The sequence below is a fragment of the Mytilus californianus genome, unplaced genomic scaffold (genome assembly GCF_021869535.1).
Source record: "Mytilus californianus isolate M0D057914Y unplaced genomic scaffold, xbMytCali1.0.p SCAF_1, whole genome shotgun sequence".
NCBI lineage: Eukaryota > Metazoa > Mollusca > Bivalvia > Mytilida > Mytilidae > Mytilus > Mytilus californianus.
The window spans coordinates 120,875,138-121,019,316 of NW_026262581.1; the positions used below are offsets into that span (position 1 = coordinate 120,875,138).

The 144,179-nt window shown below is 32.2% G+C and overlaps 6 protein-coding genes and 1 long non-coding RNA gene across 7 annotated transcripts in view; 2 read left to right on the forward strand and 5 right to left on the reverse strand.

Annotated features, from left to right (window-relative positions):
- The first annotated feature begins 10,704 nt into the window (after nt 1–10,704).
- LOC127732616 (melatonin receptor type 1B-A-like) lies at nt 10,705–12,772 on the forward strand. Its single transcript, XM_052241700.1, has 2 exons — nt 10,705–10,985; nt 11,591–12,772. The coding sequence occupies exons 1-2, from the start codon at nt 10,712–10,714 to the stop codon at nt 12,382–12,384; spliced, it is 1,068 nt and encodes a 355-aa protein (XP_052097660.1). The 5' UTR covers nt 10,705–10,711; the 3' UTR covers nt 12,385–12,772.
- Nucleotides 12,773–18,403: 5,631 nt separating this feature from the next.
- Nucleotides 18,404–43,265, reverse strand: LOC127732531 (spindle assembly abnormal protein 6 homolog). Its single transcript, XM_052241562.1, has 16 exons — nt 42,980–43,265; nt 41,286–41,346; nt 40,010–40,089; nt 32,746–32,850; nt 31,809–31,983; nt 31,141–31,218; nt 30,474–30,593; nt 29,753–29,869; nt 28,081–28,350; nt 27,107–27,250; nt 26,634–26,759; nt 26,304–26,385; nt 25,296–25,408; nt 23,102–23,209; nt 21,736–21,881; nt 18,404–20,274 (listed from the first exon to the last, which is right to left on the reverse strand). Exons 1-16 carry the CDS (start codon nt 43,042–43,044, stop codon nt 20,067–20,069), a joined length of 1,998 nt encoding a protein of 665 aa, XP_052097522.1. The 5' UTR covers nt 43,045–43,265; the 3' UTR covers nt 18,404–20,066.
- Nucleotides 43,266–43,580: 315 nt separating this feature from the next.
- Nucleotides 43,581–60,209, forward strand: LOC127732692 (uncharacterized). The gene is made up of 3 exons (XR_007996395.1): nt 43,581–43,623; nt 55,157–55,723; nt 56,615–60,209. It is a non-coding gene; the product is annotated as an uncharacterized LOC127732692 (long non-coding RNA).
- Nucleotides 60,210–63,620: 3,411 nt separating this feature from the next.
- Nucleotides 63,621–72,454, reverse strand: LOC127732663 (PAT complex subunit Asterix-like). The gene is made up of 4 exons (XM_052241821.1): nt 72,248–72,454; nt 65,676–65,775; nt 64,620–64,717; nt 63,621–63,988 (listed from the first exon to the last, which is right to left on the reverse strand). Exons 1-4 carry the CDS (start codon nt 72,301–72,303, stop codon nt 63,922–63,924), a joined length of 321 nt encoding a protein of 106 aa, XP_052097781.1. The 5' UTR covers nt 72,304–72,454; the 3' UTR covers nt 63,621–63,921.
- Nucleotides 72,455–81,463: 9,009 nt separating this feature from the next.
- LOC127732500 (endoplasmic reticulum metallopeptidase 1-like) lies at nt 81,464–105,150 on the reverse strand. Its single transcript, XM_052241538.1, has 14 exons — nt 104,550–105,150; nt 101,053–101,180; nt 100,296–100,401; nt 99,414–99,560; nt 97,044–97,136; nt 93,737–93,958; nt 92,776–93,002; nt 90,087–90,270; nt 89,134–89,324; nt 88,131–88,286; nt 87,211–87,410; nt 84,459–84,580; nt 82,771–82,958; nt 81,464–82,403 (listed from the first exon to the last, which is right to left on the reverse strand). Exons 1-14 carry the CDS (start codon nt 105,148–105,150, stop codon nt 82,233–82,235), a joined length of 2,736 nt encoding a protein of 911 aa, XP_052097498.1. The 3' UTR covers nt 81,464–82,232.
- An 18,945-nt stretch (nt 105,151–124,095) lies between these two features.
- LOC127732675 (PAT complex subunit Asterix) lies at nt 124,096–125,264 on the reverse strand. Its single transcript, XM_052241845.1, has 3 exons — nt 125,244–125,264; nt 124,840–124,937; nt 124,096–124,208 (listed from the first exon to the last, which is right to left on the reverse strand). Exons 1-3 carry the CDS (start codon nt 125,262–125,264, stop codon nt 124,142–124,144), a joined length of 186 nt encoding a protein of 61 aa, XP_052097805.1. The 3' UTR covers nt 124,096–124,141.
- Nucleotides 125,265–139,086: 13,822 nt separating this feature from the next.
- LOC127738902 (endoplasmic reticulum metallopeptidase 1-like) overlaps nt 139,087–144,179 on the reverse strand; it is a 19,807-nt gene continuing 14,714 nt past the window's right edge. The window contains exons 12-15 of the mRNA XM_052250396.1: nt 142,291–142,412; nt 140,669–140,868; nt 140,240–140,361; nt 139,087–139,090 (exon numbers count right to left, since the gene is read on the reverse strand). Of these exons, the coding sequence (XP_052106356.1) occupies nt 139,087–139,090; nt 140,240–140,361; nt 140,669–140,868; nt 142,291–142,412 (448 nt within the window). The remainder of the gene's footprint in view (nt 139,091–140,239; nt 140,362–140,668; nt 140,869–142,290; nt 142,413–144,179) is intronic.

Below are 144,179 nucleotides of genomic sequence, written 5' to 3' on the forward strand. Positions count from 1 at the left end.
TGCGAAAATAAGTCAAAAAAGCTGTTGTGAATAAAAGAATACATACAATTTATTTGAACGAATGACTCCTTTGGAGTTCATGCTATTCCTTCAGCTTTTGCGTGTATCCGTGATTGGTCTACTTAATCAATTTATTTTCAGTTTTGCACATCGATAAACTACTGTTGCCTTAATATAATCTCAAAACACAATATTGTGCACATACTAGTAATGATTTATAAGCATTGAATATCCCTTTGGTATCTTTCGCCTCTCTTGTACATATACATTTCCGTTGAAAAATTTTGATATAATTAATGAACTAAGCTTTTAACTTGCCCTCGAAAACATTGTTTTAGTGATTATTTTTATGTCCCTTTTGGTCATTTAGTCCTAAAGTATTAATTTCCGGCTTTCCATTTTTTACGTTCACGGTTCATGTAAATTCAGAAAAAAACACTTATATACGAACCAAATTTATAAAGTGTTAATAAAGTTTGTAACAATGAATCTTTTCATGATTTACAAAATTAATTTTTTTTAGTAAAATAGTAAATAAAAACAAATTGTATTTTTTTATGACAGACGAAGATTGTTATACTGATAGCACTACATATCAAGGAAAAGTCACCTGTACGTCTGCTGGTATTCCATGCGACGTCTGGACTCATAGGGTGACAATGCCAGCAGGTCCAGATAAGGATACAAACTATTGTAGAGATCCAGACAATACAGGGGTTCCTTGGTGTTTTACCACAGACCCTAATGCGATTTGGGACTATTGTCCCGTACCAAAATGTTAAAGTGATTATTCTAAAAAAATTGATGTCAAGTTCAGAATTAATTTCGCTTATACAAATGAATATGTTCTTTGTTGTTTATTTAGTAAATAAACATTATATCTAATAGTAAACGATCTTAGCTGTAGATCATTGTATTCTTATAAATTATGTAAAAACTCATTCCTGATGGATGTCTTATGTCTATCTTTTTCTTTTGGACAATTTTATTGTAATACATTTACACCAGAAGGATTTTTGTTTCTCTGGAAACATTGACATGACAACTCACTTGCTTAATCGGTTTGGAGAGCAACTCGTTTCTTAAATAAACAAGATTCGAATATCATATTTACAAACACATGGATTCAAACAGAATATACATTAATAATTATTTACGATAGTTCTTAGAATTCCAATTTACAACTTATATACCTACAACTGACCTAACCTATAGCAGATGCAGCAATTCAAGGTCTTTTACAAATATAAAAATAATCTAAAGCACTTTTTGTACGTTAAATGTCAACCGACAAGAAAAATCACTAACTAATCAGTACAATCGATTACAACCGATAATATGGTATATGTGAATTCAAGAAGATATTGGGTATATGCAAATGAACCAAACTCAAAAGCCATTTAGAGGTCAATATATGATTTCAACAATATACACGTGTCTGCATGAATATTTGTGTCAACCTATAAATTGCTACCAATATACACACGTTTTCATACATATAACAGAAGCTTTTAAATGTCAGCCGATTATAAAATAGATTTGATCTTAAATGTATCTAATTTATTTGTTTTCTTAATATTTTTGGCAAATAGAGGGCATTTCCTTACTTGGAAGCTAACGAACAAGGCTTCTTAGTGGCAGTGTTAAAAAATGTTCACTTCGAAAGTTTACAAACACAACCTTTACTTTTTTCCTTTACGGATTATCCATTTTACATTTATTGTACTAGTATTCATTCTCCTGTCCTCTTCGGGACTTATCATCGGATTGTTATATGTAATGAGCTGCGTGACAAACTCTTGTCAGAGGCACACGAGTAAACGCGTTTTTCGGTGGGCTTCATATTGTCAAATCTGTAGTTTTCTCTAAAGTTATAACCTGTTGTTTTACTTTATATATTACTGCTTTTTCTTTTCCTTTTAGGAACATGGAGTTTCTCATCATTCGGCAACTTATGATTTTACTTTAGTAAACATATATCATTCTATTAAAGATTTATCAATATAATGCATTGCAATTCTTTTATTCGCACATTAGGGAAAGAAAATATATTTTTGTAGAGAAAAGAAGATTATAAAATATAATGAAATACTGTTTGTTACAGCGAGCAAGGGTCCAGACCATGCAACAACCTCTAAGAGGTTTCATGAGTCCCTTGAAGAATTTGTGTAACAAATTCTTTAGGGATCCGTAGGTGGCCTGAAAATGTACAAAAAAAACGAGGCCGGGTGCGTCGACATGGTAAGCATCTCCTACCATGCATGCATCCCCGTCATGCGAATCCATACTCAGTCAAAAAGTCACAATCGGTAAAACTACAGATCAGACGACTAGGTCGACCGCCTCGGTAGTCTCGTGGTAGCGTGTTCGCCTCGAGTGCGTGAGGTCGTGGGTTCGAACCCCGACCGGGTCAAACCAAAGACTTTAAAATTGGTATTTGCTGCTTCACCGCTAAGCACGCGGCATTAAGGAATAAGAGCAAAGACTGGTCAGCTCGGAGTCAGAATAATGTGTCCGGGTAAGGTGACATATCTTCCTGCGGACTGTTACCTTGTGAACTAGCACGTTAAACAACGGGCTCAGCGTGTCGGTCTAGTACAAAGCAGGGCTAAATTTCATATTACATTAACATGATCTCGTCCTGAATATGCATATTAATTTGCCGCTGGACGATAAGCAGCCATGCATCATCATTTAACGCTCGAAAACATGTCACTAGTGATTTGAGACATCCACACATCGTATTGATCAACCAATTCGTGATGTTGACGTAAAACTTATGTAGTGTCGATTTCAGTCGTCCTTGAAGTTTCTATAACTCTGTTTGGGCAGATTTTGTGTCGGGAGCATATCCCTGTTAACGAAGTCTGAATAGTGTGAACATGCACGAAGTACGGCAAAACGTAAAACCTGGGCAGAGGGTATATTACTGTTGATGTATGGTGGGAAGTTAAGAATTGGAAAGTTGTCATAGATTCTAGTTTGAAGTCTCCATCTGTGTAAAAATCGAGAGAAAGATCAAGATATTAAACAGACCTGCTAGTTTCGGTCGTATCCTTAAGTATGGGATATATGAGATGCAAGCATTCACTGAAATATAGGTTAGTAAGTGACAGATCATCATCAATATATTTATGTATGTGATGCTTGTAGATTAGATGAAAGGTTTCCTACAGAATAACATCCCACGTAAACGTCGGATTTATATTAATGGGTTTTTTTGTGAAACACTGACATTAGGAACTTCTATAGATCATTGTCCCTTATATCAGTATGTTTCGGATGATTAGCAGACGACTGCTAATGCTGATTATTGAGCAGGATCTGCCTACCCTTCCGGAACACTTGAGATCATCCCCGGTTTTTGGCGGGGTTCGTCATGCTCAGTAGTTAGTTTTCTATGTTGTGTTTTGTATACTGTTGTATGTCTTTTTTATCTTTTTCTTTTTCGTTTTGACATGGCGTTGTCGGTTTATTTTCGACTTGTGTTTGAGTTTGAATGTCCCTTTGGTATCTTTCGCCTCTCTTTTTGAACAAATATATAAAATAAGAACAAGTGGTATGATTGTCCACGAGATAACTATCAAACAGAGTCAAACTGACGCGTATATTAAGCAAATTGAGCAAAATCCGTACCGCATACTCATTTATGAACGACAAAATATAAATCAATTCAAACAAAAACAAAAAACGACCTGATTGATGACAAAACAATAAACGAAAAACAAATATGAGACACAGAAACAACGACAACCACTGAATTACAGGCTCATTAAACGGGACAGACACATACATAATATGACGGGGTTAGACATGTTTGTGTGCGCTCAACCCTCCCCTAACCTGGGACAGTTGTGTAAAAGCACAACATAAAAACAAACTGTCAATAATCAATATTCACCGATGTCACTATTTTCAAAATTCAATATTCATTTTCCTTTTTTTTAATTCTTTTTTTATTCATGTTAAAATTTTCAACATTTTTTTTTTTTTTTAAGGTTTCGACATTCGACACCTTCTCTTCATGTTCAAGTTTTCAACATTCAACATTCGATTTAAAAAATGAACTTTCTTTTTCCAGCATCCAAATTCTTATTACTATTGGCTTTAGTTCAATGTTCAATTTAACATTCGAAAATGCAAAATTCTTCTTTCAACTTTACATATTATTTTATCATTCAACATTTAATTTTTGTTCTCTTTTCCAATGTTTATATTTTTAACATTCAACGTGCAACATTCAACATTCAAATCCATTTTTTTTTATAATTGCTATTAGGTTTTTTTTTCTTTCAATGTTTAAATTTTTAAATTTTATCGTTTTTTAAAATTCAACATGCATTTTTCCCAATGCTAAAATGTTTATCATTCAACATTTAATTTCAAAATTAAACACTCATTCTTTAATATATATATATATTTATTTATTTTTATATTCAACATTCAATATTCGATTTTTAACATTCAACATTCAATTTTCGAATGTTAAAAATTTGAACGTTCAATGTTGACATCGCAAGTTGAATGTTAAAAATCTATATGCTGAATTTTGAAATAGAATGATGGATGTTGAAAATTGAAAAAAAACCAATAAATGTTGAATTTTGAATATTGAACCAAATTGATATCCGATATTTCAAAACGATATTAGATAGGTCATATTTCTCTTAAATGTCTGACAACTTCAAGTTAAATCTCAGAAAAAAGAGTTGAACTCCAATTCATTGTCATGATCAGAGTATGATTTTACTGAATGTCATGGTAGAGGACGCTCAGGACACGCTATAAAAACAATCTCCTAGAATGTATAAAAAGTAGATCCCATCTCCCGTAAAAAAGAGGCAACAGCAGTTAACCTGTGTTCAAATCTCTTATATTCCATTACAAATATACAAAATCAAGATAAAACATAAACTGAGGGAACCGCAGGAACACCAAACGAAGCTAGGCTGGGTGCCTCTACAGGGTAAGACAAATATTCATAATCATTGTGTGACATGATATACTTTAGCCTAAACGTTAAGAAGGGAAAAAGTTATTTACTGGCTTTTAATTAAACAGAGTAAAACTAGGATTTTCAGCGTATAATAACAATAAAACAGCGTGTCCATATTGTTAATTATCCATTTCTAGATGGTGATGTGCCCGAGCGAATCGAACAAGTTGAGATATATAAACACCATAAGATGAGTTTATATATCTCAACTTGTTCGATTCGCTCGTGTATGTAACAACGTATTTGATTTTAACGAAAGAAATCTCTGTATTACTGAAAAATTATTACACCAGGGTTTTCGATATCACAAAGTAGTCAAAACATTTACTAAATTTTATCATCGATACAAGGACATCATTCGTAAATATGAATCAACATGCAGACACCTTATACGTTCAGGTATTTCACATCCAAATTTTTATGGTAATATTCTATACAAAGCACAAAAATGTCAACATTCACCTCAAAAGCTAACCAAACCTTTAAACAGACTTATTCAGAAGGGATATTGTTATGATACTGTTGTCAGTTCATTAAAGATGGCATATTTTGGTATTAATATTGATTCACTCATAGGGTCTTTGCATCGGAAATAAACACATTTATTCTAAAACCAGTTGTTGGCATGATACGGGATATGTTCTTCTCATATATTTTATGATGGTATGATTCTAAACCCCTAACGGGAGGGATTGTGCTTGATTTTCATATGATGAAGACATAATCTGTCAATCAGTTTAATAGAGGTCTGGAGCTGGCATGTCAGTAACTGCTAGTAGTCCCTTGTTAATTTATGTATCATTGTCATTTTAGTTTCTTAAGTTACCTTTTCTGACATCGGACTCGCACTTCTTCTAAACTGAGTTTTACTGTGCGTATTACTTTGTGTTTGTTTATTCTACATTGGCTAGAGTTATAGGGGGAGGGTTGAGATCTCGCAAAACATGTTTAACCCCGCCGCATTTTTGCGCCTGTCCCAAGTCAGGAGCCTCTGGCCTTTGTTAGTCTTGTATGTTTTTTAATTTTAGTTCATTTATATGTTTTGGAGTTAAGTGTGACGTCCATTTTCATTGAACTAGTACACATTTTGTTTAGGGGCCAGCGGCAGCCCGCCTCCGGGTGCCAGATTTTCTCGCTGTGTTGAAGACCAATTGGTGGCCGTCGGCTGTTTTCTGCTGTTTGGTCGGGTTGTTGTCTCTTTGAGACATTCCCCATTTCCATTCTCAGTTTTATTTTATGTCCATAAATCTTTTTCTAAAATATTTTGTAAGTAGAAACAAAGAATGCATTATAAATAGACAAATTGTTTATTGTCACTTAAAAGCATCCATCACCTTTTGAGGTTCTTCTGAAGTGAGATCATTTATTTTCATTTCATTCCGATGTCTCTTTTTAGTCTTTGCTTCCACTGTTGTACCGTTGAAAAAGAAAGAAATTACCTAAGGGTCAATAAAGATACATAAGTCGAAATATTAAGTTAATAGTATTAACAGTACTTAATTTACCTCCGCAGTTGCGCATCTCGAAAAAAATGTCTCTTTAGTGATATTCGAAATCAAATTATTCAAAATCCAAAACATAATACAAAAATTGAACATCTGATAAAACCCCCCCAAAAATACACACGAAAATCAATAGCCAAAAACCAAACTCGGACAAAGAATTAGAGTTATGCGCGAGGGAGATACATTTCTCATTTTAGAATGATTTTCAAAATTTTATAACAGCAAATTTTAATATACAATATCCGTATTTTCATGCCATCACCAAAATACTGGCTGCTTTGGTTGGCTTGTGATACCGTCGGGAACTAACAGAATAGACAAACTCATCATAGATACCAGGCTTGAAAGTTTGTACCACAGACTCGCGTTTCATCTACAAAAAAGTTTAAAAAGCCAAATAAAACACGAAGTTGTAGAGCATCGAGGACCCAAATTCCGAAAGGTTGTACTAAATGTAGCTAAGGTAAAGTATTCATTGGGTAAAAAGTCCTTAACATTTCGAAAAATTCAAAGTTTTGTAAACAGTTAAAGACACAGTGGTAGTAATAACATATACGGTACTAATTTTATTGCTTCAGTATCGCATATCGATAATTAATGTCTCCTCAGTGATGATCAATATTCTTCGAAGCACTACACAAATAAGCAAAGATTGAGCAACACGAACTCTACCAATAACTTGGGATAAACTTAGGTACTCTAGAAGGATAGACAGTTCGTGCTCCACTAGAGAGACCATTTATGTTTCCCACGACGACATAAACCGAAAAAGGACGACATTGTGACTTACGGCTACATTAACTGGAACATATCAGTTGCGATTTGTGACAGATTTTTCCAAAATAATATCCAAACCATTGGGTAGTACGACTAATTTCCAAAGATAGCTTCGAGTTGACTATTAAGAACCGAAGTAAGCAGTAACCTTTTATCATGAAAATCGATATAGTAAACGTTAGCTCTGGAATATTATAGAAATTGGGAAGTATATATACTCTACATACAGATTCTGCTGAAATTTTGAATAAAATAGAAGATTCACTATGGAAAATATTGCAGTCATCTCTTTAGTCGTACAATTTGGGTTTCAATTGACCATCTTATAAATGTTAAAAATGAAATTTATGTTACATTTAAAATATATCGCAACATTAACACTGTTGAACAAATATCTCTATTGGTAAACAATAGTCGAGCATTATTACACTTAAACTGTCTTCATCTTTCATATCAGCGTGTTTAAATATAAGGAATAATTTAATAATATGATTTATTAGTTTGTTTTCATTCTATCATATCGTAAATATTATTATATTACTCAATAGGTTTTAAGCATTTACCGTTAATAAGTTTGTGACAATAAAATATTTGTATTTGTATTTGATGTTAGTCAAAATATGAAGCATGATATACCTGTTGTATCCTTCACTTCAAGTTTACTTCGTAATCTGGTTGATATGATCAACATTAGTAAACTTTTAAGTTTGTTGAAATATGTAATAAGGAAATCATAATGGGGTATGATTGGAAATAAGATACCTACCCAACAGAGTCCAAATGAAGTTGATTTTAGTAACTATATGTTACCGTACGACCTTCGTCAATGAGAAAAATCCATTACGTATATTTAGTTAAAAAGGGCCACGACATGACAAATGTAAAATCATTCAACCAAACAAAAACAAAGGCCTGATTAATGACAAAACAATAAACGAAAAACAAATATGACAGATAACGAATAAAGACTACCACTGAATAACAGGCTCCTTCCTGTCTTGTGACAGCGCATATAGAATGTTCATTTGGGACTTCTGTACAGTCTCAAAGTGCTTAACAGAATGAACGTTGAATTAAAAACACAATTCAAACTAATCTTAGTATTTGTTAACGTCTTAATGTGACCTATTGTACGAAATATGAAAATAAGGAGATGTGGTATGATTGCCAATGAGAAATATGGAACAATTCATTTTAGATAACTAACGGCCTAATTTATAACAAAGCAATTTGCGAAAAACAAACATAACAGACATGAACCAACGACAACCACTGAACTACAGGCTCCTAACTTAGGACAGGCACATACAGAATGTGGCGGGAATAAACAAAATTGCTGGCGCCAAACCCTCCCGCTAACCTGGGACAGTGGTGTTACAGTAAAACATAAGAACAAACTAAGAAAATCCGTTGTAAAGGGCTTAACTCATCAGATCGATACAAATTAGAAAACATTTGACGAAAACACAGACCGGACGTGGCAGCGTATCTATACATCCCACAACAAAAAAAAAGACACTAAGTAAAGATATGAGAGTACTCGCAGTTACTGACAGCTAGTTCAAAGCCAACAACAACTAATAAAAAAACATGCATCAAAGACTAAGATATCAATCAGTACACATCCAACATTTAACAGCCAGAGTAAAACATGGCCTTGTGTAATGCCTAAATATAGGTATCAACAGATTGTAGTAGCATGAATGCGCATATGTGTATAGGCCTAACAATAATATTAAGTATGATTTTAATTTACTGATAACAAAATCAATATTTATACCAATAAAAACAATATTCAAAGATCTAATTACAGTGTTGAATTGGTAACCTTTTAGAATAAGTTTATTTAAAGGACTGATTTTACCAGGAGTAGTGGCAATAAGGCCCTTACTTGGCCCAAATATTACTGCAAATTTAAAAGTTATCATACATATTCTTAAATTTGTCCAAGGATTTGTATAGTCTTACTATTTTAACTTAATTTGGTAAAGCAATAACGTGCGCCATCGTATTCAACATTTGAGTGCAAATTAACATTTTTTTATGTCCGCATTTGCGCATATTGTAATATTTATACAAACAATAGCTCAATAAAAATGCAATGTTCCTTATTGATATGAAATGATATTTACTTATATTTGTATGTAATGAATACCAATAATTATTATTAACAAAAGAAGACATGGAATATATGTCAATGAGTCAATAACACTAAAAAAAATATAAATCCAGAAATAAAATCATTTAGGGCAACATGTGTTTTCAAAACTAAACAAATGTCTAATACTATCAAAATCTCAATCATCTCTAGTCTTGACAAGTTGTGAATAAATAACAATTATACTACAATGGATATGGAATCGTCACACAAAAAAATCAAAGAAAAAAGGACAAGGAACTACGATATGAACCAGAATAAAGTAGGCAAATAACATGTAACAGGGTCAACTAGTTTTTGAGTATTCAACCCGCCGACGTTCGATGGAAATCGGAGGAATTACAAAAAAAGTATTCGAGAAAAACTTTCAGTAAATTAGATAAACGCTAAAACTTGTACCAAAGAATCTTTGCATTCATTAAAAACAAACTCAAAAACATAATCTGCTAACACTTTTGCCTTTGATTAGCGTCTATCTTAATGTGGGAACTTTCAGGTTTGAAACAATGTAATTTGTATTTTTGGACATGCTACAAATTGAGTTTCTGAAATAACAACCAGTGAACTGTATCGACTATCCTAGAAAAAAGGAATAGATGAGAGAATAGGAAAGGAAAATGTCTAAACAGTTATGCTGTGCCATTGAATGACTTTTGGGAAAATCATTATTTGGTTGATCTTTCCTGTATGTCACAGATGACTACGGATACATTCCATTTCTCGTAACCTCTTTTCCTCATCAATAAAAATCCACCAATATGACTTTTAATGATATTTTACTTGTCATGGGCAGCAAGCCGGGTGACACTTGATAATACGCAACTGTTTGAACTTCCGGAGCAACTTATTTTGGAAGGATTCATTTTGCTCCATCTTTATATTAATGTGTAGTATTTTGAGGACTTTCTTTATGAATGAGTCGTTAACTTTCCTTGTTTGGTCATGGTATCGATCGTCCTCCGTTGATGTATATATTTGTTTTCTATTCCCTTAATATTTTATCATTTTCATAACTTCATGATGAAACGGTCAAGACCATTTGAGATTTTGAAGAGAGGACCATGTTTTAACTATTTAACACAAGAAAGCTAAATACTATTTATATCTTCAACTATTATTAATAAGGTAAAATATCATAGTATGTTTGAAAACATCGATTCTTATCGCAACCAGTTACAGGTAAAATACCTTTTATTTGATTATTCCACATAAGGGGAACTTTTATTGTGAAAGTAAAAACTTCCTTATTAGTTTTAACATAACAAAACTGAATGTATGGTTTTTACTATAAACATGAACCTGACTGATTCTTCAACAGCAGAACTTGTATTTGGGAGATATGAATTTGTTGACGAATCCCCAGCAGTTGCTATTCCTATACTTATCATTCTAGTTCTTGCGTCATTTATCGGTACGTTTGGAAACAGCCTTATTCTTATTACAATCATCACAACAAAGAACTTACAACGGTTGGAATGTATCTTTATGGCAAACCTGGCTTTCTCTGATATGTATGTCACGTTGCTTGCTGATCCATTGAGTATAGTAGGTAAGTATTATCTAAATATGTTAGTGATATCTTTTATATGTGAAATTATTTCATGCTGTTTTAATACACATTTACGGGAAAGAAAGTTATTAATATCGTATTAAAGGATAAACTTAATTCTCTTCATAATTTTTAAGTAACAAGTATGCTATCAGAGGGACACAGTCAGTCTCAATCGGAATACCTTTCACTCAACCGTAAACGATATCTTCCAACGAAAAGAATGATATCAAGCAAAGCAAAAAATATATGGCTCAGATCACCTTCATCACTTCTTTGCATATGACTTTTTGGTGCATGTTTGTAAGTTTTATAAATTAAAATGAAATTGAGAGATCATTCTGTTAAAATCGAAAATTTCTGCTTGACAAGATTATGCAGTAGTCTCACGTTACGGAGAATAAAAATTAAAACGAAGTCAAACTGAGCCTCAAAAGACTTCACAGTAAAGATTTGTAGAACATTTACAGACATAAAGCAAAATTTATTGTATAAATAAGGAAGTCGATACCTGTTGATACTCTGCAAATATACTCAAACTGTTCTAAATTTATTAAATGTGGACATTCATTGCTTGGTTTTAACGGTATGCAATTTTTTTCCAGCCAAACTTGAGGGCGAAGAGTTCTTTGACAAATTACCAGGATTTTGTCGGACAGTGGCCTCTGGTTGTACAATAGCTTGTATGAACTCATTAGGAAGTATCACTCTTCTTAGCTTCAACAGATACGTGTATATATGTCACCACAAATATTACTTTCAAATATTTCAAAAGAAAACATGCATAATTATGTGTTGTTGTCTGTACGGCATCGGGTTTACATTGGTCTTATTGAACTTTGCCGGAATAGGCGACCATTCATTTGATAGGAAGAGTTTAGAGTGTATATGGGACCGTTTGGATACATATCCATACACTGTAATGTTCTCGGTTACATTAGTATGGATTCCTGTAATAATAGTAGGATTTTCATATCTTAGTATATTTCTGTCCGTTCACAAATCACGACAAAATATAAAGCATAGCAGTTCCATGCGAAAGACTTCGTACTCGAGTGGGCTTGCTAGAACTTTATTCATCATATATGCAGTTTTCACTACATGCTGGATACCATACGCACTGCTAATTGTTTCAGACAGATACAATACATTTCCCCATGAAGTTCACATTTATATTACAGTATGGGCTCATTTACATCCTTCCTTTAACTGGCTAGTTTATTATTTTACAAATACAAAATTTCAAGCTGCCTTTAACAGGATAGCTCACGTGGACAAAATATTTGGCAGATGCAGAGAGAGGCAGAGTAATGAAGAACTATCAACATCGGGAGGACTACAAAAATCAGAAACGAATAAACATCACGAGTCTACTGAGTTAAGTGATATAACAAAGTAAAGATACATAGGACATAGTCTGCTGTTCGGTAAAATGTATACTATGGTCTGTATCTGTGGTTCGGACAGCCTGATGTCATATAAATGTGAAATATGAGTTGAGAGATGTTATTTGACCACAGCAATAATGATACTGCAATTTTTTTTCAATGTTTTATTTTTATAAATTAAATATGTATTCATTACTTCCAACATTAATTAAGTTATTGACTCCAACGCTTCATTTCGCATGTGCATCATGTTTAAGGGAGTATATATTCTTTGTGTTGTTACGAAATTACAGTAAAAAGTTTGTTTCTCGTTTTATTGCCCAACATTCTGTGTTTAATACTTTCTGACTTGAAAAAAACTTTAATGCAGAGTTCCAACGTCACTATCTTTTTTAAACATCGCACCGGAAAATTTTGAGAAAACAGTCTTATCGAGACTTTTAAAGTACACATTTTTCAATCTTCAGGTTTAAAAAAAAGTATTTCATAAAGATTATCCTAGGAAAAGATAAAATTATTTGAACAGAAAAAAAAACAACTGTCTGATTTTTGATTTAACTCCATTTTTGTCAGTGGATTTATTTTTAATGTCTCTAAATAATATGAATGTATCTGGTATAAACTAATGTAAAATATTAACGTTAAACAATAATCATATTTTATAACAAATTACTAGTATTTATATATATATATGTGTGTGTGTGTGTGTGTATTAACCCAGTGATTTGTATACGTGTTTGTATAGTATACTGTACAAATCTTTGATGGATAAAAATGAAAGTTAAGACTGCCTATTTTCTTCAAAGAAGTCTTTTCCATTATATGTAACTAATTTTATTTTTTCTAATGTAGAAGTTACTTACTTTCTATGGTTTTAAAGGAGTTGTTTCAGAAAACAACTACTTTTTGTAAATTTCTTTGAAGAGAAATTCTGAATTTCCCCATGTGCGTGTGAAAAGGAATGGTTTTTTAGTCAAACAATAAAGATATATGATGCACTTTGGCTCTCGGACACGTAAAATAATCTAAAGGTTGCGAGTACTTACTTAGATACAGCATATTAATCATGAATCGTAAACGGAATTTTACGGAAGTATTTTAAAAGAAAGTGTATGCATAATTTCAGAGAGTGTGAATACAGTGACATGCATGGGATAAATTATCTGGATCTGATCGGGTTGAATAAACTGCTTCGCTGAGCGCAGCTGGATACGCCCGCAGAGGTCCAACCCGGAACAGTTGGGGCAAAAATGGACACAATATTCAAGCTTGATACAGGTCTGAATTTGGATTGTAGTTAAATATTTGACATATTATAGGTTTCTGAATAAATGTAGTCAAAGAAGCTTATATTCAATGAAAGATTTCTTGCTGTTGTGCAATACACTGTGCTGTTCCACAATGCTTAGTAAATCTGTTGTCAGACTATAAACAAATAAAATCTTATAACTTGGAAACCTACATTTGAAAATTTATAAAAATCAAAAGGGAGCTTACAAAAATAGATATAAACAATTTACCAAAGTTTCATAAAAAATGCTGAAAGCATTTTTGAGTTATTGTCCGAAAACTGGAAAATCCCCCTTTTTGTAATGAATAAAACCCCATATAACGTATAGTCTAAAATTTATAAAAATCAAAAGGGAGCCCATGTCGATAGAAATAAACAATTCATCAAAGTTTCTTGCAAATTGATGAAATTGTTTTTAAGTTATTGTCCGAAAACTGGAAAATCCCCCTTTTTTAATGAATAAAACCCCAAAACTCGGAAACAGTAAATCCGAAATTTATAAAAAAAAAAACGAAATGGAGCTCACGTCAATAGATATAAACAATTCACAAAAGTTTCATGCAAATTGGTGAAATTGTTTTTGAGTTATTGTCCGAAAACTGGAAAATCACCCCTTTTTTTAATGAATAAAACCCCAAAACTCGGAAACGGTTAATCCGAAATTTATAAAAAAAAAAAAACGAAAGGGAGCTCACGTCAATAGATATAAACAATTCACCAAAGTTTCATGCATATTGGTTTAAGCGTTTTTGAATTAATGTCCGACATGTTGACGACGGAGGGACAGACGGTCAACGGTATACCATAATACATCCCGTAAACGGGCGTATAAAAATGGGCAGACCGGACTTGAGGGTATTAACCCTATATTATACATCAAATCTCAATTACGAGAACTACTTACTTAATTAAAGAACTTATTACAAACGTACAAATTTACTTCTTATTTGCCTTGAAGTTGTTCAAAGATTATAGTAATAATAGCATTACGCTTGATGGGATGTGAATTATTGAACACAACCAGGAAAGGATAAGTGACACACAACTTTTCTCTTGTACCTAAATTTAGTTCCTACAGGCTTTCAATTTCAGAAGTAAATATCGTTATCACTCATGCTGCCAGAAAAGGTATTGTTAACTTACTGTTGTTTTTTTTCACTCGTAGGATAATTCTGGTACCCAAAGAATAAAAGAAATATGGATAACTATACTTCTATCTAAACAGTAAAACTCATACTTGTTAGGGTGGTTAGTTTGGTCTTGCTGAAAGAATAAATGCATAGGCATTGACGGTCGAAATCTGGATGTTAAATCTGATGCCTCGTCTAAAGTAAATAGTCCACTTTTTGCCCGTTAAAGAAGCCTTGCAATAACCCTATAAGGGTCCATAGTTAGCCTATTTGTAAGACAACATTTCTATCCCTACCCAACTTATCTTTACTTGCCAGCAGCAGCCCAAAATTATAGCCCTTCAATCCACTTTGCCGAAGTAATCGCATTGTAAATGTGTTCTTGTCCTGAATATGCATGAAATATTTGTCACTGGACGTTAATCAAGCAATAATACATTTTGGTATTCATTTTAAACCTAGTGAAATGTGAATAAAGTTATATGCTGAAAGATTTTAAACCATTTTTACCAATTTTAATAAAATTAAAATGTAATTCAGCCATACACATTGCTGATCATAGAAATAAATTTTAAATGCATTTTGTTTTAAAAAAATAATAACTTTCCCGGATTTTGAAATTCCTTTTTTTCACAGGTTCCAAAATAAACTTAGTTGGGAAAAATGTAAGAGATGTTCCCTTATGTAATAATTGTAGTGAGTTGTAATGTTGAAATGGACAATAGATATCTGCACAACAATATGTAAATGAATGGACGTATCAAATGCAATTCAGGTGTTTCGTTATTTACAATATTTTGCAGGTTTGTAAAAAAAAGAAATTTCAAAATCCAGGTAACTTTTTAATTTTCTGAAACATAAAAACATGGCCATGTGTTAATTCCTTCTGATGAACCTTTATTAACAGAACTTGGATTTTGGTTTAGATTGTCATTCACTTTAACATGAATACCCCAAAATTCATTTTTTTGTGGATTTTGTTTAACTAAATTTTAGCATTGTGATTTCCATTCGAGAAGTTTATTCTTTTCTTGTTTTAATGTGACAGGATGATTCATCAACAGTTTAGACCCGTAGGATTCAGGCTAAATTTGTCAAGCTTTTTAAAGAAAGACTGATTATCATTTCAAATTTGCCTATAAGATCGTGCTAAACTGACCAATGTAACTAGTAACTCTGCAACCAATTAAGGCTTGGTGTCAGTACCGGTAAAATCTAGTAATATCTATATATCTTACCTGATTCCAAAAGGGGGCCGACACAGGAACATTTCACATTTGGTTAAAGTAATTCCATCGAAACAAATGTTAACAAGTTTTTTTGTCCTTAAATGTTCTATTTATAGTATTGTATGAAGGATGGTTGGTTGCCACACATGATATTTAATAAAGATGGCAACAGCTCTTTGACCAGGTTAACTAAAATCTTGTCAATATTAACATCTGTATTCCAATACAATGTGAATGACATAAAACAAAAGCACAAAACACAATAAGGCTTTTTGTTGTCTTTTTTCTCTCTTCATTGATTTTATCAATACTACAAAATTTCAGTTGGTTTATGAATTTATTATTATATATTATTTTATATAAATATTTAATACATGGATTTACAATTCTGTACAATTTTTTATTTAAGTGCAGTATCCAGTCAACAAGTCAGTAATTACGCTCAATAATCTTTAACAAATATTGTTAATGATGTAATAAACATATCTAAATAACCTCACCCATTACTATTTTATTTCAAAAGACATATTTCTATGAATCGAATTGCACATGAACTTGATAGATAACACTTGTTTTACTGACCAATAAATTTTGGGATTATATCTTATAACAGTTCAACAAGTGTGTCATCAGCATACAAGTTAAGTTTGCTTATTTGTTAGTTGAACCATTAATTCTTTATTAGCATTCGTAAATGTGGAAATAATATCTCGTCAGACTAGTTCTACAGGAATCCTTTTCTGAACATTTCCATGATTTGACAATAATGGCTGTAAATCCTAAAGTAGGTAATATTAGTTTCATGGTCCATCTCCGAAATATAGAAAAATAAAATTCAGTGCACTTTGTGCACTCTAAACAAGGATAGAGGTCTTTTTCTTTATAAGATTTACAATGGCAATTCAACCTGAGCAAAGATAATGATATAAATTACTATTTCAATAGAAATATCATCAATACATAGAGCAGGTGCATGGAGTGATAAAATGTTATCTTCTGTGTAAAATTCAATGTCATAAATCAAAGTTTGGTTGTCAAGTTGTTGGGAAGGTACCTAAAAAAACCTTGTTAATTTTTTTTCTAAAATACATCCAAATGTGTAAAAAGGCCACTATTCACATCAAATAATTCAACAGAAAACTAGCTGCAAATATTTCAGTGGACTATAATGTGTCTCCCATTCATCTATAGCATGTATAGAAGTCACTTATGTAAATGAAATGCACAACACACACATTCTAATACTGTCATGGCAAATAAGAACATATGTGGTTAATTGGTGGTCATCTTGATGGTTTTTGATATATATAACACTCTACACCCCTTCTCCCCTTCCCACCACCACCAAAAAGATATATAAAGGAGTAGAAAGGTCTTATCATGGCAATTTCAAATATGGACCATTTAAAGGATACAGTTTTGAACAGAAGAAGAGACATGTAAAAAAAATCATGATGTGAGAGGGGCAGGGGCATGACCCCAGGAGCAAAACCTATCGTGCAATGGAAGTTTAAAATATAAATGGTTAAGGGGTGGGGATCTGAACAGATTTGAAGAGTGTTTCTCAATTAATATGAAGGGGACAGGCTCCTGGGGACAAAACAAATAGTGAACTACAAAGTCATATGAAGGTTATCATGATATGCAACATGCCGTCTTATGGTAAGACACCTTCATGCAAAATATTATGTAAATGTCAAAGGTTCAAAAAGGTTTTGGCGAAGACAAAATAGTATGAGAACATGAACGAGAAGAAGAAATACCACTAAAATATAATGTTTGTCCTATAGTTATTTTACCCTGGTAAGGTTTTAAATGTTAGTGTGGATTGGGAATGACTGAAACCCTAGGAGTATCACTGTGTAGCATCACCACCAGATATAGGTACTCCCAAAGCAAAGAAACAATGATAGAAAAAGAACCTATTCTAATCCCTGTACAGTAAACTATTCGCCAAACAATTTATCCGCTTTATTTGAAGGAATTTCTCTGTGTAAACAATAGTTTATTTTCGAAATAGTGTTGTTCAAGCTGAAATATGATATACCTTTGTTCTACAAAAATGTCAAATGAATAGTTGGATAGATGTGTTTTTAACAAGTTTGAACTTGTCACATGCTTCGTTTATCAGGTACCACCTTATCTGATTCTGACAATTTGAAGAGAGAGAGAGTCAATAAAGGATCATTATCAGCCCTAAATAGTAGCTACGTTATTAGGAATCACTATCCCAAAACTTTACTTGTCAGCAAAATGTAGAATATAATGAAAATAAGTAGAATTTGACCTTACCTGACTTCAAATTTGTTTTTCCACCGCTTTGGGGTACCTTTATCAGGTGGTGATGCTACACAGTATGAAATGGTTGGAATTTTTCATAAAAAATATGTTTATCCATTTATAGAAACAAAATTGCTTATGGCTATAAAATGAAAATGTAGAGTTTGGAAGACACTGTTTCTTATATCCACCAACTTTGTAAAGGATAAGGTTCACTTTTTCCAAAATATAGCTTGAATTTCATCTTCATCATAAATATCAAAAAGGCCACACTTAAGTTCTTAAATGTATTTCAATGCCTTAATGCTTAGTAAAACCAATCTCTTCATAAGAGTCCATTATAGACTCCAAAGTCATCACATTTTTAAGATGATGCCAAAACACCATTGTTTTCAGCATTTTTCAGACCTAAAAGCTTCAGTAAAACATTGGCTCTAAAATGTTCAAAGTTTATAATGAATCCCTAGACACAATAATTTTCGGATTCACGGATTGTGGCCTAAGTTATTTATGCTAAAAACTGTTAAATAATGAAAAATTATCATAAAACTGATGTTACAAAATAAATCATGAATGACTAAGGGGTCATAACTTCTAAAGAATTTATTTGATATTAAGTACACAAAATGTATTTTCACCAGATTAAAACAAGAGTGCTTGAATTTATGTTGAAAGTCTGTAACAGGAAGGTTTTAATACCTGAATCACATAAACTTATCATTTTCAATGATCCATGAAAATAAGGTCAAGGTCAGATGAACCCTACTAGACAGACATGTAAACCTTACAATCATTCCATACACCAACAGCTGATCTATTGCTTATAGAATCTGAGATACCACAAAGAACTTAACATTGATCAATCAACCATGAAAATTCGGTCAAGGATAGATGAAACCTGCCAGACCTACTGTACACCTTACAATTATTTCATACACAAAATATAGTTAATAGTATCTGAGATAGGGACGTGACCACAAAAAACTTTATCTTGATCAGTGATCCATGAAATAAAATTGAGGTCAGGTGAACCCTGTCTGATGGACATTCCGACCTTTCAAGGATCCTATATACTAAATATAGTTATCCTATTAATCATAATAAGCGAGTATTTCACAAAACAAAAAAAATTATACATTTTTTTTCAAGCAATCACTGAACCATGAAAATAAGGACAATGGGCATATGACAGACAGAAATTTTGTAAACATAACGCATCTTCATCCAAGGTGTGAAGTATCTAGGTCATTCTACCTTCTGAAATATAAAGCTTTATTCAAATAATTCATGCTGTAGTCGCCACCAGATAGTAATCAACAATGTATGTCATCAAAACCCTAACCAACTATACATTATTTATTTTTGGTGTCTTTCAACACCAATGCTTTTTATATTTTTTACTGGGAAAGGTCTTATACCATGCAACATATTTAGAGGTACTTCAGAAAGTTTAGCTACAGCATATAGTTAAACAAGCTAGGTTTATTAACATTCATGAATTAACTTTGTTGTTGTTTCACACAAAATAACAATATTTCATTAAACATATCCTCTTCAAATGACACTAGAACATATTATTAGAGCTTATGAATAGATGCATATGAAGTGGAGGGTCGAATTCTTTGCTATTCTGCAAGATGTCAACTGTTGCAGAAATCTAGTGTCTAATCTAGTCAGTGTTCTGAACAGACTAGAGTTGATTGTGTTAGACACTGGCAAAATTGATATTTTATAAAGTTTTCCTAAAAAATATCTTTTAAACATCAAGACATTTTTTGTCCTGGAAAATAAGCTGAGGCAAGAGGAGGTTGTGTAGTCCTTGGTACAATACCCTGCTGACTTAGTCGGACAGAGTTCAGATTTGGAGCAGAGCTAGATATTGTAGGAGGAGAATGTGTCCTAGGTCCTAGTCCTCTGATGTGTATTGCTTCATCACTTTTCTGTAAATACTTTGGGTCTAAAGGTGGGTCACTGAAAGGAGAAAATAATAAATTTATTATAAATGTAAAGCATATCCCTTTGTTTAATGTCAGAATGATTCAGGCCTAGTCTGGGGGAAATTGTCTCTGAAATTTAATGGAAATTACCTTTATTTGTTATTTTCCCATAAGTCTTTTGTTAGACATGTTAGATGACTTTTATTGTTGACACTCATTTTGAATTAGTGATGCTTATTGAAATTAAGGTAAACGTACCATGATGAAAATTCTGGTCAAATTAAAGAACCTTAGTGAGCGCGCTCACATACCCCACGTCCCCACATTGTTATTGGAGAAATAAAATAAGTGTAAGAAAAAAAAATTGAATCATTATTTCCTGTCAATATGCACATCTACATAGTATGTCCTTATTATCTACACAGTTTCATGAAATTCTATTGTGTGGTTTGAGAGGAATTGCGATGACAAAAGGTTGCGGTAGTATATTGGGCAAATAAGTTCAAAGGGGCGTAACTCCTGGAAAAAAAATTGAATCGTAATTTCCTGTTGATATGAACATCTACGTAGTATGTCCTTATTATCTGAAAAGGTTTCATGAAATTCTGTTGTGTGGTTTGAGAGGAGTTGCGATGACAAAAGGTTGCAGTAGTATATTGGGCAAATAAGTTCAAAGGGGCGTAACTCCTGGAAAAAAAATTGAATCGTAATTGTCGATATGCACATCTACGTAGTATGTCCTTATTATCTGAAAAGGTTTCATGAAATTCTGTTGTGTGGTTTGAGAGGAGTTGCGATGACAAACTGTTGCAGTAGTACATTAAAGTAAATAAGTTCAAAGGGGCGTAACTCCTAGAAAAAGATTTGAATCGTAATTTCCTGTCGATATGCACAACTACATAGTATGTCCTTATTATCTAAAAAGGTTTCGTGAAATTCTGTTGTGTGGTTTGAGAGGAGTTGCGATGACAAGAAACAGGACTGACGGACTGACGGACGGGTCAAAAACATTATACCCTCCGCAACTGGTTGCGTGGGGTATAATAAGAGAATATCTAAAATATTGGACATCACTATATCATAATAAGAATTCAAATGCAAATATAAAGTTTCTACCAAAACATACTAGTTATAAGCTGTGCCTGAGATTTGACACTGTTTGATGAGGAATTCCTAAGATTAATAAAGATGTGAAATAAATTTTGATACATCTTGTCTTTCTTGCAATCACTTGGTTATGAATGGTACTGAATCCTACATTGGTCAAATCTCTTTATAAATATTGTAAAATAAGCATGAAGGGATTCGCTGGAAGACTTTTAAAATGAAACTTTCATAAGAGCATTTTGTCATGTACTAATGGATTATCATTGTTCGTCCTTTATCCCAATTAAGGTTATTGTCTTGTGTCCTCTGGTATACCATAGTCAAAGAACCAGTAGTACTTGTGGATAGTCATAAAATATAATACTACTGGCTGAGGAAACTTTTTTACTTCTCTTTATCTCCTCCTGAATGGTTGGAGGCAGGTGAGTGGTGGTGAGGTCTTATCTCCTCTGGAATAGGAGGAGGAGGACCACCTCTACTTCCTGATGGCTGAGGTATTGTAGTTCTCCTAGGATTACCTGGGTTGTATTGCACCTGAAAAAATGTTTGGGTATGATTGTTGAAATATGTTTAACACAATATCCAAGTCAAATTTTTCCTGACTGACTTAAGTTTATTTAAATAATTATGCCCACTTCATAACAAAAGTATAGTTTCTCTTATGGTTGTGACCTGTTATCTATTTCTTCCATGAAAAGATCTTTCTCGTATCACACTGCACGGCATATGATACGAAAAATTAGTCAATTTGATTTGGTTGTCCAGCATCATGAGACAATATTACATTTGGCTATGTACATTTCATCCATGGCAACAGACATATGTGATGTGACTTATATAAACCCTGAAACCAAATTTCAGAAATCCTTATGATGTAGTTCCTGAGAAAGATGCGACGAAAAATATTCATGGGACCGACTGACAGATGGATGGACGGACAGATGGAAGGACGGACGGACAGACAGAGGTAAAACAGTATACCCCCACTTTTTTAAAGCGGGGTAATAAAAACAAACAAAAAAGAATAAAAATTAACTTTTGATCGATACTGATTTTCATTGTTTATGTTGTGTTTAAGTTATCAAAAAAGAAGCAGATAAGAAAACAATTATGTAAATTAATGTCATGTTCACTTTCCCTTGGCTTAGGGATGAAGATTTGTTCACCCTCGGCGATGCTCTCAGGAAATATGATTTTTCTTGGGTGATCAAATCTTCATATCTCCCTCAGGCACCGGAAATAAATGTATAATATCCAATTCTCACTTGTTATGAAACCTACAATTATTTATGTATTGTAGCTCTATCGTTAAATATCCATTAATTTGTTTTATTTAAAACAAGAATGTGTCCATAGTACACGGATGCCCCACTCGCACTATCATTTTCTATGTTCAGTGGACCATGAAATTGGGGTCAAAACTCTAATTTGACATTAAAATTAGAAAGATCATATCATAGGGAACATGTGTACTAAGTTTCAAGTTGATTGGACTTCAACTTCATCAAAAACTACCTTGACCAAAAACTTTAAGCTGAAGCGGGACAGACGGACAGACGGACAAACGCACAGAACAGAAAACATAATACCCCTACTACAATCGTAGGTGGGGCATAAAAAATCATCAGATTCCAAAATAAGTAGTGTTTTAGAAATATGAAAACTGCTTTACAGACCTATCTGGCACATATTTACTTTTTTTTATTGTACCGTATAGTCTTAGCTTTTTTAACATAAGAAGTTTATTAACTTACTTGTGGTTGTCTGTTAGGATAATTTCTTGGTACTCCTACTCCTGAGTTATAATGGTGTGAGTCCGTGTGAGATCCTGCTGAACCATAACTAGATGTACTATAATTGTGCTGTAAGGCAAACATTACTGTAAATTGTGAGATATCTGTGTATGTTATCCAACTGTTAATCTTATATAATTTCAGAATCTCAATATATTCTAATACATGTACTAATACGAAAAAATAAAAGCAATGTTTAACAAACAAGATAAAGAAAAAGAAATATATTACTTCCTACCACTGTCATTATTTTCAGACATATAAATAACCCTACTTTTAAATAAAATAAATAACTTAACTACTACTTTCCTGTTGGTGAGCAATATATATGATTATTTACTTATTTGTATTATTTTAGTAGGTTTTTCTATATGAATTGGATTTTGAATAACACAGCATATTCACACGAAGAAAAGTCATATTTACTGTGCTAAACGTCACATGCCTTTACATGTATGATTATGGTGAAATGTTTGATGTACAATTGGTTTTGCTAGATAATGCCATTAATTACATTGTTTCTGTCAGAATATGGAATAAAACAATTATCGTCTTTTGTGTGCCCAGAGGTGGGCTTCAGCTGGCCCCTAAACAAAAATGTGTACTAGTTCAGCGAAATGGATGTCACACTGAACTCCGAAACATATAAATGAACCAAAATTAAAATAAACTGCTATCACAGAGATATGTTTCGCCTTTTTGTAATTTTGATAATGCAAATGTTGAAATTAAAATAGCAATACTTTAACATTTAAGTTATTCAAATATTCAAAGTCGATGAACCATGACTGAAGGTACATGGCTAAACAATCTCCATGGAAATAAGATGTGCCAATGCTAATACAACTGCATACCAAATACCATTGACTTATTATAAGTTGTTCCCTTTAAACAAACCTATACACATACATTAACTTGTAAACTATGTAAAAGTTTCAAAGTCAATGAATCATGATGAGGGGGTGGGGCTATATAATCTCCATGGATACGATACTTGCAAATGCCAATGAATTTGCATACCAAATATCATTGACTCAACATTAGCAATTCATCTTAAACTGATCTAATCACAAACTAATACATGTATACTAAGCAAAAGTTTCAAAGTCAATAAACCATGACTGAGGGGGCAGGGCCAAATATTCTCCATGGAAATGAGATGTGCTCATGCTTATACAACTGAATACCAATTAACATTGGCCTACCACTAATGGTTCCCCTTGGACTGACCTAATCACAAACTAATACATGTAAACTAAGCAAAATTTTCAAAGTCAATTGACCATGACTAAGGGGGCAGATATTCTCCATGGAAATGAGATATGCCAATGCTTATACAACTGCATACCAAATATCATCGACCTACCACTAGTGGTTCCCCATAAACTGACCTAATCACAAACTAATACATGTAAACTAAGCCAAAGTTTCAAAGTCAATAGACCATGACTGAGGGGGCAGGGCCAAATAATCTCCATGGAAATGAGATGTGCCAATGCTAATACAACTGCATACGAAATATCAATGACCTATCACTTTTGGATCACCATAAACTAGACCTAATCACAAACTAATACATTGTTGAAGCCGCCGCTGGAAACAGCATACCTATGTCTCGCTTTTTGACTTCGTCAAGGCGAGACAAAAACATACAAGACTGACAAAGGCCAGAGGATCCGGATTTGGGACAGGTGCAAAAATGCAGCAGGGTTAAACATGTTTTGTGAAATCTCAATCCTCCACCTATACCTCTAGCCAATGTAGAATAAACAAATACACAGCAATACGCACAGTAAAATTCAGTTTAAAAGAAGTCTGAGTCTGATGTTAGAATAGGTAACAGAAGAAACTAAGCAAAATGACAATGATCAACATAAATTAACAAAGGACTACTAGCAGTTACTGACATGCTATCTCCAGACCTCAATTAAACTAATTGAAAGATTATGTCTTCATTATATGAAAAGAGTCAATTAAATCATATATTTACCTCATCAAGACAGTATTTGTATATCATTAAACAGATTCATCTACTTCCTACTTTAAATCTTGAAAAATATGTATAGTTATATTCCAGGAGATATAGACCTCTGTAACATAACCCCTAGTCAAGATACATCCTTCTTTTTAATAAAATGTTCATAATTCTACAAACCACAGCAGTTCCTGTAGGTCTAAATTTAGATGTGGCTCCTGGCATTTCAAATGTTCCTAATCTCTGATGTGTCATCTGTGTCTCATTAATCTGTTTATTTAACCAATTAATCACTAAATAAAAAATATAACATGAATATAGTATATTGAAAGTACTTATTAGAGAATAGTTGATAGCTACATATATGATATTATATGTTATCTAAACATTACAATCGTAATTAAAGTAATACAGCATTTCTTTTTAGACTAATAACAATTTCTAACATTATATCCTTTTGTCAGTTCCAAGTATAATATATAGTCTTATGTGTACTCTAATGTATGATGTATATTGTAATGCTGCTTGTGTGTTTTTCTCTATTTTACCCTTTCAAACAAAGTTTGGAGAGGTATAAAGGAAATGTTTTTTTTTATATTTTGATAGGAGAGGTATAAAGGAAATGTTTTTTTTTATATTTTGATAAAATAAACATAGGCTTAAGTTCTATATAAAAATACATAAGCTGGAAATATTTGTATGTGTGATATGGTATCATAACAATCAAATAAGTATCATAACTTAACATCCTATCAACATGACCAACAGAAGGCAAGACATATTGCTCATGCAAGTTTTGTGAAAATGAGAGAGTATACATATAGATATAGATTAATGTCAAGTAATATAAAATAACACTTTATAAATTTGGAAAATTTCTGAGACACTTTCATTTACCTTCATAAGGAAAATTCAAACCCAAACTTCATTGTGGACATGTACATACAGGCTAAGCTCATCAAATGCCTAATTTAAAGTATTCTGCATATAGATATATAAGAAAGATTTTGTAACCGTATGTATTTTTCTTGCAAGTTTCTAATGGACTGATTTGCATGGGAATGGGAAATCTTTACTTTCATGTATGTTATTACAATGCATCAGAATTTGGCATAAGGACAGAGCATACAAATCACTTATAATAATATACACACCATTTTCACATATCACTTATAATAATACACATACCATTCTCATTTGTCTTTAACAACTGTTTACTTTCTTCTAACTTCTTTATAGTTGTCTCTAAGTTTTCACTTAACTTTTTATTCTGAAATATGATGTAATACAGTGACTGGTAAAAGAAGATTCATCAATATTAAAGATACTTTTCAGTAATTTTTATCTGACAAAAAATTGATAAAAATAGCTAAAAATAGTTAATTGTTTTTGACTTTTTAAGTACACAAGTGGCAAGATATTTATTGCAGAACACCTATAAAACAATGCCGCATTCTGTCTTAAAAATAAAATTTAAATCTTAATTTTTAGCAAAGCTTAAGTATTTGTCTGACAAACCTCATCATCTGTGGTCTTGAGAGTATTTTTTGTTGTCGCTAAATCTTGACGTAACTTTTCTAATTCATGGTCTTTATCTCCTAAAAGTTTTTCTTGTTCTGTGGCAATCTGATTTCTTAATTTAATCTGAAATAAGCCAAATTATATTAGTAACATTCATTTTTTTCATTTTTACATACATAGTATACCATATATTTTAAGAAACATAATATTTTAGAGAACTGTTCTCTAGGAAGTGATGTATATATTCCTCTAATGCTTTGCTAACTACTCAAATATTGATGCTTTGGGTGTGTTTTTACTGGGAATTATATAGAAAATTTATCATAATCGCATATACCACAAATAAGATAATAAAAAATTCTTTTTTAGCCCTTGCTGTGTTTACAGTTATATTGCATCACTCTTTTACAATTTTAAACATTATTTCAAGCATATAACATGAGCAAAAACATTTCATAATTCATAATAACCTTAGCATGATAATTTTTAATTTCTCCTTGTAATTTTTTTATTATTTCATTTCCCTTCATGAGTTCCTCTGACATTGCTTTAACTTTATTTTCAAGCCTCTGTTTTTCTCTCACTCTACCATCTAGTTCTTCTTCATATTTTCTCTGTAAAACAAATAATAAATGTAAAATAAACAATTTCTTATTACAAATAAAATATGAAAATGTTCTTTTTTGGGGGATAATTTGAATTTATTTTACTTCAGTTTAAATGCTATTCCATTAAAACTAATGTGGGAGGATAAGAAGGGCTTTCGAGAGTGAAATTTTGCTTACATTAGATAGAAAACCATTTGTAAATAACCAATGACCAAAAATAAAATTTGCTTCCCTACCACCCCACATTCATTTTAACTGAAAAGCCTTAGCATATGCACCAATAAATAGAATTATCAAGTTGTTATATCTGTTTACTATAATCAGACCATTCAAGTAAAGCTTTTAACCAACCTAGAAAGCAGATTTATTGGAGTTCATTTGGACTCATCAGAGAAGTGACGAGTCCCAGCTGAATAAAAACCCAGGTGTCATACATACACTAAAACATTTCAATTGAATTGTGTGTACCATGTTTTGATATTTTTATTAAGTTCATATACCTGTTCATGTTTAGGATATAAAGGTATTTCAAAACTGGGCTGAAGTATCAGTTACTGAGAATGTTACATGAAACTGAGTGATGTTCAAAAGATTTTACAATTTGTAGACATCAAAGTTTCAAACAAGAAATAATATAGACATACCACTTTTAATGTCAGCAATAATCTTGATTTACATTAATCAAAACTGCTCATGGCAAATATCTTAAAATGCATAATCTAAAACTGGCCTTTGTTATCAACAAAGAACTAGCAAAGATACAATTTAAACAAATTCAAAACCTACAGACAGTAAAATTTCTTAATCTAGAAATTTTACTTTTAATAAGATACTACCTTTTGGTCTTGCTCTGATCCTAACAAATCTGAAGATTTTGCTATAAGATTTTCCTTATCCTTCATCTCCTGCTCTAACACAGCTAATTTAGTTCTCATTTGATTTATTAACTTTTCTTGTTCATGATATTCACTGTCCAATGTAGTATTTTGTTTCCGTAAACTCTGAAGTTCCTGTTTTGCCCTCAAATGTTCCTCTTCAAGAGAAGATAATTTAGATTTCAACTCTCTTATAGAAGACTCTGCTTTATATTTCCTGTCTGTGAGATCCTACAATGTAAATACAATAAAATAGACACCAAAATTAGTAAGAATCTTATTAATTATTGAAAAAGACAAAGTGGATGTACATAACATCAGACATCTTAATATGTTAAGTTTGTGAGTGCATCTGCCCAGTTAAGGGCATACGATACAGTTTTGATCCCACAGTAAATTTTTGACAAAAGTTTGCATAGAAGCCAATTTTCACCTAAATCAATTCAATTATGTAATAAAAAATATACCTTCATGTGCTACTTTTAGAAAAAGATGGGGTCGAAATTTCAGACATTTACTGGAAATTTCGTTTTCTTGGTCATTTCTATCCTTTGGAAATACATACTTAACTTTTTTGTTTCAAAAGATAAACGCTAGCGGATTTTTGTAAAAGCATCTGGAATATCTTCTCTTTATAAGTTTGCTTTGAATTTGTGTAACAATTCTTTGGAAATTATTCATTTTTATCACATTTTCATGATTTTAGTCAAAGAACGACATTTTTTGCCATATATTTATCTAATTCTAAAAAATTTCATCGGTGATTTGTTCATAAAAATTGGCACAAAGAATCTTCATACATAATTAAGCCAAATGTCATTTTTAAAAAGAGGGGTCCATGAACTCATTTTCAAGTTAAATCAGTCTGAATGATAAAAATCAGTCGAAAATGCATTTTTCCCGATATGTCACAGTTTGACGTCGTGAAAAATAACATTTTACATTAGCAACGTTATTACCTCCCCTGTAACTGTATTGTATGCCCTTAACACACCAATAACCTCTAGGAAATGTGTTAAATCCTTCAAACTCTCATCCCAAACAGTTGCTACTTTTTAAAAAAAAAATTTCACCTTTATGTGTCTCACATGAATATACCGCAGTGAAAAAATGTTAGAAAGCACTTTCTGCAACATAGTAAACTTAGTGTAAACCAAGGAAAAGAAATTCTAATGAACCTGTAACATTCAAGTATTTGTAGATATGCAAATAATATAAGAATTTTAATGTAATAACAACATAATATGCACATATTTCATGAAAATGAAGAAAAAAGCTGATCTGATGCAGTTTTACATCCATAATTCCTTCAATAGTGGAAACATTGGCAACAGCAAAATAAATATAAAATTTAGAGAATGTTTCTTTTAAAAGACATATATTCCCACCAAATATAAAGTTGTTTTTTTGGGGTGAGCCCATACTTTTCCAATAAAAAAATACTCAAAAATGAATACAACACAATGAATATCCTGGATTGTTATCATGGTTACTTGTTAAATAGGATTTCTTTCCTTTTTGAACTTCTTTAACTTCATCCATGTAAGGGCAAATTAAAGATCATGTATGGTAACTTAAATATGCACTAAATTTAGGCAAATAATTGCCCCTGATCGTTTCTGTCTAAACAAACCTTATTAGATCCTTCGAATTCATACAAGCGTGATTCTAATTGCTTTACAATCTTCATGTGTGCTTGTTCTAAATCTTTCCTATCTCGCTCCTGTTTCTGTTGGAAATTACTCTGCATCTATCAATGGAAAACAGTAATTCAAAGCCCTGAGCAAGAACTGTTTATTTTAAAATGGAACAAGCTTTAGACTGCAAATTGTACAAGAAAAGAATTTGTACACAATGTATACGTTTCTAAAACATTGAGTATCAAGGTTCTAACAAACCTTTCATGAATTCATTTGAAATCACTAAAATTGTCAAGCTTTATAACTGATAAGCAAAATGAATCATGATCTGATTCATGGATATAGCCAATACATAATAATATAACTGAAAGGTTTATACAAAAGTTAAGAAGTTAAAATTATTGCTAACGACATAAGAGGATAAATAATCCAAATGGTGACAGTCACTATTTCAATATATATAGAACTTTGGTAATTCTGTTGTTCCTAACAAAAATAGAAAGTCATATTATTGGTTGAATGTCCATAATGTTTTGGTGTATACTTTTTGAAATTTTACCCCAAATGCTTTGAATTCTAATGGTCACTTGGAAAGGCTGTCACATTCCAAACTCTGTGCTCCCACTTTCAAAAGATATAATATAGCATTTTAAGCATATTCCCTATATTAACAATATGAACATGGTAAAATGAATGTTTTTCTTTATACAGTACCTGCAGCATCTTTTCTTTTTCAGTTGCCATTTCATTTTTATGTTTAGCAGACATTTCATTCAATCTGGCTGACCATTCAGCTTTATGGTTATCTAATTCTATTGTCTTACTGCTCAATGTCTGTAAAATTTCAAGAAATAATCTTTTTAGAAAACATACAATAGATCAATATTACATAAATATTCATTAAGCACAATTTTAGACTTTTAGAGGACATTTTCTTCAAACAAAATAGGCAATTTTGGCAAGCAAAAGCATTGACAAAATGATTTATATCCAAATAGCACACCCATAATATAACTACTGAATAACCTACGAAGTAGGATCTTTCTTTAATATTTTTAGGGTTAATTTCAACACTGAATTAATGTATAAACAGTCCGTAATAACATTACACCTACATGTTGTATATCTATTCAAACAATACAGTTTTAAATCATCCAAAATGCTATGAGCTTCTGCTTTGCTTAGGCTTAATTCTATGAGAAAAAATATCAAACTATGTTTCTCTCTAGCTCTTTTTAGTTATATTGCTTAATTGTGATTAAGAAATTCTTCTTGTATTACATGCGTATATTGAAAGTTACTATTTTAGTCAAGAATTTGTTTAACAATTATTTGCTATGGTTACTTTTATACCTTTAAGTTCCAGTATAACTGTTCTTACCTCTTGTGTTTGCTGGAGTCTCTGATTTAGATCTGTATCTGTATGCTCTAATCTTTGTTGTAGTAATGCATTGGTATCCTGAAATAAACATACCGGGTACTTTTGATTTCAATAATAGTTACTTTTGTCAAATGATTGCTTTATACTGGTATACTTTTTTGATTGAAGCAAAATAATTCCTTCATAATGTCAAGTATCACATTTCATTAAAAATACTCGGACAAAGCAGATTCAATTAAATTTGATTTAATCAATTTTCTACTCTATGAGCAAGCATAACATTTTACTGATTGTTTAAGAAACATTTGAATTAATTCTGTAGTCTATTTATTAAGATATAATAGTAATTTTGGGAGAGATTTGTTCAGGCAACCTTCTTGATAGATTTTAAAGTAAAATATGAAGACATGTGTATTTTCATTATCTGCTGAGAGCAACCATTAAATTACAGATTGATGACAGAAAAAAACAACATTGCAATGCTAACTCCTTTATATCTAAATAACTCTTGAGTATAAAAATTATCATCATGTGTAGTGAACAACAGTGGTTTTGATTCATGAAGTTTTCAACACTGTCAAACCAGTATAAAAGTTACAAACAGAATAAGAATCAAATATGAATGCAATTTTATCTTAAAACTTTTTTTTACATCTATGAAATATTACCTTTAGTTGTTTAAGACAATCTGCCAGATATTTCTTGACATCTGAATCTGTTCCTGGTATAAACTTTAGACTAAGATGTGTAAGATGTTTGAATGGATTTGTCTCTATAACATTTAACATTCCTGTAGTTCTCTCATTAGTGTAACTACCTTGACTCACAAAATGTAAGATAAATCTGAAAAATAGAAAATAAATTTACAATCATAATAGAAAAAAAAAAGTATGATCACCAAAAGAATTGAACAACAGGTCAATTCTTTTTTAAACACAAAGAAATGTTCTGCCAAAGAACACAAAAAATGCAATTTGGTTTGTTATGCTGTTTTTTTTGGGGACTGTTTTTTAGGATTTAGGACAGAAAAAAATCAACACATTCAGTGATTTATACTGATGTTAATAGTTTTCTTCCATAGAGTTTCTTAATAGAGTTAAATATGTATAACCAGTAGAACTTTGAGATATTGCTCACTAATGAAACCCCTGCTTTAAGTATTCTATAAACAGGAAGTTGAAGAGCAATGGATATGAAGATGCATTTCCTGGTACATGTATAACATGTTCACATGAAGCCTGATAACAAATATCAGAGAGATCTTACTAGAAGTTCTCGAGAAATATGTGATGGAAGAAAATTTCATATACAGCCATTATGTGTTACAATATATAGGAATATCGTAAACAGGAAGTTGATGAGGGATAAAACCAAATTTCTGGAAGCTCTTTGTAGTTCCTGAGAAAATTGCAACAGAAACTACATTGGACAGACTGACAGACAGAAGTTAAACAGTATAACCCCTCCCTCAAAGTGGGAATATAAATATTGAAAGTGCAAAGATCAAAAGAAACTGATATAAGCATGAGGAGGAATCAAAATACATTTATAGAGAAATTAATCATATCATTTGTAAGTACAATGTACCAACTTATCTTGGCTTACTTTGGCATTTCCTTGTGTTCTTCACGTATACACATTTCTAACAGATCTATAAACTTCTGTGGAAAAGCAGCAAAATCCACCAACAAACCTTGCTGAGTTTTCAAACTACAAAAAGAATAAAAAAGAAATTTATATGAACTTGTACATTAAAAATATTCACATGTTCACTACAAATATAAAAATAAGAAGATGTGGTATAATTGCCAACTCTCCACCAAGAGACCAAATGATATAGAAGTTAACAGCTATATGTCACTGTACCATCTTCAACAATGAGCAAAACCCATACCACATAGTCAGTTATAAAAGGCCCTGAAATGACAAATGTGGAACAATTAAAACGATAAAAACTAACTGCCTAATTTATGTACAATATAATGAACGAAAAACAAATATGATATACAGCAACAAAAGTCTTTAATATAAAAACATTACAGGCACTTGTCTCTGAAAAAAAAACTTAATATAACTCATGAATTTTTATTTTGGTAGAGACAAGTGCCTGTGATAAATATGTTAAATAAAAAACAATTGTTAGATGGTATTACAACCAGCCTAAACTGGGATAAAAAAATCTTGACTTCATGTAAAAAGGCAGACGATATCAAAGTGACAGTTATCACAAGAACTCAGTACAGGTTTTCAAAATGGACTAATTACATGTCACACACAATGTACCTGGGCAGGGGCGAAGCAACCTTCTTAATGAAGTGGAATCACAAACTAAATGGTGTGTGGTCTGGGGGCCACCTAAGGACCCCCCAGTGGGTACAGAGCGCTAACGAGGCCATTTTTTCATAAATTTAATATTTCCAAGGGGCATAACTCTTTTTAAAAAAGTCGATCGGTCACTAATATATAAAATGTCCGAGATATTGCTGATACTAATCTATAGTATAAGTTTTATAAAAATCTGGCAAGAATTATACCCGTTAGAGCGCTAACGAGGCCATTTTCCATAAATTTAATATTTCATAGGGGCATAACTCTTTTAAAAAAGTTGATTGGCCAACATTATAGAACTTGTCCGAGATATTGCTGATATTAACCTATAGTATAAGTTTTATAAAAATCTGGCAAAAATTGTACCTGTGAGAGCACTAACAAGACCGGAGGACGGACACCCGGTATTTCCATGTCCACCGCAACACGTTACGCAGGGGATAATAAACAAAAACACAATACTATATGTGGATATATTAGGGGGGGCTTTAGGGGATTCTGAAGGAGATGATTTTATTTTTCATCGTATGAGGCTATACTCTTAAGCCTGTCAACCAATGAGCTGAGTATTTTTTTTTACTAAATACAAAATCTACAACTGTGAGCTATTGCTTACTAGTTAACTAGGAAACCCTACATTACAAAGTGGTATCAGTTGGTAGACAAGAAGTAGGGAGGGAACTGACAGGTAAAAAAATTCATGAAGCTTGTTACTAAATATTAGATTTCTGCCAGAAATAGTTCCTGATTGATGAAGGGGACGATATGGGTTTTTTAAACTGGTCCTAAAGTTTGAGGTGTTTTTGTTCTTAGACTTAGATCTACCCTTATTTGCTTAAAAATAGTATACTTCTGTTCGTAAAATTATAAATTACCTTAAAGGAAACTTGTATTTTGCAACATTTTCCCATGATGTTTTTGTCAGCCAATCTAGTTTCACTCTGTCTTGTTGTAAACATTCTACTGAGATATTGCAAATATCTGGATAAGGAGGGTGGTTAGATGGAGACAGAGTCGACGATTCAGTTAGGGTGGGGGGCAAGACACAAACAGTCTCAGAACATTAAACAAATACAGAATCACGTTCCATAATAGATAATAGATGCATCACGTTAATATCCCCCCCCCCCCCCCCCCTACTCTGTCCGATTGACCAATTCCTATATGTTAACTTTGTCCGTCTCTCTCGTTTTTTGTTGTGGTGAAAACGATGTGGATGCACGTGTTGTCGTGCCTCTGGGAAGCTACGCCCCTGCTGGATTAACTTATTAAAATTAAAGGAACATTAACCTTAATAAAATGCTTCGCTGGGCGCAGCTTGATACGACCGCAGAGGTCGAACCCTGAACAGTTGGGGCAAGTATGGACACAACATTCAAGCTTGATACAGCTCTGAATTTGGATTGTGATTAAATATTTGACACAGCATAGGTTTCTGACACAGAAAGAATGTGGTCTAAGAACTTCAATTTTTTTAATTTACCTATTATGGTCCAATGTCCAAAATCAAAATACATGGTTAGATTCAGCATATCAAAGAACCCCATATATTCAATTTTTGTTGAAATCAAACAAAGTTTAATTTTGGACCCCAACTTGGACAAACTTGAAAACTGGTCCCATAATCAAAAATCTAAACACATGTTTAGATTCAGCATATCAAAGTACCCCAAGATCTCAATTTTTGTTAAAATCAAACTAAGTTTAATTTTGGACCCTTTGGACCTTAATGTAGACCAATTTAAAAAACGGGACCCATAATTAAAAATCTAAAACACGGTTAGATTTGGCATATCAAAGAACCCCAATAATTCAATTTTTGATGAAATCAAACAAAGTTTAATTTTGGACCCTTTTGACCTCAATATGAACCAATTTGATAGCGGGCCTACAAAATAAAAAATCTAAATACATGGTAAGATTCAGCATATCAAAGAACCCCATATATTCAATTTTTGTTGAAATCAAACAAAGTTTAATTTTGGACCCCAATTTGGACCAACTTGAAAACTGGGCCAAAAATCTAAAATCTAAATACATGTTTAGATTCAGCATATCAAAGAACCCCATATATTCAATTTTTGTTGAAAGCAAACAAAGTTTAATTTTGGACCCCAACTTGGACAAACTTGAAAACTGGTCCCATAATCAAAAATCTAAACACATGTTTAGATTCAGCATATCAAAGAACCCCAAAAATTCAATTTTTGTTAAAATCAAACTAAGTTTCATTTTGGACCCTTTGGACCTTAATGTAGACCAATTTAAAAAAGGGACCCAAAATTAAAAATCTAAATACACGGTTAGATTTGGCATATCAAAGAACCCCAATAATTCAATTTTTGATGAAATCAAACAAAGTTTAATTTTGGACCCTTTTGACCTCAATATGAACCAATTTGATAGCGGGCCCACAAATAAAAAATCTAAATACATGGTAAGATTCAGCATATCAAAGAACCCCATATATTCAATTTTTGTTGAAATCAAACAAAGTTTAATTTTGGACCCCAATTTGGACCAACTTGAAAACTGGGCCAAAAATCTAAAATCTAAATACATGTTTAGATTCAGCATATCAATGAACCCCATATATTCAATTTTTGTTGAAATCAAACAAAGTTTAATTTTGGACCCCAACTTGGACCAACTTGAAAACTGGGCCCATAATCAAAATTCTAAACACATGTTTAGATTCAGCATATCAAAGAACCCCAAGAATTCAATTTTTGTTAAAATCAAACTAAGTTTAATTTTGGACCCTTTGGACCTTAATGTAGACCAATTTAAAAACGGGACCCAAAATTAAAAATCTAAATACACGGTTAGATTTGGCATATCAAAGAACCCCAATAATTCAATTTTTGATGAAATCAAACAAAGTTTAATTTTGGACCCTTTTGACCTCAATATGAACCAATTTGATAGCGGGTCCACAAATAAAAAATCTAAATACATGGTTAGATTCAGCATATCAAAGAACCCCAAGAATTCAATTTTTGATGAAATCAAACAAAGTTTAATTTTGGACCTTTTTGACCTCAATGTGGACAAAGTTGATAACGGGGCCCAAAAATCAAAAATCTAAATACATGGTTAGATTCAGCATATCAAAGAACCCCATATATTCAATTTTTGTTGAAATCAAACAAAGTTTAATTTTGGACCCTGATTTGGACCAACTTGAAAACTGGGCCCATAATCAAAAATCTAAATACATGTTTAGATTCAGCATATCAAAGAACCCTAAAAATTCAATTTTTGTTAAAATCAAACTAAGTTTAATTTTGGACCCTTTTGACCTTAAGGTATAGAACCACTAATTCAGGCCCGGTCGGAAAGAACATACAAGAAAGTAGTACATATTTTAAACAAAATAGTTCCTACGCATAGCTGTATCTTTGTCAATAGTGGGAATATTTGGGTAGTTTTAGTATCAAATGAAAGATTGGGGACTTGGGATCACTGTAGAACCCTTGTTGAAAGTTTTATTTGAATAATAAAGAAGTATATGCAATTTTAATAGGAGGGCTCATTTGGCCTGTTGTTCAGATCAGAAGTTCCTGTTTTTGTACTATCAAACTTCCGGGAACCAGTACGCTCTAATATGCAATTAAAGGTATGTTGATTTTTTCAGCACAAGTCAGCATAAAGTACAGTTTTGACATGAAATAACTGCCACTTTATTTGAACTTCAGACAAAGTAGCCATTTATGCTTGAAATTGCAGAATTTAACATAGAAAGCAATGGGGCTGTGAATTAGTGGTTTTATACCTATTACTGACAGGCATGTGAAATTCTATTTTTAGAAATCATACCCTTTACAGTGAAAACTGGTCACATTTGTTGTCAGAAATCATGTTACATTATTTTTTTTATGTAACAATTATGTTAGTGTCAAATTACGGCCCTCAAATTGCTACAATAAGGTAGTTTAGCCTTTTTTGGTCATTTAGCATGCACACAGTTAAGATTTTACCTGAAATTTAAATTTTTGGATTATCTAACACTGAAACCAATGAAACTTGTATATTATGACTAGTTTATAGTATAAATATTGTTTTTGGTCAAATTATCTAGTGAGTGTTCAAGTTTTATTGTGTTTCTTGGTGAATTATTTATTTCAAGGAAAATTGGTGTATACTTATATAGGAATTCCAAAATCTCTCTTGAAATGCATTTAATAACCATTTTAGCAAGTTGTCTAGCTTGGAGATACATAAATTGCTCTTGTTGATCCATGTTTATACATAAAAGTATGATTTTTTTACCAAATCACTCTCCTTTTCCAACATGTAGAAAAAAGGGGGGACAAAATTATCAATTATATTTCATGTTTGGACCACTGTATTTATATTCAAGGAAGAATTTCTGATAAAAATAAGACATATAGGTAAGAACACTGTTATTTGAGTAGATATTAACAAATCAGAACTGGTAAAAATTGAAAAAGTGTCATATCTGTCACTATTGGTATCCATATGTAGTTTTCTTTATTTAACGCATATGTTACTACCAGTCCAATTTGAGCTTGAATTCAGTGATATAGTGTTTTGACAAAAGCTTTATGTGTTTTTCTATGCTAGAAATAGATCATAGAAGGAAATTAAGTCAAGCAGAAGTCAATATAACAAGTTTGGTGCTGTTATAGGTATAGAACCACTAATTCAGGCCCGGTCGGAAAGAACATACAAGAAAGTAGTACATATTTTAAACAAAATAGTTCCTACGCATAGCTGTATCTTTGTCAATAGTGGGAATATTTGGGTAGTTTTAGTATCAAATGAAAGATTGGGGACTTGGGATCACTGTAGAACCCTTGTTGAAAGTTTTATTTGAATAATAAAGAAGTATATGCAATTTTAATAGGAGGGCTCATTTGGCCTGTTGTTCAGATCAGAAGTTCCTGTTTTTGTACTATCAAACTTCCGGGAACCAGTACGCTCTAATATGCAATTAAAGGTATGTTGATTTTTTCAGCACAAGTCAGCATAAAGTACAGTTTTGACATGAAATAACTGCCACTTTATTTGAACTTCAGACAAAGTAGCCATTTATGCTTGAAATTGCAGAATTTAACATAGAAAGCAATGGGGCTGTGAATTAGTGGTTTTATACCTTAATGTAGACCAATTTGAAAACGGAACCAAAAATTAAGAATCTAAATACACGGTTAGATTCGGCATATCAAAGAACCCCAATAATTCAATTTTTGATGAAATCAAACAAAGTTAAATTTTGGACCCTTTGGACCTCAATGTGGACGAATTTAAAAACGGGGCCCAAAATCCAAAAACTTAATACATGGTTAGATTCAGCATATTAAAGAACCCCAAGAATTCAAGAATAAAACCCCATTGAAATTGATCAAGAAATAAGCAATTTATACAAAGTATCTTCTTTTGCACAATACTGTGCAATTGAATATTTCTTGCTATTGTGCAATACTGTACAATTGACAATTTCTTGCTATTGCGCAATATTGTGCTATTGGATATTTCTTGCTATTGTGCAATACTGTGCAATTGAAGATTTCTTGCTATTGCGCAATACTGTGCAATTGAAGATTTCTTGCAATTGTGCAATACTGTGCAATTGAAAATTTCTTGCTATTGCACAATACTTATTATATAATAATTTACACATCCTGTTTGGTGTGTATCTCCTACCATATCATTATTATTTGCTTTTAAATATTAATCAGAAATAACCAACTTAAAATGGAAAATTTTAAAAGAAAAAAAAAGGAAAAAAAGAAAAAAAAGGAGAAAAAAAAATCCCCCCCCCCCCCCAAATTTTTTGAACCCCCTTATGATTCATCACCCCCAAACTCAATCCCAGCCTTCCCTTTGTGGTATGGTACCCTGCAGTACAATTTCAGAGAGATCCATACACTTGAACACAAGTTATTGTCTGGAAACTAGAAAAATGCTTATTTTTGGCCCCTTTTTGGCCCCCAATTCCTAAACGTTTCAGGCAATTACCCCTAAACTCAATTCCAGCTTTCCCTTTGTGATATGGAACATTGTAGTACAATTTCAAAAATATCCAAACACTTACACACAAGTTATTGTCATGAAACTAGAAAAATGCTTGTTTTTTGCCCCTTTTTTGGCCCCTAATTCCTAAAATTTTGAGGCAATTACCCCCAAAATCAATTACAGCCTTCCCTTTGTGATATGGAACCTTGTGGTACAATGTCAGAGAGATAAATACACTTACACACAAGTTATTGTCTGGAAGTTACAAAAATGCTTATTTTTGGCCCCTTTTTGGCCCCTAATTCCTTAACTGTTGGTACCATAACCCCCAAAATCAATCCCCACCTTCCTTTTGTGGTATTGAACCTTATGGTAAAATTTCATGGAGATCCATTCACTTAAACTAAAGTTAGAGTGCGAAAACCAATGTGTCTTCGGACGACGCCAGACGACGACGACGACGACGACGCCAACGTCATACCAATATACGACCAAAAAATTTTCAAATTTTGCCGTCGTATAAAAATGGTGCAGGAACAAACAAAAATAAACATTTTACCTCTGAAAATCTTCTTCACCTAATCTTAACGTGTACAAGAAAAATAAATCTCTTTCATCTGTCAGTCTTACTACCAGCTCCTTAAATTAAAGAATTAATACCTTTCATAGATTCATAATATATGATTTATAACATGGTACATTTTGTATTCTGAATTTCAAGTACTGTCATGTGACTGTAAACATGGTAAACAGGGAAATTTTCGCAGAAGTTTTATTTTGTTATTTTTGCGGTAAGAATTAATACACGAAAATTAAACTTCTGGTAATATTTCAAGGAAACCCATTTCAACGGATGAGGACCAATCCATGCATGAACTTATACACATAGGTTTATGAACAGGTGCGATTTATAAAAACAATTTTACTGACTTTATTTCTGAATAAAGGGCAGTATCAGAAATCAAAACTTTTATCTCATGACAGTCGAATCCAAATGAAAGTCATCTTGTGCAAGCGGAAATTATTGATACTGTTATATATAAAACACTCGTGACAGATGATACATGTGTAACTGTTCGCTTTGTTCAGATAAAAAGTTTTTTCTGATCGATTTTCAACACTTGATATAAGTTACATGCATCACAGTAGCATTTCAAAAAATTTGTAAATACATTTTGTAGCTCCCACGATCACGAATTTAAAACGGTGCAAATTAATATTCAGTTGGCAAATGGCAAAAAAAGAGGGTGTGAAAATTTCCTGGTTTACAGTATTAAATACATCATACATGTTATACATGTTTACCTGTCTATCATGTCTATTGTATTAATTGTTTATCTTATCACTTTTGTCTTATTCTCTTTAATTTTCAAAATTTGTTAACTACTGTTAATACAGAAATTATTGTGTCCATTTATTATTGTGATTTTTGAAGAATGGACAAAAATACGAGAGCAATAATTGCAATTTCCGGAAAATCTGCATACAGATATCAGAATGTGAGTTCTTATTATAGCAATACTCACCCAGTCGCTTATTCGCATTAATAAAAACTTCACAATAATTTCTTAATTTACAGTATGCAATTAAGTTTTATGACTGATTTATTGTAAACATAACCTTGTGATGAACAACCAGGTCCAGAAGTATAATCAACCAATAGTTACAATTGTCAAGCTATTTCAATGTGTAAGGCCTTTGAAAACTGCCAAGAATAAGCATTAATAATATCAGGTAAATATCTTATACAAAAACAATATAAATATCTGGTCCAGTAATCTATTGAAATTATCTAATTTTGGTTCTTTACAGAATGAAATACAGGTAATTTTTACCTTTTTGTGGAGAGGTGACGACAAGGTTTGAAGTTCCATCTTCAAATAAACATGTTCTCGCCTGAAAATTAAAAAAAACATGTTATGTACATCCATTCAGCTTTTACATGGTTACATAAATTCATCTATTCCAAATATGTGTCATTTTGTTTGTTGCAAAAAAATACAAATTACAAAATCTAATACATGCAATTTCAACTAAGGCAACAATGTACTCTTTGCATTACATACCAGAAACCAAAGTGGAAAATTAAAGAAAACTAACATATGATATCAATCTGTAATCTATGATTAATTTAAATATTACATTTTCCCAAAAATTTTAACTGAGTGATAAGATTGTAAATGTTATATTGAAGACAATCTTAGATTATAAAAGTCAAATGAGCATGGGGTCAGTTACATTCCTATTTACCATGTTTACATAGAAGTGTTATCATTTATCAGCAAAAAGTTCAGATTTGGCAATTAAAGCAGAAAAGGACAAGATACATTGTAGTACAGTGATTTATATTGTTATACAAAAGCAGATACAGTATCAATTTGATGACAGAAAAATAGACCCAATTAAGAATGTAAGATTTCATTCCACATCCATAACTACAATGTACAAAAAATCTTCTGAAAGTGATTACTGCATCTGGTAAATTTGAGATAATGACACTTTTCCTGTTTTATCAAAACTAATTGCTCTTTTAGAACAAGAGAATAGACAAAATATCTATTTATTACTTCTATGTAAATCAGATGTAATCGTCTCATATCTTGGGGGCTGACACCCCTCAGATATGGAAAAGCTTACATCTAATACTTGGATAACTTAAAAGTTTGTTGGGTCATCAATGTGGGTACTTTTATTTTTTTACACCAAAAGGAAATGTTTGAAGGGAAGGGGACCTCTTCACCTAATTCAACAGGTCAGGAATAGCCATTAATTGACTTCCCCTCGTCTTGTCAAGTATAATGTAGTTTTTATCGCAAAGTTTTTTTAAGAGATAATCAAGCATCTTTTTGCATCTATACCATCTTAAGCTTTGATGAGTTCTCTTGGGTGACATATAATTGCTTCTGACTTCCGGTGCTGCATTTTGTGAAAATATGGATTATACCTCAATTGAGGTATAATCCATTAAGTGATTGATATTCACAACTGGTTTCCTTAAGTCTGCATCAGTTCCAACAATGGACAGGAAGAGACTACAGAACAAAAATAAGATTTAATAGATGAAAACTCAGAATTTATAAGTAGGAAAAGGAGGGTCATATTAGTTTTTGGGTTTCTGTAACAAAATGCAGCACGAAGTGTCAGAATCATTTAAATGTCATCACTAAGTGGTCATTAAAGCTTGTTAAGGCTGAGACTACTATAACACTATGGGTTATAGTAGTCTCAGGTTAAGGTAAATGCAAAAAGATGCTCCTACATCTCTTCAAATCTTTTTTTGGAGAAAAAAAAATATATAAACAAACGAAAAAAATTATTATCCCCAAATAAAAAGGTAAACAAAAAATATTTGGTGCCACATTGACTAACCAAATGCTGAAATGACTTTAAATAGGTGCCAATTTGACTTGATGCCGACTTGACCAAGTGCCGATTTGACTTTCTTAGTTTCTATAGGTGCCGATTTGACCTGTACCCCACATTTTATATTATAATGCATCAATTAAAACGAAGACAGAAAACTGTTTACCTGTCCTCCCTGTCTGGACTCTTGAATAATATTGGAACACGTTTTGTAAATAACTCATCACACATGTTCAGTTTATTTCTTTTCTCTCAATAAGAAATGTTATTTACTGGCATGACATGATGAATTGATTGAAAATAAACTTATATCAATAATTATTTCTCTGTTATTCAGTTTCTCAGTTTTAATTCCAGTGTATTATAAGTTTTTTAAGGGACGATAACCACAAATTCCATCTGCCATTCCGGTTAAAAATATCAGTTCAATCAAATAAATGTATTTTGACATGTTTGTGCAGCCCGCTAGATTAATACAAATTTCGTACGGAGATGTTGAAATTTAAAACGAATAGTTCGATTTAAAAAATAATGTATTGAATATTCCCGAACTAAGTAAACTATTTTGGGTAGAAAATTAATTGATTTAATTGATATTTTCGATTTTTGTTCAACTCCTTATTTTTTTGCTTTAATTTTAAATCATTTTAAAATTCGTTTTGCATACTTCATCTTAGAAGATGTGGACAAGACAAGGGGAAGCAACCTAGTTTCGCGGGTAATCAATGGATGAAAGTGGCACAACATACCTTACTTATATTCCCCTGAACATACCCAGCATTAAAACCAGCCAAAACGAAGAAATGAAAGGTTGTCATGAGTGCTCTACTCCTCTTTGTCATTACATGATTTTTATTGAAGACACGACATTATTCTGTTTAAGTAATTTCCAAGGGTTATAAACGTTATGGACAGTCCATTATTATAGTATGGTGATTGAACAGATCCCTGCACGTATAATAGTGAATTATATAGTTTTATGCTACTTGTGTTTCATGTTTCGTGTTTGAATTGAGCAATAAAACATTTCAGGTGCAATAACTCCTATAAGATGTCATTGGATTGTTTCAGACCAGATGTATCATATCTTCATCCCAATAAAGCAAACATTTTGCACTAGTTCTTTTATATATAACTTTAAAAGTGTCAGAGAAAAGGCAAAAAAAGACCTTGACCTTTGACCTTGACCTAATTTTCTAAGTTAGGACCCAAGGTCCTCAAATAAAAAGACTAGGTTTATAGGCTTACGGTTTGAGTTACAAAAAGATAACGACAAATTTATTTGGTAAAAGTAGATAACTCCTATAAGATTTCACCGGATCGCTTCGATCCAAATCAGCCAAACATTTTTGAAGATGTAACGAACAAATCAGAAAAATGTTTTTGTCGTTATGTTTTTTGGTTACGGAAGAGATACACTAACAAGAAAAACAGTGTTTGGGGAGATAACTCTTACAATAAAAATATCTTCGGCTTAACAAGATGAGTTTTTAAAGCGCAATAACTGTTCGATATAATATCCAAAATATCTAGGCGACATCTTGCGAAACAACTTTATACCGCAAGAAAAGGGTTTGGCTGAAGAAGAAGAAGAAAAAAAATAATCAGAACAAATACAATAGGTCTTTCCACAGAAAAGTGGAAAGACCTAATAAATTCTTTATTTAAAGACGGTAAACACAGTTAGTTGCAACAAACTAATCTTCCCTGAGGCCCTCACAAATTACAGTACAATCAAAAACATATATTTACACATAGTTAATTTACAGTCAAGTAGTTCAATGTATTCTTAATAGCATGTTAAGATATAATACTGTTCAAGAGGTACATGTAGTAAAAATTCAAAAGAATACATTGTAATAATATTCTGAAACTTAAAATGCATCTCAATTTTATTTATCTAGATCCAGCCATGCTCTAAAACTTTGCCAGGTGCACAGGTTTGTCTGTACTCAGGGTGGAATTTATTGTGTAAATAGGGCCAATGTATCCCAAACTCTGTCTGACCGACAAAATGTCAGACAAAAATTCATCCGGTCAGACAGAAATTTTTAGAGTTTTTAGTTCAAAATATAGTAGAAAAGGTCAAATTTCTTTTTCAGTCAGACAAACTCTAACACAGTTTGGCTCAGACTATAGGGCCATATTTGCAAAAAAGGTTATGGTGAACCTTAACTTGGTGGTAAGTACACCAGGCAGTGTTGTTATCCATTTGTTGCTTACAGTAGTAGTTGCTTAACCGTATTACACTTCAAAAGTAGTGGTACTCCAGATAGTGGAGGGAAGAATAAAGAAAAAGAAGAAGGTGCACTATTTATTTGTAAAGGTCTCTAAAACGCTAATTTAAAAGGACCTCTTTTGTGCACAAAGCAGCTTGATGTGCAACAAAGGAGCATGTTTAAGGATTAAATTGACTGAGCCTTTATCATTTTATGCAATGCCTTTGTTTATAAATGATCGATTTTAATAATGCTTTACATTGTGTCAGCTACTCCTTGTAGAATCCTGGTCCGTTCCCTTGATTCACATTTGCCCTATAGTGCCTAACATGTTTTTGTGAGGTACACAAATCCGGCGTTAAAACGATCAATTCGACTTTTTAAGTACAAAAATGGGCAGATCGGTCATATTTTTACTTCATTAACTCACTGCTTTCATTTGTATTAAATTGGACTGATAACAGCTTAATGAGACTGAAACATGCTCTTTTCTGTTAAGACACACAAGCTTTTTACCTTGTGTAGACGTGCGTAAAATGAATTTCAATGTCTTTCTTCAAAATAATATATTTTTATACGCCCGTTTACGGGATGTATTATGGTATACCTCTGTCCGTCCGTCCGTCTGTCCGTCCGTCGTCAACATGTCGGACGTTAACTCAAAAACGCTTTAACCAATTTGCATAAAACTTTGGTGAATTGTTTATATCTATTGACGTGAGCTCCCTTTCGTTTTTTGTCGAGCCTTCGACTTTTGTCGAAAAAGCGAGCCATAGCGATCCTACATTCCGTCGGCGTCGGCGGCGGCGTCCACAAATATTCACTCTGTGGTTAAAGTTTTTGAAATTTAAATAACTTTCTTAAACTATCCTGGATTTCTACCAAACTTGGACAGAAGCTTGTCTATGATCATAAGATAATATTCAAAAGTAAATTTTGTAAAAAAAAAAATCCATTTTTTCCGTATTTTACTTATAAATGGACTTAGTTTTTCTGCCAAGAAACATTACATTCACTCTGTGGTTAAAGTTTTTGAAATTTTAATAACTTTCTTAAACTATCCTGGATTTCTACCAAACTTGGAAAGAAGCTTGTTTATGATCATTAGATAGTATCCAGAAGTAAATTTTGTAAAAAATAAATTCCATTTTTTCCGTATTTTACTTATAAATGGACTTAGTTTTTCTGCCAGTTAACATTACATTCACTCTGTGGTTAAAGTTTTTAAAATTTTAACAACTTTCTTAAACTATCCTGGATTTGTACCAAACTTGGACAGAAGCTTGTTTATGATTAAAAGCTAGTATCTAGAAGGAAATTTTGTTAAAATTTTGTTCCATTTTTTCCGTATTTTACTTATAAATGGACTTAGTTTTTCTTCCAGTTAACATTACATACAGTCTGCAGTTTAAGTTTTTAAAACATTTATTAGATTCATAAACTATCCTGGATTTTTACAAAACTTGGACAGAAGCTACTTACAATCAAAAGATAGTATAGAGAGGAATATTTTTATTAATTTTTTTCCTCATTTTTGTTGAGCCTGTGATTAACAGCAAAAGTAGGCGAGACACTGGGTTCCGCGGAACCCTTACGAATTTTTATTAATTTTAGATTTTACGTTTCCGAGTTATGGGGTTTTATTCATTAAAAAAAGGGGGATTATCCAGTTTTCGGACAATAACTCAAGAATGCTTTCACCAACTTGCAAGAAATTGTGGTAAATTGTTTATATCTATTGACATGAGGTCCCTTTCGATTTTTATAAATTTAAGATTTTACGTTTCTGAGTGACAGGGTTTTATTAAAAAAAAAAGGGGGGATTTTCCAGTTTTCGAACAAAAACTCAAAAATGCTTTCAGCAGTTCTTATGAAACTTTGGTGAATTGTTTATATCTATTGATGTAAGCTCACTTTAGAATTTTATAAATTTTACATTTTACATTTCTGAGTTATGGGGTTTTATTCATTAAAAAAGGGGGGATTTTCCAGTTTTTGGACAATAACTCAAAAATGCTGTCAGCAATTCTCATGAAACTTTGGTGAATTGTTTATATCTATTGATGTAAGCTCCCTTTTGATTTTCATAAATTTCTAATATGATATTGAGAATTAATTGAACTTTATTTGTTTATAGTCTGACAACCGATTTACTAAGTATTGCGCAACAGCACAGTGTATTGCACAACAGCAAGAAATCTTTAATTGAATATAAATTCAATTTATATAACGGTTAACCCAGTTTCAAGTTCTTTGACTACATTTATTCAGAAACCCCTTATATGTCAAATATTTAATTACAATCCAAATTCAGACCTGTATGAAGCTTGAAAATTGTGTCCATTTTTGCCCCAACTGTTCAGGGTTGGACCTCTGCGGGCGTATCCAGCTGCGCTCAGCGAAGCAGTTTTTCAAAGAATGAAAATGCATGATCTGCAAACTTTCTCAATTTCGTAAACAACGCACTATTTCATTATTGTAAAAATTCACTGTGTTACGAAAATTTCGTAAAAAAGTAAGAATTGCAAAATCAAACCTTTCATACCTTTTGTTTCATTCATAAACATATCATGAACTCGTCCAGTGTACAGTTTGATGGTCAATCAATTGTAGCACACGTGTGTGTAAAACGAAATTAATCTGTTTTCAGATATACAGCATATAATTATACTTTGAATGCATTCAGATTAGGAAAGATCATCAAAGTTAAATTGTGAATTATTAAGTAGGAGGGTCTGGAAGGGGATCTTCATTTCTATATTCTTTAATTTTTAAGTCATTTTACTCTATTCTTCACTAATATTGCCCATTATTCTCAAGACTGACTGTAACATATCCAATTTCTCTTGTTAAAGAACATTAGTTTAATCGTATTCATTGAAAAAACAATAATTGAAATTCGACCTGACCTTTTAGTACAATATTAGGACAGAAAAGTAAAGACAACTATAATTGTTAATCCACAAACAAGAGTATTTTTATAATTTCTTAAAGATTTTTTTAACTTCAGACCTAGAGTTGCCATCCTTGTCTCCTTTAGGTGTAATACCACCAAATCATAGTACGTCACATCCGGTTGCATACGAAAATAGGTCGAAAAAAAATATTCCCTTGAATTTGACAGTTGTAGATAATTGATCCTACATTTCATTGCAGTAAAACATTTCTGGGTCATAAACATATATCTTGGGTATTTCAAAGCACCATTTTTTTTTTATTTGGGGTTTCTATAGAATATTTTGGAAACTTGAGGTTACATGGTTACTAAAGCTTGTACACAGGTTAAAAAAGGGGGAAAATTTGATTGGTTAACTTCCAGTGATGGTTATTTTCTTTATGCAATGAAATGTTATGTGAAATTTTTTCTATAGTACTGGACAGGATCAAACTTTACTCATGCCAAGTATTTCTTTATTTGAAACAAAGATAAATTCTGCACAATTTTTTTAAAAGTGCAAATTTAACAAAGACTAATAGGGGAAAATCAATGGTGGTATTACACCTTAAACAATAATTATTGTTACGTAATAAAATTTCGCGTGCTGACAGAATACACACAGGACAAATTTGAACAGGTAAACAGGTAAAGGTGAAGCAATAATAACTTCATCCAATCGTATTGCATAAGATTTAATAACAATGACCAGTCCATATCAAATTAAGTGTTAGGAGTGAATTGGGTAGGGAGAAAATGAGATTTGTTATTACAATTTCTTGTTAATACTACAAAACACTCATTACCCAAACTGTTTGTAAGAAGTTCAAAAACCTATATGTCTGTATTGGCATAGTTTTTCGATCTCTCATTAGCGTATTTAAAGCTATAGAAAGTTTGGGCTTCAAAAGTCAACAAAATATTGAATATACAGAAAATTAACCTTCTTAAAGCGTTTATTTTTAAACATATAATACACGGATACATTGCAAAATCAGTTATTTGTATGTATTTATCTTTATTGAAACATTTTAACAATTTCTAAAACACTCATTAACAGTTATAGCAAGATCTAACTTGAACTTAGTCATACACATCACACACCTGTTATGTCTTAACACTATTTTTAAAGAGTACTGAATTGACATAGTCTATAAAAAAAAAAACTAAAAAAACACAATTGCACAGCTGTTCGCTCCACATTTCTTTTTGAATGAGAATTTGAATAACTAGACCATGATTTACCGGAGTCATAATATATTTAGAAGCCAAGCTGCGAAAAAAATTTCCTTTCATTATTTGCAATTTCTCACATAATTCATGTGTAATTGATTTTACTCATTCCAAGCTGACTTGTTTATTTATATAAAATGTTATTTTCATTATCAATCCACAATAGATAATTAATACAGTAATCAACCTTAATACCATTAATATTTTTATGCCCCCGCTGTAGCGGAGGGGGCATTAAGTTTTACCCTTGTCTGTCCGTACGTCCCAAAGTTGGTTTCCGTTCTCTAACTTTAGTTTGCCTCAACCAAATGTTATGAAACTTATACACAATGCTTATTACCACAAAACACAGATCAAGTTTGAATTTTGGTGGCGTCACTATAACCGTTCTAGAGTTATGCCCCTTTACAAATGGAAAAATTGCTGAATTTTTCGTTTCCGTTCTCTAACTTAAGTTTGCCTCGACCAAATATTATGAAACTTATACAAAATACTTATTACCACAAAACTCAGATACAAATTTGGGTAGTGTCACTTTTACTGTTCTTCATGCAAGCGGGGGCATCATCTGCATGTGATCTGTGTCCCATGGACACATTCCCCATTTATTTTATATAAAAGTAGGGTGAACAGACTCTATGGGCGAAGGAACCCAGGGTGAACGTACTCTATGGACGAATGAACCCAGGGAGAATGGACCTTATACCCTCCCTGTCATCATCACTGATCATTACAAGAGTTTTAATAACCAATTCAGTATTTACCTGTGGTTCATGGTAGCATAATGCTTAAGGAAAGGTAAACTCTGCAACATAGTTTGGAAAAGTGTTTCAGATTTGATAATCTCCTCATTGGGGTATTATTTGAACCGGGCAGGAAGGATTAAATAGACAGCCTGCAACAATGTTTAAGTAATGTTGAGTTTCTGAATGTCCTAATTTTTTTCTTATCCTGAAAATGCATGAAATACTTGCCACTGGAAAATAAAAAAACATCAATCTGATTAAAAACAGATCCTGTGTGTGATCATGCCTTACTTACAAGGATCTTAAAATGCTCCATTCCATTTTCTGTTTTAAAGACATTTTGGGATCCACACCTTCAAAAATTTGAAGGCTGAAATTTCATTGACTGATGCAATAATTAGCAGAACAGAAAGTAAAAAGAAGTGTTGTCAGTTCCTTGTAGGCAAAGCTTAGACATGGGATCTGAATTTTAATCAGATGGAAAACAATCAATCATTCATAATTTTATGACATTAAAAAGAACTAATTGAGTCCATGAATTTAAAAAAGAAATAGACTGTGGCCAGATTTTCTTTAGAAGTAATAATGAAGTTCAGAAAAAATGGGACTTTTGTGTTCAATAATGAGCCCTTAAAATAAAAGGCTTACTACCTCAGCTGGATTCTACATGTGAAACTCACAATTCCATTGAACATTTTTATGGTTAAGACTACAGTTGAAATAATATCAGTCGGGGGCATTACTTAAACAAGTTATATTTAATCTATTGTTTTAAGAAGCATTTCTTCATACTCAGAAAAGCAACATAAATTAGCAATTTTAAAAAAGTTACACATTTATTTACAAATGGTAACATTGTTTTTATAAACAGTTCAGCTGATTATTCTTGCTTGGTGTCATAATTAAAAAAGACATTAAACAGATCCCTTAAACATGTTAAACAAATAAATAAAATTATTTCTTATGAAGGAAGAATCTTGCAATCTGATTGGTTAACTACCCTGGTGTAAATAAGACAGCACCATAGTTCACCCGGGGATGAATTTTGGGCTACCAGTACAATAGCTTTATTTAAGAACAAATTTGCTGATTCACAAATCATGGCTGTGACGGGACACAAATCTGTTAACTCTTTGGCTGTTTACCATCTTGTGTCTGACCAAGAAAAGGAAGAAATGAGCCAAGCCATTCAGAATTTAATTCAACCTTCAACTACACCTCAACTGCAGTTACCTGCTCCAAAAGCACACACAATGTTAACACTTCCTACTGTTCCCAAAGCGTTTCAAATGTACTAGTACCAGCCTCTAATTTGGATGTAATTAACAATTTAAATGAGTTTGACATTGATCAGCTGTTTTCGAATGAATGTTTTACTACAGAAATGGGAGATCGCCAAGTTGAGTGTATTGCCAGTCAAAATTTAACAATTACTAAAACTTCTAACAAGCCATTTGGGCCAATATTCAGTAACTGTAATATCGGAAAAGTGGAAATAGTTTTCAAGCAATAAAAACACAACGTCATCACATGTTGAATGACAAATTCTGAGCCTTTCAACTTGTTACATATATCCTTTTATCATGTTAATTGTTAAGTTAAAAAAAAATTGAATTGTAAAGTTTCAACATGTATCTTTATTCAAAAACAGTGTTGGATGCGCACCTATCTTAAATGGTCTTGGCTGCACACTTTGCATTCGTAGTCCGTAACCAAAAATGGTCTTGACTACACACTTTACATTCATCGTCTGTAGCCTAAAATGGTCTTGGCCACACACTCTGCATTCGTCATCCCTAACCTAAAATGGTCTTGGCCACACACTTTGCTTTCGTTGTCTGTAACCTTAAATAGTCTTGGTGGCACACTTTGCTTTCGTCATCTGTAACCTAAAATAGTCCTGGCCACACACTTTGCTTTCGTCATCTGTAACTTAAAATGTTTTTTGGTGCACACTATGACTTTGCTTTCATCGTCTATAACCTAAAATGGTCTTAGCTGCACACTTTGCTTTCGTCGTCTATAACCAAAAATGTGAGACATACTTTGCTTTTCTCGTCTTAGAACTTCATCAGAATTTTACAACCTAGTATAAAAATAAGGAAAGGAATGTTTCAAAAGAAATAGATTCGTTATCTTGGTGTATTCAGGGGTGTACGGAATTTTACACCATAGTTGAAAAATTCATTCACCCATTCGGCTACGCCTCAGGGTGTATGAATTTTTAACAACGGTTTAAAATTCTGTACACCCCTGATTACTCCAAGATAACTAATATTATGTCAGTTGATTGCATATAATCAATATTCAAGTCATTTTAATAGTGCCAATCCAGTCAGTTTTGATTGATTGATTGATTATAAGGTGTTTAACAGCACTTGCAGCACTATCGGTTATTTGTGGTGACCAGTTTTTAAAGCAATTGCTTTAATGCTATGGCGTATAGCCATCTTTGTGACACAGATCAAGCCAAGGTTTTTGAGCAGATTCCTCGTCCCTTTTTGAGACGCCCTGTCCAATTTTGTGAGTTTCTACATGAATAAAAAATTGTTTCTGATTTTGAATTTTTCCCAAGAGACAATCATGATCAGTCATTCAAAATCGTTGTTTCTGGTATTGCAAACATGCTAATTTTTTAACTTGTTTGGAACATTTGAGTAGTATTCCTCTGTCTGTATGTCGGAATTGTACAAATTGTGATCATGGCAGATGAATTATCTATCTTTAGTTTCATCATCTTCCATTTGTTTGTATCTCTGTTTAGTTTTATCTGGGAACAGTATATCTAACATTTGTTTGTATCTCTGTTTAGGTTTATCTGGGAACAGTTTATCTAACATTTGTTTGTATCTCTGTTTAGTTTTATCTGGGAACAGTATATATCTAACATTTGTTTGTATCTCTGTTAAGTTTTATCTGGGATCAGTATATCTAACATTTGTTGTATCTCTGTTTAGTTTTTATCTGGGAACAGTTTATCTAACATTTGTTTGTATCTCTTGTTTAGTTTTATCTGGGAACAGTATATCTAACATTTGTTTGTATCTCTTTAGTTTCATCATCTTCCATTTGTTTGTATCTCTGTTTAGTTTTATCTGGGAACAGTATATCTAACATTTGTTTGTATCTCTGTTTAGTTTTATCTGGGAACAGTATATCTCGCATTTGTTTGTATCTTTTTAGTTTCATCATCTTCCATTGGTTTGTATCTCTGTTTAGTTTTATCTGGGAACAGTATATCTAACATTTGTTTGTATCTCTGTTAAGTTTTATCTGGGAACAGTATATCTTCCATCTATTTGTATCTCTGTTTAGTTTATCTGGGAACAGTATATCTAACATTTGTTTGTATCTCTGTTTAGTTTTATCTGAGAACAATATATCTAACATTTGTTTGTATCTCTTGTTTAGTTTTATCTGGGAACAGTATACCTTCCATTTGTTTGTATCTCTTGTTTAGTTTTATCTGGGAACAGTATATCTAACATTTGTTTGTATCTCTGTTTAGTTTTATCTGGGAACAGTTTATCTAACATTTGTTTGTATCTCTGTTTAGTTTTATCTGGGAACAGTTTATCTAACATTTGTTTGTATCTCTGTTTAGTTTTATCTGGAAACAGTATATCTCACATTTGTTTGTATCTCTTTAGTTTCATCATCTTCCATTTGTTTGTATCTCTGTTTAGTTTTATCTGGGAACAGTATATCTAACATTTGTTTGTATCTCTGTTAAGTTTTATCTGGGAACAGTATATCTTCCATCTATTTGTATCTCTGTTTAGTTTTATCTGGGAACAGTATATCTAACATTTGTTTGTATCTCTGTTTAGTTTTATCTGAGAACAGTATATCTAACATTTGTTTGTATCTCTTGTTTAGTTTTATCTGGGAACAGTATATCTTCCATTTGTTTGTATCTCTTGTTTAGTTTTATCTGGGAACAGTATATCTAACATTTGTTTGTATCTCTGTTTAGTTTTATCTGGGAACAGTATATCTAACATTTGTTTGTATCTCTTGTTTATTTTTATCTGGGAACAGTATATCTTCCATTTGTTTGTATCTCTGTTTAGTTTTATCTGGGAACAGTTTATCTAACATTTGTTTGTATCTCTTGTTTAGTTTTATCTGGGAACAGTATATCTAACATTTGTTTGTATCTCTTTAGTTTCATCATCTTCCATTTGTTTGTATCTCTGTTTAGTGATTGGGAACAGTTTATCTAACATTTGTTTGTATCTCTGTTTAGGTTTATCTGGGAACAGTTTATCTAACATTTGTTTTATCTCTGTTTAGTTTTATCTGGGAACAGTATTTATCTAACATTTGTTTGTATCTCTGTTCAGTTTTATCTGGGATCAGTATATCTAACATTTGTTGTATCTCTGTTTAGTTTTATCTGGGAACATTATATCTAACATTTGTTTGTATCTCTTTAGTTTCATCATCTTCCATTTGTTTGTATCTCTGTTTAGTTTTATCTGGGAACAGTATATCTAACATTTGTTTGTATCTCTGTTAAGTTTTATCTGGGAACAGTATATTTTCCATCTATTTGTATCTCTGTTTAGTTTTATCTGGGAACAGTATATCTTCGATTTGTTTGTATCTCTTGTTTAGTTTTATCTGGGAACAGTATATCTAACATTTGTTTGTATCTCTGTTTAGTTTTATCTGGGAACAGTATATCTAACATTTGTTTGTATCTCTGTTTAGTTTTATCTGGGAACAGTTTATCTAACATTTGTTTGTATCTCTGTTTAGTTTTATCTGGGAACAGCATATCTTCCATCTCTTTGTATCTCTGTTTAGTTTTATCTGGGAACAGTTTATCTAACATTTGTTTGTATCTCTTGTTTAGTTTTATCTGGGAACAGTATATCTTACATTTGTTTGTATCTCTGTTTAGTTTTATCTGGGAACAGTATATCTAACATTTGTTTGTATCTCTGTTTAGTTTTATCTGGGAACAGTTTTTCTAACATTTGTTTGTATCTCTGTTTAGTTTTAGCTGGGAACAGCATATCTTCCATCTCTTTGTATCTCTGTTTAGTTTTATCTGGGAACAGTTTATCTAACATTTGTTTGTATCTCTGTTTAGTTTTATCTGGGAACAGTTTATCTAACATTTGTTTGTATCTCTTGTTTAGTTTTATCTGGGAACAGTATATCTAACATTTGTTTGTATCATTGTTTCTTTATATTTTCAGGATGCCACCAAAACTTCAATTATTTAAAATGCATAGAAGAGACAGACAATCACCTGTGAAAGTTAGTAAAGATTTTCCTAATAACTACTCAGTTGCCCTTCTTAAGTGTGGAAAAGAGCTTTCTGAAGAGGATTTTTCATCTCTGAAACTACTTTTACAATTGAACGAGCTTGTTACAGTAAAAGATCTTGAAAAAGTAAACAATTCTATAGAATTGATTTCTTTCTTGGACAAAAGAAGTTTTGTAACAGATAAGGACTTAGAATTTTTAAGGAGGTGCTTTATGGCTATAGGGAGAATGGATTTGATAATTAAGTATATAGATACATGTACATCTACATCTACAAACAACAGCTGCACTTCAAGATCCAATACGCTACCTCTATTAAATTGGCAGCCTTCAAGTGCACATGGGAGTGCATCAGGTTCCCAGGAGAACTTTACAGAACTAAAAGAAGGCACAGATGGTGCTACAGCTGCTGTCAGTATGATGGAGGATGAGGATAGTGATGTAATCCAAAGTTCCCAGGACAGCTTGACTGATGACGACAAACTGGCATTGTTTGAGTAGGTATATAATTTTAATGATTTCTCTCTAATATGTTGGTGGAAAACATCCTTATCTTGTAGAAAAAAAAAATCTGGCAGTTTTACATTGATTATGTACATGTATCTAACATTTGTCAAAATTTATTAGGTAATCAAGGGTTATGTGAATATGGGGTGTCAAAAATTCAACTTCTCTATAAAAAGTATATTTTCGCCAAAAAAACATCAATATTTGCACCAAAACAGTTTTCATTTGTTATTTATATACACAATGTACTGTAAATTCAGAAATTATTGTGATGTTTTTATTATTGCGAAAAATGCGACAGGGTTATAATCGCAATAATTTAAACTCGCATATTGAAATTTTTTATATGAATTAAACAGGATTTTTCTCAATATCGCAAAAATTAAAATCGCATTTTAGTCTAAAATGATAAAATCGCAATAAAACATGCACCCAATAATTTTCTGAATTTACAGTACTACATTCTTGAAAAAAATGTCACCCAATTTGTTGGTGAACCCAGTAGATGCTGCCTCTTTAAGAAGTTTTAACTATTTTCAAATTCCTTCAGGATATTTAGAGAGAAAAGTGATATATCTTGTGATCAGTGCCTGGCTGAATCACTGTTATTACATTTCTTAGAACTGTCTAACTGATCAATTGTATTGAATATGCTTGAAATGTTTGCCACTGGACATTAAGCAAGTAATAATCAATCAATCCACCTGAACACATTTACCAGCTGTTTATAACCTCTATAAAGTGTGCAGGATATCTCATTATTGGTTGTGACTTTACCAGCTGTTTTAACCTATGAAAAAGTTAAGAGCAGGATATCTTATAATTGGTTATAAATATTTTTCGAATTGATATAAATGGTAATATTGTTACTTCTTTTTCAGGTAAAACTTATTTGGACAGTGAAAATGTTATGATGTAAAATATTGTTATCAAATGCAATGTGTGCTAAGATTCAATCTGAATATATGTCTAACTTTACATCATTGGGTGAAGATCTAGACATTCAGCGTTTAGTGAAAGTTATTGATGGTTCAACAGACAATGAGCTTGCTCAAGATAATTTGACAACTGAGATGGTTTGAAAATTCTGATCTTTGTAAAAGATGATTTCATTTATTTATCTATGTGCCAGTACTGATTTAATAGGGCTTTAATGAATTTTAGTCAGTTATTTTTAAATTAATGATATAGCTTAGTCATGTTAGTATAGTTTAAATAATAAGAACAATTAGTGCATAAAGAGTAGACATGAGTAATGTATTTTGTCCAGCATATTGTCATACATCATATAAATTGTATTTGAAACAGACAAGTATTTTTATGGTTTTTGCCAGAATGTAGAATATTATTTCTGAAAAAATGCTGAAATAGTAAAAATCAGACACTAAAACACTAATCAAACACATATAAAATATACCACCCACATTGCATCAGAAAATATTTTGTCCAATGGAAAATTTATATTAAGATGATATTTAATCAAGGACTTCGACAGTATTTATTTTTGTACATATCAAACTATGTGTAAGGTGTATCATTTATACCAGTGTTCAATTTTTTTGTTAGACCAAACATTGCATATACGTCTTACAATGATATGACACAGCCTTTTTAGCTGAAACATTTATGTGAGAGTTCAAATCAATTATTTTCAGAAATATTGTATCTGACTTTTTGGCCACCTACAAGAATTATGACTAAAATGGTTTTTGCTTTAATTTTGTTTTGCAGAAATTATATATATTTACATGGTGTTAAGATAACACCACCCAGTTAATGACCAGAGATTTTAATATTAAAACTTTTTTTTCAATGCAATGCATAATATTCTTTTATGATATATATTGATATGTCTTGATTAACTAAATTCAAAGACAGATAACCAAGGTTCTCCCTGAGGATTTTAAAACTCATCATTTTGTACTACATGCATTGCAAGTAATTAAGAAAAACAGTTTATCTTAATTCACCTGTTCAAGTCCTCTTGTAAAAACAAAATGAGAATAAAAATTCATTTCTTTTTTTAACTTTTACAAGCATGAGTTGATAATGACTAGACTCTGCAGAAAAAATCTAAATGCATCTTTGTACTCGCCAGTTTTAAAGTGTCATTTCTAGTCTGATGTCAGGACCCATGGTCTCAACTTGATCAGAACCCTGATATTTAGTTTAAACAAGTCATTAAATGCATGCTGGTGGTCAATTATTTGTTGTTTTCTTTTATAAAGATTTTTGGACATTTAGTGAACAAAGAGAGTAATGTATGGTATATGTGTTCATTTATCATATCAATCATGATCACATTTGTATACAGGTTTTTGTGCTAATGTATGTAAAACTCAATTTTGATCAAGTTTTTCCTGTAACAGTTTTTATATGCAATTCAGTATTTTCAGGAGCTACAAAGGTCAAGAAGACCAAACATGACATGCAAAAATCAGGGTATTATATTTTTGGACATATTTGTTACAGATTTTATTGTGCTGAAGTTTATACTTTTTGATCAAAGTAAAATTGTCCTTGAGTGATTATCATTGATCCTGTAGTTCATATCAATTTATAGTCATGTGCTGTTTTGTAAATAAGATGGCTAACGAAAAACATTGTATATATTTTGATATAGCTCATTTTGTCCAAAGGACCAGTTCACAAATGGACGTTATTTTTATTAGAGATGCTGTATTATAGTCTTATCAACTAGCTTAGTGGATAAGTGTTACCAATATCTTTTAAAAGGGTATTTGTTGTTTGGTGATTATTTTTATAAGTAAACCCCCCCCCCAAAAAGTTAATGAACTTTTTGGGGGAGGGGGAGGCATACTAAAGGAATTACCTTGTCCATCTGTCCATGTTCCTACAACTCCTAAATGGCTGGATGGTCATTGATTAAATTTTAAGCAGTTGTAGAACACTACCTGGGGAGGTCCAAAAGGGATTAAAACAATAGTCCTACATGCTAAAGGGGAGATAATCTAACTTAATTCAATGTTGCTATATGTGGTAAAAGTCTATTGTAAGTGCAACTACCAATCAACAGCTAAATAGATATTGTTAAAACTTAACACAGTTGAAGAACACTACATGAGAATGTGCATATAAAAGGAATATTATTATGGTCCAACCATGTTTATAAAGGAAAGATAATTAACTTACTTTCTTAAATATTGCTATATGTGGTAATAGTTTGTTGTAAGCGACTCCTTCTAAACAGGAAGGCAGTAGTTAATAACTTTACACAGTTGAAGAAGCATACATGAGGATGTGCATGAAGGAATATGATTGTAGTCCAAAATGTAAAAGGGTTAAAGGGGAGACAATCAATCTTTTTTTATTTTGGTTCACTCATAGTTCTTCTTCATTTATTTTTTTTGCAGGGGGAGGGGGGATGTGAAAGAACTTTATATACCTCATTTCTCTAGTTTTTATGGTAGATTGACACTGTTCAAAATTTATTCACAAATCAAAAGAATCTGGTTTAGGCATGATGGGATATAATGTGTTTAAACCAGGGGGAGATAATTAACACTGGGACACTTAATGTCAACACATAAATACATGTTTTGGTGATATCGATCATTCCTTATATTCCTGGCAATAATTATCAGAACCAATACGGTTTAAATAATAAAATGCATTTGAAACTTATTTGCATGAAATGTTTATTTGTTCTAGTAGACACAGGATGTGTATCATTTGTATAAAGTCTTTTGACTAAAAAATTCCAGAAGAGTTAAAATTTGTAGCATGCTTTAGATTTTAGCCAAATGTGTTCAGTTTGTTTATAAAGTGTGTTCAATTGTTTTTTTATAAATAAATGTGGAAATACATGTACAGTGAAAATCTTATAAACTGGTTTACCATACATAAAAGTCAATCTTTGGGACATTAGGGCAGCTGACTTTTGATGCCCTACAATAAAGGTGGAAAATAAATTTAACACAACAGAAAATTCCATTATATTTGTTGATATTCAAATTTTGTAGCATGTGTATATTTAACAAAAATTTATGGTGGACTTAAACCGTTTTTTATTTATTATAAATTAGGAAGCAACTCACCCTTGGCAAAGCAGATAACGGACAATTTTGGCTTTTATTTTCAGGCCCATTTATGATTGTTTAAGTTTATGTAATTATTTTTTCAGCAGCAAAATCAAGGTTATAGATTGTTGATTATTTTACTGTTTCACCTTTATTTCAGATTGATGCCACAGTTGAGCACATTAAAAGTTTTACACCGTAGCATATTCCATTCAATAAAACAGCACACATGACAATGAATAAGTGCTTTGATTAATATACCATCTTTCATTACAACTACCAAATTTTGGATCATCGTCATATTCAATTTACCCAGTACTTTCTAATATTTTGGTTTTAAAGGTTGCTTGTTTGAAGAATTTTCACTGTATATGCATATTTCTAATTTTGATTAAAAAATGAGGCATGTAAAATAAATAAATGCTTATGATAAATATTTTTGCCTGTTTTATTATTATTCTTTTCCACAACAAATATCTAAGTAAGAAAGGTTTTATGAGAGTAAGTAATGGAATGTATATATGTATGTTTATAGGCTATTTCACTAAATACTCTGGTTTTAGGAAGGATAACGTACAAATATCAGGGCAAACTGGATTTGTTCATGGTACTTGTTGGAATACCTGGCTTTCTTCCTGCATTATTTTAGCCCAGTTAGATGAAGGCTGTGATAGCTATTGCAATCACATGACACCTTTCCTAGTCTCTCAGTTTACTTTCAAATTTCTCAGAAATGATTCAAACAATATAGAAATAAGGGGATGTATGATTGCCAATGAGACAACAATCCACCAGAGTTCTAATGAAGTGGATATAAGCAATTATAGGCCATTGTAAGGCCTTCAACAATGAGACCCATACTGTATAGTTGGTTATAAAAGGCCACAACAGGAAAAATGTGAAACAAACTCAAATCGAGAAAACTAACATCCTTATTTATAACAAAACAATTTACGAAAAACAAATGACAGACATGAACCAGAAACAACCTCTGAACTACAGACTCAAGACTTAGAACAGGCACCAACAGAATGTGGCAGGGTTAAACATGTGTGTGGGCACCAAACCCTCCCCTAACCTGGGACAGTTGTGTAACAGTACAACATAAGTATAAAAATCAGTTGAAAAGGACTTAACTAATCAGGTCAATACAAAGCACAAAAACAACTAACAAAAACATTAAAGACCAAGTACAGATCAGAGTACTTGCAGTTACTAAAAGATAGTTCAGAGCAAATAACTACCAAAAACAATTATATATCTAAGACTAAAATATCAATCAACACATCCAACTTCCAATGGATTTAGTGTAAAGACATCATAAACAGTCAGAGAAAAACATGATGTTGTGCAATGTCAAAATATATGTATTGACAGACTGTAAGACTGATTGTTCATAGATGTACCGGTATATATCAATAATAATTAGTTAGGTTTTTGTCTTGCCTGCGAAGAAAGTCGCAGAATGCAAGATTGGGATTACAATCCGGCAGCAGCTATTTGCCATGACGAGCTATTTTTGAAAATTGAAATACATTTTGTACTCTCTTATTACAATATTTGGTATAAGGGTTCCTTGCAAGGTCTACATGTCTGTCAGGTAGGGTTCACCTGACCTTGACCTCATTTCATGGATCAGTGATCAAGGTTAAAGCTACTTGGTCAAGTCCAAATCTCAGATACTATAAGCAGGTCAACTATATTTGGTGTATGGAATGATTGTAAGGTGTATATGTCCGGTTTCATCTGACCTTGAACTCAATTTCATGGTTCATTGGATAATGTTAAGTTTTTGTGGTTTGGTATATTTCTCAGATAGTATAAGCAATAGGGTCACTATATTTGGTGTATGGAATAATTATAAAGTGTACATGTCTGTCTGGCAGGTTTCATATGACCTTGACCTTATTTTCATGGTACATTGGTCAATGATAGGTTTTTGTTGTTATGTCATTTTATCAGTTTCTTGGTGTTTTGAATAATTGTAAGGTGTACATGTCTGTCTGTCAGGGTTCATATTACCTTGACCTCATTTCATGGTTCATTGTTCAATGTTAAGAATTTGTGGTTTAATCTGTTTCTCAGGTACTATAAATGATAGGACCACTATAATTGGTGCATGGAATGATTGTTTGGTGTACATGTCTGTCTGGCATGAATTACTTCATTTTCATGGATAATTGATATTGTTAAGTTTATGTGATACTTTTAGTAAAACCTTCATATTACAGACTTTGAACATGAATTCAATCATAAGTTAAACAGGTGAGACATTTCAGCATGTGCACTCTTGTTAAACTATAGATAACAAAATCAATATTTATACTGATAAAAACAATGTTCAAAGATATAATTGGTTACCTTTTAGAAAAAGTTAATTTAAAGGATCAATAAGTTAACCTGGATTATATATAAATTTACCAGCTCCATAAACAGCATCACCCTTAAAATTATGATGTGCTGTCCTGATTGTATTAAGTTTTCTACAGATACAGCCAAACTTCCAAACCAAATCTTTGTATCTATGAGGTTCACAAGTCTACAGGAAGACATATTGCCATACCCAGATACCTTGTTCTTAATCTGAACCAACCAGTCACTGCTCTTTCTCCTAAGGTTTGTGTGGTTTGATGAGAAGCAGCAAATATTAATATTCTAACCAATGACATTATTTTAATGTATGGGGCGTTCAGGCTTTCATGCTGTATGTGTTTTGCTCATTATTGAAGGCCATACGGTGACCTATAGTTGATAACTCATACGTCATTTGGTCTTTGGTGGAGAGTTGTCTCATTGGCAATCATACCACATCTTATTTTCATATTGTTTTACTTGACACATCTGTGTGTAGCAGTTCGGAAAAAAGTGTCAATTTCCAATATATCAAGAACCACAACTCCTGAAAGGCAAAAGTGAAAATAGCCAATATCTATGACCTCCATTTTTTTCATCATTAGCAACAATTCAAAATTTAAAAAGCATTGGTTGAACGATTTACAAGCCATACTTTATAATTTTAATAACCAGATTTTTCTTCAGAAAATCTGGTTAATAATGCTGTGTTTAACATGGACTATGAGCATCATTTTATATTTTCACACTTTCAACATTATTCCATAAATATATAGTTGAATTTAAACTATAAATACACAGGATTTAGAAAATTAGAGCCTACTATATTGAAATAGTTGGAAATTGACAAGCTAATATAATGTAAATTAAATGCATCAAGTATCTTAAAATCAAAACTGATGTTCTGATGGGTAGATTTTATCCTGCCTTTTAAATATTAATGGCAATGACAATAAAATGTTTTTTCTGCTAAACAGATCTAAAGATACTAGTATCTGCAGGAAATAATTTTTCATGTTCTATTTACCCATGAACATCTACTCGTATCCCTTTTTCTTCAATCAGTAAAAACTGTAACATTTCTGTCTCACTTATGACTTATTCTAATATCATAATCTTTTTTTCTTTTTACAGAGTAATATATAAATTCAGGTGAAATGTGTTGAATGCATACCTGTCAACTTTCAAAATCTCCATGGGGGATTTTAAGCGCTAGAGGACCTAATGCTTCTCTTGTATTTTCAAAAGTGTTTTTAATCTAATACTGTTTTGTTTGAGTGAGTATGTATGTGATTAAATACCTTTTTACTCATTTGAATGCCTGTTTTAAGGTGTTTAGTTTATATAATAAAGAATTTCAATATTCAAGTCAACACCTCCCATGGGGAAAATCCTCCATAAATTGTGCAAGTTGGCAGGTCTCCCAATGTTTAACAGATCAAAGCTCCTACAAAGAGAAACTATTTGACAAATGAGAGTAGAAATAGTCAAATACTTTCAATTTATAAACATCTTTATTGCACTGAACATTCATTCTATTTTACACTTTGTACATGATTTCTTTTTCAGTTCTGTTTAAAAATAGTTGTGGAATAACATGAATATGTGGATCAATGTTCTTAATTTCTTAAATGTTATAAAAGCATAACATCAATGAACATGATGAATAGTTTGAACATTTGAATGGAATTACATATTTTCTTCAAACAATGTATACTCAATACAATGTAAACACATTAAAGACCACATTTCTCAACTTTACTCTGAATGAAGTAACAAGGTTCTGATAAAAAATGCTACCATGGTGGTGACATTGGCTGAGGATTCTGTAAATATGACATCACAACTGCTGATATTGATAACCTGAAAATGAAATATACATAATATTATATCAAAATGGACTCAAGACTCAAATGGACGGGTTGCACAGAATTTGTTAAACAATGGAGAATGGTTTATAATGAATATTTAAAAATATATACATTTGTATATTGAAATATAAAATATAAATGAAAGTTTGGAAAATATTTCTTAAAAACAATTCCATAACAGAAGGCGCACAACTTCAATATGTGTGCAATATTTCATGTGTAGTTTCAAGGTTCTGGATTGAAACTACAATGAGTGGCTTATGTTTCCAAAACTGGAGAGAAGGAAAAAAATCATTATAAACTCCATTATCATGATTATAGAAAGTGCAAAACTACAATATATGTACAAGCTTTCTGTAAAGTTCAAGGGTCTAAGTTGAAAACTGTATGATAAGTTAATAACAGAAAATAGGAGACGTTTTTTGTAAATTTTGCTGAAAATTCACTTAAGTTTGTTAGTATTGGAAAATAGGAATAAAATCCCCAACAAGTTGAAAACTGCAGGAGAAGTTGCTTTGATAAGAAATTTTAATTTTAACATTTTTATTTTCATATATGTTTCAAACATTGTACATGTTGTATATTCTTTTTGTATACACCTGTATAGAACATTTAATACTTACATAAAACTACTGAGCATCTGTTTGGTGTCTTCTGATGTACGAGAATTTGCAAAACTAATAAAAGAACAATAAACTGCTGCCCAAGCACACCATTTTAACTGAAATACAAAACACGTCAATTAGTTTATAATATTTAATTTCTATTATTAATAGTAACATGACTTATGGAATTTTTATATAAGGTATTCATAGACTACATCAAAAAAAGCCTCCATAATCATGATAGTATATGTATTTTCCCGCGTTTCGGATATTAGCGGGAAAATGTTGTCTAAAAGGAATGTTTTTTAAGAACGGTATGTTTTGGCGGTTTTTTGTTATGTGTAGTTGTACACATGGTTACATGGACCAATCATTTGGATTGTCAATAAGTATTCTTATGTTAATGAGGTGAAAGCGGGTTTTTCATTTTCTTGTGTTTGAAAATCATTCTAGCTGCAGACGTTCAACACTAAACTTCAATATTTCATAATATTTGATATTATATGTTAATTTGTTTTTTTGATGAAGTTCGGCATCAATGTCCTTAGGCGTGCCTTGCACTTGCTCCGTAACACGGGTTTCCATATCAATTTTCTTTAGTAAAATTTTTGTGGTTTTTCCTGGGCGGCGAGGTTACGTTAAAGACGGATATATTTACATACATACATAGAGATATGGGCTATTATTGCTTCATAGTAGAAATTCTTTAGATGTTTATTCTTTCTGTGTACCTCAATTTGGAATGTATTTGTATTTCATATATGTATTTATAATATAAAATATACATTAAACGCCGGCTCTGTTAGTCTGCACGGCTAAATGCATTGCTTTGTGTTTGTTATTATTGTAGTGTAGTTAAGACATGTACCAGTCTCAATATTTGAAAAGGAAACTCCTGTTATATTGTCTTGAATGCATACTGAACAGTTCAACTGTTTTATGAGTAAGTACAATATCCTTGCTAACAATTAAGCATTTGTTGTTTAACAACCTATTGTGTAGAAAATAATTTTCAGTTCTGAATTATCAAATTTATCAAGGCACAGATGTCAAAACTTAAGGCTAAATTCCTACCTTCATCATAAGTCCACACATACTAAATATCATTCCAAGCAGGTTCATATAATCAGGTGTAGGATCATCAGATGGGCCTCCTTGTTGTGGTGGCTTATACCTGAAAAATTTCAAACACAGTTTTGTTTATTTGTTCTTCTTATATGTCTTATGTCATCTCGAATTTTTACTGAATTATATTCAGCAAGATAACTCGGGCATATGTTCACACTGTTGAGAAGAGTTTCCCCAGTGAGTCAATATAAAAAATATTTAAATGATGGTAGACCTCTAATTAAGAAAACTTGTCTTTTAATTTGAAGTTTTCTTTGTTTTTGTTCATAAAAATAAGTGATTTTACAAGGATACACAGATATTTTACATGTCAACATTTTTTTTCAGTTTTTTTTTCATATGAAAGCCATTACCACTCCAGTATAGTTGTACAATTGTCATTCTTGTTTTATTGTTTGTATTTCATGCCATAACCATTAAATGTAAATGTGTTTGCATAAATAAATAGTCTAATGTCTATTATTCAGTCCATCCATTTGGAAGAACCTTTCTATTGGATTTCTTGTTGGTTCTCATCCTGAATTATATGCATGAAATATTTGCTACTGGATATTAGGCAAACACCATCAATCATCATGTTATTACAATAGGTTGATTCTAGACCCATTACCCATAGTAAGAAGGGACTGGTAACTCCATCTAAAGAGCACATTGTCTAGAGAAAGCAGAACTTTAGTACATATATATGATGATTGGTCTATCAAATGCTTGGGAATCAGAGTTAAGATGATTCAAGAAAGTGATAGAGAGCCAAATAATTGTTTTGCACACTTTGTAATTCACAAAAATGGACCGGTATTTATATTCAGTTAATTCCAGAAAAAGTGGAATAATTAGACATTCACAAGCTCTAGAGGGCTATAAACACTAACACACTATTTCAAACTACAATGTAGGTGACCAATCTTCCCTTTGCAATTGCTACATTTTTGTAACGGCATCATACAAATTTAACCAAAACTGTAGAAGTGAATACACACCAAGAGCTATGAGGTTTTCTACAATTAGCCAAATCTGCAACTTTTAAAAAAAGTGTGACACTTGCATGCATGTGTAGTAAAGTAAGAGGCATTAAACAGTAACTAGGAGGGGAGGGCCCTATGAATCATCATATACACATGTAATACAAAGATAAACAAAAAACATGAAAAACGTGCAACTTAACTTTCTGTGGAAATTAACAATAAGGACCTGGGGAGAACACTATTGACTAAAGCAACTGTGGAATAATATTTAACTATTAACTAGCACATTAGTTTTAGTGTAAACAAATCTTAACTTGTAGAATAGATTTCCAGTTACTTATATTAATAAGTTACACCAGTTGTCCCCATAAACAGAAAAAAAATCACAGGAAAAAAGACATTTAATTGGGAAAACATATTTGATAAAAATATAGGGAAAAAGCCCCAAACCTGATAGTATGATCATAGGAAATAATGTCTATTTTTGTACAAATGTTTGATAGTAATTAATTTGTTCTCCCTTTTAACCATGTTTAACATTTATATGGATCTTTCAAATTGGTAAATAAATTAAATGACATAGCATTTTAAAAAATTCTACATTTTTAAGTTTTGAGTCCTGACAGAAGACGATTGACATAAAATGTGAAGAGTGAATTGAAGCCAAACTAGACATTTACATGGACAACATTTCATTTACAATCTTGTAAAATTTATTCAATTTCCAATAAACACAGTAATTGAAATACCACACTCCTTATATATATATAATTAATTCTAATTTTATAAGTTCATTCAGAGAAAAAGAATGGTTTTAATTACACTTTGTATGAAATACATAAAATTATTAAAACCAACAGATCATATACGTGATAAAGTTTAATTTAAAGATATTCAGGGATCTTCATGGCCTATTTTATGATGGCGCACTGCCTTGTTAAATTATCTTCCGACATTCTCAGATGATCCCAGCCATCATAAAATTATCTTCCGCCATCCTCAAATGATTTCCAATATTGTTAATTAACTGCTTTATAATGTGAATGTGTAGTCATATTTGTTTTCGTTTTGCTTGCCGTCGCCATTTTTGTTAGCAATTATAATACCAAACCAAATATGATTTGCAAATGCATTCTTTCAATTTCCTCTCATTAAAAGATGTTGAAATACTATCCAGTAGATATTAACTTCATACAATTTCAATTAAATTTTCCTGTGAACTTTTCCTTACATTATAAGAGACAAAATAGTATAATTTAAAAATAAGGAGATGAGGTATGATTGCCAATCATGAATGTCTGAATAAGACAACTATCCACCAAAGTTCAAATAAAGTGGATATATATCGCTTTATAGCTTACTGTTCGGTGTGAGCCAAGGCTCTGTGTTGAAGACCGTACTGTGACCTATAATGGTTTACTTTTATAAATTTTGACTTGGATGGAGAGTTGTCTCATTGGCACGTGCACTCATACCACATCTTCTTATATCTATAAGCAATTATAGGCAACTGTACAGCCTTTAACAATGAGAAAAACCCATACCGTATAGTCGGCTTTAAAAGGCCCAGACATGAAAAATATGAAACAATTCAACTGAGAAAACTAACGGCCTAATTAATATCAAAACAATTAACAAAAACAAATATGACAGACATGAACCAACGACAACCACTGAACTACAGGCTCCTGACTTTGGACAGGCACATATAGAATGTTGCGGGGTTAAACATGTTTGTGAGCGCTCAACACTCCCCCTAACCTGGGACAGTGGTGTAACAGCACAACGGAAGTAAGACAACTCACCCCACTGGAAAATCGCCCCACACCAAATCGCCACACTTTTTCACCAACTCGCCCCACACTGGTTTACCAACTTGCCCCACTTATGAAAAAGGGTCATTTTTTATATAGATTACACCATTGGTTTTCCTGTTTGAATGGTTTTACACCAGTCATTTTTGGGGCCCTTTATAGCTTGCTGTTCGGTGTGAGCCAAGGCTCCGTGTTGAAGGCCGTACTTTGACCTATAATGGTTTACTTTTTACAAATTATGACTAGGATGGAGAGTTGTCTCATTGGCACTCATACTAAATCTTCTTATATCTGGCATTTAAACACTAACGAACAATCAGTGAAAGACAAATGTTTCTTTCAAATAGATATCAAAGAGAGTGTCAATTCATTCATTAACAATAAGTGTGTGTCGTGTTTTTGTAAGTAAAAGTAGTCAAAGCAGGTTTTGTTGTTGTTGACAAATTTATTGGCACAGAAATGCTGATACTCACTTCTTTCTGCTTTATTTCAACCAAAAGAAAATTAAAGAATTAAAAAAACAAGAGTATTTCTAAGGTTTTCATAAGTACATGTATTCATTAATTTCATATTTGGGGCGAGTTGGTACATGTAGGCCTTCATACAGTACAGTTTAATTCTTTTATTCATAAGTGAGGTGAGTTGGTAGACCTATATTCAATGGGATTGCATCATTTTTCATCAGTGGGGCGAGTTGGCATGACAAATTTCATCAGGATTTTTCTATTTTTCTTAAGTGGGGCGACTTGGCAGACCTTTATTCAGCGGGATTTAAACCCTTTTCATAAGAGAGGCCAGTTGTCAGACCTACATTCAACAGGATTTTACCCTTTTTCATAAGTGGGGCGAGTTGGTAAACAAGAGTGGGGCAATTTTTTTAAAAATGGGGCGATTTGACAGTGGGGCAAGTTGTCATGGATTCCAGCACAATATCAGAACAAACTATAAAATCCAGTTGAAAAAAGCTCATCAGATCGATACAAAGCAGAAAAACATCAAACATAAACACAGATCTGATGTGGCAGGGTATTTATCCATCCCTCATCCCTAACAAAAAGGACACTAAGTACAGATCTGAGAGTACTCGTACTCGCAGTTACTGACAGCTAGTTCAAAGCCAATAACAACTACATGTAATAAGAAAATCATGCATCTAAGACTAAAATATCAATCAGTACACATCCAACAGCCAATGGATTTAGTGTAAAGACGTCATTAAGAGTCAGGGAAAAATTACATGTACCTTGTGCAATGCCAAAATAAAGGAATGCATATTTTTGTTTCTGCCTACATGCAAATGACAATCTTATCAAAATATATAGTCAAATGCGTTTTGTTAAAATATACTTTTTCACTTTTTTTCTTTTGGAAAATGTTGTTTGTGCTGTATTTTTATCCAACACAATCATAGGTTTGAACGTTGTTTTCAATTTAGACTTGTTTATATTTTTTCGTTTGGGCTTGTATTGTATTTGCCTTCGGGTTTATATAAACCGTTCATCCTATTTTGACTCTTCAAAATTCAAGAGTCAATCCTAAATTGAGGTAAATTATCTGGCCTTCCAAATACCGTTTCGATTCCTAAGATCACTGTTTAGAGACATTAATTGTCGAAATCCGGATATGGTGTACAAATTTTTGCACCTCATGTTTGTGGTATACCATCTTTTCCGCAAGTTTATTGTTTTCTATTTGGTATTAAATTTATAATTAAGATCCATTTTGTTACATCTGGTGATCCGTTTATTTGGCAATGGCCATGGCAGTCAGCAGGGTTTAAGAACATCCGTTGTTCGACCTGCTAGTCAAGTGCGTTTTGTTAAAATATACTTTTTCACTTTTTTGGTCTTTTGGAAAATGTTGTTTGTGCTGTATTTAGACCCCTCTACCAAGAAATTTGTTTTGCATGCACACGTATAAAAATGTTTTGGTCTTTTGGAAATGTTGTTTGTACTGTATTTAGACAAGCAGGGGCGTAGCTGCCGTTAGGCACTTTAGGCACGTGCCTACACATAATTTTTTCACAAATATTTTGTTTTTTATTAAAAAAAATAATAAACAACGTTATCTGTAGATGCACGCCAGTGAAGTCATCAAAACTCTTTAATTATCGAATGTCATGTGAACACTAGTCTATCATCCTTAGTGAATGGAGTATTGGATAGAATTGTATGGCATTATATTCCCCCTTATATAGAAACTATAAACTAGAACTTTGGTTCAGATCATTTGTCTTATATCAACAAATACTTGAATGAACCTCAACTTAGACACATGATTTTTTTAATTAGTTGTTGTTGGCTTTCAACTAGCTTTCCACTTGGTCTTCATCCGACCTATAGTAAAACCCTTGCCAAAGTTGGGCGTCCGTTTTGCTATGAACTCTGAAGGATGTATAAATACGCAGTCACATCTGGTCAGAATGAGGACGTTACATCCGATGCTTAGTGTAGAGAGAATGCCACGCTCTCTGCACGTTAAGAAACTTGCAACAACTCTTTGAGGGGGTCGTAGGTGGTCTACTGGAAGGCAAAATTTCTGTTCCTATCAAATAAACCCTCATTTTCCAATGCATGGCGTTTCCAAATTTCCAGACCTTCGTCCTGGACGACCCCTATTACAGGACCTAGCTACATGTACCTATTGTATTTATTGTAAATTTGTTTTTGTCCTGAACATGCATGAACTATTTGCCACTGGACGTTTAGCAATCAATCAATCAATCAACTAGCTTTCAGTAACTTCGAGTACTCTCAGATCTACGTGTAATGACCATAATTATTCAAATTCCCAAGCAGGTAGTGATTTTACAGTACAGGATATAAGGAAATATCAATTTCTTGAATTTTGTTCGATAGTATGAACAGAACAGAAATTCTGCATGAGGCATAGACTGTGTGTGTATGTGTTTGTGTAGCCAGGGGACGGTGAAGGTTTCTTTTAAATGTAGGATCGTCAATATGTACTATCAATTGACGTATATATCAATTATCCTCAATCAGAAAGGAAAAGATATGAAAATACTAAACAGGTTGTGCTGCTTAATAAAGGGCTACGCTGATCCACGCTGGGTAATGCATATTGTAAATATTTTTTTTTTATATATTCTCGATTGTACTGCCGGTTAATTCATCAGTAAGATGTAATCGTAAAATTATGTATATTATAATTTCTTCAAAATTTTTTTCATGTATATTATCATGATAAAATGACCAGTTTTCATGGTTTTTTTTTACACAAAATTTTGCAACTAAAATGCTGAAAACCATTTTCCGACGGGGGGGTTCGCCCCCCGTAATCCCCCAACAAGGGCTCTGCCCTGTACCTGCTGGGGGCCTTCTGCGGCCCCCAGACCCCCTGCCGCAATTTGTGCCTACAGTTTATTGGATACATAGCTACACCCCTGACAAGAAATTTGTTTTGCATGCACATGTATAAAAATCGAGGTTTTGATCCAACGCAAGAAAATTGTTTTCAATTTAGACTTGTAAAAATATCAGTATATACATGACACATGTAGACTGCGAAGAAATGGGGTTAGGGTGGTATTCATCCCTAATTTCTTGTCTATTACAGGATAGGCAAATGCGTTGTTTTCTTTCAATATTGGTAGAACGCCCTCTTCCAATTCCTAGGGAATGGGCACTGAGTTTAAATTTACTGACATGTAACTGCCTTACTGTTTATAACTTAAAAGTGTCAACATTTATCTATAGTATCTATACGTTAAAATTATTACCTGACAACTTTATTCGGTCTTCTAGGGTCAATGACATTATTACCCGCACCAGTCATTTTAATTGTCCGTTTTTTGTTAAATTCTTCTGAAGTTTTCAAAAAGTATTCGATGAAATATGAAAAAAGCCTCAAGGAAAAATCGAAAAATCAGCTTTCGTATGGGCAAACGATCAATTATGTTCTTTTTTCTGCTCACAGATTTATGTGGTTTAAAACACTTGGCTGAAAGACGCTTTTTGAGTTGTAAAAATAAAGTCGAATGCACGTGAGGCGAAGGTAATATCCGTGAAAACTGATAGTTAATAAAAGACCGTAAAATGTCGAAATGTCATATCTAGACAGCAATACGGAAAATCTAGGACAACATATAAAGTTAGTATTAGGCCCAAGGAAAAATATAAAAAAAAAAATCATTGCGTTTATACCACTGAATAGGCCAAATTAGGGTTGGTTTGTGTATTTTGATCTATTTTGACTATTTAGATATACAATTCCTTGCATAGCAGAGACATAGTTGTAGTAGAGACATATAATGTCTTTGGATTATAGTTGCATCAGATTTTAGTTAAAGTTGAGACTAGTCTCTGATGGAATGTCAGCAAAAATACAAAGAGCAAGAACCATATCTATATTATATATATATTCCTTGATATATTCAGGACTGACACAGGAACATATATATTGTTCCGATATATTTAACCAGGGACTTTCTATACTAACTATAGTCAGAACGTCCCTGATATAACTAAATATAAGTGAAATTAAAGTTAAAATATGAAGAAATTGCATTCCGGTTGCTTTGTGTTTTGTACGGACATTGAGTCAAATCCTAGTAGACACGATATCTGTATCAATTAAATATTTAACATACTATTGAGGTTGAGATTATTACAGGTAGCTGATTACAAAATGTACTGTTAGGTGAAGATCGATGCTATGTTATTTTAACTGTTATGTGCAGCTGTTAATTTACATAGACAAGAAGTAATCTCAATGTCATTTTGACCGTAACTAAATCAGAGGTGTAACAGTATATTATTTATTCAAAAACAGATAAGGCCCTAAACAACATCGTTTTTGTGTGTAAATCACATTACTTAAACTGCTTGATAAATGAATAAGTTATTGACAATTCACTTGGAAACTCAATATATACCACCAGGACATTTACAATGCAGGAAATCCTGGACAATCATGGGTCTGTTCTAAGTTCCTTTGGGATTTCAACCAAAGATGAAGAACTGGATCTAATTCCTTCACTGTATTGGGTACCGAAGTTACATAAGTGTCATTAGGGACCACATCGAAAGTTCGATGTAGGATAAATAACTTAATTCACATTTTTTTTCCTGGAACACCCCCGCCCCCCCCAACCCTTTTGTACCTTAATTTGGAAAATATTGATTAACCTGTATAGGAATATGCCTTAAAAGATTTTTTTTTTAAATATCATGAGTGATGTTTCATCGACAATAATTGATTGTTAGTAGCTTACCATTCAGTGGAGGAGATGGAGAGTAATCATGACAAAATCCATAATGACTGAAGTGTACATGAAATTATCACTGTAATTTTAAATCTATATATCCTATACATGTATAACATCTTTCTTCCGTTCCCGCGGTAATTCTATATTGCTTTCAAATCTTGTGTTTATCTGTATTATGTTTCACTGAGATTCAAAATTGCCATATAATTATGGTTTCAATGACATAGATACCATGAAAAAATTGCCATTTAATTATGATTCCAATGACATAGATACCATGAAACAGTTCACTTTTTTAAATTTTCTGTTTTTCAACTTCATATTTGAGTTAGCCTTCAAACTGTTTTGATTAGAGTGTTACTGGTGAGTCTTATGTAGACGAAATGCGAATCTGGCGTGTGGTTCATAAGTGTTTCTCGTTTCTCATTTTTATATAGATTAGACCGTTGGTTTTCCTGTTTGAATGGTTTTACATTAGTCATTTTTGGGGCCCTTTATAGCTTGCTGTTCGGTGTGAGCCAAGGCTCCGTGTTGAAGGCCGTACTTTGACATATAATGGTTTACTTTTACAAATTGTGACTTGGATGGAGAGTTGTCTCATTGGCACTCATACCACATCTTCTTATATCTACCAAATTATAAACCTGTTATTTTCCCTGTACGAGTTACAACCTTTTATGAAAAGTCCAAACACATTTAGGATCTAACCTTTGCATGTGTTTTTATAACCCGAAAAATAAATGTTGGATGACAAAACTTGCAGCATGTTTGAATCCCCCCTCTCTCCCCTCAAATTAAGTTTTTTTATCCTACATTGATCTTTTAATGTTGTCCCTTACAGACAGCGTTAAATTGCTGGGTCTTCCAAGTGATCCACGAAACCTCTTTCTAAATTATTGACATCTATTTTATCAGCAATCAAAGCCGGGCTTCCAAATTATTGTGAAGCTATACCTATTCTAGATGTAGATACTAAAACATTCCAAAAATAAGAGTATATACAATCTAAGACTCTTTCATCTTGCAATAGTATTAAAAAACTTGACTTTTCTACCCTTTGCACAAGTATTCACCATTCCAAACTAAAAGACAAATTAAAAGAATTGGTCCTGCTTTATATCATAAAAATTATTGCCAATGTAGATACAAGTATCTTGTTTTAGGTATGGATAAATCGTATTTTGTAAAAAAAATCACTCTGTTCCAACCTAAAATTTTCCTGAAACTAACATTATCATGATTCTTGATTTCTTGATTGACTACATATTTGTAAAGTTTGGAGGACGTGTTTTTCAAACAAAACAATCGGCATCATAACGGGAACCAATTGTGCTCCTCTTCTTGCCGACTTGTTCCTTTATTCATATGAGGCTGACTTCATACAGGAGCTTCTTAGGAAGAACGAAAAGAAGCTAGCATTATCCTTTAACTTCACTTTCCGCTCTATAGATGATGTCCTCTCAATTAATAATTCAGTTTGGTAATTAAGTTAAACTCATCTATCCCATCAAACTTGAAATAAAGAATACAACAGATACAGTTAAGTCAGCCTCATATCTTGACTAACATATAGAAATCGACAACGAGGGTCGGTTGAGAACAAAACTTGACTGCAAAAGAGATAAGATTTCAGCTTCCAAATTGGGAATTTCTAGGAAGCAACATTCCAGCAGCGCCTGCATATGGAGCATATATCTCCCAGTTGATACGATATTCCAGGGCTTGCATTTCCTATCACGATTTCCTTGATAGAGGGTTGCTGCTCACAAGGAAGCTATTAAAACAAGAGCTCAAAGTGGTGAAGTTGAAATCATTCCTTCGAAAATTTCACTGACACCATCACGTCCCCTCACGAGTTGGTTGACCTTTATGGAATATCTGTTATACAGATGACGACGGATTTGTTCTAATTGTCGTAACCACAATCATGTCCTCTTTTCCATGAATGTTACCTACCGAATTAGACTTATCATCAGGTTTGTACTTACATGAGCAACATGACGCGGATGCCACATATGGATCAGGATCTGCTTATCATTCCAAAGGACCTTAGATCACCCCCGGTTTTTGGTGGGTTTCGTTTTTCTCAGTCTTTAGTTTTCTATGTTGTGTTTTGTATACTGGTGTTTGTCTCTTTGTCTTTTTCGTTTTTTGCAATGGCATTGTCGGTTTATTTTCGACTTATGATAGATATAAGATGTGGTATGAGTGCCAATTGTGACAACTCTCCATCCTAGTCACAATTTGTAAAAGGAAACCATTATAGGTCAAAGTTCGGCCTTCAACACGGAGCCTTAGCTCACACCGAACAGCAAGCTATAAAGGGCCCCAAAAATGACTAGTGTAAAACCATTCAAATAGGAAAACCAACGGTCTAATCTATATAAAAAACGAGAAACGAGAAACACTTATGAACCACATCAACAAACGACAACCACTGAACATGAGTTTGAATGTCACTTTGGTATCTTTCGCCTATCTTTTCAGATAATTTGTTCAATTAAAATTGACATGAAAGAGGAGGATTTTCAAATTAAAACTCCGTCTGTGTCTTAAACGTTTTGTTGACCATCACATGCATTGTAAAAGTACTATTATTTAGTTAAGAAATATAATCAAACTAACAAGCAAACTAACAAAACTTATTACAAAGACTTTAAAAATACAACCCAAATTTTTCAGTTAATTTGAACACCTTGATATATACATCAGAAGTACAGATAATTATATTTTAGTGTACGTATCTAAGTATTGGTTAACACCACTGCATCTTTGTTCAGTTTTGTTGTTTGTGAGATGTTCATGTCTGTCTTTGTCATAGAAAGCAAAATATCATTTCTTAGTATAAATGTGTTTATCATATATTTAGGTCAGCATTCAGTAAGAATTATTCCCGGAGATATCAGAGGTCACAATGATTGTAAAATTCATATCAAGTTATTGAACAAATACTTTGATGTTCCCTATGTTTGTCTAAATAATTGTAATATTTTTGTAATTTATAATGAGATTGTCGTGGAAATTTGGAGTATTTGTTATCTTTCTTTAATGTAATAGGTTATAATTTGTCGCTATTACCTCACTTTTGTGTTCTTTAATCAGCACATATGTAGCATTATCAAACATAGTAAAGAATTTCACTGAAACCGGCACTATGAGATTATCATGAACTTGCAGTGAGATCTGAGATGTGAGCTTTTGATCCAAGCTACAGGCCTCATCATGACTGTTGAAATGAAGAATGTCTATAAAAGCACTATTCCTTAGCTTTTGGTTTTGTCAATTGCTTGTATGGATTTGAAGTATTAATACACCATATCCCTTCTTTTTCATTATATTCCTCATAATAAATAAAAAAAAACCTCATTTCAGGGCAAAAACAATTTTGACTTTAGTTAATGGTAGTCATTGAATCAAGTTAATGAGGTCAATGCTGACTCCATATGCCACATTTAATCCAACTACAGTCTAGGTATGCCTGAGATTACTATAACACTGAGATAACTATAACAGTGTTTTATTAATCTCAGGGTATGCTAGTAAGCTCTTTAGCCTTTAATGTCTTAGGCAAATGTGTATATATTTTTTTGCTATACCAGAAATTACAAAACTATACAAAAAGGTCATTCTGGAAATTTTATATACGATGTATTTTTGATGATTTTATGTTTGAACAAAAACATTAGAATCAGCCTCTATTTAATGTGTGTTGCAGAAATTTCAAAGCCCTGTTATAAAGCAGACCAAAAGTGGGTCAACAGGGATGAAGCTGTTAAAAACAATAAAAAACTAACTAAGACAAATTAGATAAAAGACTTTATTGAAAAGGCATGTGAAAATTTACAACATATAACAATAAACATGCATACATTATTTTTGTTTATCATTGTAAGAACAACAAGCAGTTAACAAGAAAGTTTTGTCGAAGTGATTTATCAACAACATAAAATATGCACTTCTTATAAAAAAGTTTTTAAAAATTATAAAACATTTAAAACATTATAAAATTTTTATATAATTTGTTTCAAAATATTGTTAATATCATTTAAACATACACAGAAAAGGAATATACGGTACAAATTTAAGAAAGTAAATGTTATTAATATTGAACACTTGTTATGATACAGTTGTATTACTTCCTTAAAATTTTATTTCGATGTTTTTCATTTTCTTAATAGGCTTTACCTAAACTTTTTGTCCTGAGGATACCTGATGACCTAAACACTTGTCATCTACACTAAATTTATATCATATTCTACAAGGGTCTTGAGGAGGTTTGCAGAATAGAGAATAATAGCAAAAAAATATGAAAAAATGGAGAATAATAGCACAAATTTTTTAAAAAATTGAGAAAATTGAGCAAAAGAAAAAAAAAAAAGAGAATAACAGGGAGCAAAAGTATAAAGAATTACTGTGGAATATAAAACAAATTAGGTAATACAAAACTGATTACAGATATGAACAATGTACAGAATAAATAAATCATATAATTACAGATAAATTCAAAAGTAAAATAATTTTCATGAGAATTTCACAGAATAAGCGTTAATTTTAAAGATGAAGAAAAATGCTCCCAAAAATTAAAGAATACAGGAATGAAGGACTAGCCACCTAAACCATCTTGTATTACCTCATAATTGTCCAATTAATATATAACCAATAACCTGATAAATCTTAAAGTGTACAGAAAAATATTGCAGGAAAATAAAACAACAACAAACATTTAACAGTATAAAAGTCAAGTGCTAAAACATGTATTAAACTTCTCAACAAACATCTTCGCTAGCCAAGGGTCACGATCCACTTCCCTCCTCTCCACCCTTGGCGGATTGAGATAGAATTTCAGAGACACAAGGTAATGATTCGAAACTCGCTGCATCCAATCAAAAAGCGCCTATAGCATGATCACGTGTAAATGTAGAAAGTGTATGTGAACAATTGGCACGTGCTTATTGTGCAACAAGTCTTTACATCCCTAAGCATACAACTATATTTAGTGACAATTTGAATGTTTTTAATCAATTAATAGAAGTTCCCGTGTATGTTTCTTGCACAAATGCATGAATGTCAACATATATTTTCGTTTCCTTGCTTTACCAAGTGTGTAGAATCTAGACGCTACCGTGTTTTACCTCCAAATTGAAGAGTTCAAGTGCTACCATTGGTCAAGAATAATGTATTCGGAATGGGCTTGACTTTAATCTACCAATAGATGGTGCAACAGTGTTATCACAAAATGTTGGCTTAATCTGCCAAGGGTGGAGAGGAGGGAAGTGGATCGTAACCCTTGGCTAGCGAAGATGCTCAACAAAGGACTACAGAGAATGTAAATTTAATTGCAGTGAATAATGGTAGGTCATAGAAACTATAGTAACTTGAACCCATGTTTTGTAACTAAAGGAAGAAAAGTACACTCCAAAAGCAACTGTACAATACAAAACATACCAGAATATACAGATAATTCAATCAAAACATAAATGTAAAATTCAATTAAAAAAAAACTAGGTAAACAAAAGTTGGAAATAAGGCCATAATTACATACTTTAAACAACACTTACTATCAGTTAAGTATGAATTACAGTTCATTTTGACATATTTTTAGACTCAAATATATTTTCTGTTCAAATGTTTAGTGAAAAAAACTTTTACTACATTCTGAGAAAGACCAAAGGAAATTAGGAATGAAATAAGTAAATAAAAATATCACAGAAATAAAGCACACATCTCACTCAACAAATAAAATTATCAAAATCAATCTCTCTCAATTATATACATGCAGTTTATTAAATATAACAAGATTTCTCCTACAACTTGTAGTATCTGAGAAATTGACATAGGTAATCACAAAAACTTAATGTTGACCCTTGAACTTTGAAATGAGGTCATGGTCTGGTTAATCATGTCTCAATATACCTAATATGGTTGTCCTATTACTCATATTCACTAAAAAAAAAGTTTTTTAGTGCTCATTTAACCATGAAAATGAGGTCAAGGATATATCCCAGACGGAAACTTCAGACCATAAGGCATCTGTATACCAGACAGTGATTATCCTGCTCCTTATCTACAAAAATATAAAGCTTTAAACAAAGAGCAAACGCTGCTGTCACCAACAGATTAGCTTACCTATGATTCCCATTCTGAAACATTCAATTGATGCAGGCTAGACAAAAATTAACACAATTGTCAAATAGTCAAAAAATAAAATTCTGACAAATTAACAACAAAAAAAATTGAATTAGTTTTTATAGAGGGTCACCCCCCCCCCCCTCCCCTTCCCACCCACCACTTTAATAATGTATTTCATGAATAAATTCTACCAATAATTCTAAACCTGATCTAAAATTTATTGACACAAGTCAGATAGCCAATTTTTAAACTCAATAAACCAGAGTATAGTCAAAGGTCTTTAACTGTGCTACTTTAATTCATACTGGATAAGGTAAATAGTGTAGAATGTGGTCATGGACAGCATGGACAGTCTGCCAGTCATGAACGTTGCATTTTACTGGAGTATTAAACATCACATTACTATACATAAATCTGTAACAAATTTGATATGAACATGATATAAATATAATATAGTAAAAAGGATTATCAAACAACTATACACACAAATTTTGATTTCAACTTTAAAAAATCACATTCAACATAATATATCTAATATATAAAAAAGCATAATCATTTGATCTGTTTCATGCACAGAAGGCACTTTTATAACATTTATGCATTGAAAATTGTTCTATCACCCTAAGTAACTGAGACAGTACTTGCATAATACATTGAGGTAGAGATGGCAGCTAGGGAATGGGTATTGCCTAAATTGGGACTTATGAACTACTCAGTGTTAGTGCTTGGGATATTAGGACTCTCAAAGTATTGAGTGTTTGGGGTATTGGGACTTATGAACTTTTCAGTGTTATAAGTATTTGGGATATTAGGAGTCACAAACTATTCATTGTTAGGGTTTGGTATATTGGGACTTTCGAACTATTCAGCATCAGTGCTTTGTATATTGGGACTCAGTGTTAGTTTTTGGGATATTAGTCTTATTAGCTATGTTTACCCCCACATTTTTATGTTTATATTAACCAGGATTCTTGTCAGTGATTGTCAATATTTATATAAAGTTATGTGATGTCAATGATATAAGTAGACAAAATATAAGTACAAACTTGTAAGGATATGTATATGTGTGATGGATTCACAACTCTAAACAATAAATAGTGACCTATAAAAACTCATGCTGATTAACACTACATAACATAATGGTACCCACTGATTCAAATGTAGTATTGCTAATTGATACAGGAATCAAGCTTAGTCTAAATGACTTTGAATTCATATAAAAATAAATTGCTTTGCCGAGCACAGCTGGATACGACCGCAGAGGTCCAACCCTGAACAGTTGGGGCAAAAATGGACACGATATTCGCGTTTGATACAGGTCTGAATTTGGATTATAATTAAATATTTGACACATAATAGGTTTCTGACACAGAATAACTGTAGTCAAAGAACTTAGAATTGGTTATATGATTTGAATTTATATTCAATTTTTTTATTTTGTTCAATACACTTTGCTGTAGCGAATTGACCCCCCCTCCCCCCACAAAAAAAAAAAAAAAAATTTACCTCCCTTTTTATGTATTTGTGCAACAATACACTATGCTGTTGCGTATTGAACCCCCACACCCCCCCCCCCCCCCCTTTTTTTCCCCCAAAAAATTCTTCCCCTCAAGATATGGCCATAATCTCAAATCAAATTTCCAATGGAATTTGCAACCATAATTACCCATTTAAATACATCATAAAAGTCTTAAAATTGAAAATGACATACATAATCATGGCTAAAATTAATATTCCTTAATAGTAACTTCTAAAAATAAATTGACAGCTAATCATCTCAAGACAATACAACATTTCTTTATACATAATTTAAAAGCAGTGTAAGGGAGGTAATCAAAACGTTGTGTTTGGATTACCTCCCTTACACTGCTTTTAAATTGTCTTAAAAAATTGTCCATTAACCAGGAAACCATTGTTTTTCCCCCTTTTTTTGCTCCTAATTCCTAAACGGTTTGAGCCATAACCCCCCAAAGCAAATCCTAACCATCCCTTTGTGGTATGGAAACTTGTGGTATAATTTCAGAAAGATCCATACACCTTTTCACAAGTTATTGTCTGGAAACTAGAAAAATGCTTATTTGGGCCCCTTTTTGGCCCCCAATTCCTAAACTGTTAGGACATAACCCCAAAAATCAATCCCAAACCTTCCTTTTGTGGTTATAAACCTTGTGTTTAAATTTCATAGATTTCTATTTAATTTTACTAAAGTTATTGTCCAGAAACCAACTGTCTTCGGACGACGATGACTACGACATGATACCAATATACGACCTCAAAACTTTTTGCGGTCGTATAAAAATTATAAATTTCCAGAAAACATTTTTGTAATGGACCTGAATACTGATAGGTATATAAAATATAACAATTTTCAAAACAAATATGAATCATAAGAACATATCCACGACATGGTGACCAACCAATCGGGGAGACTCTTTATAAAATCATCCAATTCAGGAGATGTCTTGTCTTTGCCATGTGAGTAGTGGCCATTCAAGGCAATATCAACCAATGGCTTGTCCTCTGGATATCCAACAGGTGCCTATAACATAAAAACTCTGATAAACTGCCCATTACTAATTAATTCATACCATCATGAAGACCATATAATTCATACCATCATGAAGACCATATAATTCATACCATCATGAAGACCATATAATTCATATTAAGTGATCAAATATAACCACATTCTTCCAAGAGCTGTTTAAAAATGACAAGCAGAACTTAGATAAAACACCTCTGACAAAGATTTCCACTATTATATAGTTTCAATAGTAATTTAATTCTAAATTGACAAGAGTGAATTGTGTTATTCAATTTTACCTTCTGAAACTTGTAGTCTGTATCATAAGCCTGATAATTATGAATTAGAATTTTAAACTGATTAAAATTACAATACTATATACCTTTATATCAATAAAGAAATTCCATGGATGATCTGGTTTTATTCCATAAGAATAGTAAATGAAGTATGTAGTTCCTGGAACACCTGATGGCAGTCTTGTTGGATATAGATGAGAATCATTAGTTATAGACCATCTTGTAAGTACAGCACCTGGGACTGGAGTAATATATATGGACAAATGATCTGGTCCTACAAATATAAACAATCAATCTATTCAACTTTGAAGTGTATTAATTTTACTTAACTCAAGTATCACAGTCTGAGATGAACTCTTCTATTTATTTAGTTCTCAATAACAATTTTCATTTTTCATAATACCAAAAGTTTACCCAAAGCCCCACATTGTCGAAGTCTCATCAGATTCCTCAGTTCAAAGACTCATAACTCCTACAAAAGTCAACTGATAAAAATTTCTTTAGAATATGGACATCTACATACTATGTCCTTATTATCTACAAAGTTTCATGACATTCTGTTGTGTGGTTTCAGAGAAGTTGTGATGACAAACTGTTGCAGTAGTATATTTATGCTGAAATTCTAAGTCCTGTTCTTGTCATCGCAACTCCTCTGAAACAACACTACGGAATTTCATGAATCTTTGTAGATGATAAGGACATACTATGTAGATGTGCATATCAACAGGAAATTATGATTCAACTTTTCTTCTAGGAGTTATGCTCCTTTGAACTTAGAATTTTGGCCTAATATACTACTGCAACAGTTTGTCTTCTCAAATCCTCTGAAACCATACAACAGAATTTCATGAAACTTAGTAGATGATAAGGACATACTATGTAAATGTGCATATCAACAGGAAATTGTGATTAAATTTTTTTTCTAGGCCCCTTGGAACTTAAAATTTTGGCCTAAATATACTACTGCAACTTTGTCATCACTATACACAACAGAATTGCATATGCACAAGAAATTTTTATCAGTTGACTTTTTTAGGAGTTATGAGTCTTTGAACTTAGTATTTTGTTTGCCTAGTGACAATGAGGGGTGTGGGGTATGTTAGCTTGCTCACAAAGGTTCTTTAATTTTACATACGATGAAGTGAGGCATTCTCTTAATAAAATACATACAGGGGGGCAGACAGAATCTCTGTATAATAATATTACGGTAAATGTAGAACTCATGAGAGGAAAAAAGTTAAGATTAACTGTTGACCCAGAATTATGGTGACATGCAGCAAAATTAAAGAGGACAATCTCTCATTTAGTATGAAATTGTAACTACATACATAATATGAAAAATACTTGTATTTCAATTGTTTCAAACACCGTTAAAGGGATATACATTAACAGTTGAGATAAAACTATAATATAAGCAGGGTACTTACAGATGATGTTCAAACAGTACAAGAATATCACATAATCCTAATTTATATGGTAAACAGGCTTATTGCAGAATGATAATTCTTTTAACATATCTATTATTTCAACCATACCCATTCATATCATCGATGCAGAATTTAAACTAGCAATCATGCATTATATAGACCATCCCACATCAGCGAAAAGACCATCACACTTTGATGCAGACTATTGGACTTCAGTGTCCCCATCACACCTAAAGTCCTAAATATATAATATCATTGTTTTTTTCATTCAATTCATTGGCTTTGAATTTTATACTTTTGTTTGTTTCCTTATTTTCTAATTAAAAAATTATTTGGAAGATACTAACCTGTCACATCAATGTGAAATCTGACAATTCTTGGCCTGTCCTTGACGATTATCTTCTTTGTCAACTTAACAGTAACAGGAATTCTAAAAACCGGAGGTGGCTTTAGACTGTATAATGAAAGCCTGAAAAAAAAACAAGATAGACAACTGTGAAAGAGGTGGCCCAAAAAAATCCTGCTAAAGGATAATAATGTGTCATTTTGAGACTACCAATTTCTGTAATAGTTCAATTTTACAAATGCCTTTTGTTTATTATTATCTACTAAATGTACTGCTTAAAGCAACAAACCTTTTTCACATTAAAATTCGGCTGGCCTAATAGGCCAATGCAAGATTTTATCATCACTTAGTGTCCAAGGGTCTGTGGGTCTACCAATTAAAGTTCATTCAAAAGTCTTCTCTATAAATTCAATGGACTACCGGTAATTGGAACCAAACATTTTTCCACTAAGGTTATCAGCCATACTTTCAGGTATTCTGCTGATAATTTGTAATTGATTGTTTACAGATTTATTGCAGATAAAGCAGGTGTCAATTTTTTTTAAAACTCAAAAGCCATTGTTCTAGCTACATAATTTAAAATAAAAGATTTGATGTATTTTTTATAATATTGGAAAATGTTTGATCAATATTAACATATATGAAAATTTATAAAATGCACATGTTATCATGCTAAGCATACCCCCACTAATAATTCAAAGTAGTTTTTTTAGTTCATATTGAAATATTCAAAGTATCTCCAAACCAAAAGTAGTTGTCTGAAAGATCTGAATGGTGCTCATATGTTACAACTCATCATGTCAAGATGGTGAACAAATATGAACTGATATATTATGTTCAGTAGTACATGAGAACATACTTGACAGAAATATTTACTCCCTATATCCTATATCCCAAAAGTGTGTCATCCCCCTCCTTACAGGAATCATCTTTTTCTGTAAACACTTCAAAGAGTTGAACTGAGTATGTTTAAGACAGTTATTTGGTTTTTTTTGTGTCATTGGGTTGCTGATTCATTGACATGTTTATGTTACAGTACAAATTGGAATCCAGTAGGATTCAGAATTCTCCAAGTACAAATTGGAATTCAAATATCCACCAGTAGAAATTGGAATTTTGATTTACACTTATTTCAAATAATTGCTTAAAATTTGTCAAAATTGAAGTGTTTAACCATATATAGGTGTTTAGGTTACCTATTCTTACATCACACTCTGACTTCTTTTAAACTGAGTTTTACTGTGTGTATTTCTGTGTGTTTGTCTATTCCACATTGGCTAGAGGTATAGGGGGAGGGTTGAGATCTCATAAAACTTGTTTAACCCTGCCACATTAATGCGCCTGTCCCAAGTCAGGAACCTCTAGCCTTTGTAAGTCTGATGTGTTTTTGAATTTGGTTCATTTATATGTTTCAGAGTTTAGTGTGGCTTCCATTTCGCTGAACTAGTATACATTATTGTTTAGGGGCCAGCTGAAGCTAGCCTTAGGGAGCATGAATTCCCTGCTACATTGAAGACCCATGGGTGACCTTGGGCTGTTTTCTGCTCTTTGGTTGGGTTGTTGTCTCTTTGACACATTCCCTGTTTCCATTCTCAATTCTATATTTACTTTGATCAAATGTTCCGAAATAAACTAAAGTGTTGTTAAAACTTTTTAAGTACCTCATATGAACTTATGATACTGTGAATTTTAGAAAAGATTAAAGGACTTTTAGAAAAATGCACTACTGTAAAATAAATTCATAAGAAATTATCCCTACTGCTTTTCTGCTTGAATTAGACAAGTTCGATTATATTAGTTTATTTCATTATAAAGAAAAACAAAATATTTCTTTTATTATGACTTTTTAAGTAAACATCTAGTACAATCCAGGATCATCCTACTACAAATCTGGATCATCAAATTTCTACTAGTACAAGGAGGATTCTGGATCCTACTGGATTCCAATTTGTACTGTAACATATGCCTCACATCACCTTTTATACATAGTGACCACTGACAAGAATCTTGGTTGATATAAACATAAATATGTGTGGAATCAACTACGTTTGTGATAACAAAAAAAAATGCATGCATTTTAGTGTAACAAGAAATGTTTCCTTTAGATACCAGTAAATGGATGGTCTGTCAAGATAATGTTGGTTAGTACGGGGAACAGTGTGTATATGGATATGGTGACCAGTAAATAGATGGTCTGTCAAGATAATATTGGTTAGTATGGGGAACAGTGTGTATATGGATGTGGTGTGGATTATAATATGACATAACAGTTTAAACTCTGTGATCAAATTATTATAAACTATGATATAGCTTCTGTTAAAGTAATTATATTCATGTGTTAAGTTCTAGGTTCTATGATGAGAGAAATCAGAGTTATTATAGATGTCTGTGGCTCTAAGTTATCTTATTAAATACTGGTACTACCTGGTAGTTTTTCATTCAATGATATTGACTTTCTACATCTGATTATTAAAAAGCTGCTTATTGTTGCTTAAAATCAACTTTTCCATTGTTGTTCTTAAAAATGTGACATTTTCTTTTTTTTTCCAGCAAAAATAAATTGTATTCTATAAATACTTTTACACCAAGCTTTTGTCATCAGGTTACCATTACTTGTACATTGGACTCCCAAAATATGCAGCAACACAAAAATAACAGCATTAACACTTTGAAGCGGAGAAAATTTACAAAACAAGTGACACTTTACATAAAGCCACAATAAAAGAACATGCATTTTAATATCCCACACCCACCTAGCATCAATTACATGTATAAGCGGGTACATGTATGGCATGCCACAGTAGTTACCCTCACACTTTACATAATGGCTATCACGAATCACTGGATTGTCTTGTATTAAGTTGGCACCATTTTGGTCAAATGCCAAATACCATATCCCTGAATCACTCCTATTGATACTTCTATCATGGTTGTGGAAGTTTCTGTTAATATGCTGAAAGAAAAGAGACAACTAATTCATATTATGAAATTAAAATAAAATGCCAACATTCCTAATATATTTTTATGATCTCATTTCAAGTTTAATAGTCTTTGTGAAGGCACAATTTTATAGAAAAATAGTTCTTCCTTTTTATTTTGATTGTATAAATAAACCAGATGTTCAAAGTAGCCTGTATTGCTCTCTTCACATGCATGCTTTAATTCAGATATAATAGAAATATCTTTCAGTCAATATTGATAACCAAATTTTGGAAAAGACATCTTAAGCTTACATGTACTTAATTTCACATTTTCTGCATCACTTTTCCTCCAATATTTTGATACGTAATCTTGAGCATACATATGTATAGACAGCTAGATTGTACAGCTGTAGCTTATGGATAAAAAATAAATGTGTAATGAGTAGGTATTCATAATTCAGTTAGACATGCTTAAATTGAACCAGTTTGATTTAGATGAGACAGGTTTTGGTATATACAGATAAAATTACTAAAGAATATAAATCGTGTATCCTGACACAAGAATTAAGATTAGACAGTGTTCCACTTTATAACAGTGTTCATTTTTAACAGGTTTAACTGTACATAATCATATAAAAAAATTTAAACTTTAGAAAAAATAAGACCAGTCAAAAGCAACAACTAATTCATATCAAATTTTCTCTATCCTACGATTCAAATTAAAAAACAGGACTAAGAAAGAAATGTCTTACGAAGAACAGTCCTCTCTGTGCCGTGGGACTCTCCAAATTACCACTGTATGGGAATCCAAGACTAGTAAACTGTGTAAGTAGAAGACTACTAGCTAATATCACACTTAATGCAGCAAGAAGTGGCTTCATATTAGAACATAAATATACAAAACCAACCTACAATAGAAATAGTAATTTGCTTTAAATCACATTTATATATGTGTGTGAATGTGAGTAGACTAAGCTTACAAACACTAAAATTTGAGATGTTTTGAAATACGACCCTTCAAACAGATTCATTATCAAAACTCTTGAGAATTATTATTCTTCCTTACATCTGATGAATAATCAACTCTTAGCAAATAAACATAGTGCACAAAAAATGGAATTAAGGTTTCTTTCCTGTCTGCTTTAAATGTAAGTGTTGTCTTAACTGGTTTAGCACATATTTCTTTTTTTTTATTTGATCATGTTTTAGTGTTGGTTCAGTTCTTATTTTTTCTTGATTTACATTGGAGTATAGTACATTTGTTATTTATGATTCTCAAAACATTCTATTCTTATAAAGTCTAATAACACATCATCATGACATAAAACATCAAACAAGCCACATAATATGTCCTATCTATTTACAGAATACAGGTTGTATTTACAACATTATATAAATAACACATAGCTGAGAGGGTGATAGAGCAGATTGCTACCACGAGAAAACGTTGTCAACTGAGGCGAAGCCAAGGTTGACAATGTCTTTTCGAGGGGTAACAACTCTCAGATATGTGTTATTTAATTTATTATACTGAATGTTCTGTTATTACTGTCTATTAAATTTCAAATTCAAAGTAATAAACTATGTCGTCTTGTACATAACAATCATCTGTATTTATTAAAGCACAAACTTGAGCAAGCGTCTCTGTGAAGGGTAATAGAGTCTTTGCCATGGGATAGAGTAAATTGTCTCCCTCATATTAACCAATCAAAATCTGGCATTTTGATGTGAAGTATAATAATGTGTTATACTTACTAAATACTGCATACATATTATAACTGTAAAAGCTGTTAGCATTGCTATAAATATATCTGGATATGAATTGCCTCCTGCCCTTCCTGCTATGGGTATAAACAATGTATAAACAGCTTCTACTGAATGAAGTGTGAATAACAGTTGGAACAGTTGACCCAGTAAGGTTATAAACACATATGAAAATGATGGACCTGCAAGAAAAGTTAATTAAAATTAATTGAAATTTTTGAGATCACAGAAATATAACATAATTCATGTAAGGGTCAAATGTAACCTTTGCAATATGGACTTGAATCGATAAAACATTGTTCCCCCAAGTTGCCTTCTGAGATACAATTATACAAGATTTCTCTTTGAATAATATTTACTGGTCTCTCATCTGGTTAGCAATCATGGAATAGCTATTGTTACAAGTAATACCAGATTGGTTGTTTTTATTGCTGGTTTATTTAAAAGCTTTCATTAAAGTCTTCCAATACTAGAGTTTCCACATGTATTCATTCTTATTGACTACTCTGATAGTCCTAATGCAATTCTTTGATATCTGGCAAAATTATCTTTAATATACCTACATACAAAGTATCTATAAATAGTGAGCAGACAGATACCTAATTTTAATATAAATTTGCATTCATGTGATTTTTTGAATTGCCTTAAATACATTTAGCAATATGAGGTAAAAGTCAATATGCTGCCCATCTTATAATATAAGGTAAATGGCAATACACAGCTCATCTAACAATATGAGGTAAAAGTCAATATAATGTCCATCTAGCAATATAAGGCAACAAAAATTATTATTTCCTATACTAAATTCATGTTTTCTTCCATATACTTTAACTTAAACCTATGACAAAAGACATTTTTAATAATCTGAACAAAGTTAAATAACATTTCAAATGAAATTTGACAAAAACAAATGTTGCAAATGAACATTTATAAATAATACATACCGAGAGTATTATCTATTTTGAAAAATGGCACGACCACATATCTGGTTAGATATGGTCCTAATATCCATAACATTGGCAAAAAGGCTGATGCAAAGTCCATGTAAGTTAGAAATAATGTTATCAAACAAAATATGATCATTGTTGCATCATGGTAAAGGGATTCCACATACCAATCTGGTGTATTCTGGAATAGAGATACCATAGTTACAAAATGTACATACTTAACAAAACTTCATACCACTGATGTCACAACCAAAATGTAGGATGAAACAGTTATTTGAATTATCAAAAGATCAAACCTCTAGGTATTTACTTTAATAATGATGACATTTATATTGGTAAATTTTACCTTAAAAATATCTAAATACCCTGCCACGTCCAGTCTGTGTTTTTGTTAGATGTTTTTCTGCTTTGTATCCATCTGATGAGTTAAGCCTTTTTCAACTGATTTTTGGGTAAAGATTGCATAAAATGCAATTAAAACCCTATGGTACTGACTTGATATCTAAATCTTCCAGGTTAATCACTACTTTTAGAGATACACAAAATATAGTGCATTGATCATAAAATTCTAAACATCCTATCCATGAACATTCCCAGAAATTTATCAAGGAAATATATGCTTAGATATTGAAGTTACAAAATGATGTTAAACTTGTCAAGAAAATTACATAAGATGTGTAAGTGCAGGAATCTTAATATCTGTTCTAAAAATATCAATGATGTCATTGTTAAAGTAATCTTTAAGATTGTAGTTATCTACCCTTGTCCATAATTGTAGTACATCCAATACTTTATACAATGCAAGGTTTAATTTCACTTCCCACTGATAAATTAAAAGCAATCTTTACCCTTCAGTGCTTACAAGCACTTTGATTATATTTTGTTCTTCTGTTGTACTGTTACACCACTGTCCCAGGTTAGAGGGAGGGTTGGGTGCCCGCTAACATGTTTAACCCTCCCCATTCTGTATGTGCCTGTCCCAAGTCAGGAGCCTGTAATTCAGTGGTTGTCGTTTGTTGCTGTATATCATATTTGTATTTCGTTCATTGTTTTTTCATAAATCAGGCCGTTTGTTTTCTTGTTTGAATTGTTTTACATTTGTCATTTTGAGGCCTTTTAAAGCTGACTATGCGGTATGGGTTTTGTTCATTGTTGAATAAAATTGAGAATGGAAATGGGGAATGTGTCAAAGAGACAACAACCCGACCATAGAGCAGACAACAGCTGAAGGCCACCAATGGGTCTTCAATGCAGCGAGAAACTTCCGCAACCGGAGGCGTCCTTCAGCTGGCCCCTAAACAAATAAGTATACTAGTTCAGTGATAATGGACGTCATACTAAACTCCAAATTATACACAGGAAACTAAAATTAAAAATGATACAAGACTAACAAAGGACAGAGGCTCCTGACTTGGGACAGGCGCAAAAATGCGGTGGGGTTAAACATGTTTGATGAGATCTCAACTCTCCCCCTATACCTCTAGCCAATGTAGAAAAAACAAACGCACAACAGTACGCACAGTTAAACTCAGTATAAGAGAAGTCCGAGTCCGATGTCAGAATAGGAAACAAAAGAAAATAAACAAAATGACAATAATACATAAATAACAACAGACTACTAGCAGTTACTGACATGCCAGTTCCAGACCTCAATTAAACTGATTGAAAGATTATGTCTTCATCATATGAATATCAGGCACAATCCCTCCTGTTAGGGGTTTAGTATTATACCGTCATAAAATATATGAGAAGAACATAACCCGTGTCATGCCAACAACTGGTTTAAGTATAAATGTGTTAATTCCGATGCAAAGACCCTATAAGTGAATCAATATTAAAGCCAAAATATGCAATCTTTAATGACCTGACAACAGTATCGTAACAATATCCCTTCTTAATAAGTCTGTTTAAAGGTTTTGTTAGCTTTTGAGGTGAATACTGACATTTTTGTGCTTTGTAAAGAATATTACCATAAAAGATTGGATGTGAAATACCCGAACGTATAAGATGTCTGCATGTTGAGTTTATTTACGAATGATGTCCTTATACCGATGATAAAATTTAGAAGGCCGTACAGATATCTATAGTTGTTAACTTCTATGTCATTTGGTCTCTGGTGGAGAGTTATCTCATTGGCAATTAAACCACATCTTCTTATCTTTATAATCATTTTGAGATCTTGTCATAACTAATAAGATATGAGTCACAGTTTTGCCTCAAAATTTTTACAAAGATATTAATTTTTGACCAGTTTTTTGCAGCATAATGAAATCACAAGTGCACTACATACCCAGATACTAATTTATTAATAGAATCAACCTGATTTTAAAAGGCTTGAATAATTCTACTATTTTTGCAATTTCAGGGGTCAAATAATGGCTCTTATCATACCTCCTCTTTTGTAGATTTCCTTTCCTGAAGTTGATATGGTTTTTATCAAGGTGTAATGAACTAAATAGAAATTTTGTCTTTTTCTTGAAGTAAGGTGCATTAAAGCTTTTACAGGAATTTTAAAACTTTACCTTGGATTTTATTTGATATCTTTATATTATCACATACTCTTCTCCATATTTTATTGAATTTCATAAAACCGTACATATCATTATCTTATTTTGTACTTTGTTTTTTGTTTTGTAATTTAAGACTGTGCAAAGTGCATAAATCAGGGTCATATTTTCTTGTTTACCTTATAAATTGTATGTTTCAGCAGATAATGGAATGCTAAGATGATATTAATTGACATGACACCATACACAAGTATAATATTGTATGTCCTTGAGAACCAAAACATAGGTTGTCCCAGTAAGTCAACTGTAACTCCAACAATGGTTGCCACTCCAGACAACAATATCCAACATACTAAAGACAGAACTAAAGCTTGTAGTAAGGTTTTGTCTGTTGATACATCCTGATCTGAAAATGTATAATCACAATAACAACTTTTTCTTTACAAACCAAATGGCACATTCTTTCTGTTTACTGCAAGGTAAACTCATGATAGATACATGAACCAGACTTAAAATATTGTATGCCTGACACGCATTTTGTCTACAAAACACTAATTAGTGATACTTGAATTAAAAGAGTATGATTTTTTTCTGTTATGATTTCAACCAGTAATTACATTGTAGCCAGTGGTAAAAATATGATCACCTCAGCTATTGAAAATAAACACTTAAAATGGTGGGTAAAAAACAGAATTATTGCAACATTAATTTATAGCTACATATGAAAATACTAGATGGGAAGTAATTCAAACCAAGGATACAAATCCTTGGTCAAAAAGAATGAAATGAAAATTCATCCAACACCTGCTCATTATCTAACATTAAAAAAATAACCTCTATAAAAAAAATTGAGTGAAGCCAGTAATTCTCTATTTTGCAATGTCAGAGTGACCAATTATGATATGACCTGTCAATATAAATACAGTAAATTTAGAAATTATGTACATGTTTTTATTAATGTGAAAATGCTTCTGAAAATTTTTAAATCTCCCATTTTTACCAGTTTTCAGTGATTCGCAAGAATAAATGCACACATTAAATTCTAAAATTACAGTCATAGAATCCTTCAATCATCATCCATCACTACTTCACTCACAATTAGACAAGACCTGTAGATATATACTTATGTGTAAAACTCACAACTTAAGATCCTCTTGGACTTAATCTTGTATTTCAACAGTAGAGTCACTGAAACAATCGCAAGAAGACCACAGTTAAAAACAGCTCCTATTCTGCTAGGATAATGAATCATAAATAGTCCTAAAAAGTCAAAGAACACCATAGTCCCATGCTTATCTGCACCAGGGTCTTCAAGTTTCTCACTGGAACACAGGTGTTTTATCATACTCAACAAATTGTCTCCTACAACAACAAAAAAATAAAGGAAATTTAAGTTAAAAGTATATTTTTACTTCTTTAAGAAAGCTCCATCTTAATATGTCAGTTAGAATGCTTCTTAGATATATATGATCAGATATCACTTTTCAAATAAAAATGCTTGCAACCTGTCAACTTGTCTAATAGTTTTAATGAAAAGAAACAGACTATTTAAACAAATCATTGGTTAACAATTGTCTCTTCATGAGAGTTTAGAGGTCACTTTGTTAAAAGACAAGGTTTAGCATCCTGTATGTATTAGATATACACTTGATTGCTTGAGTCATATAGGCTAGGGTAGATCTTATTTACACATTGATATTATGGTTAATGCAAAATGATGATAATCGATAATTTAAAAGGGGATCTTTAGGAAGTTGTCCTTATTTTTGATAAAGCGTGATAAATGCAGGTTATCAAATTATATAATTAATTGAATTACATTTAATAATATAATAATATTATGGTGTAAACAATACTCAAATGTACTAGCCAGAGAACTGGGTTGCACAAAGGTTAAACATTATTTAATTTTAATTGTGAATTAAATCATTAATGACTACAACAGATTTAAGTATCGAAAAAAATTAAATGTCCTTTAACACCAATTGATGTTTGTGCAAAAACCCTGTCCAGACATCTAAATACAACCTGTAGGATATATCCAGTTTTATCATTTTGTTATCATAGTTATAAAAACATACTCACCAGTATGCTAAATACTGGCCAAAGGGATGCATATCTTTTGTGTGTAATATTATTAGTTACATAGTGTGCTAGTGACCTAATACGGTATATATGGGGTTAGTAAATTCCATATGGGGTGAGAGCGAAGCTCGAATCCCCATATGGAATTTACTGACCCCAATAAATACCGTATTACGTCACTAGCACACTATGTAACGAATTTATCTTACCGACTATCTTAACGTGTGATATTTAGACATCTAGTCTAGTGACCTATTAAAATGAGCAATTCTTCAATACTGTTAGCATTAAGAAACTACTTCAATTGATCATACAAAAACAGATATCAACAATAACAACTTGTCATATATAGCTTTAAATGTGTTTTATGAATTTATTTCAATCTTCATCATCAATTTCTTTGTCTATTGAAACCTTTAAGATTTTTTCTCAGTACTGTTTTGTTTTTATAAAGGGACGTAACACCACTACTAACCGTGTATTGAAATAAGCCCCGCCTCCCTACTAACCTAATATGGAATATACATGGTCTCCACGCGGACGCTTTTAACCAATCATATACCTAGAAATGTATAGGAGGTAAGATAATTATATTTACTCACCAGCATTCTGAATATTACCTGGTAGGATAAATCATGCTTTATCATTTAGTTTACAATATTTATACATACTCACCAGCTCTCTGAAATTCTTAATACTGCCTGATGGGATACACTGAGGTTTATGTCAGTATGTAATAAGTACTCAATAGCTATCTGAATATTGCCACATAGGATACACCAAAGTTTATCATTTTGCATGAAATAAGAATTCATCAGTGACTTATTTCACAAAACATTTTACGAGAAAAAATGTTCGGAAATCATGAACATTTCAGTATAACTTACATACTGATCTAAAGATTTTTTGTGAAAAGAGCCACAGCACTTTAAATTGTGCCTAATGAGATATACTGTGGTTTATCACTTTGTATGTATTAAGTGCTCACCAACCCACAGAATATTGTTTAATGGGATACTCCCAGGTTTATGTCAGTATGTTATAAGTACCCACCATCTCTCTGAACACTGCCTGATGGGATATACTGTGGATTATCAGTCAGTATGGAATAAGTACTCACCATCTCTCTGAATACTGCCTAATTGGATACACTGTGGTTTATCAGTTAGTATGTAATAAGTACTCACTAGCTCTGTGAATACTGCCAGATGGGATACACTGTGGTTTATCATTCTGTAAATAATAAGAACTCAACATCTCTGTGAATACTGTCTGACGGGATACACAGTGGTTTATCAGACAGTATAATAAGTACTAACCACTTCTCTGAACATTTCCTAATGAGATATACTTGGTTTATCAGTCTGTATGTAATAAGTACTCACCAGCTCTCTGAATACTGCCTGATGAGATACACTGTAGTTTATCAGTCTGTATGTAATAAGTACTCACAAGCTCTCTGAATACTGCCTAATGGTAACTAGGTTTATCAGTCAGTATGAAATACGTACTCACCAGCCTTTTGAATACTGCCTAATGGGATACAACTACGTTAATCAGTATGTATGTAACAATAATTCACCATGACCAGCTCTGAATACTGCCTGATATTATATTCTGAGGTTTATCATTTTGTATTTAATAAGTACCTACGGTCTCTCTGAATAGGATATATATACCTAGGTTTATCAGTCAGTTTGAAATAAGTACTCACCAGCTCTCAGAATACTGCCTGATGGGATACAACTAGGTTTATCAGACTGTACGAAATCTTTTTGTCGAGTGAGTGCAATGAACGAGTTTAAAAAGGCTTCATATTGTGTCGAGCAGCTGATAGCTTACAATATAAATATGATGAAAATCTGATAATTGATTTATCAAATTGTATTTGTGTATTTTGCATGATAGAAACAAGGGTTTTCTTTATTTCACCAGCAAACCGGAAGATTACTTGATAAGTTCAGGTCAAACTTATCAACGTCGGTTCATTCATTATGACGTCTTTGATATGTCTGGGTCAAAGTTATTTAGGCTGGTTTAACATATTTGAAGTCACAAAGCCATGATATGTTTTTTTCTGAAGAGCTGAGCAGAGTGATACAGACAGTGGGAACACTGATAACTATGTTTATCAGACCGTATGTAACAAAGTTCTACTCACACTGACCAGCTCTGAATACTGCCTCATAGTATATACTGCAGTTTATCATTTTGTATGTAATAAGTACTCACTGTCTCTCTGAATAGGATGTGTATACGCAGGTTTATCAGTCAGTTTGTAATAAGTACTCACCAGCTCTCTGAATACTTCCTATGAGATATAGATATCAATTTTATCAGTCAGTTTATAAGAAGTACTCACCAGCTCTCTGAATACTGCCTGATGGAATATACTGTGGTTTATCATTCTGTGTATGATAAATGTAGCCATTAGCAATATAAGCAATATCTAAACCTGAAATGTAAATGAAGAATTCTTAACACTACTGGTTGAGATCCCGATAGAGTCTGTGACCAGTTACCGTCACACATTAATAAACGTGCAATAAAAACATAATTCATATATATGTATATATCCAGAAAACTGCTGTTTACTTCATAAAAAACGAATTTCGTTGGATTTTGTTCAGACAGGATATGCAGAATTATATGTTGTTTTTAATGGATTGTGGGAAGGTATATAACTTTTTATTGTCCTCAATTGTATAAAACTTAATGTTTCCACACAGAGCAATATCTAAGCTTACATTATAAACAAATCTTATTAAAAGTATTAAAAGGGGTTTATAAATTTCATAAACTGTTAACACAGAGATATGTCTCGCCTTTTAGTAATTTTGATAATGCAAATGTTGAAATTAAAATAGCAATACTTTAACAAGTAAGTTATGCATATATTCAAAGTCAATGAATCATGACTGAAGGTACATGGCTAAACAATCTCCATGGAAATGAGATGTGCCAATGCTAAAACAACTGCATACCAAATACCATTGACTTATCAAAAGTTGTTCCCATTAAACAAACCTAAACACAAGCATTAACTTGTAAACTATGTAAAAGTTTCAAAGTCAATAAACCATGATGAGAGGGTGGGCTATATAATCTCCAAGGAGACGAGACTTGCGAATGCCAATAAATTTGCATACCAAATAGCATTGACTTATATAATTAACATTTGTGGTTCATCTTAAACTGATCTAATCACAAACTGATTCATGTAAACTAGGCAAAAGTTTCAAAATCAATAGACCATGACTGAGGGGGCGGGGCCAAATATTATCCATGGAAATAAGATGTGCTAATACTTATACTACTGCATACCAATTAACATTGGCATACCACTAATGGTTCTTCTTGAACTGACCTAATCACAAACTAATACATGTAAACTAAGCAAAAGTTTCATAGTCAATAGACCATGACGGAAGGGGCGGGGCCAAATAATCTCCATAGAAATGAGATATGTTAATGCTTATACAACTGCATACCAAATATTATTGACCTACCTCTAGTGGTTCCCAATAAACTAACATAATCACAAACTAATACATGTAAACTAAGCCAAAGTTTCAAAGTCAATAGACCATGACTGAGGGGGCGGGGCCAAATAATCTCCATGGAAATGAATGTGCTAATACTTATACTACTGCATACAAATTAACATTGGCCTACCACTAATGGTTCTCCTTGATCTGACCTAATCACAAACTAATACATGTAAACTAAGCAAAAGTTCCATAGTCAATAGACCATGACCGAAGGGGCGGGGCCAAATAATCTCCATGGAAATAAGATATGCCAATGCTTAAACAACTTCATACCAAATATCACTGACCCACCACTGGTGGTTCCCCATAAACTAACCTAATCACAAACTAATACATGTAAACTAAGCCAAAGTTTCAAAGTCAATAGACCATGACTGAGGGAGCAGGGCCAAATAATCTCCATGGAATTGAGATGTGCCAATGCTAATACAACTGTTTACCAAATATCATTTACCTACCACTAGTGGTTCACCATAAACTAGACCTAATCACAAACTAATACATTGTTGACGCCGCCGCCACCAGAAACAGCATACCTATGTCTCGCTCTTTGACTCCGTCAAGGCGAGACAAAAAGACTTTATACTCCTCTACATCATAGCATACAAAAAGAGCCATCCTGATTTCAAGTAAACTTTTGATAAATTCATATTTATAGAGTGAAGAAGATCACACATTTTCATTTCTATATATATGTTACACAACATTGCACAATAGAAAAATATGATATTTCAGATTAAATGAAAATTTCTGGCATTTAGCAGACAGATTCATAAGTGATGGTAACTGGTCCTTGTAGCCATAAAACACAAACCAAAAATGGTACACATTTACCAAAATATTGGTTAATTAATTTTGATAGAAGGATGTCCTACTACCCTATGCATTTTCAATTTATACAGTAGTAAGTCATTTAATATTGGATAACTTAATTTGGATTTTAACTTTATAACCTAACTGTCATGACCAACTTTTGGTTAGTAGCTGTTGTAATCCCCTATATATGTATCCTTGTACATATGGAATGGATAGGGGAAATGGATAAACTGTGTATACTTGAAGTAGAAAAAAATTCCTCGGATATGAACTCAAGAAGCAGTGGAATTGGGTGGAATAACTGACATAACTTCACCAAGATAGAAAATCTAAAAGTTATCATACACTAAACATCAATATACTACCAGGAAGATTTCCAAAGTCTCTGAATATTCTATAATCTGTATCAGAAGGAATGACACCACTCTGGAACAGCTCCTGACCAAGTATGGAACCATATGGATATAATGCTGACTCAGCATATGCCTTGACTAGCCATGGGTGCTCTGGTCCTAAAATAAGAAACACCTACTGATAAAAGTAATACCTATGGTTGTGATTACATTCATACAATTTAAGATATTTAAAAAGTTTAAACTTCCAGTGCTTTCAAAAGTCATTTGTTGTTTTATTTGTTCTTTTGTTCATAAAAACTTTCAATAAAAAGACTCAGCATATACCTTGACTAAATACTAGTTTCTTGATATGGAATAGAAATAAATACAAGTTTCAACTTTATTAGTCTATTATAATACAGCAATATAAAGAGAATATTATATTATATGGCTTTTTCAATATCACATCCATATCAACCCAAGACATCAATATAATCCCAAGAGCTCTGCTCAAGGGATTATATTGGTTGAGGTTTGATACGGTTTATGATATTGAAAAAGCCATATCATATACACTTTATTATATATCTCAAGTAGATGTTTTTTCATTTGACGTGACGTCATACAGATTAGGGGTTTGATAAAGCCTTTGCAACGGTGATTGATGTCGATGACCTGACATCATACAGATTAAGGGTGTGATAAAGCCTTTGCAACCATGACTGATATCGATATCATCACGTATGGCTGATACAGCACCATTGATAATATTAATGCTATTGATCATATTACACATACAATTTACATGTATTTGCTACTAAGTATATAATAAATAGCAAAATATAACTGTCAAGCCAGTGACAACAGGCTTTTGATTGTATTTTGTGCAATCTTCACCCCAAAAACACCTACCAGTTTGGAAGACTGTTTCCCAACCTCCAGCTCCTGCTGAATCTAAGTTTATAAAAGCTTTAATGGATGGAACCCATGGATGCTGTGTTACAAAACCATGACTTGCCTAAAAATAAAGTATCTAAAGATTAACAAAAGACCAAATATGACAAACATTTGTGTAAAAGCAAATGTTAAGCTCCAATTATAACTGGACATTTCTTTCAAGGGCAGAAATGTTCAATGGACAAAACTGTTTGACCTTTGCAATGACTGTGACAGTAGATATAACAGAAAATTATGATGTCCTGAATAATTTTCTCTTTTATAAGCTTATTGATCTCTACAAATTCTGTGTCTGTCATCATACTTTGGTCTGATTTTTTTATTATGTAGCCCATCTGCAGGGAATGATTAGATCTCATATTTAACTGTGAAAGTCCTATGCCAAGATTTTAGATTTATGATAGCTTTATATTTCAACATTTAGAAGAAGATTTGATCTTCACTTTAAAATTTCATTTGACAATAGTATCTAGTAAACATGTGCACATGATGTATATGTACATAAATTTAAAAACATCAAAATTTACAGATAAATTGTTTACCCAACAGTTCTTAAACAAGTGCGAATGATTGTCAAAACCATACCACACATATTGATAAGCAATGCAGTCAATAAGTATTTACATGTATTACATAATTTCTCCCTTCCAAAAACTGACTTCAAGCAATGAATATTACTGTGAAGATTAAATGTAATGTTTCTTATTCAAACCTGCAAAATATTTTCTTCTGCTCCATTGAATAAGAATATAATGTTGTGTTTGAGAGGGTCTTTTGATATATACAGAACTCGCAGCAGTTCTAACATAACCGCACAGCTAGCAATATTGTCTCCAGCTCCTGAAAAGAAGTTATATCACAAATTTAATCACAGAAAAAAACATGTACAATAATTGATTCAGAATTATAAATATTATTCAAAATATTGCTTAAAAATATTGTAAAATATGAATACTAATATAATGTGCTGCTTTTGCTTTGTACAATGTAGTAAACACCAGCATGATAAATTTCTGGATACCTATATTTAGTGCAGATACACAAATGTAGATATTTCTGGCTGTTGCAGTTTAAAACATCATGTCCTAAGAATGAAATCTCTCGAGCTGAAGGTTATTTATTCCTTTACATGTACACATCAAATTCTGATAATAATTAATTAAAGTGTAGTTCTGAGGTAGGTGTAGTTTCATTATTGATTCTCTTGCAGTGACATCACCCTCTTGTTACGAATCAAAGTCTTCACTTCAGTCTTTTGAATTACCGTAATTTGTCTATTAAGAATGGAAATAAATCATGTAAGCCATAGATTTGATATCATTTTCACACATGCCTGTGCCATTATATTCATTAATTTTATATAATAGAACATGCCATGTGAAAATTTCCAACAAATTTATGACTGGCATAGATTATTTCCTATGGTGTTTTTCTTCTCTAGGTATTCAGATATCTATAAGAGTTTTGATGATTACTAAATGCATTCATTTAAAATTACATTTGATATAATTGATCTTTGAATTGTATTGAAATGCATTTATTGATTTATTGGACTGATTGATTTGATGGGTGGTACTTGGTCTACAGTGGCAAATATGTCCTGCATAAACAAGTAAACAAGAGTGCACACGCTGAAATGTCTCGCTTGCTTTACAAACCATTGATTTTGTATTGAAAGTCTTAAAAATAAATGTTTTAATAAAAGCATCACAGAAACTCAGGTCAGATAAATTTGGTCAGACAGACATATAAACCTTACAATTTTTTTAAACACAAAATATAGTTGACCTATTGCTTATGATATTTGAAAAACAGACCAAAACAAAACAAACTGAATATTGACCAATGAACCATGAAAATGAAGACTGTACTGTGACCTATAATTGTTTACTTTTATAAATTTTGACTTGGATGGAGAGTTGTCTCATTGGCACTCATACCACATCTTCTTATATCTATGTCCACCTTACAATCATTCCATACACCAAATATAGTTGACCTATATCTTAATATAGTACTTGAAAAACAGACCAAAACACAAAAACTTAACATTGACCAATGAACCATGAAAATGAGGTCAAGGTCATATGAAACCTACCAGACTGACATGAACCCAATACAGTCATTCCATACACCACATATAGTTGACCTACTGCTTATAGTATTTGAGAAACAGACCTAATCACGTAACTTTAACCTTGATCACTGATCCATGAAATGAGTTTGAGGTCAGGTGAACCCTGTCTGATGGACATGTAGACGTTGCAAGGAACCCTTATACCAAATATGGTCTTATTTCTCATAATAAGTGAGAAATTCACATGACAAAAAACTACTTTTTTCAAGTAGTCGCTGAACCATGAAAATGGGGTCAAAGACATTAGACATATGACAGATGGAAACTTTATAACATAAGGTATCTGCATACAAGATATGAAGCATCCAGGTCTTCTACCTTCTGAAATATAAAGCTTATACAAATAGTATACACCACCGCTGGAGAGTAATACCTATGTCTTGCATACTGCAACTTTCTTCGCAGGCAAGACAATAATATATTAATGTAATTTGAAAATGTTTGTGTTTCTTTTGATCATGTTGATCTTTTGATGGTCAGTTATAATGCACCTTTATTATAGGCTGAGGCAGTAAACTATAACAGCTACATAAGGTTTTAAATCTATATCTGTTATTAATTACATTACAATAACATGTCAAAGAATTGGTATTCATGGTTTTAAATCTTATTAAATGAAAATGAAGATTATTATACATTTTATAAAACTTTGCAGTATTTAGCAATGACATGTATTAATTTTCTGACACATTATAGTGATTATACTTATTAACAATTAAAGTACAAAAAGACATTTAAATCAAAGTAACTAATGCATACCTTTTTTTTTTTAAATGCAGTATACATGAGTGAGTGCATCAGAGAAACAAGAAATGTTTTAAAACATTTCAATGTTATTGAATGTAATTCAAAAGTAATTCAGATAAACTACATCATCAACATGCCAAAAAAGCAATACAATTCATTACTTTCAATTACAAGTACATGGGGTCCGATGACTTACAGAAAAGAGTGACGACTTACAGAAAAGAACCGAAAAGGACCGAAAAGAACCAAAAAGGAAATCGATTTTTTTTTGTAATCGAAGGAGACTAGCAAATTGCAAATCATTTAAGTCTATAAATGAAAAGATATTTTCCACAAAAGTTTCTTATTAAACCTTATACTGCAACAGGACTAATTAACTTACATGTACATGTGAAAAATTACAAGTAGGATCGGATGCCTATCTTATATACTACAGGTAGGGACTATTCAAATAAATTTTGAAAAAAGCTCAGACATTTATTTATGTGTTGTATTTATTTGAATATTTAACAATATCTCTCCCCTTTCCTAATCTGGTAGATTTTGGCCTCTCCAATTTGTAGATTTGATCAAATTTCAATCTCTGTGTGCATTTGACATTTAACATCCGAGAATAAATGGTGATGCTGACTTGTACATTTTTTATATTACCATACCCAATGCCACGGGGCAATATGCTAACATCTACATATAAACAAACGAAAATATTTTTTTAAATGTTAGGATAAACATTAAGAGTACGATAGTATTTGCTTTTCATTTATTTTTACTGCAAAATCTATTAAGATATTACATGTACTATTTAAACAATATAATATGCTTATAAACAAATATTTTAATGATAAGATTAAAATCCTTGATAGAAAATAAATGATAATTTATCATATATATATATTAAAAAATATTACTAAAATCCAAGTTATACTGTCTCTTTTTTTTGTGTCCACATATCCCTATAAATGTACAATCTATAAAGTTCGAATTATGCGTTCATTTATTACGAGGAATTGTTAACAAAATCAAAATTTCATGTATATATACATTGTTTATAAAATAAATATATGTATGCTCTTTTGGGTTCCTTTTCGGTTCTTTTTCATGTTTTTGGTCCTTTTCGGTCTTTTTCAGTTCTCTTCTGTAAATCGTCGTTTTTTTCTGTAAATCGTTGGACCGATGTACATGTAATTGAAAATATGCTCAATTAAACATTACTACTTTCAAATTCTAATTAATTACAGGTAATTACATTAATACATTAACAGTTTTGATAACCCTATGTCTGGTAATTACATACATCATGTACATGTAAATAGATGAAATATTACCTGGACTGTCAACCACTGAATCAAAATGACAGTTAATGAGAAGACTTGACTTGGAAGTATTTGGTGGTTCAAGTAATACCACTACATTTTGGAGATTTTCATACACAGAATAATAGTTTGTCTGTACAAAATTCTTTAATAGGAATGATCCACTAACTTTCTGAATGTTTATTGTCAGAGAATTCACTGGTGAATGTTCTTGATTTGATTCTCTTATAGTATCTATTTGATTAACAATATATTGTACAGCTTTAACCTCATTCGCATTGCTTCCAGCAGGCTTAGGTCCAAAGCTACACAGTTCCAGCAAATGTTTACGTGCTTCATCTTCAAAAAACTGATCCTTCTCTGTATATGTTGTTGAGTATTTTGGCTCAGGATATTTGTTATATTTTACTTCATGCAGACACACAAAGGTGACTGTGTATAATATGACCACTATTGGCCAAATCAAAAGGGCACTTATCTGTTTTTTATTACGTGCTTTAGTGCTTTCAACACTAGAATTTCTCCCTGATGTGTCAACGAAAATATCATTATTAATGTTAGTGTTCTTTTTTCTTGAATGAGCTTTGGAATCGTTGCCTGTGGAGGCTGTCATTTTTATTTAACCAGGATTAAGAAAGTGAAATGCTAAAACCGAGAAAATGCTTTTCAGATAAACTATTAATATCCATTATCATTTGCTTCTATATACATATATATTAATTATTAACGTGGCTAAAATTTTCAAATATTTTATTATTATCATTAAACATTTGAGTTTGAATTGTCAATAGTATTTGTTTTTTAAGAAATAAAAATATTGATCGGAATCAAAAGCCATAAATTTAATTTCTCAAGGTTATAAGCGGCTTTCAGCTTTTTTTATTTAAGTAAATCCCTCCACTATCTGGAGCACCATAGGGTATTTGTGTAATCAGAGCAACGGATTTTAAATATTATAATATTATATATATATATATATATATATAATATATATATATATAATCACTCTAAATATCAGCACAACAATGTTAAATCTGCAAATTTGGGGAAGTAAATTTTTGTTCTTCCCTCGCCGGGATTCGTACTCATGCTATACACCGCATCGCTATTCCCGCTTGACCCGAGAATCCGTCCCGCTTGAACTTTTGACGTCATACAACAATCACTTTTCCATTGTGGCGTCAGATATTTTCTATTATGACGTCAAAATTTTACGGGAACTTTTGTGATGTCCAGTAATGGCGGACAAATAGCGATAAGGTGTATTGAGTTATCGTGTCCAGCGCTCTACAGAGGCGGATTTAGAGGGTTTTCCAGGGGGCCCGCCTCCCCCCCCCTTTTCGTGGGAAAAATTTGGTTGATTATTTAGGGAAACACTGAAGCATGACTGGAGCGGGCCCCCTTTAAGGCAGTCAGTGCCCCCCCCCCCCCCCCTATGAAAATTTTCGGATCCGCCACTGCTCTAGACCACTCGGCCACCTACACTGAACTTAAATTCAGCTTTCGGTGGCCTAGTGTTACCTTTCCTTATGCAAGCCGTTTTATTATTTATTCTAACTTCAAGATATCTAATAAACTTTATAAGATATCTCATATAGTTGATATATCTTATATAGTTTATAAAATATGTTATATAGTTTATAAGATATCTTATATAGTTTATGAGATATATCATATAATTTATAAGATATCTCATATAATTTTCTTTATAAGATATCTTATAAACTATTTAAGATATCTTATAAACTATATGAGATCTCTTATAAACTATATAAGATATCTTTTAAACTATACAATATATCTTATAAACTATATGAGATATCTTACAAAGTATATAAGATATCTTATATAAAAATATTTATAAGATATCTTATAAACTTAATAAGATATCTTATATAATTTATGAAATATCTTATATAGTTTATAAGATATCTTATAAAGAAAATTATATGAGATATCTTATATACTTTATAAGATATCTTATAACCGCGACTTCAACCATTATTTTTAAATAACAAACGCTCCCTACATCAGAACTTTAAAAATGTAACTGCATTTGATACGTTACACGATAGAAACATATTGATTATAATTAAAAAGTAATTGATAATCAAATGTTATAGTTAATAAAAATAAATTAAGCCAGGGCACCTGACGAGGATGAACGGCCTTGGTCGAACTTGACCTATTAAAGTGATATCCGAAACACCATGTGTAATATCATCAAGTTAAAGAAATTCATAGAAGACCAATTGATTACCACAGATCATTAATTTACGTTGGGGAAATCCTTTCAAATAAATAGATGTGTAAAAGTTTATAATTAACCACAGAACAATCTACCGAGAAAAGGTCAAATAAGGTTTAAACAGTTAAAGATAATATATTTATGTTAAAGTAAATATATATAAGCGAAACATGCTATGTATATGAATCACCAAATCATGCATTAACAAAGCTATAATAGTTTAAACCTTCAATTGAAGACAAACATTTAAATGCATATAAAATTGCATTTAACGTATACACAGCGATACATGGAAAATCATTATAGAAACTAGATACGGACAAGAAATAAAATATTCTGTAGGCAATAATGTTAGTAGGTTTTGCTAAGATTGGTCCATGGACACAATTATTTATGAAATGAAACGTAGGAAACCAGTTTACTAGTTCGTACTTAATTTGATAATATTTTTTGATTGGTTGATTTAAAGGGAGACTTTGATTTTCAATGCAATTATTTATAAAAGATATCTTATAAACTTTAGGAGATATCTTATAAATAAATTTTATATAAGATATCTCATAAAACATATAAGATATCTCATATAATATATAAGATATCTTATAAAGTTTATAAGATAACTTATAAATAAAATTATATGAGATATCTTATAAATTATATGAGATATCTTATAAACTATATAATATATCTTATAAAGTATATAAGATATCTTATAAAGTATATAAGATATCTCATATAATTTTCTTTATAAGATATCTTATAAACTTTATAAGATATCTTATATACTTTATAAGATATTTATATACTTTATAAGATATCTTATATACTTTATAAGATATCTTATATACTTTATAAGATATCTTCTAAAGTTTATAAGATATCTTATAAAGTATATATTAAGATATCTTATAAAGTATATATTAAGATATCTTATAAAGTTTATAAGATATCTTAATTATAAATTATATAAGATATCTTATAAAAACTGGATTATATAAGATATCTCATATATTATGTGAGATATCTTATATATTATATGAGATATCTTGAAGTTAGAATAAATAGTAAAACGGCTTGCCATATTTCCTCGTCAGTAAAACTTCTAGAGTTGTTACACAGTACATTATATGAGGGTGGTAAAGGGTTATTTTCGTGCCATTTTTGTTTCACGTGCAGCCGTGAAAAAGGTTCGTTATTCACTGTGTTTCGTGAAATCGGTAAAAAGATCAACGTGCAAGAAATTTTTAATTGTTCGTTCATCGTGAAATAGCAATTTTTTTTCGCGTTCTTCCGTGCAGATACCCCCCCCCCCCCCCACCCCCCTTTACGCCCCTCTTATATATTAGGCATGAGGATGGAATTGATTGCAGGTTAGCTAAATTATCTATCGTAAAGGATCGTCAGATACAGTCACAGACATAATTATTTTGATAATTAGATATATTAAGAAGATGTGGTATGAGTGCCAATGAGACAACTCTCCATCCAAGTCAAAATTTATAAAAGTAAACCATTATAGGTCAAAGTACGGTCTTCAACACGGAGCCTTGGCTCACACCGAACAGCAAGCTATAAATGGCCCCAAAAAGTACTAGTGTAAAAACGATAAGTACGTCTAAACAAGTAACTACACTACGACAGATCCATCTATTGGATCACCAGTGAAGGTGACATAATCACTCTAAATATCAGCACAACAATGTTAAATCAGCAAATTTTTGTTCTTCCCTCGCCGGGATTCGAACTCATGCTATTGAGATATCGAGACAACACCGCCTGCACTGTGTCCAGCGCTCTAGACCCCTGGCCACATAGACTGAACTTAAAATTCAGCTTTCGGTGGCCTAGTGTTACCATTCTTCGTCAGTAGAATCTAGAGTTGTAACACAGTACATGATATACATGATATATTAGGCATGAAGATGGAATTGATTGCAGATTAGCTAAATTATCTATCGTAAAGGATCGTAAGATACAGTCACAGAAATAATTATTTTGATAAGTACGTCTAAACAAGTGACAACATATATATATATATATATATATATAACGTCTATAGATATATAAAACGTCTAGATATTAGTCAACGATCTTTCTTACGAGGGCGCTGGATCGATACGAGTAACGATACATGTACACAATAAATAAATTATATAAACGCCTAAAAAGTGTACAAAACAACACCATTATTAAAAAAAGGAAAAATAAATGTAAGTATTATGGACTATCTATAAATATTTCGGATAACAGATATCCTTCATGAGTATATATATATATACGTGTTTAAAACTTCTTCTGCATGTGCGGGCCTAAGTTTATATCTTCGCACTACACAGTGGAATATAATCTGTACAGCATCATAGTTATATTCACATTTACCCACCACCTATAAGAAAACACAATGTACAGTACTCTTAATTTTAAAAGTCTACTATATATATTGGCTTTAAAAGTCTTCCTTGTCCATTCACATAACTCCACAATTAAAAAGTCTATTCCTCATGTGATTACTAAACATGTACATGTACTGTAAGAAGCAAGCCATTTTATACAATTGCCATTTCCTACCATCATCAAAGCCTGACCATTTCGTATCATTAATAACAACAAAATTTACGATTTGACATTGAAGATGTACATTTGTACTGGTTTGTCAACAAGTTTAAAGTTCAGTCAAAATTAATTTTCACCTAGATGGCTTTCATTGACAGCTTGAGTGTCAAACATACTGTTAATTAATGTGTGTTACCTCAGGCCAAGGAAGCGTGTGAAATCTCTGCTTACCAAAGACGCTAAAGAAAAGTTTTTGACAAGAACTGATGCCTTTGAATTTGCCAAGATGGCGAGTTGTAGTGACATGGCAGTTGCCTGGCTTTAAATTATTATGTGCAGTATAACTAAACAATGAAATTCCTGCTCTATAGCAGTTTATTTATCGCAATTGGCAAACCAAATCAATTTAACGATGACCATGACACTTTATTAAAGCCGCATGTGTAAATTCTATTCTAATATGAAGTTCTTCAAAGCTTTAAGGAAGTACCCGTGGTAAAATACGAATATATTTGTATGATCTTAATGTTGTTTTATTGCTTCTTCAGTGGGCACTGTATTATGAGCATACTGATTTTGTAAAATTTCTTTCTTGGTTCATTATAAATTACATGTATAAATGTTTTGAAACATTTATTGAAGTCTTAGCATTTAAGATATAAAAGAAAGAAGATGTGGTAGGATTGCCAATGAGACAACTCTCCATCAGAGACCAAATGACATAGAAGGTTACCGTTCCGCCTTCAACAATGAGCAAAACCCATACCGCATAGCAAGCTTTAAAAAGCCCTCGAAATGACAAGTGTGAAACAATTCACACGTGGAAACTAACAGCCTAAGTTATGTACAGATTAAGAAAAGAAAAAAAAAAACAAATATGAAATATAGCATCAAACGACAACCACTGTATCATTAAATTACAGATTCCTGACTTGCAGGCCTATACATTATTATTTTTTCTAACTTGTCCATTCTGACCACAGTTGCAAGAAAAATCAGCTTGTAGGACCTCTTAACTCACTTGCCTGAATCCAAAGTTAAATGTCTTCCATATTGATAATGTGCACAATGACACTTTGGGCTTTTAGCGTACCTGATGAACAGAGTAATTTATGGTGTTATATGAATTCGTCTGTATCTAAATAAAGATTACTAATTAATAAAAAAAAATTGTTTTATTAAATTCTTAGATTAATTGCCATTTCAAAGTACATGTTTGTGTAACATGTGTAAGCTGACTAAGTTCTCTGACTCAATGTCACTACTATGTGTGGAGTTTATGTATGGTACGTGCTCAATTGTGAAATCGAACCTCAAAAGGCGCATTCGGAACCTTTGTATTCGCAGCGGAAGTTCTGCAATACCTTTACTGCTGAGTAATGGTACGAATGGCTTGGGTCAGTTTCAAGATTGAACTTCTTACCTATCAAATAATTGCTGAACTTTTCACATGCCCAGGTCAAAGCTAACGCTTCTTTTTCTATTTGCGCGTAGCGCTGTTCTGTATCTGACATAGAGCGCAAAGCATACGCAACAGGCTTCAATATTTCTCTATGTTTTTGCCTAATGACTGCGCCTAATCCAAACGACGACGCGTCAGCTGACACTACAGTGTCCTTATTTGGTTCATAATGTCCAAGCGTTCCGGACTAAGCTAGCTCATTAATTCTTTATATCGGCAAATGCGGTTTCTCGTGCTATACCCCAATGCCAAGCGTTGTGAGTCTTTAATAGTTCACAGAGCGGCTAAGTTAGCTCTGTCACCTTGCACGAAAATTTGTTAAGTTGATTCACCATTCTTCAAAAAAACGTCTTACTCCTGATATATCAGTTGGCTTTTCCATCTCGGCAATGGCCTTATCTTTGTCTGGGTCTACCCTACAACCCGATGCATCAACGATTTGACCCAAGAATTTGACTGACGGTTTTGAAAATTCACACTTTTCCGATCGCTTCTAAAATTCACTCTAGGCGCCCGTCGTGCTCCTGTGAGGCACCAAACACGAGAACATCGTCCATATGGCACAATACGTCTGGATACCCCTCTACTATCTCGAACATACGTTTTTGAAAGAATTCACTAGCAGAGTTTATTCCGAAGGGTAACCGATTGCAACATTACCTACCGAAAGGCGTAATAAATGTTGTTAGCGGACGAGACTTTGCTGCTAGGTTATTATGCCAAAACGAAGAATTTGCATCCAATTTTGTAAAAAATTTTGCATTTGCAAGCTTTGCAAGCGACTCTTTTACAGCTGGAAGCGGATAATTTTCACACTTGACTGATTCGTTCAATTTTGTAAAATCGATACATATGCGCACGTCACCGTTTGATTTTGGCACAACAACCATGTCAGCACACCACTCGGTCGGTTCATCGACTTTTGAGATGACCCCTAGCTTTTCCATTCTTTTCAACTCAGCCTTTACCTTATCCACCAAAGGTAACGGTACTCTGCGCGGTGTTGACAAACCGAACGGTTTCGCGTCTGCACCTAGCGCAATCGTATACGTCCATTTCGTTTTCCCTAAACCGTTAAATATCTAAGGATATTTACCACGATAGTAGTTATTCGCTTCGCTACTCGCGTTAACAGACGAAACCTTAACCTTATCAATAATACCTAAAGCCTGGATAGCTGGCCTACCTAATAATGGTTTGCTTAATCCCTTAACAACATTTATATCCTGAACACTAAATTTATCCTTTGTTTCAAGCATGCATTGAAGTTTTCCTACAACATTTAAGTTTGTGTTTCCTGGTCCACTCAGTTTTAAATCACTGTCAGAAATTACAGTAACATCCGCACCAGTGTCGATTTTGAAATCTGTCTCCTTTTTACGAATGCAAAGTTTTGTTGTCCAAGGGCGATCATCGACTGTGTTGATTGTTCCCAGAAATCCTTCAGAGTCCGAATAAACGCTGACTGATTCAACTGTTTTCCCGGTCTTGCAACATTTTGCAAAGTGTCCGATATTTGAGCACTTGTAACATTTTGCTCCTTTAGCTGTGCATTTTTCTCTGGGGTGAAATTGGCGAATTCCGCATCTTTGGCATCCATCCCTTTTGTTGTGAATGGCAAGGCTGCTTTTGCTTTTTCACAAATTAAGTTTTGTTGAATTTCGATTTAACTGCATCAACATTAGAGTTCGGATTGTCACATCTCATTATATCCTGCTGTTTCTTCACAGTCACCGATTGGCGGGCCATGTCAGTTGCTTTCTTAAGAGTATAAGCTCCGGATCAAGCTTCATTTCAATGATAATTTGGAATCCTTGACACCGACAACTACCCTGTCTCTTATCATTTCTTGTCTTAAATCGTTGTATTCACAATGTTCAGTTAATGTGTATAAAGATGTATTGAACTTTGCACAAGATAACATTCCTTCTAACAATGAAACAGTTGTCAAATTTCTCTTACACTTTTTTTGCATACTTCTTTTTGTTTTCCTTCGACAAATCAAATGATGCAAATATGTCATCTGCTTCCGGACCCATCGTGTAGATTAAAGAGTTGACCTGTGTAGCTCCTGTCTTTTTCTCCAGCCCGAAGCTGATCTAAATCGATCAAACCTTTGGATCCATTTGGTCCACGTTTCTGGCATACTTAAGTCAAACTTTTCTGGAGCTGCGACTTGAAATGTTGCCATAATTTCAGTCAATGTACTGCACTACTACAGGATTAATCAAAGAATTGTCCGGTGTAACTATAATGTTTTAAACCGTTGCCACCATGTTATATTGACGTGGCAAATATATACTCCCTTGATATATATAAGTCTGAAAATTACACCCAACAGTGTTAGAATTAGATTTTTCTGCTGACAAATTTTTGTCCGTCCCTCAGCGGGATTCGAACTCACACCTTTGATACACTACAGCACCAATCGCTTAGCCTCATGTCCAGCGCTCTAGACCACTCGACCACATCCGCTATATAAAAATATAACTTCAATAGTCGTAGTGTTACCTTGTCACGGAAGGCGAATCTAGAGATAGACATAAGACATGTGTTTAAGCGTGTGTAGATGTCTAGGTTAGTCTATAAAAAGGTATATACTATGAAATTTAGAGCGAGGGGCTTGCCCCGAGCTCTTAATTTCATAGTATATACCTTTTCATAGACTAACCAATTTAGCACATATTTACAACTCGAGTAATCTTTTAATTGGTCTATTGATAGTTTATTTTGGCTGACTACTTGTATCACAGGTGTTTGTAAAACGGAGCTCATTAACGAAGTTTTGTAAATCTACTCACTAGTATCATTGTAAAATATGTGATTTCAAAAGGCCCTTGACTCCAGAATGAAAAGATGGTAGCTGCTGGTGTAAGTATGTATATTGATATAAAGCGGTGTTTTACTATACATGTTCTTCTTACATGGTAAGATGACCAAATAAATTGACCAAAAGCAGGCAATAATTAAATTGCAGTGGAAGCTTTACATGTGTTGAAAACATTTTTTAATTTCACAGTAAAACTAAAGCTATAATAAATTTGAAACATATAGATAGTTTGTCCCCATAGATATAGTCTAGCAGATAGGCATTAAAAAGCAACTACCAATAGATCAGAGATTATAGGTTTTGTGTTTTTTTTTTTTTTTATTATTTCAAAGTAAAAACTAAAAGATTTATCAGAATATGTTTATATGTTTGTATATATAATTGGCACATTATCTTCAGACATAATCACAGTTTTTCAATTCATGACATCGTCCTGAACATGCATGAAATATTTGCCACTGGAAATTAAGTAACCGATAATCAATAAATCAATCAATTCATGACGAAATAGATCACCTTCCTTAAGAAAGTTTAAAAAATTATCACCAAGTTGCTTTAATTTCCCTTCACAAGGTTTCATAGTACACACTTTTTTGTGTACAAAGTAATTGCATGGATGATGCATTTTCATAATTTTAAGATATCGTTGTACTCTAATCAAGGTATAAAGAACCATATGTATTACCCTAAATATTTAAATGAAAGAAATTTGCAATTGTCAAAAACATTTTTTAGATCCAAAGATTTTAATAGCAGGATATTTAAAAATCAGTGTGAAGACTAATTACAAACTATTTAATTTAATTTGGAACACAGCATTTTATTTCAAAATAGCCAGTGGCAATTTTTGTTTTAAATATCTTGATTACGATACAATGAAATCTTACCCTTGTGGTCATTCATGCGTAGTTACTTAGTACACGGGAAAAGTATGTACTATGAAAATTAGAAGGCAAATATAAGCAATTTGATTGGACGAGAAGTTGTAAGTATGTGCTAAGTTATATTATTATTTTATACACAATGTATTTTTTTATTTGTCAGCAATCTAACTCAACAATTTTTATATACCGTATGGGATAATGATTCAATTCATTATACAGTCACTGGAAATAAGTATATCATACAAACAAGTCTAAACAAGTGACAACCATACAATATATATGCCCACTGGATCTCAGTGTGATAGAGATACATAGTTAATACAAATATTTATATAAGTCTGAAAATTACACCCAACAGTGTTAGAATTAGATTTTTCTGCTGACAAATTTTTGTCCGTCCCTCAGCGGGATTCGAACTCACACCTTTGATACACTACAGCACCAATCGCTTAGCCTCATGTCCAGCGCTCTAGACCACTCGACCACATCCGCTATATAAAAATATAACTTCAATAGTCGTAGTGTTACCTTGTCACGGAAGGCGAATCTAGAGATAGACATAAGACATGTGTTTAAGCGTGTGTAGATGTTATATTATTATTTTATACACAATGTATTTTTTTATTTGTCAGCAATCTAACTCAACAATTTTTATATACCGTATGGGATAATGATTCAATTCATTATACAGTCACTGGAAATAAGTATATCATACAAACAAGTCTAAACAAGTGACAACCATACAATATATATGCCCACTGGATCTCAGTGTGATAGAGATACATAGTTAATACAAATATTTATATAAGTCTGAAAATTACACCCAACAGTGTTAGAATTAGATTTTTCTGCTGACAAATTTTTGTCCGTCCCTCAGCGGGATTCGAACTCACACCTTTGATACACTACAGCACCAATCGCTTAGCCTCATGTCCAGCGCTCTAGACCACTCGACCACATCCGCTATATAAAAATATAACTTCAATAGTCGTAGTGTTACCTTGTCACGGAAGGCGAATCTAGAGATAGACATAAGACATGTGTTTAAGCGTGTGTAGATGTTATATTATTATTTTATACACAATGTATTTTTTTATTTGTCAGCAATCTAACTCAACAATTTTTATATACCGTATGGGATAATGATTCAATTCATTATACAGTCACTGGAAATAAGTATATCATACAAACAAGTCTAAACAAGTGACAACCATACAATATATATGCCCACTGGATCTCAGTGTGATAGAGATACATAGTTAATACAAATATTTATATAAGTCTGAAAATTACACCCAACAGTGTTAGAATTAGATTTTTCTGCTGACAAATTTTTGTCCGTCCCTCAGCGGGATTCGAACTCACACCTTTGATACACTACAGCACCAATCGCTTAGCCTCATGTCCAGCGCTCTAGACCACTCGACCACATCCGCTATATAAAAATATAACTTCAATAGTCGTAGTGTTACCTTGTCACGGAAGGCGAATCTAGAGATAGACATAAGACATGTGTTTAAGCGTGTGTAGATGTTATATTATTATTTTATACACAATGTATTTTTTTATTTGTCAGCAATCTAACTCAACAATTTTTATATACCGTATGGGATAATGATTCAATTCATTATACAGTCACTGGAAATAAGTATATCATACAAACAAGTCTAAACAAGTGACAACCATACAATATATATGCCCACTGGATCTCAGTGTGATAGAGATACATAGTTAATACAAATATTTATATAAGTCTGAAAATTACACCCAACAGTGTTAGAATTAGATTTTTCTGCTGACAAATTTTTGTCCGTCCCTCAGCGGGATTCGAACTCACACCTTTGATACACTACAGCACCAATCGCTTAGCCTCATGTCCAGCGCTCTAGACCACTCGACCACATCCGCTATATAAAAATATAACTTCAATAGTCGTAGTGTTACCTTGTCACGGAAGGCGAATCTAGAGATAGACATAAGACATGTGTTTAAGCGTGTGTAGATGTTATATTATTATTTTATACACAATGTATTTTTTTATTTGTCAGCAATCTAACTCAACAATTTTTATATACCGTATGGGATAATGATTCAATTCATTATACAGTCACTGGAAATAAGTATATCATACAAACAAGTCTAAACAAGTGACAACCATACAATATATATGCCCACTGGATCTCAGTGTGATAGAGATACATAGTTAATACAAATATTTATATAAGTCTGAAAATTACACCCAACAGTGTTAGAATTAGATTTTTCTGCTGACAAATTTTTGTCCGTCCCTCAGCGGGATTCGAACTCACACCTTTGATACACTACAGCACCAATCGCTTAGCCTCATGTCCAGCGCTCTAGACCACTCGACCACATCCGCTATATAAAAATATAACTTCAATAGTCGTAGTGTTACCTTGTCACGGAAGGCGAATCTAGAGATAGACATAAGACATGTGTTTAAGCGTGTGTAGATGTTATATTATTATTTTATACACAATGTATTTTTTTATTTGTCAGCAATCTAACTCAACAATTTTTATATACCGTATGGGATAATGATTCAATTCATTATACAGTCACTGGAAATAAGTATATCATACAAACAAGTCTAAACAAGTGACAACCATACAATATATATGCCCACTGGATCTCAGTGTGATAGAGATACATAGTTAATACAAATATTTATATAAGTCTGAAAATTACACCCAACAGTGTTAGAATTAGATTTTTCTGCTGACAAATTTTTGTCCGTCCCTCAGCGGGATTCGAACTCACACCTTTGATACACTACAGCACCAATCGCTTAGCCTCATGTCCAGCGCTCTAGACCACTCGACCACATCCGCTATATAAAAATATAACTTCAATAGTCGTAGTGTTACCTTGTCACGGAAGGCGAATCTAGAGATAGACATAAGACATGTGTTTAAGCGTGTGTAGATGTTATATTATTATTTTATACACAATGTATTTTTTTATTTGTCAGCAATCTAACTCAACAATTTTTATATACCGTATGGGATAATGATTCAATTCATTATACAGTCACTGGAAATAAGTATATCATACAAACAAGTCTAAACAAGTGACAACCATACAATATATATGCCCACTGGATCTCAGTGTGATAGAGATACATAGTTAATACAAATATTTATATAAGTCTGAAAATTACACCCAACAGTGTTAGAATTAGATTTTTCTGCTGACAAATTTTTGTCCGTCCCTCAGCGGGATTCGAACTCACACCTTTGATACACTACAGCACCAATCGCTTAGCCTCATGTCCAGCGCTCTAGACCACTCGACCACATCCGCTATATAAAAATATAACTTCAATAGTCGTAGTGTTACCTTGTCACGGAAGGCGAATCTAGAGATAGACATAAGACATGTGTTTAAGCGTGTGTAGATGTTATATTATTATTTTATACACAATGTATTTTTTTATTTGTCAGCAATCTAACTCAACAATTTTTATATACCGTATGGGATAATGATTCAATTCATTATACAGTCACTGGAAATAAGTATATCATACAAACAAGTCTAAACAAGTGACAACCATACAATATATATGCCCACTGGATCTCAGTGTGATAGAGATACATAGTTAATACAAATATTTATATAAGTCTGAAAATTACACCCAACAGTGTTAGAATTAGATTTTTCTGCTGACAAATTTTTGTCCGTCCCTCAGCGGGATTCGAACTCACACCTTTGATACACTACAGCACCAATCGCTTAGCCTCATGTCCAGCGCTCTAGACCACTCGACCACATCCGCTATATAAAAATATAACTTCAATAGTCGTAGTGTTACCTTGTCACGGAAGGCGAATCTAGAGATAGACATAAGACATGTGTTTAAGCGTGTGTAGATGTTATATTATTATTTTATACACAATGTATTTTTTTATTTGTCAGCAATCTAACTCAACAATTTTTATATACCGTATGGGATAATGATTCAATTCATTATACAGTCACTGGAAATAAGTATATCATACAAACAAGTCTAAACAAGTGACAACCATACAATATATATGCCCACTGGATCTCAGTGTGATAGAGATACATAGTTAATACAAATATTTATATAAGTCTGAAAATTACACCCAACAGTGTTAGAATTAGATTTTTCTGCTGACAAATTTTTGTCCGTCCCTCAGCGGGATTCGAACTCACACCTTTGATACACTACAGCACCAATCGCTTAGCCTCATGTCCAGCGCTCTAGACCACTCGACCACATCCGCTATATAAAAATATAACTTCAATAGTCGTAGTGTTACCTTGTCACGGAAGGCGAATCTAGAGATAGACATAAGACATGTGTTTAAGCGTGTGTAGATGTTATATTATTATTTTATACACAATGTATTTTTTTATTTGTCAGCAATCTAACTCAACAATTTTTATATACCGTATGGGATAATGATTCAATTCATTATACAGTCACTGGAAATAAGTATATCATACAAACAAGTCTAAACAAGTGACAACCATACAATATATATGCCCACTGGATCTCAGTGTGATAGAGATACATAGTTAATACAAATATTTATATAAGTCTGAAAATTACACCCAACAGTGTTAGAATTAGATTTTTCTGCTGACAAATTTTTGTCCGTCCCTCAGCGGGATTCGAACTCACACCTTTGATACACTACAGCACCAATCGCTTAGCCTCATGTCCAGCGCTCTAGACCACTCGACCACATCCGCTATATAAAAATATAACTTCAATAGTCGTAGTGTTACCTTGTCACGGAAGGCGAATCTAGAGATAGACATAAGACATGTGTTTAAGCGTGTGTAGATGTTATATTATTATTTTATACACAATGTATTTTTTTATTTGTCAGCAATCTAACTCAACAATTTTTATATACCGTATGGGATAATGATTCAATTCATTATACAGTCACTGGAAATAAGTATATCATACAAACAAGTCTAAACAAGTGACAACCATACAATATATATGCCCACTGGATCTCAGTGTGATAGAGATACATAGTTAATACAAATATTTATATAAGTCTGAAAATTACACCCAACAGTGTTAGAATTAGATTTTTCTGCTGACAAATTTTTGTCCGTCCCTCAGCGGGATTCGAACTCACACCTTTGATACACTACAGCACCAATCGCTTAGCCTCATGTCCAGCGCTCTAGACCACTCGACCACATCCGCTATATAAAAATATAACTTCAATAGTCGTAGTGTTACCTTGTCACGGAAGGCGAATCTAGAGATAGACATAAGACATGTGTTTAAGCGTGTGTAGATGTTATATTATTATTTTATACACAATGTATTTTTTTATTTGTCAGCAATCTAACTCAACAATTTTTATATACCGTATGGGATAATGATTCAATTCATTATACAGTCACTGGAAATAAGTATATCATACAAACAAGTCTAAACAAGTGACAACCATACAATATATATGCCCACTGGATCTCAGTGTGATAGAGATACATAGTTAATACAAATATTTATATAAGTCTGAAAATTACACCCAACAGTGTTAGAATTAGATTTTTCTGCTGACAAATTTTTGTCCGTCCCTCAGCGGGATTCGAACTCACACCTTTGATACACTACAGCACCAATCGCTTAGCCTCATGTCCAGCGCTCTAGACCACTCGACCACATCCGCTATATAAAAATATAACTTCAATAGTCGTAGTGTTACCTTGTCACGGAAGGCGAATCTAGAGATAGACATAAGACATGTGTTTAAGCGTGTGTAGATGTTATATTATTATTTTATACACAATGTATTTTTTTATTTGTCAGCAATCTAACTCAACAATTTTTATATACCGTATGGGATAATGATTCAATTCATTATACAGTCACTGGAAATAAGTATATCATACAAACAAGTCTAAACAAGTGACAACCATACAATATATATGCCCACTGGATCTCAGTGTGATAGAGATACATAGTTAATACAAATATTTATATAAGTCTGAAAATTACACCCAACAGTGTTAGAATTAGATTTTTCTGCTGACAAATTTTTGTCCGTCCCTCAGCGGGATTCGAACTCACACCTTTGATACACTACAGCACCAATCGCTTAGCCTCATGTCCAGCGCTCTAGACCACTCGACCACATCCGCTATATAAAAATATAACTTCAATAGTCGTAGTGTTACCTTGTCACGGAAGGCGAATCTAGAGATAGACATAAGACATGTGTTTAAGCGTGTGTAGATGTTATATTATTATTTTATACACAATGTATTTTTTTATTTGTCAGCAATCTAACTCAACAATTTTTATATACCGTATGGGATAATGATTCAATTCATTATACAGTCACTGGAAATAAGTATATCATACAAACAAGTCTAAACAAGTGACAACCATACAATATATATGCCCACTGGATCTCAGTGTGATAGAGATACATAGTTAATACAAATATTTATATAAGTCTGAAAATTACACCCAACAGTGTTAGAATTAGATTTTTCTGCTGACAAATTTTTGTCCGTCCCTCAGCGGGATTCGAACTCACACCTTTGATACACTACAGCACCAATCGCTTAGCCTCATGTCCAGCGCTCTAGACCACTCGACCACATCCGCTATATAAAAATATAACTTCAATAGTCGTAGTGTTACCTTGTCACGGAAGGCGAATCTAGAGATAGACATAAGACATGTGTTTAAGCGTGTGTAGATGTTATATTATTATTTTATACACAATGTATTTTTTTATTTGTCAGCAATCTAACTCAACAATTTTTATATACCGTATGGGATAATGATTCAATTCATTATACAGTCACTGGAAATAAGTATATCATACAAACAAGTCTAAACAAGTGACAACCATACAATATATATGCCCACTGGATCTCAGTGTGATAGAGATACATAGTTAATACAAATATTTATATAAGTCTGAAAATTACACCCAACAGTGTTAGAATTAGATTTTTCTGCTGACAAATTTTTGTCCGTCCCTCAGCGGGATTCGAACTCACACCTTTGATACACTACAGCACCAATCGCTTAGCCTCATGTCCAGCGCTCTAGACCACTCGACCACATCCGCTATATAAAAATATAACTTCAATAGTCGTAGTGTTACCTTGTCACGGAAGGCGAATCTAGAGATAGACATAAGACATGTGTTTAAGCGTGTGTAGATGTTATATTATTATTTTATACACAATGTATTTTTTTATTTGTCAGCAATCTAACTCAACAATTTTTATATACCGTATGGGATAATGATTCAATTCATTATACAGTCACTGGAAATAAGTATATCATACAAACAAGTCTAAACAAGTGACAACCATACAATATATATGCCCACTGGATCTCAGTGTGATAGAGATACATAGTTAATACAAATATTTATATAAGTCTGAAAATTACACCCAACAGTGTTAGAATTAGATTTTTCTGCTGACAAATTTTTGTCCGTCCCTCAGCGGGATTCGAACTCACACCTTTGATACACTACAGCACCAATCGCTTAGCCTCATGTCCAGCGCTCTAGACCACTCGACCACATCCGCTATATAAAAATATAACTTCAATAGTCGTAGTGTTACCTTGTCACGGAAGGCGAATCTAGAGATAGACATAAGACATGTGTTTAAGCGTGTGTAGATGTTATATTATTATTTTATACACAATGTATTTTTTTATTTGTCAGCAATCTAACTCAACAATTTTTATATACCGTATGGGATAATGATTCAATTCATTATACAGTCACTGGAAATAAGTATATCATACAAACAAGTCTAAACAAGTGACAACCATACAATATATATGCCCACTGGATCTCAGTGTGATAGAGATACATAGTTAATACAAATATTTATATAAGTCTGAAAATTACACCCAACAGTGTTAGAATTAGATTTTTCTGCTGACAAATTTTTGTCCGTCCCTCAGCGGGATTCGAACTCACACCTTTGATACACTACAGCACCAATCGCTTAGCCTCATGTCCAGCGCTCTAGACCACTCGACCACATCCGCTATATAAAAATATAACTTCAATAGTCGTAGTGTTACCTTGTCACGGAAGGCGAATCTAGAGATAGACATAAGACATGTGTTTAAGCGTGTGTAGATGTTATATTATTATTTTATACACAATGTATTTTTTTATTTGTCAGCAATCTAACTCAACAATTTTTATATACCGTATGGGATAATGATTCAATTCATTATACAGTCACTGGAAATAAGTATATCATACAAACAAGTCTAAACAAGTGACAACCATACAATATATATGCCCACTGGATCTCAGTGTGATAGAGATACATAGTTAATACAAATATTTATATATCCCTTGATATATATATATATATATATACATAAGACTGGTTATAAGTTTTATTCTAAACTAAACTATATACATGTTTACAGTAAAGTGTAAAGCACACAAGTGACGATATCATGGAAACAGTTCTCATATAAAGATAACATAGATAGTAACAGTTTAGCATCTGATTAGAATTTCAACTTGATAGTAAACATATGCACTCTGGTGTTTTCCCAGACTATAGAGTTACATATAGTTCATTGACTTAATATTTACAGTAGCAACATGATATTAAAATTTGAAAAGCATTGGTTAAACTGTTCACAAGTTATTGCACATACAGCCTGCCATACTTCATAATTTTAATAACCATTTTTTGAAGAAATAATGCTGTGTTTAACATTGACTATGAGGAATAATAGTGTCATTTAATATTTTCACACGATCAACATTATTCCATAAATATATAGTTAAATTTAAACTATAAATGCATCGCATTTAGAAAACGAGAGCCTACTATTTTGAAATACAGCTAGAAATTGACAAGCTAATATAATGTAAATGAAATGCACCCAGTATCTTAAAATCAAAACTGATGTTCTGATTGGTAGATTAAATCCTGCCTTATAAATATTTATGGCAAATGCAACGACAATAAGGCCCAAAAAAATTGAAAATGTTTGATGTTGTCTACCCAACCACCTAAAAAGCAGCCTACCCGAAAATTTTTATGACACAAATCGTTTAAAATTAAAAAAAATCAAAGATTTCTTCCTACTCTAATGTGTGTTTTCTTATGTACACATGTAACTTATGTTGTTGGCACCAAAACAATTAAATCCCTATCTACCTACCCAACCCTACAAGGAATGGGTAGGCAACATCAAACAAAAAATGTTTTAACGGTGGCCAAAATGTTTTTTTTTCTGCTAAACAGATCTAAAAATACTAGCATCTACAGGAAATAATTCTTCATGTTCTCTGTACCCATGCACTTCTACTTCTATCCCTTTTTCTTCGATCAGTAAAATCTGTAACATTTCTGTCTCACTTATTCATGTTATTCCTTATTTTAATATCATAATCTTTTTTTTTCCTTTTACAGAGTAATATATTACTTCAGGTGAAATGTGTTGAATGCATACCTGCCGACTTTTCCATATCTCCATGTGGGATTTTTAGCGCAAGAGGACCTAATGCTTCTCTTATATATTCATACAATGTATACACATTACAGATCACAGTTCTCAACTTTACTCTGAATGAAGTAACAAGGTTCTGTTAAAAAATGCTACCATGGTGGTGACATTGGCTGAGGATTCTGTAAATATGCCATCACAACTGCCGATATTGATAACCTGAAAATGAAATATTATATACACAGAATTACATACATAATATAATATCAAAATAAACTCATGACTCAAATGGACGGGTTGCACAGAATTTGTTAAACAATGGAAAATGGTTTATAATGAATATTTAAAAATATACACTTGTATATGGAAATATAAAATATAGATGAAAGTTTGGAAAAAATTCCTAGAACAATTCCATAACAGCAGGTGCACAACTTCAATTTGTGTGCAATATTCCATGTGAAGTTTCAAGGATCTGAATTGAAAACTAGGATGAGTGGCTTACGTTTCCAAATCTGGTGAGAAGGAAAAAATCATTATACAACTTCATTATAGAAGGTGCAAAACTACAATATATGTACAAGCTTTCTGTAAAGTTCAATGGTCTAAGTTGAAAACTGTATGAGAAGTTAATAATAGAAATAGGAACTGTCTTTTGTAAATTTTGCTGAATATTGACTAAAAAGTTTTTAAGTATGGAAAAATAGGAATAAAATCCCCAACTAGTTGAAAACTGCAGGAGAAGTTGCCTTGATAAGAAATTTCAGTTTTAAAATTTTTTTTTTTCATCTATGTTTCAAACATTGTATATTCTATTGGCATACAACTGTATAGAACATGTAATACTTACATAAAACTACTGAGCATCTGTTTGGTGTCTTCTGAAGTACGAGAATTTGCAAAACTAATAAAAGAACAATAAACTGCTGCCCAAGCACACCATTTTAACTGAAATACAAAACATGACAAATAATTATAATATAAACTACTTATTATTAATAGTAACATGACTTACGGATTTTTTATATAAGGTAAAATATAACTACTAGTCTCAATATTTTAACAAACTGAAACTCCTGTTTTTATATCTTGTTTGTATATTGAACAGTTCAACTTTTTTGGAGTAAGTACAGTATCCTTGCTAACAATTAAGCATTTTTTGTTTAACAACCCATTGTGTAGAAAAGAATTTTTAGTTCTGAATGATCAAATTTATCAAGGCACATATGTCAAAACGTAAGGCTTAATTCCTACCTTCATCATAAGTCCACACATACGGCCTCAGTGTTGGATCATCAGATGGGCCTCCTTGTTGTGGTGGCTTATACCTGAAAAATTTCAAACACAGTTTTGTTTATTTGTTCTTATGTCATCTCACTATTTTTACCGAATTATATTCAGCAAGATAACTGAGGCATATGTCCACACTGTTGAGAAGAGTTTTCCCAGTGAGTCATTATAAAAATCACTGCAAAATATAAAAATGATAGTCTCTAAAACAAACATGTCTTTTAACTTGAAGTTTTCTTTGTTCATTTGTTGTTATTGTACATAGAAATAAGTTATTTTACAAGAATACTCAGAATTCGTCATGTGAATCTTATAATGATGTATTTCCCATTTATTTGGTAATAGTGGTAAACATTTAAATCAAAGTTTAAAAGCTCAGTATCATAAATATTTGAATGAGACATCAAAAGTTATATAGGAATCGAGTTTAGATACATGGAGATTAACTCTTTGTTCGATTGTTTTTTTTTAATAGACAAGCAACTTAGATACATAATGTATCCTCCTTTTTGGAGATAGAACATTTCCCTACAAACAATGTATTTTTAGAAATGTATCCCTATATTTCCATTGGAGATAGACCATAGATTTTTTAACTTTGTAATATCCCCAATTATGTACTGCTGGATTTTGCTAAGCATTGCTCATAGATTGAGTTCAAACCATGCAAAACAATTTAAGATAATTTTGATAACAATTATTTAACAGCAAAAATACCGCGATACAACACAATAAAAATATTTTTCTCTGAATTAACTAGATTAACAAGCCATTATAATCCAATGGGAGTGTGGAGATAGAACTGTGTAGTTCTGACAAAAACTTGTAGAGTGTAGAAATCTTATGTTACAGTTGTATAGGGAGATTGAACACTGTACTTGGATATATAGCTATCTCCGTTTTTATCAAAAGTGGACATATAACACTATAAGATTCACACGACGATATATTTGTACATGTCAACATTTTTTTTCCAGTTTTTTACCATATGAAAGCCACTGCCACTCCAGTATGAATCATACAATTGTTATTCTTGTTTTATTGTTTGTATTTCATGCCATAACCATTTATTGTATTAAAAATGTGTTTGCATTTATAAATAGTCTAATGTCTATTATTCAGTTCATCCATTTGGAAGAACCTTTCTATTGGATTTCTTGTTGGTTCTCATCCTGAATTAAATGCATGAAATATTTGCTACTGGACATTAAGCAAACACAATCACTCATCATGTTATTACAATTGGTTGATTCTAGACCGATTACCCATAAAAACAAGGGACTGGTAACTCCATCTAAAGAGCACTTTGTCTAGAGAAAGCAGAACTGTTGTACCTGTATTCATGATAATTGGCCTATCAAATGCTTGTTAATCATAATCAGAGTTTAAGGGGATTCAAAAAAGTGATAGAGAGTTAAATAATGTGTTTTGCACCCTTTGTAACACACAAACATGTATTTATATTCAGTTATTCAACAAAAAGTGGAATAATTAGACATTCCCAAGCTCTAGAGAGCTATTAACACTAAGACTAAGCTGTTCTACAATTAGCCAAACCTGCAACTTTTAAAAAAAGCGTGACACTTGCATGCCTGTGTAGTAAAACAGAGGGAGGACCCTATGCGTTATTATGAACTTCAAAAGCGTGTCTCTAATAATTATATATTTGTTTGCCATTAGCCAAATTATTTGGATTTAGTAAATATATTACTGATTTGATATCATCACCTTAATCAAAGTTTGGAAATATTAAACTTCTCTCGAAGGTTTTTATATAGGGGACAATATAAAAGGAAGTGCACTTCATCTTCTACTTATCACTGCAAAATTTGGCAGAATCGTTCCGTTGCTAAAGTTTTTGGTTAACTGTATCTCCCAGTTTCAATGGCAAGTGAATGTGCACCTATTTTAATTTTTGTGAGAAGTGATCTCTCATATTTTGGTATATCAAAGCGTAGGTTAGCTTTTAAGTCAAATAATGAGCAAATTTTACTATATAATCTGAGTTTACCTGTGTTATTAGATTTAGTATGCTCAAGTTGATTTAATATCTTGCATTTATAAAAGTTTTTTTCATGAATCCTCAAACGCAGTATATGATACTTAAAGTGAATCCAAATTAAGTAACTTTTTTATTTTAAATAATGATTTTAGCCAGCAAGAGCTCTTCTGCGAATACAAATATTTATCTTTTATAAATGCAGATCTTAATAGATAATTTTTTTTTGTCGTTACCACAACTTCAATGTCAGTTAATCTAGCATACTATTTAAACATTTATCGATATGATAGAATCAATAATGGATAAAGTTCCAGTTCTGTACGTAAAGATAGACTTGGATCTCAAATATATAGCTATCTCCGTTTTTATCAAAAGTGGACATATAACACTATAAGATTCACACGACGATATATTTGTACATGTCAACATTTTTTCCCAGTTTTTTACCATATGAAAGCCACTGCCACTCCAGTATAAATCATACAATTGTTATTCTTGTTTTATAGTTTGTATTTCATGCCATAACCATTTATTGTATTAAAAATGTGTTTGCATTAATAAATAGTCTAATGTCTATTATTCAGTTCATCCATTTGGAAGAACCTTTCTATTGGATTTCTTGTTGGTTCTCATCCTGAATTATATGCATGAAATATTTGCTACTGGACATTAAGCAAACACAATCACTCATCATGTTATTACAATTGGTTGATTCTAGACCGATTACCCATAAAAACAAGGGACTGGTAACTCCATCTAAAGAGCACTTTGTCTAGAGAAAGCAGAACTGTTGTACCTGTATTCATGATAATTGGCCTATCAAATGCTTGTTAATCATAATCAGAGTTTAAGGGGATTCAAAAAAGTGATAGAGAGTTAAATAATGTGTTTTGCACCCTTTGTAACACACAAACATGTATTTATATTCAGTTAATTCAACAGAAAGTGGAATAATTAGACATTCCCAAGCTCTAGAGAGCTATTAACACTAAGACTAAGCTGTTCTACAATTAGCCAAACCTGCAACTTTTAAAAAAAGCGTGACACTTGCATGCCTGTGTAGTAAAAAAGAGGGAGGACCCTTTGCGTTATTATGAACTTCAAAAGCGTGTCTCTAATAATTATATATTTGTTTGGCCTTAGCCAAATTATTAGGATTTAGTAAATATATTACTGATTTGATATCATCATCTTTAATCAAAGTTTGGAAAATATTAAACTTCTCTCGAAGGTTTTTATATAAGGGACAATATAAAAGGAAGTGCACTTCATCTTCTACTTATCACTGCAAAATTTGCAGAATCGTTCCGTTGCTAAAGTTTTTGGTTAACTGTATCTCCCAGTTTCAATGGCAAGTGAATGTGCACTTATTTTAATTTTTGTGAGAAGTGATCTCTCATATTTTGGTATATCAAAGCGTAGGTTAGCTTTTAAGTCAAATAATGAGCAAATTTTACTATATAATCTGAGTTTACCTGTGTTATTAGATTTAGTATGCTCAAGTTGATTTAATTTCTTGCATTTATAAAAGTTTTTTTCATGAATCCTCAAACGCAGTATATGATACTTGAAGTGAATCCAAATTAAGTAACTTTTTTATTTTGAATAATGATTTTAGCCAGCAAGAGCTCTTCTGCGAATACAAATATTTATCTTCTATAAATGCAGATCTTAATAGATAATTTTTTTTTTGTCGTTACCACAACTTCAATGTCAGTTAATCTAGCATACTATTTAAACATTTATCGATATGATAGAATCAATAATGGATAATGTTCCAGTTCTGTACGTAAAGATAGATTGGAAGCCTTACCATGGATACCAAGAATATTTTTCATAATCATATTCTGAACCTTTTCAAATGGAAGTTTATCTGCCGTGTCTTTGTTTATATTAAAATCTGAGATACAAATTCCAGATCCATAAGTCATTATAGGTGAAATTAATGAGTTGAAAAGTCTCACTCATTTTCCCACTGTAATACAGTTGAGTATATGGTATTTTTGATTTTAAGGCAAAATATGCCTTGCGTGCTTTATCAGCAAGATTTTCAGCTGCTATATTTAGTCTAGCCTTATTGTTGAAGACAATACCTAGGTACTTGTATTCTGTTGCAGATTCTAATGGTTGCGGGCCAAAATAAAACAATTTCTGTCTATTAGAGTAACCTCAGATTTTGGTTAAGGTAGTCTCTGATGAAATGTCAAGAAAATACAAAGAACAAGAACACCCATATATATAGCCCAACAATGTTAGATCTTCAAATTTGCGTTAGAAAATTTTGTTCTTCCGTCATCGGGATTTGAACCCTTGTGTCTATGACATCTACACGGTGTCCAGCGCCCAAGATCACTCGACCACCGAGGCTACATAAAAATACAGCTTTCGGTGGTCGATGGAATGCCTTTCCTCGTCGGCTTTATCTAGGGTTGAATCAGTACAAGGTGTATAGTGGCAAGTAGATGGTGTACCTTTCAGATTAGCTATTTTGTCTGTTGATGATAGACAATATATATATATATATATATACATGTTGTTTGTGCTGTATTTAGACCCCTCTACCAAGACATTTGTTTTGCATGCACACGTATAAAAATTGCGGTTTTTATCCAACGCAATCATAGGTTTGAACGTTGTTTTCAATTTATACTTGTTTATATTTTTTTGTTTGGGCTTGTATTATATATGTTCGGGTTTATATAATCCATTCATCCTATTTCGACTCTTCAAAATTCAAGAGTCTATCATAAATTGAGGTAAATAATATGGCCTTCCAAATACCGTTTCGATTCTTAACATCACCAAAGAGACATTAATTGTCGAAATCCGGATATGGTGTACAAATGTTTGCACCTCATGATTATTATTGTTCTCTGTTTGGTATTAAAAAAAAATAATTAAGATCCATTTTGTTACATTTGGTGATCGGTTTATTTGGCAATCGCCATGGCAGTCAGCAGTGTTTAAGAACATCCGTTGTTCGACCTGCTAGTCAAATGCGTTTTGTTACAATATACTTTTTCACTTTTTTTGGTCTTTTGGAAAATGTTGTTTGTGCTGTTTTTAGACCCCTCTACCAAGAAATTTGTTTTGCATGCACACGTATACAAATTGCGGTTTTTATCCAACGCAATCATAGGTTTGAACGTTTTTTTCAATTTAGACTTGTTTATATACGTATATATATCTATATAAATATAAGTGGAAATAAGTTAAATTATGAAGAAATTCCTTTCCGATTGCTTTGTGTTTTGTACGGACTTTGTGAGTCAAATCCTAGTAGACATGATATCGGTATCAAATATTTAACATACTATATATTAAGGTTGAGATGATTATTATAGGTAGCTGATTTAATACTATTAGGTTAAGATCGATTCTGGGTATTTTAACTGTTATGTGCAGCTGTTAATTTACAAAGACAAGAAGTAATCTCAATGTCATTTGACGGTACCTAATCAGAGGTGTAACATCGTTTTTGTGTGTAAATCACATTACAACTGCTTGATAAATGAATAAGTATTGAAAATTCATTTGGAAACTCAACATATACCCCCGTAACACTTACCAAGGAAGAAACCCTGGTCATTATCGGTCTGTTCTAAGTTCCTTTGGATTTTAACCAGAGATGAAAAACTGAATCTTCCTTCACTATATTGGAAATCTAAGTAAATAAGTGTCAATACAAACAACGTTTTATTGCTGGGTCGTCCAATTGCTCCACGAAACCTCTTTCTAAATTATTGACATCATTTTTATCAGCAATCAAAGCCGAGCTTCAACTGTTCAAAGTTATCGTGTAACTACCTATTCTAGATGTGGATACCAAAAAATTCCAAAGATCTGTTTGAGTACATACAATCTAAGACTCTTTCATCTCGCAATAGTATTAAACCATTTGACTTTTCTACCCTTTACACAGTCAGTCAAGAAATCAAGCATCTTGATAATGTTAGTTTCAGGGAATATTTTATTTAGATCAGAATGATTTTTTACAAAGTACTATTTATCCCTCCCTAAGACAAGATACTTGACCATTCTTTTTTATGTACCAAAGCAGGACCAATTTTTTCAATTTGTCTTTTAGTTTGGAATGGGGATTACTTGTGCATAATTGTTACGTTTGAATGACGTGTTTTTTAACAAACAATCGGCATTACCACTGGAACAAATTGTGCTCCTGTTCTTGCCGACTTGTTCATTAAATTATATGAGGCTGACCTCATTCAGGAGCTTCCTAGGAAGAATGAAAAGAAGCTAGCATTATCCTTTAACTTCACTTTTCGCCATAAAGATGATGTCCTCTTACTAAAAAATTCAAAGTTTGCCGGTTACTATATACATATATGTTCAACATGTATATCCCTTGAAATAAAGGATACAACAGATATAGTTAAGTCAGCCTCATACCTTGACTTACATGTAGAAGTTGACAATGAGGGTCGTTTGAGAACAAAACTTTACTGTAAAAGAGATAAGATTTCAGCTTCCCAACTGTGAACTTTCCATTTCTAGGTAGCACAATTCCAGTAGCGCCTACATATGGAGTATATATCTCCCAGTTGATACGATATTCCAGGGCTTGCATTTGCTATCATGATTTCCTTGAAAAATTGTTGCTGCTCACAAAGGAAGCTATTAAACCAAGAATTCTAAGTGGCGAAGTTCAAATCATCTCTTCGAAAATTTGACGGACGCCATCAAGACTTGGTTGACCGTTATAGAATATCTGTTACACAGATGACGACGGATATGTTCCAATTTTCGTATAATCACAATCCCGTCCTCTTTTCCCGGACTTTGACCTACCGAATAAGACTTATCACCGGGTTTGTACTTACACTAGCAACATTAGGTAGCAAAACATAGTTAAAAAACACTTAAAAAAATAATTTTAAACCACCCTCTTTCCCTTGCTTTTTAACAAATAAGGCATAATGTGTGTGTCATGTATGTGGATATGTATGGAAACAGCATCTTCCACAGATTGGATTTCAAATAGTTAAAATGGTGAAATATAATCTCCTTTTGGTGTTACCATGGCAACAATCTGCATTTATTTGATACAAAATACATTGTATTGCAAAAAAGGGGGTGAAAATGTCACAAAAGTCCCAAAAATTTGGTCCAAAAAAGAATTTCAATCCATTAGAGTGATATCGTCTCTGAAACCATTGACATTTATCTATCAAGAGGTCAAAAAAAAAATCATATGCATTTTACCTCATTTTTCCATAAAATTAGTTTAAAAGTTCGAGGGTCAAATATTTGTTGAAAAACAAAACAATAATTTCTGGGTGTGAAAATACGGACTGTCAAACAGATAAATGGCCTATAAAACATACAAAAAAACAATCTCGATGTTCATATAAACCCATTTTGAAGGCAATATTATTCTTCAGCTATCTAAAAATAAATTTAAATGCACAAAAAATTTCATATTTAAAAAATTCACCATGGCCAAAATGCCATACTACACTCCGAACTTGACGGGTGCCACATGTGGATCTGCATACCCTTCCGAAGGACCTGAGATCACCCCCGGTTTTTGAAGGGGGTTCGTGTTGCTCAGTCTTTAGTTTTCTATGTTGTGTTTTGTATACTGTTGTTTGTCTCTTTGTTGTTTTTGTTTTTTTGCCATGGGCGTTGTCAGTTTATTTTCGACTTTTGAGTCTGAATGTCCCTTTGGTATCTTTCGCCTGTTCTTTTTTGATAATTTTGTAAATTAAAATTGACATGAAAGAGGAGGATTTAAAAAAATCAAAACTTCATCTGTTTCTTTAATTTTTTGTTGATCATCACATTCATTGTTAAAGTACACTTATTTGATTAGAAAGTATAACCAAACTATCAAGCACATTAACAAAACTTATTAGTACAAAGACTCTAAAATACAACCCAAGTTTTTCAGTTAATTTGCATACCTTGATATATACATGAGAAGTATTGGGAATTATATTTCAGTGTTTGTAGATGTAGTGGTTAACACAACTGCATCCTTGTTTGTGAGATGTTCAGGTCAAAGAAAGCAAAATATAATTTTTTTAGTATAAATGTGTTTATCTTATACTTTTGGTCAGCATACAGTAAGAATTATTCCCAGAGATATCAGATGTCACAATGATTGTAAAATTCCTGTCAAGTTATTGAACAAATACCTTGATGTGCCCTAAGTATTTATAATATTTTTGTACTTAATAATGAGATTGTCATGGAAATTAGGAGTATTTGTTACATTTCTTATTATAGTTTTTGTTGCTATTACCTCACTTTTGTGTTCTTCATTCAGCACATATGTAGAATTATCAAACATAGGAAGGAATTCCACTGAAACCAACACTATGAATATCATGAACTTGCAATGAGATCTGAAATGTAAGCTTTTAATCCAAGCTACAGGCCTAATCATGACTGTTGAGATGAAGAACATCAATAAAAGCACTGTTCCTTAGCTTTTGTGTTTGTCAAATGCCTATAGGGAGAATTTATACACCATGTCCCTCCTTTTTCATTATATTCCTCATAGTAAATAAAAAAAACCTCATTCAGTGCAAAAACAATTTTGACTTTTAGCTAATGGTAGTCATTGAATCATGATAATGAGGTCAAGGCCGACTCCATATGCCAGATATAACCCAACTACAGTCAAGGTATGCTCATGATTACTATAACACTGAGATTACTATAACACAGTGTTTTATTAATCTCAGGGTATGCTAGCTCTTTAGCCTTTAATGTTTTAGGCAAATGTATATATATTTTATTTGCTCTACCAGAAATTACAAAACTATATAAAAAGGTCATTCTGGAAATTTTATATATGATGTATCTTTGATGATTTTATGTTTGAACAAACAAATTAGAATCAGCCTCTATTAAATGTGTGTTGCAGAAATTCCAAAGTCCTGTTATAAAGCAGACCAAAAGTGGGTCAACAGGGATGAAGCTGTTAAAAACAATAAAAAAACTAACTAAGACAAATTAGATAAATATACAATATATGTACATTGTCGGAAAATATAAAATTTATTTGTATGAGCTTTAGAAACAGGACGAAAAGCGAGGCTCGCCGAGCTTTTCTCCTGTTTCGTAGCGAGTACAAATTAATTGTATATTTTCCGACAATGTACATATATTGTTTTTATCCTGAAATTTACAACCAACACTTGAAACTTTAGTTGTTAAAATCTAAATCATTGTCTCTAAATTTTCAAAGAAATCGATATAGTTTAAACGCGGACCGCGAAGAGGACCCCAAAATGAACTGGTACGCAAAAAGAAATATCCACATTACCGCTTGCTCAACATGGAAGCGGGGTAACAGGAGACTTTATTTGTACAAGTACAAATAAAGCAAAAAATTATTTGTGTACCTGTTATTTGTACAATAGTTAGCTGATTGCAGGATAAAAGACTTTATGGAAAAGGTATGTGGAAATTTACAACATATAACAATAAACATGCATACATTATTTTGTTTACCATTGTAAGAACAACAAGCAGTTAACATGGAAGTTTTGTCAAAGTGCTTTATCAACAAGGTAAAATATGCACTTCTTATAAATAAGTGTTTAAAAAATTATGAAACATCTAAAACATTATAAATTTTTTATATCATTCGATTCAAAATATATTTATATCATTTAACCAATTAACATACACAGAAAAATATTGAACATTTGTTATGATACAGTTGTATTACTTCCTTAAAATTTTATTTCGATGTTCTTCATTTTCTTAATAGGCTATACCTAAGCTTTTTGTCCTGAGGGTACCTGATGACCAAAACACTTGTCATCTACACTAAATTTAAATCATATTCTACGAGGGTCTGGATGAGGTTGGCAGAATAGAGAATAATAGCAAAAAAAAATATGAAAAAATGGAGAATAATAGCAAAAAAAATATAGAAAAATAGAGAAAAATGAGCAAAAAAATAAAGAATAGAGAATAACAGGGTGCAAAAGTATAAAGAATTACTGTGGAATATAAAAAAATTAGGTAATACAATACTGATTACAGAAATGAACAATGTACAGAATAAATAAATCATATAATTACAGATTATTTCAAAAAAATAAAATAATTTTCATGAGAATTTCACAGAATAAGTGTTAATTTTAAAGATGAAGAAAAATGCTCCCAAAAATTTAAGAATACAGGAATGAAGGACTTGCCACCTAAACCCTCTTGTATTACCTCATAATTGTCCAATTAATATATAACCAATAACCTGTATCTACAAAACAGATAAATCTGAAAGTGTACAGAAAAATCATGCAGGAAAATAAAACAACAACAAACATTTAACAGTATAAAAGTCAAGTACTAAAACATGTATGCCCTACTAAACTTCTCAACAAAGGACTACAGAGAATGGAACTTTAATTGCAGTGAATCATGGTAGGTCATAGAAACTATAGTAACTTGAACCCATGTTTTATAACTAAAGGAAGAAAAGTACACTCCAAAGCAACTGTACAATACTAAACATACCAGAAGATACAGATAATTCAATCAAAACATAAATATAAAATTCAATAAAAAAAAACTAGGTAAACAAAAGTTGGAAGTAAGGCCATAATTACATACTTTAAACATTACTTACTATCAGTAAAGTATGAAATACAGGTCATTGTGACCTATTTTTATACTCAAGAAAGTGTCATAAGTTCATGATTGTCATTCACACTGTATCAAAATTATCTTCTGAGATTTACCCTTAGTATGCAAAAAAACAAGAAATGTTTACAGTATATGGGCAATTGACACCAAGAGATCTGTCTGAAATTAGGTCATTCCATATAAGGTAAGCTAGAAACTAGAAAAAGGAACAATATATATATATATATATAAATAGTCTGTAAATTAGGGGTAAAAATCTATCCTTTTTTTTTTAAGAGAAATGATTGACATGTGAAACCTTGTCAACAAGATGCACTGTCTGTAGTGCAGCTAGGGCAAGAATATACATTACAACTGGGAAATATGCTTTTTTAGACTAGAAATCTATACTTTTGTGCATTCAATCTATATCTATGAAAGCATCTCTCACGACTAATTTCAGACAAATATATTTTCTGTTCAAATATTTAGTGATTCAAAGGAAAATACCTTCTACTACATTCTGAGAAAGTCCAAAGGAAATAAGGAATGACTTAAAATACAAATATTACAGAAATAAAGCACACATCTCACTCAACAAAAAAAATATCAAAATCAATCACTCTCAATTATGTACATGCAGTTTATGAAAAGTTTAACAAGATTTCTCCTATAACTAGAAGTATCTGAGAATTTGACATAATCACAAAAACTTAATGTTGATCCTTTAACTTTGAAATGAGGTCATGGTCTGGTTAATCATGTCTGATGGACATTTGTGTTTGACGTTGCCATAAAAGCGGGAGGTTTGGCATGCCACAAAACCAGGTTCAACCCACCATTTTTTTCTTAAAATGTCCTGTACCAAGTCAGGAAAATGGCCATTGTTATATTATAGTTCGTTTCTGTGTGTGTGTTACATTTTAATGTTGTGTTTTTGTTGTGTCGTTGTTCTCCTCTTATATTTAATGCGTTTCCCTCAGTTTTAGTTTGTAACCCGGATTTGTTTTTATCTCTATCGATTTATGAGTTTCGAACAGCGGTATACTACTGTTGCCTTTATTTTGTCTTGCAATTATTCAATATATCAAATATGGTCGTCCTATTACTCATATTCACTAAAAAAATGTAATAAAGTGGTCATTAAACCATGAAAATGAGGTCAAGGATACATCCCAGACGGAAACTTCAGACCATAAGGCATCTGTTTACCAGATAGAGATTATACTGCTCTATTACTTGCTAAGTATATAAAGCTTTACACGAACACTGCTGTCAGCAAAAGATTAGCTTACCTATGTTTCCCATTCTGCACCATTCAATTGATGCAGGCTAAACAAAAATTGACACAATTGTCAAATAGTAACAAAATAAAATTGTGACAAATTAACAAAAAAAATCGAATAAGCTTTTATAGAAGATTGATTGAGGTTGAGAATTAACCCCTCCTCCCACCCACCCTTTAATAATGTATTTCATGAATGTAATTCTACCAATAATTCTAAACCTGATCTAAAATTTATTGACACAAGTCAAGTAGCCAATTTTATAACACAATAAACCAGTTATAGTCAAAGGTCTCTTATTGTGCTACTTTTAAAAATTCATACTCATACAAAAATTTAACAATACTTTTAGATATTTGGATGATATATTGGCTCTCAATAATGACGACTTCAGTATGTATACTAAAGAAATTTATCCTGTTGAACTTACTTTAAATAAAGCTAATACTAACAATGACCACTGTCTTTTCCTCGATCTTGATATCTATATCATTAACGGGAAGCTTAATACAAAAATTTATGATAAAAGAGATGATTTTTCATTTCCTATCGTTAATTATCCATTTTTAGATGATGACGTTCCTTTGTCACCATCTTATGGTGTTTATATATCTCAACTTGTACAATTCGCTCGTGTATGTAACAACGTATTAGATTTTAGCGAGAGAAATTTATGTATTACTGAAAAATTATTACACCAGTGTTTTCGATATCATAAACTAGTCAAAACATTTACTAAATTGTATCATCGGTATAAGGACAGCATTCGTAAATATAACTCAACATGCAGATATCTTATACGTTCGGGTATTTCTCATCCAATCTTTTATGGTAATATTCTTTACAAAGCACAAAAATATCAGTATTCACCTCAAAAACTAACAAAACCTTTAAACAGACTTATTAAGAAGGGATATAGTTACGATACTGTTGTCAGGTCATTAAAGATTGCATATTTTGGCTTTAATATTAATTCACTTATAGGGTCTTTGCATCAGAATTAAACACATTTATTCTAAAACCAGTTTTTGGCATGACACGGGTTATGTTCTTCTCATATATTTTATGACAGTATAATACTAAACCCCTAACAGGAGTGATTGTGCCTGATATTCATATGATGAAGACATAATCTTTTAATCAGTTAAATTGGTGTCTGGAGCTGGCATGTCAGTAACTGCTAGTAGTCTGTTGTTATTTATGTATTATTGTCATTTTTGTTTATTTTCTTTTGTTTCCTATTCTGACATCGGACTCGGAATTCTCTTATACTGAGTTTTACTGTACGTACTGTTGTGCGTTTGTTTTTTCTACATTGGCTAGAGGTATAGTGGGAGGGTAGAGATCTCAAAAAACATGTTTAACCCCGCTGCATCTTTGCGCCTGTCCAAAGTCAGGAGCCTCTGGCCTTTGTTAGTCTTGTATCATTTTTAATTTTAGTTTCCTGTGTATAATTTGGAGTTTAGTATGACGTCCATTATTACTGAACTAGTATACATATTTGTTTAGGGACCAGCTGAAGGACGCCTTCGAGTGCGGGAGTTTCTCGCTGCATTGAAGACCCATTGGTGGCCTTCGGCTGTTGTCTGCTCTATGGTCGGGCTGTTGTCTCTTTGACACATTCCCCATTTCCATTCTCAATTTTATACTGAGTAAGGTAAATAGTGCAGAATGTGGTCATGGGCAGCATGGACAATCTGCCAACCATGAACATTGCATTTTATTGGAATATTAAACATCACTTTAAGAAACCATGTGGTTGTTGTCTGCCAATCAAAATGATGGAATCCTTAGGAAACATTAGGGAAATGAAATTATAAGCATCAAAATATAATTTAGATATTTAGAAAATTATCTGTTTTAAATAAAACATATCTACCTTAAATAAACCTACAAATGCAATAATGTATCCATTCTAACTATAATATAATACAAAATTAACATGATAATACATTAAGTACTATACAAAAATTTCTAACAAATTTAATATGAACACGATATAAATATAATATATCAAAATGGATTTAAACAAATTTAAACAAACAACTATACACATACTTTGATTTAAACTTTAAAAGATCACATCCAACATAACATATAAAACAGCATGAACATTTGATCTGTTTCATGCACAGAAGGCACTATTTATAATATTTATGCATTGAAAATTGTTCTATCGCCCTATGAAACTGAGACAGTACTTGCATAATACATTGAGGTAGAGATGGCAGCTAGGGAATGGGTATTGCCTAAATTGGGACTTATGAACTACTCAGTGTTAGTGTTTGAGATATTGGAACTTATTAACTTTTCAGTGTCAGTGTTTGTGATATTAGGATTTATTAACTTTTCAGGGTTAGTGTTTTGGATATTGGGACTCACAAAGTATTCAGTGTCTGTGTTTGGGATATTGGGACTTATGAACTTTTCAGTGTAAGAGTTGTCAAAGTATAAAAGTTATCATAATGTTAATGGACTTTGTTTTACATTATAATAATACAGTAGCAACATATTATAATATCACTTATGATGTCTGTAATCTTAAGTTAAAATACCAGCTATTAGATCCAATTTATAATTCGAATGTAGCAGTGGTAAATCAATGCCATATCACCATTGAGGGGGTGGACACTTACCTACTCCCACCTCCCTCCCACTTAACTCCTCCTCCTCTTATTGACGTTAAACAACAAAAATGGGGGAAAGGAGAGACAAGGGTAAATATATATCACCCAATCATTATTGTTGACAAAATATAAGTACAAAATTGTAATGATATGTATATGTGCGTTGGATTTATGACTCCGAACAATAAATAGTGATCTATAAACATTCATGCTGATTAACACTACATAACATAATGGTACCCACTGATTCAAAGGTAGTATTGCTAATTGATACAGGAATCAAACTTAGTCTAAATGACTTTGAATTCATAATATAAAAAAAATTATAAAATCCAAGAAAACATTTTTGTAATGGACCTGAATACTGATAGGTATATAAATCATAACAATTTTCAAAACAAATATGAATCATAAGAACATATCCATGACATGGTGACCAACCAATCGGGTAGACTCTTTATAAAATCATCCAATTCAGGAGATGTCTTGTCTTTGCCATGTGAGTAGTGGCCACTCAAGGCAATATCAACCAATGGCTTGTCCTCTGGATATCCAACAGGTGCCTATAAACACAAAAACTTAGATAAACTGCCCATTACTAATAATTTCATACCATCATGAAGACCATATAATTCATACTAACTGATCAAATATAACCACACTCTTACAGGAGCTATATAAAAATGTCAAGCAGAACTTTGGTAAAACACCTTTTGTCAAAATATTCCACCTACTATGTAAGTTTCAATAGCGATTTAAGTCTAAAATGACAAGAGTGAATTGTGTTTATCATCTTAACCATCTGAAGTTTGTAGTCTGTATCATAAAAATTCAAATAATGAGTTTGAATTTTAAACTGATTAACATTACAATACTACATGCCTTTATATCAACAAAGAAATTCCATGGATGATCTGGTTTTATTCCATAAGAATAGTAAATGAAGTATGTAGTTCCTGGAACACCTGACGGCAGTCTTGTATGGTATAGACGAGAATCATTAGTTATAGACCATCTTGTAAGTACAGCACCAGGGACTGGAGTAATATACAAGGACATATGATCTGGTCCTACAAATATAAAACAATCAATCTTTTCAACTTTGAAGTGTATCAATTTTCTACATACTTAACACATGTTTATCATGGACTAGTGTCATTCTCATCTTTCTTTTAACCATTCTCTGAAGACTCATTGCAAGGTATTATATATCGTAGGTAAATATAAACCTAATGCCAAAGAAGTTTTATCACAGTCTAAAGATGAACTCTTATATTTATTGAGTTCTAACAATTTTCATTTTTCATGATACCAAAAGTTGTCCCCCATTTCTTGAATTTATAAAATTTATCTCTCTATCATGAGTCTTTGATAGATATATATATGCAGGACAATTGGTAGAGCTGATCATTCTGAACATTTCTACCGCTGTCAGATTTTCTCTATTTATAACAGTTTTCAAAATAATAGACAAAACTTGCATTTTACCCTATGTTCTATTTTTAGCCATGTCGACCATCTTGGTTGGCAGGCGGGATCATTTGACACATTTTTTAAACAAGATACCCAAATAATGATTGTGGCCAAGTTTGGTTAAATTTGGCCCAGTAGTTTCAGAGGAGAAGATTTTTGTAAAAGTTAACGGACGACAACGACGGACGACGGACGCCAAGTAATGAGAAAAGCTCACTTGGCCAATTAGTGAGCTAAAAAAGGGATTTAAAAAGTTTTAATACTACGGAAAAGGGGAGTGATTGGTAGAGAGGTCAAATTTAGTCTTCTGATCCTTTTATTTGCGAAATGTATAGACGTTTTTTTTTTACATATAATGGAGCGTGGCATTATCTAAGTACTTACAGGGCCGCAGACAGACACTCAGTATTATAATATTACAGTAAAAATAGAACTCATGAAAGGAACAAAGTTAAAATAAACTGTAAACACAGAATTATGTTCACTTGCAGCAAAATTAAAGAGGACAATCTCTCATTTAGTATGCAATTGTAACTGAGGATATACATAATATGAAAAATATTCTTGTATTTCAAATGTTACAAACATTGTTTAAAGGGATGTACATTAAAGGTAAGATGAAACAATAATATTAGCAGGGTACTAACAGATGACATTCAAACAGTATACAATTATCACATAATCCTAATTTGTATGGTAAACAGGCTTATTGCAGGGTGATAATTCTTTTTACGATTTTTTTTTATTTCAATCATGCACATACATATCATCAATGTAGATTTTAAACTAGCAATCATGTTTCTATTAGACCATCGCACATCAGCAAAAAGACTAACGCACTCCAGCGCTGACCATTGCACTTCAGCATGACCATCACACCTCATCGTCCGAATTACACCTACAGTCCTAAATATATATATCATTGTTTCTTTCCCTCAATTCCCTGGCTTTGAATTTTATACTTCTATTGGTTTCTTTATTTTCTAATTTAATTCAAAAACCCTTTGCAAGATACAAACCTGTCACATCAATGTGAAATCTGACAATTCTTGGACTGTCCTTGACAATTATCTTCTTTGTCAGCGTAACAGTAACAGGAATTCTAATAACAGGTGGTGGTTTTTGACTGTATAATGAAAGCCTGAAAAAGACAAGAAAAAAAACTGAAAGAAGGTGGCACACAAAAATACTGATAAAGGATAATAATGTGTCATTTTGAGACTACCAATTTCTGTAAAATTTCAATTTTACAAATTCCTTTTATTTATTATTATCTACTAAATGTTTTGCTTAGTGCAACAAACCTTTTTCCTTTTAAGCTACGCTGGCCTATTGAGCCAGTGCGAAATTTCATCATCACTTAGTTCCTAAGGTCTGTGGGTCTACCAATTAATGTTTATTCAAAAGTCTTCTCCTATAATCAATGGACTAATTGCAACCAAACATTTCAAAATAATTTTTTTGCCATTCTTTCATATATTTGTATGAATTTGTAATTAATTGTGTGTTGATTTATATGACTCATAAGCCATTGTTTTAGCTTCATCATATTGTAACAAGATCCAAAAGCTATTTCATGCAATTTTTATGATATTGGAAAATTTTCGATCAACATTAACACATACATGTAAAATAATAACAAAAATGCACATGTTGTCATATCAAGCATACCCCAACTAATAATTCAAAGTATCGGAAATAGGAACGATGTGTCTGACAGCTAAAACCTTGAAACTCATCACTGATAAACTGCTGACTAAATATTAAGTAATTCTGTTCAATAGAACTTGAGACAAATGTGACAAAATTTGTTAATTTCATTTAACATATTGAAAAATTCAAGGTATCAACAAACAGGAAGTTGGTGTCTGAAAAATTTGAATGGTGCTCATATTAAGAGTGCAGCTGTGCTTCTGCTGAAATGTTTAGCCTGCTTTACTGATTATGTTTGAATATTATGTTGAAACATTTTTTATCTAGGTTCTACTAAATGTATCATATAAACTTAACAGTATCAAAAAACCATGAAAATGAGGGCAAGGTCACATAAACCCTGGTAGTCAGGTATGTGCACCTTACATTCCTTCTTTACACCAAATAGAAACAGATCTACTATTGAAAACTTAATGAATAAGGAACTTAAAAAGATGTAATAGTAAGATGTCAGACAAGTAAACCTTAAGAAAATTCTATAAATACTGAATAAGAATGATCAATTATTTAAAAATCTGAAAAACAGACTTCATCATGACAACATGAGTTCTGAACCATGAAATGAGGTCAAAGTCAGGTGAACCCTATATGACAGAAAAGTTTACCTTCAAACCATTCTATTTACCAAATATAGTTGTCCTGTTACTTGTAAAATAAAATTTAAAAAAAACATGTGATCAAAAACAATCACAGGATATTGGACATATGCCAGATGGAAACTTCAGACCACAAGATATGAATTGTTTAGCTCTGCTACCTTCTGAAATATAAAGCTTTATACACATATTTTACGCTGCCAGATAAGCATCATTATATCTGGCAATACACTACATTCTTTGCAGACAAGATAAAAATATGAATTACCTTTTCCCTCCAAAAATTATAATTTTTCAAATTCTTGTTAGTATCACGAAACAAACACTAACTATCTTAATTTTCAAAGTATTATCCATTATCCATTTAGAAAAAATGTCATTTTGGAAAGTGTTGATATTTTGATTTCAGCAGTCAACTTCCTTGAAGGAATTATCGCCCAATAAACACTTTCAAGAGCAAACATCTTTAAAGACATGATCTCCCTATAAATACTTCCAAGAGCAAATATCCTTAAATACACGATCTCCTTATAAACACTTCCAAGAGCAAACATCCTTAAAGACATGATCTCCCTATAAATACTTCCAAGAGCAAAGAT

Excerpts from the sequence above, each read along its gene's own strand:
- LOC127732616 (XM_052241700.1), top strand. The coding sequence starts at position 10,712 with ATGGTTTTTACTATAAACATGAACCTGACTGATTCTTCAACAGCAGAA. Across the intron at positions 10,986-11,590 it reads TGATCCATTGAGTATAGTAG|CCAAACTTGAGGGCGAAGAG; the intron begins GTAAGTATTATC and ends ATTTTTTTCCAG.
- LOC127732531 (XM_052241562.1), bottom strand. The coding sequence starts at position 43,044 with ATGTGTGATGAGTTATTTACAAAACGTGTTCCAATATTATTCAAGAGT. Across the intron at positions 41,347-42,979 it reads AGTCCAGACAGGGAGGACAG|GCGAGAACATGTTTATTTGA; the intron begins GTAAACAGTTTT and ends TTTAATTTTCAG. Across the intron at positions 29,870-30,473 it reads AAAAAGAAAAGATGCTGCAG|ATGCAGAGTAATTTCCAACA; the intron begins GTACTGTATAAA and ends TTCCATTGATAG.
- LOC127732663 (XM_052241821.1), bottom strand. The coding sequence starts at position 72,303 with ATGACTGGTGCGGGTAATAATGTCATTGACCCTAGAAGACCGAATAAA. Across the intron at positions 64,718-65,675 it reads TGTGTGGACTTATGATGAAG|TTAAAATGGTGTGCTTGGGC; the intron begins GTAGGAATTTAG and ends TTTGTATTTCAG. Across the intron at positions 63,989-64,619 it reads CAGATGCTCAGTAGTTTTAT|GTTATCAATATCAGCAGTTG; the intron begins GTAAGTATTAAA and ends TTTCATTTTCAG.
- LOC127732500 (XM_052241538.1), bottom strand. The coding sequence starts at position 105,150 with ATGACAGCCTCCACAGGCAACGATTCCAAAGCTCATTCAAGAAAAAAG. Across the intron at positions 100,402-101,052 it reads CAGAAGAAAATATTTTGCAG|GCAAGTCATGGTTTTGTAAC; the intron begins GTTTGAATAAGA and ends CTTTATTTTTAG. Across the intron at positions 88,287-89,133 it reads TAATATGTATGCAGTATTTA|GTTGGTTTTGTATATTTATG; the intron begins GTAAGTATAACA and ends TTTCTATTGTAG.
- LOC127732675 (XM_052241845.1), bottom strand. The coding sequence starts at position 125,264 with ATGTGTGGACTTATGATGAAG. Across the intron at positions 124,938-125,243 it reads TGTGTGGACTTATGATGAAG|TTAAAATGGTGTGCTTGGGC; the intron begins GTAGGAATTAAG and ends TTTGTATTTCAG. Across the intron at positions 124,209-124,839 it reads CAGATGCTCAGTAGTTTTAT|GTTATCAATATCGGCAGTTG; the intron begins GTAAGTATTACA and ends TTTCATTTTCAG.